Source organism: Mastacembelus armatus, chromosome 3, assembly GCF_900324485.2.
Source record: "Mastacembelus armatus chromosome 3, fMasArm1.2, whole genome shotgun sequence".
Classification (NCBI taxonomy): domain Eukaryota; kingdom Metazoa; phylum Chordata; class Actinopteri; order Synbranchiformes; family Mastacembelidae; genus Mastacembelus; species Mastacembelus armatus.
In genome coordinates this window covers 9,158,805-9,263,180 of record NC_046635.1, presented here as the reverse complement: position 1 = coordinate 9,263,180, position 104,376 = coordinate 9,158,805, and the positions used below count along the sequence as shown (strand labels likewise).

The following is a 104,376-nucleotide window of genomic DNA, read 5'->3' as shown; positions in this document are numbered from 1 at the left end:
TGTAGCGTAGCAGACAAAATGTTTTTTGTTTTTTTTTAATCCAAGTTGTTAGAGGACTATTTGAAGAGCTTAAACACTAACTTAAATACTAACAGAGTAGGGCTGTGTTTATAAACGACCCCTCTAGGTTTTATAAACTTTGACTGCTAACACATTAGCGGAGTTAACGCTAGTTTCTAGCTAACCACATTGCTAATGCTAACGCATTTAAAAGTCAATGCAGCATTAAACATTTTTGAAATGGCTTTGTCTTGTTTATACTGTCAAGTATGTTCAGCACAAACACAAAGTGCAGTAATGTGACAAAATTATTTTTAAATGTTGTTAAACAGTCTGGACGTTGTTGTTTGCTCTAAAACGTCCAGTATTTTTTTATATTAACCCCAGTATGTGGAGCTGTCGTTAACTATGTTTTCCACAGTGTGTACTGGATGTGGTAATGGTAACTCTTTGTCCAGGTGGTGGTCCTGCTCGGGTGGGGTAGCTGGTGTATTCACCGACCAGACGACTGCAGTGGGCTCGTGTTATCGTATACTGGTTCCGGGGCGCCGCAGTCAGCCGCACAGCTCCGCTCGCTGTCTGTGGGTGAAACACTGAGGGATGCGCGACCAGCCAGCTCCATCCCTCACGAATCTGAGAAAGAGGTGACTCGATCAGCAAAGGAAATTCTCCAGGTAGGACGGGTTTTTAAGTTAAAACGTTATGATGAGACAGCTGATCATCGATAAAGATCGATGAGCCCCCGCTCCGTGCAGCCAGGCTGTGTGTCCTGTGTTAGCGGTGGATGGATGCTGATTGCTCGGTGTCGGTGTGGACAACAGGGCGGTGAGCTCTGACCGAAAACGTTTTCTACATTGAAAGTCTGGCGTTTAATTTGGGTCGTATTATTTCCTGGGTAACACAGTGAAAGCACGAACTGCTTTTTGAAGACAGTTCACACCTTAATGATTCTCGGTGATTCATCTCTGCGCAGCTTAGTCTACGCCAAAAAATATCAATTGTAGTTATGTTGCCATAGGCCTTTAGTGTCTCATCAGATGGAGAAGGTCGTTAATGAGATGTCCTTAATGGTCCAATTGCATTTCTGCATCGTTTTTTATTAAACCTCACCTCAAGCATGTCCAGGCTACTTTGACTTCTCTTTCTGAAAAAGATTTATTCCACCCTGTTATTGTGCTTATTTTCTTTAAAATACACCCTGTGCATCCTGTTACCCCATGCTTGCTTGACATTCAGTTGAATTTCCCCAATCCACCTCGCCATTTGTAACACTGAAGTTGAAAACTGTTACACTAAGTCCACCATAATAGCCTCTGCCTAAATTATTTGTTTTAATGCAAGTTGTGTAAGACCCAAACATCGTGTAAGGTGTCTGACTCCTGTATTTGGTGGAGGGGTTGTGTATTCATTAGTGCCTGTGGTGTACCACTCTGTGTCAGTGCCTACCAGAGGGGAGAGCAGTCGCTGACATGCCTTATGTGGAGCTGGTCATTGTTCAGAAGGAGCTGGGACAGGCTCTAGGTCTGCTTTGCAACATACAGTGTTATGCCCTTAGCATCTGTCCTCATTCAGTTGTGCAGAATGCTTTTCAATAGCCATCGCCCACTTGTGTGATATACAACTCTTGTTTTGTTGTTTTCTCTCAGTGATAATACCCTTGGAGTTGATGTGACTGAATGTGTAACATATATTTCAATATATACTGTATATGTTAAGATTAATTGGGTTAATAACAGACGGTTAAACCTTATGGTTTTGATGATACAGTAAGATTTATGTCTAATAATTCAATTTGAGATTTGGCTATGTTAAAGCAGTTGAAGAACAGAAACAAAAGAACAATAAATTTGGTAACATTAAAATGACATTTAAAAGAACCATTTGGACGCACAGTAGGACACAAATCATTAATTATTGAACCTTTGTACACCTGATTGAAAACATGAGCAGTAAAAAAAAAAACATGTAGCAATAATAATAAACTAAACTAATAATAATGAAGATTCAGTCACTCACATCTTAGCCTTTACAAATGATCTAATAATGTTTATTTGTATAGTTACTAGAAAGATTTTTGTGTAAAGACAACTGCTAATAAAATGTGGCAGATTTTCTGATGCAAACAAAGAGGTTAACAGTGGGACAGAACAGAGATGGAAGAATGGGGTGGAGTGGAGAACAGAGTGAAAGAGAAAGGAGAACAATGGCCATGGTGTAGCTGAGGAAGAGAGAGATGACCAGGGCTGTAAAGTATAGGGCAGACAGAGGAGTGTAATGGTGGTTATTAGAGAAAGTGAAGGTCCCCAGGATAGGAACCTATAAGGTTTTGGAAAATGTACACAGCATGTTGACTTGCTGCTATGTTGAAAGTGAAAATATTATGTTTTCATCATTATTTACTTTATTTTTCCACCTTCTTCTCTAGCTCTGCCCTCCCTTCCTCCAGACTGCTCTGTTCTGTCCTCTTGTGCATGCTTTTGACTTATCTGCATTGGGTTACAATCATTTTAGCCTGGGATAGTTTTTTTTTTCTTTTTTTTTTTTTAATGTAGCACCTGCACTGAAGGACAGACACCCCCCTGCAGCTTGCTGGGATCTTATTCATGCTGCAGCTGGAGGATACTAAATTGGACTCTGCAGGAGGAAAACAGAATAGGGCAAAGCTTCCAGCCCTGCTGCACAAATTATGAAAGATAATAATAACTACTTGGAAATCTGTGATTAAATCATTATGCTATCAAGACAATTGATCACACTTATTACCTTGTTCAGCCAGCGACATCCCTTTGGCAGAAATGAGTCAACCTTAGTGTTACGGATAGCAGCTCCAAAAGTGAACCAGTCATCTATTTTATAATATCTGTGTATCTTCCTAAAAGCTTTGTAAGCAATTAGTTTCACATTTCAAACATTACCATTCTCTGCTGTTCATAACATTGGCGTGGGCGGAGGTACAATCACAGAATAATACACCCTTTGGCAAAAGAAAATAAAATCTATAGTTAGACCTACATTGTGGGTGTTTATTTCCATATTGCAGAACTGTTACAAAGGCAAAAAGGCAACTGAAAGGTTGATTTATGACAGGGCTTTTGTAAGATAAGTAGTGCTGCAGTTTTGTTACAGTTACTGTAGAAAAGCTTTGTGTGAGCAATTACAGTGAGCACAATTTCTATCATTCACAGGATTTACCTTGTAGAGGATGAGCTGTGAACCACTGTTGTGTGTTAACAGTGGTGGTGTGGGGGGATTATCTTGCCTAAGAGGGGGTGGCAAAAAAAGTTTGGGAACCACTGTTGTAAACAGTGATGTAAAATAATAGCAAATTTTCACGTTTGTGATGCTGGAACCAGAACATTGGATTTTTTTCCCTTCATACATGATTAAAAGAACTATTTGATTAACAAAATTGTCATCCAGCTTTATCGACTGATTGTTTCAGCAGTACTTTTGGACTTTAGAGTCAATGTCTAGAAACAGAGTCAACTGGCTCAACCCTGCGTCTCTTAGAAATTATGTTTATACGTTACTAAATAGTTGTCCCAGTTATGCTGTGGTGCTGCTGTCGTGTGACATCTTTTTTAATGGGATTTTTTCTAAGAGATGGCAGGATTACATTGTGTGCAAATGTGACACCAGAGCCAGGTAGTCACATCCTGATTACCTTCTTTGCTTGGGTTTAGACAACAAAAGTGCTTTAAGTTAAGGGAATGTTCATTGTTTTGGTTAAATGCTAATATGTAATTTAAAGTCAGTGTGAAGTTTTTCAGTATTATACAAAATCATGAGCTATCCCTAACCTTTCTGTGAGGTATTATTGTATGGCTGCCATCATATTGTCCTATGACTTCTTTTATTATTCACCATCTGTGGAGGATTTATCTCCAGATGACACCATCACTACAGTCAGTCACGCTGATGCTCGGCTTTGAAAACCAACACAGAGCTCTACAATATTATAGAAATCAGATGCCTTATGAGTTTGTATGTATAATTTTTAGACTCATTTTAACTTAGTAGTGATTAGCCTGGCTCAGTTTAAGTTTTGCGCAGTTTATATACAAAGCCCTGAAATCAGTCTAATCGCCAAACACCCTGTCTTTGTTGAGTCAGGTCTGTATGCAAATACAGAAAGAAAAAAAAAGAAAAGATTTTGCTGCTTGGGCAGAGCTTTATGCTCTTAGAATGCTGTGTAGGCTTATTTCACATTCAGCCATGTGCAGCTTAAAAATGGTTAGAAAAATTAGGCAAAACTGTTAGCTGTAGGGTGTTCAAGAGTAAGACAGAATTTAGAGCTGACAGAAGCCATTTCGCCTCTGCATTTACCAATTCAAAATATGCTGAACCTTTTTATCCATACCAGCTGTGTTTCGTAAGGTCATGTAAAATAACATTTTAACATAATATGCTGTATCTGCATTGCTCTGTGGTACATCATCTTCCACTGTACAGCTCCACTTGCTGTTCCGTTTGCACAGTAAGGACTTTAATCCTTTTTTTTTTTTTTTAGCTTTCTGGTAGCTATTTTTTAACTTTGTCCTCAGTTTATAGAGTTATCGCAATTTGCTATTCATTACAAGGGAGATTGTTTTCTGGTTTACAAGTGGGCAGCATCAAATTTAGACAGAGCTGCAATGATAACTGACTCGTCATCACATATCTGATAATGTTGCAGCTCCCAGGAAATATTCAAATTGCATATTCAGTTTGACATTATATACAAAGTCGACATTTTGTATTCAAATTTGTATCCAGTGTTCATAACATACTGGATTGTTTCATCTTTTGGAACGCTAGAGTACTCATATGACATACATATTGCTTTTAAAAAGTGTATATTTAAGTCAAAGCGGATCAATGATAAAACATTTCATGCAATAACATACAAATGCCTGGCTGTATAACATTTGCAGTTACTTATTTCCAAAGACGGTGTCCTGTATTTGGGTTAGCCCTTGTTGTCCAGCTCCTGACACTGGTCTAGTATCACACACATGAATATGACAGCCAGATCAGTGTTACTTAAGTTGTTTTGACAGCACTGTCTCATTTGATTTTCCTGAAAGTGTGATCTGTGTGTCTGTTTCTGTCATGTTTCTTTAAAAACACTCACTAGACTTCTTTGTTTGGCAACCAAGCTATTGCTTATAGCTTTCATTTACTGAGTAATATTGATCTAATGTGGCTTGACCAGTCTTTGATGGGGCGACTGTTATTCTTGATAAAACATTGGCTTTTGGATGAAGGATGTGAATTGTTATTATCTTTAATAACAGGTAAGGAAAGCTAGCCAAAATTCAGGTCACATTCTGTGGATCACTCAGGCATGGTTAGTGGGACACTGTTTTGGCATTTCTTGCTTCATTGTTGGTGACAGTTCGTAAAATGTGAGCCAGTCTTCAAATTATTGTTGTTTTTTTTCTCTGAGGGGATAAGAACCTAGGGAGCAGTGATGCTTCAGATGGTGTAGAGATCACGTGAAATTTATTTTAACATAATTTCTGAAAGAGAAGAGAACGAAAAGCACCTCTGTGCCAGTGATAAAGCAGCAAGCTAACTCCTACAGCATCAGCCATGGCATGTTGTTTTTATTTTCCTATCGCCGTTGTTTCTCTGTCCTACTTCTCTGATCCTGCTGTAAAACCGATTTTGATCTGAGTAGTCAGTCTCCAGAATGCATGGAGAATTTGTCTTTATTTGTTGAACATTCTTCACACACATTTGTGACCCACACCTTCAGAAAATCAATAACAATGAGTAACTGAGGAATGGTGAGGTTTGTATAAGATATTGTTGATCAGCAAGATGTGTTGCTTACATTTTCCTGTGTTGAAAATTACACTGTGCTAATTTAAAAGTAAAGGGCAAGGCAGATAGTGTACCAAATCTCTTTTGACTGTACCCTTATTATACCAGCATGTTGTTATCTTCAATGTTGCTTTAAGTACAGTACCATTGCTTCCGCACATGCAATTACGCAATCAAAAATCTACTGGTCTTTGTAGGGGTTCCTTGGATGACTATGGTGACTGCAGCTGTAATACAAATAGGATGTAAATTTCACAAATGTGATATTTGTCTTTGTCAAAACCTTTTCTTATTTCTTTGCCTGTTTGATGAAGATGTATACTGTGTTTTTGATAATTTATCTTTGGGTTTAATGCTCAAAATCAATAACACGAGTGTATTTTAGCAAACTGAGGGCCTCATAACTGTACTGTGTAATGTAAGTCACAGCTTTGCAGCAACTACACAAGACAGCAATTAGCTCTTTCCCCAATTTTATAGCCAATCAAACCTGTACATTTTCTATATTTTAAGATTTGTCACTCATAGAGAAAAAATAGGTCTAAAATGTGTCTTAGAAATTCCGTAGGTTCAAAAAATTGCTTAATGTTACATATTTTTTCTGGGGTAAAGCTTCATATCCAGTTTCCGAACCAAACTCAAAGTATTAACCAATAAATGCAACTAGATTTGTTTTTTTTGTTTTTTTTAGATGGCAGTGTCAAAATATGGAATGGTACTTTGCAGTACTACATGTGCTCTTTCATTCTATATCCTTGTTAAACCAATGAATAATCAGTCTGTGGATTACATAGTTTAAACTGAAGATAATTTTTTTTCAAGTACAGTGGTATCCCCTGGAATCAGTGAAGGATGTGTGCACGTTATTTCACCTCATTTTATGTCATTAGAATGTTAATAATTCCGAATCAGTCTCACACTCATGGACTAAATCGGGTCACACTGGGAGCAAAGCTGAATGGCTAAGAAAAAAGAGAGAGCAAAAGGATGAAGGAAACTCTTCTCCCACAGTGTGTGGTAAAAGTGAAAGCCATTCATAGCTGCATTAATCATGGGTGGCACTAAAGAATCGTTCTGAGGTGGCACCCAGAGAAGGAGAGAGAGAGGGAGAGAGAGAAGAATTGAAATAGCCTTATTTGTTAACTGGATTTGTCTACATGAAACCACTCTGCTTTCCCTTCAAGGTTGTGTCCTCTGTGATCGCCTCCTGTGTATAATTGAAACATTTGATAAATGTGTCTATTATGACAATTTTGTATTACGGTAACTCTACTCTATATAATATTTTAAGGCCTTCTACTTTACTTTTACCTTACATCTAGAACCGCACTGTATCAAATCATAAAATGTATTTATCGAATCCAAATCCTTTCACATTCCTTATCAACTCTAATGTGTAGATGTCATAATTGTAAGCAAACGTTTTTGCAAAAAGGTAGGGGAACTTTGGTGGTTAGTGAAATGTTTTCTATATGATCAGCAATGTTTGTTATATGATCAGCATCAGATTTGGGATGGTTATTAAACATCCACTTACTAGAGTTTTTCTGGAGAGTGGCATTTATTTTTACATCTTAACATTAGTCAAATTACTTTCTCAGATTTCAGAAAGGTCTATCCATAGCTGCAGAAGACCTTATACAACTGTTATCACAAGCTAATTAACAACTTGTTCAAACTAATCTCCATATGCAAAATTGGTGGTGTTCTCATTAAAAAATAATGATGATGGTAAGATGGTAAGAAATAAATGATTCCATTCAGTATTATTTATTTGTATAGTTTAGTTTATCTTGGCTATATTATCAGACTGATGCAGGGTCCAAAACAGACCCCAGCCCAAATTCTGATCTGTGAAGTTTCTAATACAGGACAACATGCTGTAAGTGTAAATGTAAAAATAAGTATAACAAAATATAGGTGATGGATATAGCAGCCAGCCATGCAGGGCACCAAGTCAAATTGTAGAATGAACTGCTCATAGATACAGACATGCCAACCCTGCAAGTACAAAGACAGCATAAACAGTGTAAAGTTGTAGTAAAAAAGTGTGTGTGCATGTACATGTTTACATGCACTTACTAGGTAGCATATGATTGATGTTAACAGTTGTCAATTTGGATCAGTCTTTTTCTCAGAAATTGTAATTTTTACATCTTCAATTTTTTTTTAGATTTGTACAGAAAAACAGCAAGATGCAGGTGTTGAGTATCCAGAAGCTCCAATTTGAAACCTGGACTTTCAGAGGTAACCTTGGCATACAGTTAGCATTTTTGTTTTGCCTAAGTGTGTGTATGGGGGTTAGTGTGTATGTGTGAGCTTACCCATTTTACCTACGCTCCCGCTGTGCTGTGAGTCATAAGATGACTCTACGCCTCCAGTACGCTGTCATTTATGTCATTACTTCGGCTTAAGGTGCATTCACCAAGCCATCTCATTAGCTGCCGCATTTGTTTGAGGAGCAGTATGACATTAGCATTTAAATGTGCAGAGAGCATCACCTGCTGCTGTTCTTCACAGGCACATTCACTTTTGATATATTTCTTTTCTCAACAGTGAAAGATTGCTGCTAATGGAAGAAACAGTGTTGTCTATAAGACAGAGGTAAAGGTATTTCCATATAAAACGCTGCTGTTATTCAAGTGTGACAAATGTGAATCAGGCTGAGTCTTGAATTGCTTTGGCGTACCAGCCTTGGGACCATTATTTCTATAGCTTGACGTGTTTATTGATTGACAGCACAGATGATTGTTCATCATTTGAGTGATAAAGCTGATGGTGAGGGACCAGATGGTTGTTTTATCTACAATCTGAGACTTGCTTACAGAGGAACAGGCAAAGAGGGTATCACAGGTTCAAATAAAAATTACAAGAAAAAGGGAAGAGATGAGAGACAAAGAAGGGCAAAACAGAAAATAGCATTTTGTACTGCCTTGCCAAACAAAGTCACGCATTGATTTTCTGTTGGACCAATTACCAACTCATTAATCATCCAATCAAATGTTCTAAAGGTCCTTTTTTAGGGCTAAACTGGTTCTTGCAACATCAATAGGGGCAGATATACTGGCATACTGGTTACTAGATTGGCTGGAGCAGCATGGTAGTTTTTTTTTATTATTACAAAAAGTTCCAGTCAAGATTAGCTTCTGTTAGATTTAATCAGTCCAAACACCTGAAACACTGACAAATGTTTTTAATTTGGTGAAGAGCCTTAGGTAGTATATTAGCATAAAACTTCTGACTGCTGGGAGGGTGGCAAAATCATCGGAGGAGACAGCATGTCAAGTTGAGACTGATGTGCAAATGTCCTTATATGCTGTTATTCTGTTGTGTTTACTGGTGAAGGCTGAGGAAAAATGTGACACCTGGAAACACATCAAATGCTAGACCTGCCAGGTGCCTTTACATCTCTGGCCCAAACCTTTTTCTTTGTTCTGCACTGTTGTTATGTAGGCCATCCTTCTATTGCTATTACTCTCTCACCTCGTGGGTTAAAATAACGTAGCATAAAACATAACACCTTAGCACTGACAATAAGCAGCTATTGAGCAGCCTTCTATTTCTGTGCATATTCTGTTGTTTGTTGATCTGTGGATCAAACATGGGTGGAAGAATGCATCAGTATATTTTAAGACAACTTCAGGTGTGATATATTTTTAGGCAATATTAAAAAAAAAACTGTATAAGAGCCCTAAAATATCTGAGCGTTTAATTTTAAGTGCTATAATACTAACTGATGCAATGGACACAAAGTCAATTGTAAAAAAGTAATTTGCTAATGTTTTCCCTCTCTTACCTTTATTGTGGACAGGTCTTTGTCTAGTTGGCTGTGCTGATTGATGAGTGATAATGAGTGTATGTCAGTATACATGCATGTCATTCGATAAGTGCTCATGAGCCTCAAGTACTGTATGTTGCTAATGAGTTTCTGCCTGTCAGCATACAATGTGCTCTTTGGCTCTGTGCTGGGAAATATCTGGCATTTGCTCATTTGGTTGCTTGTTATTTTATTGTTAAGAATATATTTGGAATTATACGTTATACACAAATATCAGATTATAAAGCAAAATACAAACATCCAACTTAAAATAAGACCCCTGTCACTGATTTGTATGGCTGTTATCTATTGTCCTTTGTGCATGCTAGTGTGCTCAAAGGCCAGAAAGATGAGAGGTTTATATTGGAGAGCTGTGAGCATTCACAAATAGTTTTCAGGTTTTTGCGAGATAACAGCTAACCATGAATATCAGGTCAGTAAACAATGAGTATTACGGTGTCTTCCTTTAAATGCAGCATTGCAGACTTAAAAGGTACACATACTCTTAGAGGAAATACACCCACACAAGGTCAAAACAACACTGAATGATGCCCTCATCAGTGGGAAAGTGAAAATAAAAAAAGTAGTGATGTCTGATGCTAATCTTAAAGATATGCAGTGGGGTGTGAGAACCAGTTTGAGGTTGGTTTTTTTTTTTGTTTTTTTTAGGCTTGGGGTTGATTTATTTACCTTTTGATTATGAATGATTGTGCCTTTCGAATTGTTCTTCATACTATACCAAATTACCACTGGTTTTGTTTTTTGCATCACAGGGACACCTATTTAAAGCAATTTTTTTAAATGTTAAAGAGATAAGTCACATTAATTTTCTAATTTAGGATACATTTGAAATATTGAATCTGCACAAATTCTAATATCTTTGATATCTTCCATATTCAGACATTTCTGTAAAGCACTGGACATCTCTACACACATAAGCAGACAACACTAAACATGCTGAACTGCTGAAGAATTACATGAAAGAGTTTTACATACTTTATGAATTTGGTTCAGGAAACTGCTCAAAAGTCAAAAGAAAGGTTCCACATCTCAGCAATAAAAGCAGTCCTTTGGCTTGGTTGTAGATAGCTGCAACGGGAGCCATCTGTGCTGACCTTTACACCCGTAGGTGACTGGAGCCTAGGTCAGGAATACAAATGAGAGAATTAATAGAGGTGAGTTTGAACAGAAGAGATGAATTTGAAAATAATATGTGTTGGGTGTTCACAGTTTTATTTTAGAATTAATGTCATGATTTATCATAATCTTTGATAAAACCTGAAGAGGATCGCTGTAATAACATGCTTTGTTGATTGGGTGTGTTTTCACTAAACTGTTGACTGTTAAATAGATTTGAGACAATGGGACTGTTAGTGGCAAGCGGCGTGTTTATCTCTGCTCTGCATTTCAGCCCCCTCATTTTGTCCTCCATCTTCCGTTGCCTTAGGGCTCTAATTCAGAAAAGGAAGCTTATAGTTATTGTTCTGGGACAGGAAGTCATAACAGCATGGCAATAAGCAACCGTGTAAAATGTTGATAGGGTGTTAAATGCCATGGAAGAGCTTATGCAAGGTTTTTGAGTGAAGCGGGTGCTGTAAGCTTTTCACATCATGAAAGAGGAGAAAGTGAGAAAGGATGGAGATCAATGGTGATAGATTTCCTGCTGGAAATGTAGGTGTGTGTACAGGTGTGTTGTGTGTATATGTTTGTGTTTGCATATGTACATGGAGTAATGAGGGCCCCCTCACTATTCTCAATATGTATCATCAGTCTAACAAATGACAATTTATAGACTAAATGAATAATGAATAAATGAATGAGTGGTAATAACTTAGTTGAAACATTGAATATTTTTTGTAGCTGAGTGAAAGTGTCATTGCATCTTACAACTACAGCAAATAGGCAATTAATTAATTTATCTCCAGTTATTTTGATAATTCATTAATCATTCAGGTAATTTTTAAAAAAGAAATGCTACAGAAAAAAAACATGAAGATAAGATAAGAACCTTTATTTGTCCCACTGTGGGGAAATTCGTGTAGTCATAGCAGAAGTAAAGCACAAGATCAAAATTGAAAAGTTAAGAAGTTATTTAAAATAATTATTATTAAAATATATTAAAAATGGAAAAATTATCATTATTATTAAAAGTAATACATGGCTTCTCTGACCCCTCTCTTAAACCACCTATCTTCTCTGTCCAAAATATGTACATCACTGTCTTCAGAAGAGTGTCCTGTTTCCTTTAAATGGAGGTGCACAGCTGACTGTGGTCCTGAGGAGCTGCTCCTCCTGTGCTGGGCCATCCTCCTGTTAAGTGGTTGTTTAGTTTCTCCAATCAATGTAAGGGTCTAAGCATTCTTCCTTACACTGGATGGCATACACTACATTGCTCCTCGTTTGTTTTGGTGTCTGGTCCTTAGGGCGAACTAGTCTCTGTCTCAGTGTGCTGGTGGGTTTGAAGTGAACTGGTATCTGATGTTTCCCAAAAATCTGTTTAAGCCTCTCTGAAACACCTGCTACATAGGTAATGACCAGGTTTTTCCTCTGTTGATCTCGAGGCTCAGCTGTGTCTCTTGTTTTGCCTGATGTGGATGTTGCCTTGTTGAAAGCCAACTTAGGGTAGCCACAGGTTTTGATGGCTGTCTTCAAGTGTGTGTCCTCCTTTCTCTTGATCTCCATGGAGGTAGGGATGTTGTTTGCTCTATCGCATCCTCATTTGGATGCCTCCCCATTTGGATCCCACAGCTTATCCCACACAGTAGTGTCAAAGCAGTCCCTCAGAGCCTCTTCAGTCTCCTTAGACCATTTCCTTACCTTGTGTGTAACAACTGTATACAAGGGTTTGTAAATAGGCAGGAGATGACGCAGACTGGGGTCTGATCTTCCAAGCAATGACGTTGTAGTTAGCCATGTTTCCGTGTCAGCTTGTCCATCTTATTAGGGAGAGGTCTTACATTCCCCATACCGATTAAGGGAAGAACAGGTCTGTACCGACTCCGATGGGCACAACATCCCCGTCTTTTTCTCCTCAGCTCCTGGGTGACTTTGGGTCTCTCCTCGGACAGCACCGCTGTGTTACACCATGCAGGTGTAACAAACAGCTGATCCCTAGTCCAAACAGATCTGCGCGTGATCTTCCAACACGGTCATAAGCAGTTAAAAAAATATTTATTTATCTTGATTTAGGATAATAATAATAATATCACAGTTTGGTCCTGTCTGTATATTTTTTCTGTTTTGTTTCACTCTCATTTGGCTAGCTATCCAAGAAATTTCCATCCAACCACCAGATGTCGTAAACTCTTATCCTTTCTCTGCCCGTACACACCTGATTTTTATATTCCCCTTTGCCAGACCTGCCTGGCTTATGTACAAACCAGTTTATACTTAGCACAACAGCTTCATGCCAACTCTGTTTTAACAGTCATTTGCCAGATCATCAAGAGTTCATACTCTTTCTGTACTTGGATCATGCTTTCCTTTCTGTTTGGCCCTTCAAACTGTGTTTTGGGATACAGCTCCTGGTATTTATTACTTATTTACTCGGTTTTCCTGCCAGCATATTCCCAAATGCTGTGTGTTCCCTGACTTTGCCTGCTGTTGATCTTTGCCCGTTTTGTGCTTGCCTGTACACTCTTTAAGTCTATTTAATTTATTAAAGTTACACTTTCGCTGCATCTGCCAGCCTGCCTGTATATGCTTAGATCCTGATGTTTCCAGCATGAAATGTTATATGGAGAAACTGTGAAACACATGTTGTTTAGCCATATTTGCTTCACATTTCCTAAAACAATATGCTGCTGGGAATCAGACTATCCAATAGGTCTGAGGTTTCTAGATTGCAGTTTGGAATAATGAGTTTGTAAATGTTTATCTCCTTCAGGCTGTAAGTGTAATCTGCTGAGTATTTATTTATTTTTTTGGAACATTGTATAGCTGCAGTGTACTGCAGTGTGAGTTGGACCTGTGGGAGCATTACAACCCTGAGGGCTTTGTGCAAGTAGGAGGAGGTGGAGTGAAGTACAGTATTGGTTAGATGGGAGAGACACTGTCATTGTATCTTCAAACGCAGTCTCTCTGTTTTACCTTGTGGGGACAAACATCTGTTCACAAAATCACATTTCTGGGACACATCCACATCCAAAAAACAGGATCAACTACTTGTTAATGGAAGGCTTTTAGAGTTTTAGACTCGAGTAGATTACAGGGGTCAAGCATGTCATTGTATAGTTTTTGTAAGCCTTGAGGTGGTTATTGAAAGTCAGAAGAGCATCACAAGTACAGTACAATGGTGTGCTACTACTGAACATAAGAACATGAGGAAATCTGTCTTTTTGCATATTTAAGAACAAATTGCTAGAGAAGCAACACCTAAGTGGATGTGTTCACTCATTTATTCTGTGGTTAGTTAGTCATTTGATGAGGCAATGCTTATTTCTTCCATCTATTTGTTGTCTTGGCACATCCAGGATTGCAGTGGGTGGGACCCTGTCCCAGCTGACATTGGGTTAGAGGCAGGGTACACCCTGGATCAGTCGACAGTCTATCACAGGTTTGACACATAGAGACACTCACATTCATACATATGGGCAATTTAGAATCACCATTTAATCTGACCCCAATTTGCATGTCTCTGGACTGTGGGAGGAAACTGGAAGAAAACCCATGTTGATCTGGTAAGAACATGCAAACGCCACACAGAAAGTATCTAGTTTTGAATGGGATCGAACCTTCTTGCTGTGAGGCAACAGTGCTAAATGCTGCCTTAAATGCTGCCTTGCTTATTTCTTTTTCATGTATTTATCAAACTTGGAACTCCCTTGGCAGACTGAGCAAACAAATGTCCATCATTTGAAGTTCAAACAACCATTTTGATCATCTTCATTCCTTTTCTCCAACATTTGTCCAGCTAACCAAGAAATCTCTGTTGAGGACCCAAGCTGTTTTGAGTTCTTCTTTAAAGTCTGTTGTTTTTTTTCATCATCTTTTGCTTTGATCAGTAGTTTTTTCATCTTCATGTAGAAGTTTCTTGATATGATTTTGTAATCTGGTATTTGAGGCAGATTAGCTATTCTCTTATTAGTCACATAGCTGCCACTGTTGCTGCCTTCAGCACATCATACACCTGCCTGGTTTTTTTCCCTCTTCTGATCCTTTCACTTCGCTCAACAAAGCTGCCTCTGGCTGTTAAAAAGGAGCTATCAAACTGACACCAACAGTTTGTGCTATATGCTGCTGGTGTGTTTTCTGGTTGATCTGATCCAACTGCTGAGTGGGGACAGCAGCCATGATGCTGTCAAAGGGGACTCAGGCTATGAGGATGAGATGTGACATGTGGCCTTGGCTTAGTGGCAGATGGTAAAGCCTTGCTGCCAGAGTTTAGGAGAATATAGCTGAGCTAATGTTGCTTCCCTTGATTTGCCACAGCTCCTGGCCTGAAATCTTATTACAAGCCAGTTACTCTCATTTAGCAAGAAAGGAAGCACTGCGTTTTGTTTGAACTTGGATCTGATTACAAGCCCTTAAGTATATCTCACTTCAGCTGTGAAAGACGTTTGACCTCATTATGCTACAAGTAGAGAAAATGAAAAGTCAAATGTTTAGTTTTGTATGGTTTTTCAAATATGCCGGCACATACTGTGAAAGTGAGCCTTTAACACATTGAAATAAGTATTATATCCAAGCCAAAATATCTTTCAATTTCCTTTTTATTTCCCTAATATATTTAATGTATAATATTCTATATTTGTTTGTGAAATATTTGTCTCGAGAATGTCTGTGAATGCACAGCACCACTAGGATTTACCTTTTTTTCATTCCTACATTAGCATCATGCTATCATAAAAAACCTTTAGGAAGTTGAGTCCTTATTTCATAGTAAAATGTTTTGTTTTTCACAAGATGTTCTCTCACCATTATGACCCAAATATCCCAATCTGCCACCATCAGTAAATTAGCTTTAGTGTTACTAGGCAAGATGGTATACTGAGTAAGTCCTGAAACGTCCTCCGAAACCCTAGAAACACTGTAAACTTGTCAAATGTGCACAATGATGATAAAATGACTATTGTCAGATGTTGTGTGTTTCTGTTTACATCTACACTCAGACCTGTTGCTGGGTATGGGACAGTTAGACATAGCTACCATTGGGCTCTAGGGAGCTCTTTAACTTGCTCAGCTGTTCCTGGTAAAGCAAGGAGATGTGGAGGGGGAATAGGACTTAATGGTTGGGATAAAAAAAAATGTGGAAGTGACGAGTCGAGATTTTGTTGTGTAGAGGTTTACGTGGCAAAGTGATAACTTTTAAAGGTTCATGTTTGTATTTCAGTTTTCCTCAGAACATCCATCCGTGTGCTGGAGTATTGCAGAAACCATTTGTTAGAGAATGCTGAGCTTTTTGCACATTTATAGTGAACTTACACATAAAGTTACACACTTCACACCATGTTAGTATTTTTAAACAAGACAAATCCCATTAATTGATACATAAGCACATTGTGCCACATTGTTCACGTTACAAAGGAAAACAAACAGCAGACACGCAATTTACAACACCTATGCAATTCTGACATCACATTATTTTACCTCTGTAATATACTGGCTGTACTCTGAGTAAAATGCACTGACTTGGTCAACATCTCCATATTAGTAATGATAGCTGAAGTTATCTCATGTTAATGTGTTATGAATGTATTAATAGTTACAGTGAATTGTATTCAAATATTTCAGTCAAAAATAAGTTGTCCACAATTACCCATCTCTCAATAAGCACCGGTACAGAGATAAGATGAAATAGAGGTAGAGGGAGAGCATCATGGGAGAGTGTGATGGAAGACTTGCTGTATAAGGGTGGAGGAAAAGTGTGCAAAAACAACAGCTGAGCAAAGTGCTGTGAGCTACTCAACAGTGTTTCTTCTCATAATTTATTAATCCTATGCTAGAATATTCATCCACACTGGTACAGCACCATCATCCTAGAGAAAGAGTCAAATTAGTGGAGCTCCAAATCATGTTGACCCCCAGAAGTGTATCACTGTTTTTTTTCTTTTTTATTGGATTGATTTGAATACTATCCATTGTCAATATGGTTCTTTCTCCAATTTCCACTGTTCTGCTTATTCAATGGACCACATCCATTTTAGAAAGAGATTAGAGTCAGGGCTGGATTTCAGACTGTGAGCCACAGTGTGGTCTTAAATGAACGGTGGCTCCAAAACCAGACTAAGTGTGACAGCCTTACTCATACTTGAGTACGTCCGTAATCAGCCTCCAAACAAGTCCCCATCCATCTGCATGCCACTGATTTATGGCCAATCCAAAGCTGTTAGGATTCATACAGGGAACTGTAGAAGAAGACTAGTTTGGAGGACGGCTGCTGGAATTTGAGCCAGCCAGTGCAGTGATGCATGCTCAGTCTGCCAGCTGCTTTGATTCTCTTACTCTGATTAAATCCTTTGAAGGTGAAGGATAGTGACAAAGGAATATGGTGGTCCCTTAAATCATCAAGAACTATGGTGGTTCCATTAAGGTGTTCACTGGTTGTATGATACCATACTGTGAATGTACTTATAACTGACCTCTAACTTATAGTTTGACGTCATGCTATGAAATTGGTCACATATGTTGTTGTATAAGCTGGTAGCTCTGTGACAGTCTATACTTTCGCTTTTTTGCTCTACTTATAAAATACTTAAAAAGAAAGTCTACAGTCAGTGCAAATATACTATACACAAAATACTTTCTGTGTGTCAGTGCTTATAGCACGAAGAATCATTCTCCTTGGCATTTAATCATATTTGCAAAAACCAACAAAATGCAAAATGGACATGTGATAATTCAGTATTGATTTCCGAGACACCTCAACAAGTAATTTCGAGCTGAAGGACAGAATTTTATCTACAAAGATAACTATACCTCCCATAATGCTAGCACCTAAATGGGGGAAAGGTCTGCAGTTTAGATTTAGAGAAAAGCAAATAGAACAGATAAAGAGTGATGTAAGGGGATTCAAATGAGAGCTGTAATAATCCTGATTTCTGTCATCATGGGATCAGTGCTGCTGTTGGCTCTGTTGGATCAGCCAGCTCGGCCGAGCTCTGTCAGACCCTTTTCTGTCCTTGCAGTTTCATATGATTGCTGGCTCCATCCCCAGGGACACTGAAATTAGTAGTCAGCACGCCACAGTAAAATAACCAAGGCAATGTATCTAAAAGCTGTCATTTTTGACATTGATTTATTCCTCCTGAGACCTGACCTTTCATACAATAAATAAAAGCGTGACAGTTCTCTCAATGAGGCATTTGTATGTACTGATGGAACATGAACATCATCAGTGAACTCATAATGCCATGTTTACAAGTGGATACTTTTTAGTTAGAATCAAATGATGTCTACTGCAGACAGACAAGGCATTTTAGCTGTCACTTCAGGGCAATGTCATTAGACCCTCAGGCTTGATAGGTAAAAAAGACTTGCCTTGACCATGAAGGGAGACCTGCTCTGTATATAGATTTAAAAAGCTCATTGTAAGATTAAGGAAATGCAACCATTGGTATTTTGTGGTGATTTTACACGCACACACACACACACACACACACACACACACACACACACACACACAGAATCCCACTCACTGATAAATTGCCTGGCTACACCTTAGAACCTCTTCTTTCTAGTTTTAAGAGAGTCGGACTCATAATCACAATACATTCCTAAACCTAAATTCATCATATTTTATGTCAGCAAGCTGTGGTTTTAAGTTTTTGAAGGATATTAGTGAGTCTCTGTCCTTGTTAGTCATAAAATGACATAAAATCTTTAGTCTTCTTAATTGCTTATTTGCCCCTATTGTATTATGCAGCTTGTCTCGTAGGGGATTTACAACAAGATTAGGACAAAAGGGAGATGTATCTAGAGACAGCTGTGGCCAAGTTTACTCTTGGATGCCTGCATGCTTCTGCCTTAACCTTCATTATTTAAACCAGGGCAAACTGGAACAGCCGCAGTATGATGATGCCAAATGTGAACAGATATATAGTCTCCTACCTTCTCTAGGTATAACACTGAACCATAGCTAGCCTCATTGCCAGAGCGAGGCACTGACTGTGTTCTTGCTTGGCACAGTTTCCAGTGAGCAATGTGAGCGAGATTTCCCCAAAGAAATCTAGGTTTAGCAAACTGCAAGCCTAAAATAGCTTTGAATCATACATTATTACATAGTAGGCATGCCTCATCTGTCAGACTGCGCTTGCTGCTTGACTATTGTCTTTGTTTTCTCCAAGCAGCTACATCTAAAAAGATTCCCTGACTTCATTAGCATAGCTTTATAGTTTATATGAAAAAAATCACAGGCCTTTCTGTCTTTCAAAAGTAAATGCACTTACAAAGAAAAACTTTGTAGATTATGCAACACACATGAATTGATGTTGTCATGTTTTGAAATTTGAATACAGACAGCTTACAGAGCTGATTTTGGGTCCTGAGGACAAGCATTGTGTGTTTGTATGTGTGTGTGTGCGCGTGCGTGCCGAATAAAGGTGGGCAGATTTCAATCTTCCAGCATGACACTCTGTGTTTCCCCTGGGTTCAGTAAAGCATAAAGAATGCTGGGAGGTGTAACACCCCCTCCTGATCCTGCTACTGCTTCAGGAGGATTGATGTGACAATTTCACACTTACAAACACACACACACATGCACACACCACAGTCACTCAGATGCAACAAACTAGAGCCACTGTCTCTAAAAGAACGGATTGTCATATGGTCCAAGACATAACCACACTCATGAGCACATTTTTGCATATACAGATAAGCAAAATGTTGCTGCAGCATGGGACTGGAGTGATGAAAAACAAGGTATCTTTTTGTATCTTTTTCCCTGTCTTTTGTTCTTGTTCAGAGATTTGGTGCTGCTCTTCTGTGTGACCAAGCAGGTGCTGTCTGTGTGATTAATCCTCTGTCCAGTCACTTAGCTGGCTGTGATACTGAAACTGACATAAAGCTCAGCAATGTGCATGCTCTTATTGTCTGTTTCAGGACGCGCAGCTCTGTGCACGTTGGCCTGGCACATCCAATCCCTGCAAAGCAAAGACGAGCAAAGCATTCAGCATGTCGTTTTGTGTCAGACATTGACACATAGGAAACCAGAGCAATAAGCATGCTTTGTTTTCAATTTATAAGTAATTACAGTAAACACTTTGGTGTGTTGTTTTCAGACACAGGTGCATGTAGCCTAAGCAAGCACGCAGAGGCAGGTAAGGGCTGATTGAGCATACACCGCAATATGTGTGTTTGGGTGTGTGTATTCACTTGTGTGAGGTGAATGCTGATGAGTATTTTCTTCCTGTTTTCCCTGAGGGATTGTGTGATTGACTAAACTCAGAAGTTATTTCATGTGCCTCCCCCAAATTGCATTTGTGGGCCCGGCCATTACCATTTTGTCTGTCTTTCAACAAGATAAGGGGATATTTCCTAGCCCAATATTGCTAGCTCTGTTCTGTTCTCTATTCACTGAATATAATGACCATTACCACATGCAGTGATTATTATTAGCATTTTTCTCAGGATTCTATCAGTGTGCAGGATGGCTTTGTGAGAGTGCATGCTGTTTTTGCCGTGGTCTGATATCTGAACTTGAAAGTTGGAGAAGAGAGTTGATACTGGAGTGTATTGTCCAGTCTGAATGCAATTACGAGGCAGCTGTCAAATGTCCATTATTGCCAGGCATTAATAAGACATCACCTGGCTCACCAGTTTCAAGCAGCACTCATTGTGAGTGAAGAGAATGAAGGCTTCTGAGAAATAGCTGCTGTTGATTAAAAGTTGACAATGAAGGAGGACTAGAGGCCTGAGCTGTTTGTTGAGAGGGGTCAATAAGAAGTCGGATTTTGAAAGACCTCAAACTCAGGTATCATCCATTGTGTCGATGTTCTCCTTCATCTCTCCAGACCACAATTGACAATTTAGAGGGAATAATGGATCAGTGTGGAAGATCAGTATAGGTTATTAGTCTCCATTCTGGGCTTTGGCTGTTTGCAGATGTCCTTACATTCTAAAGAAACAATTGTCCATTCTCTGGCATTTCTTTATGTTATTCTGCTCATTCAAGGCTGGGAACAGTCATGGAACAACAAAATACCATTTTTAGTTAAGATAGAGACATGGATATGGATCCAGAAGTCCCAAAATTATGACACTGGTACAAATTCTGTTTTGGGGTATTTCATAGTCACATTAGCCCTGGGGGTTACACAATGTCAAGTTTATTTATCATATGATAGAACAGTAACCACTGTCTAGGTTTTGACAGAATTTGGGAGTTGTTGCGTCTGGTATTCTATATGTATATGTAAATGTCTGTGTTTGTTGTATATTTATATGGTTTTATTGTGATGGAATAAATATAAAAATAAAAGCCTTTATGGAACATAATATTCAAACAAAAATAAGCTGTTTTATAAGCTATATGTTCTCTCTCTCCATATTTTATGACCAGCGACAACTAAAAACCACAGTTTTTAATTAGGAGCATAATCTTAATCATCTCCCTCGTTTTTTTATTTGGCTGTTGGATTAGTACCCATTTATTTTGTTGTGAGATCTCAGCCTGGTTAGGTGAGAGCAGTGTGGGAGGATTTGTCATTACATCCAAAACAAAAATGTTTTTATGTCCATTAAACATGATGCGCGTGCTGCGGTGGCAGTGTTGAACATGAATGGATGTTAGTATGAAAGTTGCTTTGACTGGTTTATCTCACTAAGTTCAAAATATTACATGCCTAAAATAAAATATCTGTATTGCTCTCTCACTCATTCTGTCTCATAAGTAACCAAAAGCAGTTGACAGCTTCAATTAAACCCTGTGAAATCGCCCCAGTATCTGTCTCCCTATGGAACGATTTAGCTGTGTTTAGCTCTCTGCATGCTGGGCTTGTCACCAGGCAAACTTTACTGCGTGTTACTTCTTAAAATCTAGGCCAACCTAGCACCAGAGCTCAGAACCCACAAACTGAAATATGTGTACAGTACTAAATATTATAGTGGTGGTTAGTTTTTTTGTAGCTGATACATTGAATCAAGACACAGCACAATTTCTGTGGTGCTTGTTGCACAAAATTTAACCTGCACAATTGTGGCTGGTAAAATAAATTAATCTTTATTCTGATTGACATTAATATCATAAATGATCACATGTCAGCTGGTTGAAAAACATAAATAAGAGTCAAAGACTGAGGAGTAAAAGTGTGCAGTGCTGTGCAGTGGCTGAGCAGGTAAAGCTTCTGCCCTGTAGTTTTATCCTGGACACTATTTTACACCTCTTTGAATGTCTATGGAGGCTTGTTATGATCCAAACTTTCACAAGGTAAAAAAAAGTGGTCCTATGATACTGGACCAGAAGGTATAATGTCCACCTGGTGGATTAATTGTGCGTTCATTTATCGTGAGAGGGGAAATTTACCCAACACACCTGATACCAAAAGATTTGGTGTTTCAAATGTTTTTGAAACTGCTAAAATAGACTATATTAGTGCAGTAGCATTGTTCAGATAATGTGTTGATATGTGTGTTTGTTCTGTAGAAGGGTTTATTTAATGATCCTCTGAGTAACTCTTACTGGAAAACAAAGAGTTGTCATGGTAATGGTCAGGGGTGTAGGAGGAGGGTGTGTCTGTGGTGTTGTGCTTGAAGTAGCAAGATGGACATTGGCAGGCAGAATGGCGGGGGAGCGAGTGATGCTTTCTGTGGTCCTTTGCCATTCCTACTGCTCACTCTGCTTTCCTTCTCTTCCTGTCTCCCGCATCGCCCTCTTCTTGTTTGCCCTGAAGTGAGTGGGAGGCTGTATGGAGAACAAACGCTGAATCTCAATGAGACAGCTGAGAGGAAACTCGTTTTCTCACTCTGCCTCTCTCTGATAGTGCTTTTATTCTCTGTTTACAAGTCACACATCTCAGCATTGTCAGGTTATTACACGATTTATCAACATATGTTTAATGATGCAAAAGTGTTGAAAGGGTATTTTAATGTTGTACAGTTAAATGTTTACAGCATCATGTGATCACAAATAATCTTAATAAACCTGAGGAATAGTGTTCTGGTTAACAGTGGAAACCACAGCTAAAAGGGCCAGTAAAGTTACTTTTTTGTGGGTCTGACCAAATAACAAGTCAGATCAGTTCTCGCATTTTATCTCTATTAACAGATGCCCAATACTGTCCTTAATTTGGGGCTAAATTGAATTTATCATTTTCACAAAACTGATCTCAGGGAGATTTAAGGGACATTTTTGATATTGACACTGTGACTGATTTATGAAATATTCCAGATATTTCTGTTACTGTATCGCTTAAGTCATACTGTTCAACCTTTTACTTGGTGAGTTGAGATTTTTAAACTTTAAACTCATATATCTGTCCCTATGTTTTGATCTTCTCAGCTTCATTTGAAATTTTTTACTTCAAGTAATATAAGAGTGCTGATAACAAGATGTGCATTTATTTTTGTTGTATTTTTGTAGGGGCAGGAGGCTGTTCATGCCTTAGCTGAGAAGCAAATGTGAATGGTTAAAAAAGCATTTGCAAAAGAGAGTGCAGCAAGCAAAAAGCACACTTAAAGTGAAACAGCAATTTCCTGTGTGCTGAGTAGCAGCAGCACAGCAGAGAAATTAAATAGGGAAGATTTTTCTTTTCATTGTCACTCATAGTGGACTCCTCCATATTTGATGTTTGTTTGTCAGCCTTAGCTTTAAATTCAGCTGACAGGTATAATTTTTTCCATTCGTTGTGAAAAATGAACCGAAAGCAGAGGTGAGGTTTACCCCAACAGGCACAGAATAAAAATGTATGATAATTGTTTAGACAGCCAGAGAAACAGGGCAGATTTTATTAAATGTTAGGTACTATACAGTGGGCTTGCCAGTTTATTTTTAATGACACAGTTACAGTTTATTGTCAGTTGAATGTAAAACCGGTGGTTGGCTCTTTAGCAGCTAAATGCTTCACTGGATTCACCAATAAGGCACTAACTCTGTTTGCCAGTTGTTTAGAATAGCTGCTTACTACGGCTGAAAACAATGCAATCAGAGTAGTGATGTTACTTTATTCAACAATCCGATTCTACTGAACGGCACCTCAGTAAGAACAAAAGGATCCGAGACTTCCCTGTAAATAAATTTCATTGCTTGCCTTAAATCCACTAGGGATTTTTCTCTCTCTATAGAGAGCATGCACACGGCAGTGGTTGACTTCAATGACTGAAGAGAGAATGCAGGGTTAGCAAGAACAAAACAGTGAATCAGAGAAAAGTTGCTGATGTTTCATGACAGTAAAGCTTTAAATTACAAATAAACAGTTCTACACCTAGGCACAACCATGCTGGAAGTATTTTGTGTAAGCCACATTTCATGTTTTTCCTCTGCTCACTGATGTACAAGCCTCAAATCTGAATCATGTTTCTTTACACAAACAAAACGTACCCGTGTAGGCTACATAACAGTGTACCTAGTATTTTCACTCAATGTTGGATAATCAATGCAGGGATATTTGCTTTAATATGTTGACCTAGGGAAATCATTAAAGTGGTTATTTTCAGGTTATACATTGTTAGTTCATTATGCTTGTTATACACCAAAACCTAAAAAAGAATAGTGAACTTTTTGTAAGCAACTGTTGGAAAAGGAACTGAGCTCTAACATCCAGCTCTCTTCAAAGAGCCATAATTTCCATCGTAAATGAAACTGGTGAAAGTCAAGAAATAGAAATTGTGTGGGCTGCACAGGAAAATCAGTGAGCTGAAACTCATTATGACCAATTTAGGTTTATAATTTTTAGTTATGTAGAAAGTTCATTAACCTGCTGGGTAAATGAATCGTACAAAAAAGTTAAAGGTAAGACTAACTAGTGTCATTAAGTGTGTTTATGTTTTTAAAAAGTTGCCAAAACGTTGAAATGAATTAATGGACTAAAATGCTCAGAGCAGCTAAATGTTTCATTACCTTTTTAATAGATAAGGTGTGAAAAAATTTGCTGATGTGGACAAGAATAACCTTTTTGAATATCACTCTAAAACTCCATTACTTCTGTAAAAATTTTACATTTTCTGAATTGGCAGCCTTCACAATATCCCAAATATGCAAAAACAACTTCAGTGGTCAAACTGTTTAGTTAACTGTGGACCAGCTGTAGAAAAACACACACACAAAATGCAGCAAAATGTTAAAATTTCCTCTCTACATCAATCATTTATTGATTGGTATGATAATGGAATCAGTTCAGATACTTAAATGATGTCTGTCTTACTGCATTTAAAGATATGAATTACTGTGTTTGACAGATAATCTTCTGTTTTCATGGTTTCCTGGTCTCATCTGTTCTGTCTTGCCTTTTCCCTGTCGAAGCCTGACTGTCTAATTTTGTGGTGTGAACAGAGGTTGTAACAGTGAATTTAAGGCAGAGACATTAGTATTCCCCAGGCCCACACTCTGTCGACCCATCTGCTGCTTTCAGACTGCTTCTTTCACCCTCTGTCCTCTCCTCAGCCCTGCTTTTAGGCACATGCACACACTACACACATTCATGCAACCACACACACTTTTAAGACATGTGTCTGCCAAACAAGGGGAATGTCTGAGGGTAATTTAAAGCTTTATCTTTCTGTAGCTGAAGTGCTTTGTGGCAGGCATGAATAGGTCTATCCACAGAACTAGCGCTGCACAAGTGGTCCCCAGCTGCACCTCAAAACATACAATTGGGATACTGAAGCCAGGCAGGCTGTTCGTACTGCCAATGTGTGCGCGTGAGGCCTTTTTAGTAATGATGGTGACTGCCTAAGTCAGTGCCTACAATTCAGCAAATTTATGTGGGAGACAGACACTTTGTATGTGTGTGCTGATGTCTTTCCATGGCTGTGAACAAATTATAGTTAGACTGCTTTGGAGGACCCTTTGTTCAGTCCTCATAACTTCAGAGGTCTGTTTTACGGTTTCAAATTACCATTAGGTTCAGGTTAGGGGTGAAGGTTTGGTTTAGGCATTTAGTTATGTTTGTTAAATTTAGGGTAAAGCTGCTGAAAATGCAATTTTTAGTGTCATCAACTATTGAAGGATGTGGTTGTGTGCACAGGTGTGAAGTAGAAAGTCCACAGTGATGAAGCCAGCTGGATTCTGATTTCTCTTTGCACCATTGATTTTTTTTTTTTTTTTTTCGGCCAACTACACTTCTATTAAGGTTCCCACAGGGAGGAAGCATATCCTTGCATACATTAGGCAGAAGGCAGAGAAACATGCTGTCCAGGAGAGACTAACATACAGTCTTTTAAACAGTGTTTTTGGCCAGTGTAGAGATCTTGTAAGAGGAAACCACAACAATATCAGAACACACTGACTTCACACAGAACCCATATTAGAGTTGTGGACAAACAGGCGTCCTGATGATATATGTTGTGAGATGCTGACCATGTAATTAGTTTGATTTTGACCAGGTTCTGCCAGCTCTAACAAAACGTTTTAAAAAAGAGCAGTTTTATGGGCTGCATAAAACCGCTCTTTTCTTAAACAAGATGTCTGTGATGTGCACAAATACAAACAGATGTTGGTTTAGTCTAGGCTGTGTGAAATGAAATGAAATGCATGGTCAAAGCTTTCAGCTAGCAGTGACAGAAGCAGACTGCATTCCCTCACGCTGCATAGTACTACCTGTAGTCATGATGCCTGTTTATAGTTTCCTAAAACACAGTTGATAGCCAGATATTCATATATATTGTGCGGCTGTGTAAGAGAAAATAAATTCGAAGTCGTCAGACTTTAACTCAAAATTACAGTACAAAGACTAAAGCAAAACTGGCTAAATATTTTAATGTGGCTATAAATTAATTTTGAAACAAATGGAGAATATGTCAAACAGAATAATCTCAACTGGTGCTGTAACATTTGATTCATTTTGTCATTGTGGTATTTTTGCTTGTCAAAGAACAGAAAAGAGAACATCATTCATTTGGTAATTCACCGACTACCTCCTACAGTGTTTCAGCCTCAGCAGCTGCTGTCTTGAACCGACTAGAGCTGCTATGTGCCCACACATGGCTCAGGTTCCTGTCTGCCAACTGTTGGCTTAGAGTATCAGCTCCTGAAATTTTCAAAACTATAATATCCTTTAATATCATCATATTATGTATCATAATAAGATTCAAAACTAGGTGGGAACATCTTAGCAATGAAACAAAAAGTTTCTGACACAATAGTTTCTGATGGTGGTTGGCAAGGCATTAAACTTTTAGAATCCTTTGTATTCGCCAACAAGTGTTCTTCCCATCTACTTGCCAAGTAAAATTAGAGGTATTGTGTTAAGCAGTAGCCATCATTTAATAATAATTTCCATTCTGCCTATTATGAAAAATGTGGAAGAGCTCATATGGAAAGCATTTTTAAATGCATAAGAAATGCAGTGGCTGTATAGGGATCTTTGTGAGATGAAAATGCATAAAGAAATCCCAACAATTTTTGAAGACCATAATTAATCCTACAGTAAAAGTGTAGGATTAATTATAGATTCATAAGTCTAGAAACAGATTAATACATAGAAAAAAATCATAATCATACAGGTACAAACTAGCCTCAAACACATCTTCTAGAGGCTTGCAGTAGGTGTACTTGTACGTCTGTTGTAATGGTATTTAACAGGTGGGACAGATCCCCCGTGTCTTGTTATGATTGCTATTCATATACAAATGCAAGCAAATTCAAAAAACACAGTCAAATCAAAAATACATGACAAACAAAGCAGATTTAGGAAAAGCCACCTGCCAGAAGTCTTATAGTACACATTCAATGAAACACAAATATGGCAGTACAACAAAATGAAAAAAGGGCTTGTGAAATCTAGAAGCCGACGAAAAGAGGGTCACAGGGGATCAGTTGGCAGGGTATTCAGTTACACAGTTACCAGTCCTTACCCTGAGCTCGAGGGAATTGGATGAGGGTGGGGCTGAGCTCCTACAGGAGGAAGCTGGGATATAATTTGGAGGAGGAGGGAGGGTGGAGTCCGGGAGGTGCCTGCTTTGTAACGGCTGGTGGGGGAAGGGAGGCATGAGGAGCAGTGGGAGGGAGGATGATGCTGTTGTTAGAGCAGGTTCCAGCACTTGTGTGTACCACATCCCAAACCCAGCACCTCAGGTAAGAGATACAATCAGTGCAATGTTTCCTAGATGTGAAGAAGTCAAGATTTTTGGCAAAAACCTTTCAAGAGCTGTTTTAAAGGTTATTTCATTTGATGAATTTGTTGCTGTTTTTCACCAGGTGGACAGAGTGTGTATATTTGTGTTTGTGCATTGATAAATACCGTGTGACCATTAGTGATCATACTAGTTCTGCTGTTTAGAGTCACTCAACTGAGTACATATACTTTGAACTGTTTGTGTATTAGTGCTGCCTGAGGAGCAAGCAGCTGCGTATTTTTGCTTCTTTCTGTATTTGTGTGTTTATGTTTCAGAGGGGATTTGTTTGTGCTAGATTGTACAGAGCTAATTAACCAGTGTAATCACTGGTGATGGAAAATGTAATTATGGTGAAGGAAAATGTGGAAAAGCAACAACACCACCCTCTGAGGGCAGTTGTTCATAGCAACTATTTGGCACAACAGAGTGCAGATAATGACAAAATGGATGACAATGTATGCAGGGTGTGCTTGACTGAAAAAATACAGAAAACATACTCAGAACTTTTTGAGTTTGTTAAAATAAAACTAGCAGTCATGTGCTCCTTGGTCTCTAATCCTGTTCCCTTTGCGTGTTAAGCTGGTTTGCATAAATTTATGATTTATAGGGTACCTTTCCATTGTTTGGGTACCATTTTTGTACTGGACAAAGTAAGCCTAATGCTGTATATCCATTTGTTTTCACAGTTAGGGCGCTTTTGATTGTAAATAATACCAGTGCTTGAACCTAGAAAACCTTGTTGGTTCTCTGACTGGGTCATCTACTTAAGAGACTGACCTTGCAGTGTTGTCCATACTCTGTATGCAGCCTTGTTGGGAGAAAGTGGTGCATTTACTGTTACTATGTGGTGTTTTCTCTTTTTATTTTGAAGACCAAATTGACCTCTACCTTCTGAACATCTTCAAGGATGCAAGAATAAATAACATCCTCAGAAAAAAACCCTTGCTATGGACATTTTCACTGTCACACTGTCAATTCTATGCGCTTTATGGAAGACAACTTAAAAAAAATATATTTCTGACTGAAAAACACACAAAAAAAATTTGATTGACTCCCTTTTAACATTTTGTTTTCCTGAAAACACAATAGTGCATGTTAAGTTCAGAAGTAATTAACTTCACCTGTGTTTGTGTTCATCCTGTTTTTGTTTTGTCTATCTGTAAAATCATTCACATATTCAATTATAAATTAATGTTCTATATTTAATATTTTATAAAAGTGTAGGAAATGGCTGGTTATGATTTTGATAGCTGCTGATGTTTCAGAGCTAAAGATGGTAAAATAAGGAATTGCTTCATTATGTATTCTGAGACTATATGGTGAAGGCCAATGGGTTACTTGCTAACAACAGAAGGAAACATGTTTATGTCTTTTCACCTGTGTTATTTAATCAGATTTATTTATATTTAATCATTTAATCAGATCTTCTATAGGAGTAGACTTTATCATGTCCCAGGATGACCATTCTGAAAAATCAATAAAAGTCTTGAAATGACTGATCATCTGCCAGCCCGCTATCAGTGGACATGTGCAGCACATATGTGGAGATTACATTGATTTGAGCAATGATTCTTTGTCTGACAGTATCCCATTAAGTGCATGGGATAGCGGTATGGTGGTATGGTACTCTTTGTGACCAATGTCAAGCTCATACTGTAAATTGAGCCCAGTATAGTGTATTTGAATGCAAATGTTTGGCTAAGTATCCACAAAGGGATTGCTCTGAATGAGGATCAAGTTAAACAGAGACCATGTAAAATTTAAAAAAAGAGACAGATAAATGGAGGGTTGTGTTTGTGTGTGTGCTGTGTCTGTGGGTGTTTAATAAAGGGAATCTGCTGTATGCATATTGGCCATTTTAATGAGGAGTGGTGTATAATTTCTTGGGACAGTTGTCTGGAAAGTAGTCTTAAGCATTTTATTTTAATCTGTTCTAGTGTCATATATTCTTATGTGTTTGCATGTGTATGGATGGATTAATAAATGTATTTGTTAGTTCTCTAAAGTCCCTGTATTTTTATCTGTCTTATAGGATCAAACCAGTAACGATGCATGGCCTGTAAGCCACCAATCATGGCCCATAGGAAGAGGCCAGGGACCAGTGGAGGAAATGGTATGGCTGTTCCAGGCCCCGCCTCCTGTCCTAGCCCTCATCCTGCAGAGTCATGTGATCTGAAAGCCCTCCCCCCTCAGCAACGCCCAGTTCGCTTCTCCAATAAGTCACATGGTGCAAAACCCCTCCCCCGTTCCTGTAAAGCACAATATTCTTCTCCCAAGTCTCAAGATGTGGGTCGCAATCAACCAGAAGTGGATGTTGATTCGGAGGTTGGAGTGAAACGGTACAGCAGCCATACAGATGCAGGGCTGGAGGAGCAGCAACCAGCTACACCTTCCCCTCCAGAACATGAACAAGATGACCATGACCAAGAAGACTTCCATGGAGCAGCTGACAGCCTGGATGATGACTCCAGTTCTGACTATATCAACAACACCTCAGATGAAGAGGAAGACTATGATGATGGTGAGTGTCAATAACACTGGTTTTTTTTTTTTTTTTTCCTTTTTATTTTCATTATCTTCTCATCAATAATTATTGGTTGAGGGTGACAAAGCATACACTTACTTTTGCAGCACTGTAGTTTAGTTCTGTTTAGTTTTATGTCTATTGAACAAAGACTAAAGTGAAAGACAATGTAAAAGCATATACTGAAAAAAACAAAATCTCCAAGTAATAGTAAAACAGAGGCTGCAACATCATTGAAAACAGAATAAGTTAAATTTAGCTGTAAAACATGATTCACATCTGCATGCATGTTAGCAGTTCTGTAAGCCGCGCACTTAATGGTAACAACATGCTACAATGACAATGTAAATATCTTATCACATATATTGCAGTTTATTCTCAAGATATGACATGTGCCAAATGTCATTAAGATGAAGCTAATAAGTAGTGGACTTAAAAAAGGTCCAGGGGTCACAACCTTAATTACGGTTCATCCCTGGGGACCATGAAAAAGATTTCATGGCAATCAGTCAAAAAGCTTTTCAAAGTTTTTTGTCTCAACTAAAACAGTACAGAAAGGTCAATAATGCTGTCCCTAGAGGCATGCTGCTAGTATAGCTGAAAAAAGTCATTGGCAATCCCATTCTTGCTAGAAATCATGCATTGCAATCAGTGGATTGAAAAACAAGTGCAAAGTTTGGTAAATATGTACACAATATCTTTTTGAAGTGTGATTCTGTGATATTTTTTTTCTTTTGAAGCCCCAAATATTAAGAAACTTTGTTTGCAATCATAATCCCTCCAGGACTTGCAGAGGAGGATGAAGGTGTGACTTACTACATCCGCTACTGCCCCGAGGATGACAGTTACCTGGAAGGTATGGATTGCAGTAGCCAGGGAAACTGCAACCACAGCCACAACCAAGGGGACTGTGCTGGTTCAGTGCAACTGGATGGAACCCATACAGATGAATGCCAAGAGGTTGTGGAAGGGTGGACTGAGGAGGGAGAAGGCGAGAGAGATGTGAGAGAGGAAGAATGGGTGGAAGAAGAGGAGGGTGAGGGGGCAGTGAGGGCAGAGTGGAGAGAGGAGGAAGAAGAGGTAAGGGAAGAGTGGAGAGAGGATGAGGAAGAGGTAAGGGAAGAGTGGAGAGAGGAGGAGGAGGAAGAGGTAAGGGAAGAATGGAGAGAGGGTGAGGAGGAGGAGCGAGAGGAGTGGAGAGAGGTGGGCCAGGTCAGACAGGAGCAGTGGGTAGGACGAGAGAGGCACAGGGTGGAGGAGTGGAGCGAGGGAGAGGGGGAGGTCCGCTGTGAGGTGGTGGAACAAGATCCGGACGAACAGATATACAATGGAAGACCAGAACCCATCCTGGACCATCACCATCATCATCACCACCAACCGTCCTTGCAGGAAACCCTGCACACCTGCGAGGACGAGGAGGCAGAGAGTGAGGAGTACTGCCCAAACGAAGAAGAAGATGAGGAAGGCGATGAGGAGGAGAGGCACGGAAGGGCCTACACTGGAGACTATTATGCCCCAGAGGACAATGGGAATTCCGTGCGAGTCTCTCCATACCGTAGCCGTAAAGTTCTGGTGGTAGAGGGAGAGACAGGTGAGGAGGCAGAGGAGGACATTGACCAAATTGTTGCTGAGATCAAGATGAGTATGAGCATGGGGAGTCTAAGCAGTGGTACTGATCAAAGCCCAGAGGAGCTGGCGCAAGATCCCACTCCAAGTGATTACCCTCATGCAAAACCTGATGCTGTCGCATACCCACCAGCTCACCACCGGCATGACAGCAGGCCCAAGTCCCTGAATCTCCCTCCAATGCACCACAACAACCCTGACCTCCAGAGGAGCATCAAGGCACATTCCCGCTCCCCTGAGGACCGGCAGAGATGGCCACAGGAGCAGGTGAGCTGTTTTGAAGCAGAAAGTTCATGAGATTGTTTATGTTTCACATTGTCCATATTTGATCACTTGTGTTTACACTCTTCCATTTACTTTGTCATGTATGGTTCAGTGACAGTGGCAAGGTTTGTCTTTGGTTGTCTGTAATAGTGTTCAGTAATGATGAGCAGAGAATTTCCAATGGAAATAGCTTTGTTAGATCACGTTAAAACATTTTGTAGTGTTACTAAAAAGGAGAAGATTGCAGAATATTTTTAAAGCTCTTTTCATTTTGATCAAACAAGTCTGAGTTTATCATAGCCCTGTGTATTTACAGATTTTGAAAAAAGGTGCATATTAACGTTAGTGTGCATGGTTGCATGGTGTCCATGGTTCATTCAATCAGCCACAGCGATCAATGTTCTCCATTACCTCCACAAAAGCTGTAGACGTCTACAACATGAAAAGGAAGAACATGACAATGCAACAGTGACACCACTCTGTTAATATAGTCTGAGCCTTTGCAGATGTGCAGTGTATTCAAGCTATTTTAATGCTGTGGGACTCTTGCCACTGAATGTGGTTTAAAGCTCTGTGGGGAGGAGATGGAGATGATTTGCAGGTGGCATGTTGCTCATCACCATTCAGAGAATAGCTGAAGCCTTGCTCTTCCCACGTTATGCTGATATGCCCCCCTTCCCATCCCTACCCTGTCACAGACCTGGATGGATATACACACATACTGTACAGACACATTTACTGACTCAAACACAGGCAGAGCTACCCCCATCTTCTAAAAGTCAGATGGTAAAAGCAGAACAGAACAGTCTCTTGTGGACAGCCTGCTGATCCACACCTGCTCCACAGTGTGCACACGTGCTTGTACATTGACTGTATGTAGCTCATTTGTAGCACTTATCTGGGTCATACAGTGTAACTCGATTAAATTAGAGTGTAGAGTGCACTGTAGATTCATGACTCCCAGAGTCACTGAGATGATCAGTGAGTCTGAGATGATTTGGTCGTTTTGTTGTTTTTTATCAGTTGAAATGTTCTCTGTAGACCACTTCAGCTTGACCCCTAAAAGAAGGAGGATGATAACAAATTTAATAAGAGCCTTTCTGCATATTGTGGAGCCAAATGATTATACTAACATTACTAACTGTAGCTAACAAACTAACTTACAAAACAGAGGGAGCTTATCTGTGCACATGTGAGAGTGAAGATTATTACATTTTTATAACTATATATTAAATAGTGCTACATGATTGAACCTTCAGAATCTGTCACTAAATTATTTGTGACATATTGGTATGATCACCAGAGAGACAATGGTTGAATGCTAAACATTTTGACTCTTATTTCCCAAAGTACCTTGGTTCTTCAGTCAAATGTTTTTCTTTTAGTGCTTTTGCTTTTAGTACTCTAAAGGAATCTATCACATTGTAAAGTGATGGCCCACTAAAAGCAATCATTTTGGTATTTATATTGTATGCAGTTCTAGTTTAAATTCCATTAGTCCATGACTTTCAATAGGTTGACTTTATATATTAGCGTTTAAAGACTGTGCTATGTAATATTAGAGTAACCATTTCTTCCGTGATCTAACAAGTGTGTGTTAAAGACCACAGTGTACACACACAAACATGTGTCACATTTACACACATGAGAGTGTATGTGTAGGTTTGCACTGTATTAGATAGACATAACACTGTGTTCAGTGGCTGATTGAACCGATCCAATATCTCTTTTCTGTAGGTGAAATGAATTGATGTGCAGAACTGTTTCTGTGGTAGATGGATCAGGTGGCCAAAGTGTTATGTGAAGTTACTATATGAAATACCAATCTGTCATCACATAATTTTATTTCTAACTTGAGGTAGTTTTGATAAATAGTTACAGTGCATTATCAGACTCTCAATTGCAAAATCACTTGCTAAATCTTTCCTGCTGTGTGCACATGTGCATGTTGGCAGAAGCAGACAGCCCTTTAAGTGGTGGTGGTGTGAATAATAATAATGCTAATGGAATAAAATTAATGTGGTGCTGATGGTATTGATGATAAAATTCTATATGTAGATGCTTGAAGATTTCTCATTACAGATAGAGGCATGTACAAGGTTTGACTGGATTCACTTGAGATTCTGTACATGAATGTAATTTTGTTTAACAACACAGTCCAGCATTCCAACCAACCAAGCAACAACACAAATCTAATTAATTTAATGGTTGTTTGCACAACTGAGTTGGGCAGCATGATGAATACTAATCAAGACTTTATGTTTCAGCTGTTTTTGCAAACGAAGCCACTACTGTCATGTTTGTAGTAATTAATTTCAATTTCAGATGCACAACAGCATGAGCTATTCCTCCTAATTTGTAATACAAGGAGGATGAGGTTTAATTTGAAAGACGATTTCATTTCAGCCAATAAAACAACTGAATGTTAATAACAGCTTGTGGACTGTGAGATGAATATCCAAGGGAATAACTGAAATCCTCCCTCTATGTGATTATATGCAAGAAGTACTGTATACTGTATGTCTGTACGTATAATGTGAGATAAGACCAAAGACAGAGCTGCTTCAACGACAAGTGACAGCAGTCTGAACCAACAGTTGTTGGACTCATATAAGGAAAACTTTATAGTAATGCTGATTATGCATCATTTTATTTGTTGGTCAACAAATCACATTAAACAGCCATGGCAGTTAGAAGCGTAAACAGACAGAAATACACCTTCTTATCAGTGTTTTCACAGTGCAGGGCTTTCATGCATGTTCTTCATCATTTTTTCATTACTTTCTAAACCTCTCACATCAGATTCAGTCTGAAACTCTGCTGCCCATTCCAAAAAGCAACAGAAACAAAAGGATGTTTTTGACTTTTGTTGTCTTGCTTAATCCTTTTCTTTTCACGTCAGAATTATAATTGCTTCCATCTGTTCTTCTGTATTGACCTGCCAGGTGAGCAATGGTGCAGAGCTACCCAGAAAACAGCAGCGCTCCGACCTCAATGTTCCCCTGGAAAATAACAATATGCCAGAGGTAGGATGCTGCTGGATATTCTGTCGCAGTGCTGCCTTCATGATCCTTTAGATCCGTTACAAGGTCATTTATACGTTAGACAGAGGATAATATTGTTTGCATGTGTCTATGTCTGTGTTGCTGAGTACACGAGTAATTGTGTAATTACAACCTCAGCTCATGTCTGCTGCTTACAGCGTTAATACCGTCTTGGTAATTGAGAAGCATGTCTGCTTGTAGTTTTATGAGGGCCATTTTTCAATTAGATGCCTGCTGTGGATGTATCCTGTACAGGCTCCACCCACATCTTTTTGTTCTTTGGCTGAGTAGACCTTCTGAATTTGTAGTGAGCAGATTAGGAGATCCAGTAGATCCAGTGCGATGAATCTCATGAATCACTTCACACTTCATGGCTCTCTCTTGTCAATAGCTTCCTCCTCCTTCCTTTACATCCTCTCTCTTCTACCTCCCACAACTATGTCAATGTGTAAAGTGGATGAGTAACACTTTGCACTCTCCCTTACACCCACTTTTGCAGTGTCCTTGGGCAAGGTTCATATAGCCAGTTTCTGCATTAGTATAAGTACCACCATATAAATGCATGTAACTGACTGTGGGGCAGAGCACTGCTGGAAAATAGTAGAAATGTCTGAATATTTATGATGCCTATTCTAAGTAAAAAGATTTTTACAGGTTAGATTTTTCACTTACCGACATACGATTTGCTCAGCATAGCAGTAGGTGGGGAAAAAAGGTCATCACGGAGAGTACACCTGCATATTTATGGCAGAGATGAATAACAAATGATATTTTGCAGTTATGGAAATACCAATAAAAATAACCTTTATTTTTCTCTATTTCTATACATTGTCCACATCCATATTTTCAGCAGCCTTCCCCTCATATCATGTCAACAATTTGGACACTAGTCAAGATCTGGTCGAGACCAACTCAAAATGCAGAATTTACTGCTTGATTCCATGATCTTGCACAATCTGTTTGAATATAGTATTTCACATTAAAAAGAGAGCAGACACTATCCCGGTGTAAACTTTAATAACATTTCACAGACAAAATTAAGGGTTATGAATGGTTTATTTGAGACTGCAGAGACATCCTTAATCCATCACAAACCTGTTCACAATTTATCTGTCATATCTTTTTTTTGTCTTCCAGCCAACAAAGAAGGTTGCGTCATTCCCCAGCTTTGTAGATGGTAAGCTAATCTGTCTGCACACCAGCTTGGTGATGAAATCAAAATATTGTAATTGCGAGGAACAATTCCAAGTATTGCTTTGGCCTCACTCTGTCCCTCAGAGGTTTGATAAAACTCTTCTAGTGCTCTTTTCCTGCCTCTGGGCAGATGCTAGACTAAATAATATTTGAGGTGTTTAGTTGCCTGTCTGCTCCTTCAGATCACAACAGCGCATTGAGTCCCTGAGTCGGTGTCTGATAGCTCGCATCTACATATCACAGACACAGATTAGTCTCAGCCCAGTCTGCACCAGCACTGCACCTCCATCAGCTCATAGCCAGTGGCCATCTCACTGCTCAGTTCTACTCAGCCTGTTATCACTGTATCTCTATCTCCAGAGCAGTAGTGTTTGGCTCTGTTTCTCCACACAGCATGTTGACTGCAGTGATTGTAATACTGTCTCCACTGTACACTCTAGTAGTTTAACAGCACTCTGTTCTTGTCCATGTCCCATTAATCACCATTTTCTCTGCCTCTCCCTGGCCCAGTCCCAGGACCCTGCGAGCCAGAAGATCTAATTGATGGAATTATCTTTGCTGCTAACTACCTGGGCTCCACTCAGCTGCTGTCTGAGAGGAACCCCTCCAAGAACATCCGCATGATGCAGGCCCAGGAGGCTGTCAGCAGGGTCAAGGTACTTCAGTACACACACTCACAGCCTGCTACACTGGCTCACACATGCAAATACACATAGAAGAAGGGATCCTGTGGTCAGATTCTGTTCCTTAATTTGGACTCAGCGGCTAAGAGGAGGGCACTTCCCACTGCATTGTCTTGCCCAGACGACCAGTAACCATTTTAGGAACTTTAACTACCTTTTGACCAGAGGAACCACAAACTGAATATTAGTTTACAAATAGTTCCACCTTCAGGGGTAATCCTTTCCAGTGGATCAGGTATTATCAGAGCTCCATGCTGTTGACTGGTCACTTTTAGTTCCTGAATGTTTTCCTCTAGTCTCATAGTTCCTGGAACTATTTGGTACTGCTAGTGAGTCTGAAGAACATTATTTACACAGTGGGTCAACAAGCAAAGAATTACTTTTAGACAAATGGGTAATCATCTTGTAACTTATAGTTGCATTACCTATATATTTGAAGAGATATTGTGAAGTCATCCAGATGCTTTAACTTGATATTTAAATTAAATAAAAATTCATGTTGACACAGCTCTTATAATAATATTTCTTACTTGACCAACCTATAGCAGTCAGTATTGAAAACGCTGCACTGTAAGTTTGAATCACCAGAAAGCACTACTGCAAGATTAGGAGCTTTTTAGATGTCAGGAGCTATTTGAGAACCCATTTCTCTCTAACTTCATCCAGGCTTCTAAAGGTGCTGTTGTGATGTGTTTGTTCTTACCTGAAGAGAATCAGTGCTGTTGGTTTGCTGTCCCACTCTGGAAGAGCATGTTACATGATGGCAGTTCTCTCTCCTCACTCCATAGGTGCCAACGTAATGTCTTGCCTTGCTGCTTTTTAGGCTGTTATAATTTCCAGAGGCCGGCAAGAATTACAGCACCTAGCAAAAGTATTCAACCCCCTTCCCCCCACCCCCCTTGCCTTTTCCCTATTTTGTTGCATAACAACCTTGATATATTTTAAATATAAATATCCAACACTTTGAGTATCTCACACCACAGTACACTTGCCAAGAGAGGGCTGCCCACCAAAACTCACAGACCGGGCAAAGAGGGCATTAATTGGAAAAACATCTAAAAGACCAACAATAAACCTGGAGGAACCGGAGAGCTTCACAGCAAAGACTGGAGTGTCTATCGCAGGTACAATTCCAGTCCTCGAGGACCACTGTCATGCTTGTTTTCCAACTATCCCTGCCCTACGCACTGCTGATTACCTGGATCAGGTGTGTTCAGCCAGTCAGAAACTGCAAGGGCAGGGATAGTTGGAAAACAAGCAGGACACTGGACCTCGAGGACCAGAATTGCAGACCACTGATCCATAGGATCACTCTTAGCCGCACACTCCACAGAGCTGGGTGTTATGCAAGAGTGGCCAGAAGAAAGCCCTTGCCCCCAGTGAAGCATGGTGGTGGCAGTATATGGGGATGTTTCTCATCAGCAGGTATTGAATTGAAGGAGTGATGAATGGTGCGAAATACAGGGCAATTCTTGAAGAAAACCTGTTTCAGCGTGCCCGAGAGTTGAGACTAGAAAGGAGGTTCACCTTCCAGCAGGACAATGACCCTAAACACACTGCTAGTGAGTTAGTGAGAAACATTTAAATGTGTTGGAATGGCCCAGTCAAAGCACTGAGACATCAATAGAATATACAATCCATTTTCTGACTTAAAGAGTGCTGTACACTAGAGGAACCCATACAACTTGAAGGAGATGGAGCAGTTTTGCCTGAAAGAATAGGCAAAAAGGTGTGCTAACCTCATGGAGACATACCCAAAGAGACTTGCAGTTGGAATTGCTGCAAAAAGTGGCTCTACAAAGTGTGAACTTTGAGGGGGTGAATAGTTATGCACAGCCAAGTTTTCTGTTTTTTTGTCTTATTTTTTGTTTGCTTGACAATAAAAAATATTTTGCATCTCAAAAGTTGTAAGCATATTGTGTAAGACAGATATAAATCATTTGTAAATCAGTCAATTTCAATTCCAGGTTGTAAGGTAACAAAATAGGGACAAAGACAAAAGGGGGGTGAATGCTTTTGCAAGGCAGTGTATGTTCAGCTGCTTCACACAGCTAATACTGCACATTTGATTGTATTTGTCAGACACAATCTGAAAACATTTCTCAAATTACACCGTATATCTGGAAGAATCTGATTCATGTCCCCACAACCAAGGTCACAAGTGAAATCTTGCTATTTCAGCATGTTGCATGTTGTTTTAATGTTTTATCATTTGTATTTTATAGTTATCATGAGGTATTTTGTTCAGGTCCAGATTGCCGCTGATAAAACATCCATGGACGTCAGTGCTGCTGGGTTCTAGCATAAGTGGTCTTTTAGGGCAGCTAAAGAAACTAGCCAGATGGGGCCATAGGGCTTGTGTTTGACACAGCCAGTGGTATAATGGCATTTCTGGCATGTGAACCTTATATTTCCCTTGTTAACACTCAGCTCCCTGCTGTTCTCTAATATTATTATGATGATGTTTTAGAGAAATCCTGGGGATGGTACCAGTGCCGAGTGGAGAAGCTTGACTCGTTATTTTCGATGAGTTAGAATTGCTTTATTCATCACTGCACAAAGTGTTTATTTAACTTGACAGAAACAGTTACTCACTATTTCCCTTTTCAGGAAGAGGTACACATTCATCTTTTTAAAAATGTCCTCCCATTAAAAAAAAACAAACAAGAAAAAAAACAAGGTCAGGTACATGGTGCAAGCAACTTATTACAACCCACAGTTGTGCTTTACTGTTAACTGTATGAAACAGTGTCTTTTCATCAAATTCCCCAAAATGTTTATATTCATGTGACAAAGCCCTCTAGTGGCCATAGTCATTAAAGTAATACCATCCATCCATTAGCTATATCGCTTATCCTAGAGCATTGCAGAGCGGCTGGAGCCATCACAGCCAACACTGGGCAACAGGTTGCGTACACAGAGGACAGGCATTATAGTGATATATAGTAATAATTATGATGTGAATGAGGAAGGACGTCAGGTGATGTTATAAAGCAAAAGAGTTATAAAGGTAAGATGTCAGGATGGATTGATGGGCAAAACATTACCTAACACGTAATGTTATGGCCAAAGCATTGTTTCTTTTAACACTCACCATGATTGTACACTCACCATAACCCTAACAACTTTTTATTTGTGTCACCATGATGACAAAGGTTTCCTAAACCCAAACCATGATCTTTCCCTTAACCCAATTAAAATTGTTTTTGACCCAAAACTCAGAGTCGTTCTGCCACTTGATCTTATGTGAAATAAGACAATGAAATAATATAGCACTGATATTTTGGTGGACAGCTGTTACCCAGACATAAGTGTTTTTATCACAAACACAAGCTTGTCTGCGTTTCTGTCACTCAGAGTTACAGGCTGCAATAAGTCTTGTCATTGACGAGATAGACGTGTGACGGTCCAGAGGGATATAAGAAGAAAAGACTAGAACCAGGAACTGTTTGAAGTTTGAATTAGTAGATCAGGTTTCATGATCAGGTTCCAGGTGTGTGATGCAAGAAAACATCAGAATAGCAAGAAAAAGTGAATAGCAGCCAGTTTCAGTAAACATGGCAGTCAATAGATCGCTTAGACATCTGAAATTGGTTTCACTGTCTCTAGTTTAAGCACATCTGCACGGTCCTTCTGTTTTGTAACATGAAGTAAACAAACATGACGGAACATCATTTGGAGATACCTGCATTTACTGTATGTATTACTTTGTCTTGAAATATGGCCAGTTCTTCAGCTAAGTTACAATTTTAAACAAACAAAAAACCTTGTATTTTTCTTATCCATATTAAATGTGTAAGTCAAATACTCAGTTCAAAAGCATTCAGAAGTTTAATCAATTAGATGTAATTGGATGTTTGAGTTATTGTAATGTTTTTTGATATCGCACAATATCAGCATTGCAACCCTGAATGTGGCATGAAAGACTGCTATTTAAAGTGTCCGAAGGTTTTTTGCAATTCTATACCATTGACTGAAACAAGTCGAATCACTCTTTTGTCTAAAAGAGCTCTTCATAACCACAAGATGTCTTCTGCCATAATTTCACATCTGTCCAGTCTCTGCTTGGTTCTTCTCTCTCTCACTCTGCACAAATTACTTTCCCTATGAAAAGTCTGGTCAGGGTGAACCCATGGCAACAGTTGACTGTCACCTTTTAGCGCTTTCCAATTCCTGGATCAAGTCCACCGAAGAAGAAGAAGCTGTCCATTATCTCCTTGATTTATCCCACATGGAAAAATGAGTAGCTGTACTGCAAACGACATTTAATCTTTTACATTGGAATGGATCCAGACAGCTGCGCACCAACCCAACCAAACATACTTGACTATTTGCTCCCGATCAAGCCACACAAACATACATGTAGTATGCAGGTCCATTATATACATGGACAGGAAAGCACTTAGACTCTGTGATGCTGAACTGAGAAAAGACTATGCCAGGTGGATCGCAGCAATAGTTATTGCATATATTTTTGGTGTGATATTCATTCTGTTTGATGTTATATTTATACAGCTTTACCACACTACCACCCCCACTGTCTATCCCCTCCTCAGCAGTATATGTTGCTGTGTTCCTCAGACGTCTGTGCTGCACGAGGTGATCATGGAGGAGGAAAGTTTACAAAATTAAAAAGGAGTCTTCCTTTTCTGGCTGTTTATTATGTTTTCTTATTTTTTTAACTGCTAGTCTTAGCAGTCACAGCTCTGCAGGGTGGCTCAGGAAAACCTTCCGGTATTACACTTGGAAATGTAATGAGGCTAAAAAAATAATTTTCTCCGGTTAAAGGTGGAGTGGCAGTAGCTCAGCTTGAACCTCATGCAGGTTTGATTTTGAAAGATTGCAAAGTGCTAAGAGTACTCCAGAAATTACTTATCTAAGTTCAGCAGCTTAAGTGCCCACTCCAAGAACAGCAGCACTGATGAACTAACTAAGCACTTGACTCAACATTGTATTTTTTGATGCAGCCCAGAAAGCAAGCTCTAAGAGCACATTTTAGATCCTTGTTTGCAGCTTTGTCCCCTCCCCTACCTCTGTGATTGCTAATTGTTTTCTTCTCTGATAATTGTGTTGAGGCTGCGGCACAAACACTGATGGCGGCGAAAGTATTACAGTATATACACAAGCTGAACTTGACTTTATTGTCATTGTAAGCTCTAATATGGAAATGGGAGCTCTACCATCTGACACTTGAAAATATTAAGCTAATAAGAAGAAATAATCAGCAGCCAAAAACCCTTTCTTAGTAAGTGTGGCCTTATATGTTGAGAAAGCAGGAACGGTGTCGGTTCATGTCTGCACGCTTGTTATTTGCTGTGTTTAATAGAGAAATTATTACCCTCTATGCTGTTTTGATTTGTATCTGATAACCAACGCGGCTGTGCAAACACTCTCTACAAGCACTCACATACAGCCACACACGTCCCCCCTCTCTCTCTCGCTCTCTCATTCTCTCTCTTTTGCTCTCTCCCTTTCTCTCTTTCTGTTTCCTCTGACTCTCTCACTCTCTCCATTTCTGTGAGCAGTGATAGCACACCTGCTGTTTGGTTTGGGGCTTTACTGTCTTACCTCCTTTTATTTACCTTCTTTATTTCCTCCTCCTTTTCCTCCTGTTTTTGTGCTCCTGTGTCCGCTGACCTTGTCCTGTCCCAACGCCTGCCTGCCTGCCAGAGGGTACAGAAGGCTGCCAAAATCAAGAAAAAGGCGGTGTGTAACAAACAGAGCAAAAAGGCCCTTAAGCCACTCCAGCCTGCACTCTCACCTTTTCTTTTGCATTTCATGTGTGCCCGTCTCTGTCTGTGCATCCTCTCATGTCGCACACATATCTACGTTTAATTAAGTTGAACAAATCTTTGTGAGGTTTTTCAGATTTTAGTTTTATTTGAATTGCTATGCATTTGTCCAGTGAGAGTTTTTGTTACTTTAAAGGAGATTCTTTTTTTCACACTAAAGGATTGCAAGGATATATGTTTTAGAGCAATGCTTATTAAAATGTCTCAGTATCAACAAATGTAGAATGGGACCATATTTTAACCAGACATAGCCTGAACATGTTCTGTAGGAAAACTTTTTATATTGATTAAAGTTTTGTTGTAAGACTCCGGAGCTGCTCAAATCAGATGTAATAACATGATTTTATACACAACCACTGTGACCTCAAGGCAAGTCATGTGAGCAGGACATTATGGGGGAAGCTTCTGGCTGTATTATTTCTTGGGCTTCTCTAATACAGTAGCATTTTTCTGTGTATTAACCTTTACAATAAGACCGTGTAATTATTTCATGAAATTACAACTGTAGGTTTAAGGGACTAGTGACACACTGCAAGGACAACACACACTGAAATATTCATGCCCATGCACTGCTATAAGTTGTGTGTGATGTATATTTAATTCCTGCTTTTTTTAGTCAGGAATGATTTTCAAGTGCTTACAATGCCTTTTAAGTTCATTTCAGTTTCTTCTTGTGGGTTGAAGAAGCAGAAACTTTTGAGGAGTTGGTAAAGTAAAATGGCCCATAGGCCAGTTATATATATCAGAATAATTGGAAATGATAACAGTTGGTCTAGTTTAATGTTTGCTCACTAAAACATTTTAAATACAGTGACCTTTCTTCTTCACAGCCAAGACATATAATTGGCAAATATATATTATTTGTTTTTTTATATTTGTTTTATATAATTTGTACATATGTGACTTTTACACTTTATGGAGAAAAATTATCTATTTAGTTTCATTTGTTTTTCATCCAGTGCATCCCTGATTTTTGTGTGACTAATACAGTTTACACGTACGGCAGAAAATATGCTATTGTTGAGTTATTGGGTGATTTTCAAGCAAAAGGGACCCCTGAAAACTAAATTCAAACTTAATTCAAAACAGACAACTGCAATACAAGAAGTTATTCACATTTTTTAAACATTTTTCCTTAGTTTTTTCAAACTTGGGGAAGGTATAAAGATTGATGTGCCACTATTATAAATACATGGTTCACCATTTATTACGTGAAATACTAAATGATTCTATGTATGGTATCTATTTTAAGCACTATTGCCTTATTTTATATGCACCAGGCAAGTTTAATTAAACTAAACAAGGTCTAATTCTATTAGTCTGCTGCACACTGACTATTAATGAGGGAAATGTGCACAGGCTTGTTTTGTGCTGAAGCACCATTGCTCTCACTGGTATAACAGCCAGCTGGTAAGGGTTTAGTGTTAAGCTGTTTATTGGTTCAGTGCCAGATTGCTATCCTTGTGCCTGGACAGTTGATATAAAATCACACCACTGCCAAATGCTTTCTTTTTCTGCCTTTTCCACCTCACCTTTAGACGTAATAGCCTGTCATCTAACAAACATTTTCCTAGCTAACTAGACCCTGATCTACTGTATACATGCATGTTGGTTGATATCTGAGACTTTCCCACATTTAACACAACGACTGTCCAGGAAGTTACAAGGGGAAAAATATAAACTATAAAAGTTTGTTATAAAGGCCTTGCAGACTGAAGTCAGAGGAGATTATGTGTTTTTGCACTTCTGTTTGTGTGTTTCTTCAGAGTGCAGATGGAGACGCTCAAACCCTCACTGAGGTTGATCTGTTCATCTCCACCCAGAGGATCAAAGTTCTCAATGCAGACTCACAGGTGAGGACAAGAAAGCACACACGCTTCATGTTTCTTTTCAAAGTATCTTTTGTCCTCTCTGTGACAATAAAAGCTGTTTACCCCGACAGTACATCTGTCACCCACTGAGCTGTACAAGCCTGCCCTTCAGGGGGAGTGTTGTTGTCATAGCTGTCATAACTGCAGCTTAACCACTGACACGAATGGCTTCTTATGAAACCCCATCACTGTTATTCATTTGTTTGTTTAATCTCATGACGCCACTGTCAGAATTTCCTTTGACCAAGGATGAGGACAGACTGAAAATCCCAAAATTGCTGCACAAACATCTGTGCATGGAGGGTGACTCAGAGGGCATGTGCTGCGGAGACGCTCAAACCCTCACTGTTTGGCTAACTGCAGCACAATCTATCCAAATGACTATCCAAATAATATTTTTACACAATTAGTCATTTGTTAAAGGTCATGGACTACATCATGTTTTCTTTATTTGTTTTACAAGGAGGTCTTTTATGAAGTAAAAATTAGGGTTCTATCTCTTCATCCCTGCAGAGGTTTTCCTCTCTTTTAGCTTTACAACAAGCAGCTGTGTGAATATGCAGCATGAGTTTTGACAGGGGATGTAATCTTTGATAGAAGCTGAAATGCTTCGGAGAGGTTTTCGGTTCTTCAGATTGTGAATAGAGCTTTGGTTCACAGTAACTGTTAAAATGTATATGTGATGATTCATTTGCAGTATTTCGGTGTTAGGTGTTGTCTGGCCGTCAAAGCAGAGTGTTTGGTAGTGTGTGTGTGTGTGTGTGTGTGTGTTTGTGTGGGCAGCCTCTTGGCAGAAATGAATGTGCTGCATTGCAGTGTCTATATTCCTCCCTTTCTCCATCTGGCTGCCACTGGTCCTGGCACTCTTGAGAGGAGATACTTAGAGTAAAAAGTCTTATTTCTTTTAAAAGGTTTCATGCAGGTTGCATGTGGTCCCTGAACTTGAATCATAATAAGAACAACTCCAGAGGTGGGCTGCAGCAATGACACTAATCAGGCTAATGTCATAAAACCACACTTAATGAAGTGAAGTTAACTCAACTGAAAGTAAATTCAGCAGAAAACATGAACAAATGTATATTCCTCTCAGCAAATCCACATTCACTCCAAAGTAGTCATAGTTGTGTTCAACAAACAACGCTTCCTGTAATTAGTTCAGTTGCAATAATTGATACAATAAATTCTTCATAATTGGGTGTAGCATAAAGTCACTAGCACATATTTGTATTACATTACAGTGCGACCTAGAATATATAACTGAACCTAGAAAATCTAATTGTGCATAGTTTTTTTCATTTTTAAAAAATCTGCAGTTACATCTTAAAAACTCACAAATCGAAACTATTTTTACAAAAGCAGTGTTTGATTTTGCCTTTGATGTATTTCACTTTTTGGTTGGTATGTCTGCAGGAAACCATGATGGACAATGCACTTCGTACTATATCTTACATTGCTGATATTGGGAACATTGTGGTCCTGATGGCAAGACGCCGGATGCCACGCACAGCCTCACAGGACTGTATCGAAACTACACCTGGTGCACCCGAGGCAAAGAAGCAGTACAAGATGATATGCCATGTGTTTGAATCTGAAGATGTAAGTGCTTCATGTGTTATCAGATTCACAAGCCTGCTATATCTGTTTTATTCAAACTGTATATTTTAAAGCTCACTGGCCAGGTGCAGGGGAAATAGATGAGTTACTGAAGAAGTCACAAGAGGACTTCTTTGGTAAATGAGTCCTGCAGCATATAGCAACAGCAAAGACACTTTTTATTGCTTCATGTTATTGGATTGTTGAATATTATTTCAGCTTCTCAATCATCACCGGTATTAATGGTTTTCCTCCGTTTTGCTCCAAAAAACCCTTTTCTGATTTTTTTTCTATTTTTTGTTGGGTTTTTTTTGAGTGTTACACATATATTTAAAAAAATAAACAATAATTGTACAACCTTAAATATTTGTATGATGTAAACTGGCTGAGAATTTTTTTATTTTTTTTTCTTTTGTTTTTTTTGGTAGCTGCATCTTTTCTTGTTGAAGCAGATTAAGCAAGTCTTGGCAGCATTTACAATGTTGCACCGAACAGCCAGCAACTCAGTGTCTGTGCCAGTCTGTGTAAAGGCTGGACTCCAATCTGTCCTCTCTCCCTGTTTAGTTTTGCTGCCAGTTTTTAAAGGCTGGCCAAAGTCATAATGGACCCATTCAGCCGCTCATCCATGAACTGGAAACTGTTTCTGTTATTGTAACTCCACTGGCTGTTTGCGGTGGTTGTTTTTTACTTTTTCCATTGTTGTGCAAAACCATTTCACAATGTATTGATTCAGAGAGGTTCCACCACTGTCTGCAAATTCTGCATTTATATGATCTATACAATTATAGGATTTAATTTTATTTAAAAATAGGGAAAATATGCCTTGTGAAATGAATGGCCAAGGTAGGTTTTCATTTTTAGATGTTTTACTATTTTGACCTTGTCCCATCTCCCTGGTAGCAAATGTCTTCTGTGGTCAGAGTGGTGGCGAGTGCAGCAAAGCAACATAGTACAACCTCAATTCCAAAACATTGGGATGATGTGTAAAATCTACATCAAAACAAAATGCTGTGATTTTCAAATCTTATTAATCCATATTTTATTCACAATAGAACATAGAAAACATATCAAATGTTTAAAGTGAGAAAATGTACCATTTTAAGAAAAAAAATGCATCTCATTTTCAAGTAAAGATGTGGAGAGTTTCACCAAATATGTGAAAAGCTGCGTCTAAAATTTGTCTTAACAATTACAGAATAATGTAAAATTGCAAAGACTTTAAATATGTCATCATTTACAGTACACAATATCATCAAAAGACTCAAAGAATCTGGGGAAATCACTGTGCGCATTGGACAGACCAAAATACTAGATGCCTGTGATCTTTGGGCCCTCAGACAGCACTGCATTAAAAACAGGCATGATTCTGTGATGGACATCACTGCATGAGCTCATGAGTACTTCCAAAAATCCCTGTCTGTGAACACAGTTCACCGTGCTATCCAAAAATGCAAGTTAAAGCTCTATCATGCAAAGATGAAGCCATATTTGAAGATGATCCAGAAATGCTGCCATCTTCTCTGGGCCAAACCTCATTTAAAATCGCCTGTGACAAAGTGGAAAACTGTTCTGTGGTCAGATGAATCAAAATTTTACATTCTTTTTGGCAACCATGGGTGCTGCGCCTGCCTGCAGTCCAGACCTTTCACCAATTGAAAATATTTGGCACATCTTGAAATGAAAAATACGACAAAGACGACTTGACTGTTGAGCAGTTAGAATCCTTTATCAAGCAAGAATGGGACAACATTCCTCTCCCAAAACTCCAGCAACTGGCTTCCTTAGTTCCCAGACATTTACAGACTGTTGTTAAAAGACGAGGGGATGCTACACTGTGGTAAATATGGGCCTGTCCATAATATTTTGAGATGTGTTGCTGCCATCAATTTCAAAAGTACCTTATATTTTTCTTAAAATCATAACTTTTCTGTTTAAACATTTGATATGTTTTCTATCTTCTGTTGGGAATAAAATATGGGTTTATGAGATTTGTAAATCATTACATTCTGTTTTTATGTAGATTTTACACAGCGTCCCAACTTTTTTGTAATTGGGGTTGTAGTTTGACTGTTTTTGTTGTTCTTTCTCAATGGGAACAAATAGCTTATGCCAGTGAAAATCAATTTATATTATGAATGAACATATTCTTGGCGCACTTAGTTCCACTATTGTGTGATGCGCCGGATGTTTCTTTTTTTCTTCACTGTATTGTTATTTATATGGAGTTCTATGAAGATGAGCTTTTCTGTGTCCAACAAAGCAAGATGACAAACACGTGTTATGTCATGACTCCTACTTTGTCCGACTGCAGGCCCAACTTATCGCTCAGTCCATTGGTCAGGCTTTCAGTGTCGCTTACCAGGAGTTCCTGAGAGCCAATGGCATTAACCCCGAGGACCTCAGCCAGAAGGAGTACAGCGACATCATAAACACCCAGGAGATGTATAATGATGACCTCATTCACTTCTCCAACTCTGAAAACTGCAAAGAGGTTGGTCCACAGTATATACGTATAAAAATGTGCAGTGCATCACTTGTGGCTTAAAGATGGTATATTTTCTCTGCATGTGTTTGTTGGTGTCCGTTATAACAGGAAAATACAAAACATAAGTGCTGTGACACTTGTGTGGCAGAAATTGCCTTTATGCTGCAGGGCCATAACAGAAACACGACAGTAGACAGTAACTAATTAAGACAAGATTAAGAGGCAGATGGTACCACAGAATCTGCTCGGAGGATGCCAGCTCTAGCACTTTTTGATGTAAGCATTACTTAAACAGAAATAAAAACATTTTTGGAAATACAACCTTTCACGTTCTTCCTGACAGCTGGATCAGAAGGTTGATACCACTCTCATGTTTGAATGCTAAATATCAAGCTACAGCCAGGAGACAGTTAGCTTAGCTTAGCACACATCACACACTTGTTGTTATCCCTACAAAAACTCTAATGTAAAATAATTTGTGGTATTACAAAAGTTATATGCCAAAATGTTTCTCGACCGAGTGTACTGACTTCCTAGAACTCTAGATACACGGTGGTTTCTGTTCAGATTAAACAACAGATATAAAGTATTAAAAGGTTCAATGTGTAATATTTAGAGCAATGTATTAGCAGAAATGGAGATTGGTATTCATAAATATTTTGTAATTAGTGTGTAATCACTGGAAAATACCAAGCATTGCATGTTCTTAGTCTTAGATTGAGTCTTTTAAATCTACGTAGGGAGCAGGTCTCCTTTCATACAGACAGCCATGGATGGACAAACCAAACACTGGCTATAAACAGGGAGTCATGTTTTGTTTTAAAGGTGATGGCCACCGTACCATCCTTTGCTTTGATATTATACATATTACACCTTTAATCAGTAGGATTTAGGTTTATTCATCATTAACTCCCTAAAATGCAAAAAATGCTTTGGACTGTCATGCTACTGTAAGGTCAAGGTTTGACATCTAGCCTGCAAATTGGCAATTTAAAACTGTACCACACGAGTTTCTAGCGGTTCAGTTTGACAGTACAGCAAATTCCTGAAGAAAAAACACTGAAGCACACTGAAGGAACCTGACTAATGTTCTTGACTGTTGTCTCGTCACCAGTGTAGAACAAATCAGCCAAAAAAAAAAAAAAAAAAAGATTCATTGATGAAGACCGTTGTGTTCAAATATTTGTATCTTCACATTACTGTAGGCTCAAATCAGTACGGTAATTTATCAGTGTGATCCAGTTATGGCTTTAATACTGCTGGTCATTTTTTACACGTGATGAAAAAAGAATTAAAAAATGACCAACGAAGTGTCTCCTCCTCCTACCACTGAATTTCCACTTGCCTTCTTTCCTCAGCTGCAGCTGGAGAAGAGCAAAGGGGAGATCCTCGGGGTCGTGATCGTGGAGTCTGGCTGGGGCTCCATTCTGCCCACAGTTATCTTAGCCAACATGATGAACGGCGGGCCAGCAGCTCGCTCTGGCAAGCTCAGCATCGGAGACCAGATCATGTCCATCAACAACACCAGCCTCGTGGGGCTGCCACTTGCCACCTGTCAGGGAATCATTAAGGTACAAAGAGCCAGAAGATATTCACAAGAGTGTGACTAGAGCAGGCAGCTGAGGCTGTGAAATACATTATAATTGAGCCTGTTTTAAAACATTAAACCACATCATTTCTGTGAAAATGAGAAAAGTGGAAGCTTTTTGATGTCTGTGTGTTTCTCTCTGTGTTACAGGGCTTAAAAAACCAGGTCCAGGTGAAAATGAACATTGTCAGCTGCCCCCCTGTTACCACTGTCCTCATTAAGAGACCAGATCTTAAATATCAGCTGGGCTTTAGTGTCCAGAACGGTATTGTAAGTATAAATCTGACTTCTGTCTGTAACCATGAGAAGGTTGATTACTTTGCTACTACTATTGAATAAATATATTAAAATTGAATGTTTTATTCACGTGGACAAATGGCAATCTTTGTTGTTTGTTTTATTAGCACCACATATGCATGGTTCAAATTCCTGTCAGTTAAAACTACTCATTATTTTATCTTCTTCTGTATTGTGATAAATTGCTATTTTGATTTGTGGACACCTGTTACAAATTCCGTGTGTGTGTGTGTGTGTGTGTGTGTGTGTGTTCAGATATGCAGTCTAATGAGAGGAGGTATTGCTGAGCGGGGTGGAGTCCGTGTGGGTCACAGGATCATTGAAATCAACGGGCAGAGTGTGGTGGCCACGGCCCACGAGAAGATTGTCCAGGCCCTGTCAAACTCTGTTGGCGAGGTGAAACTGCCGCATCCACACACTCACGCAGACATACAAATGCTCACATGTGCAAATATAGAAATATAAGAAATACATAGAAAAAACTAAATGAATACGTAGAAATTTAAATCAAACAATGGATTGAAAATTAGTTATAAGTTGAAAGCATTTAAGAGGAAGGGACTTTTTAAATTACTGCTTTGCATATCAATCATATCAATATTCTAATATCAGGTGTGTCAACATCGGCAACTACTTCAAAGAAAATTCACACATGAAAACACACAATTCTCAACCATTCTGTGTTTTAAAAAGCATAAATAGTTTGGCCATTTTATTGAGACAGTGCTGTTACTTATCTTCACTGCCAGATTCACATGAAGACCATGCCAGCAGCCATGTTCAGACTTCTAACAGGACAGGAGACGCCTTTGTACATATAAATGATGGCCACGGACTGTTCCCCATGACAGGCTGTCAGCTATGATTGGGAACGTTAGTGCACAAACCAAGTTGACCAGTGACCGGAGGGGGATTGTTTCTTCCTGTCAATTCACTTCTCTTTATTTTTCTTTGAGCTGATGACTTCGGTTCTTCATAATCTCTCCCGTGTCTGTGCTTAACATGCATTGGTCATTTTATTGATGACATGCATTTTCCATCCGACCAGCTGAAGAGACAGTGTGTGTCTATGTGTGTGTGGATATTGTTATTTATTTGTCCTGTCTGTGCTTTTCTGTGTGTGACTGTGTGGATGGACTTACCAAGTGAATGCATCACAATTTATTTTTCTATATTCATGTAATGCAATGCGATACTTCTGCTATACTTCTTGTATGGTTTCATTTTCTTCTCTATTTATTTTCCAATGTAAATACGTATTTTGCCAATTTTGTGACTGAAGGCAGAGGGGGAGAGGGAGCTGCATTGTAAATATTTATTGAATCTTGCCGTTGAATCGAAAGCAGGCCATGGTGATGGCAAAGACACATTTAAATGCAGATGTCATTGTAGTTGCCATCCAAAAGGGGAATTACAGGAGTGTTTGAAATGCTGGGTTTAAATCTGATAAGTTGACATAATGTACATGTGAATCAAACCAATGCTTGCAGCAGGGGTTTATGGGAGAAACGCCATATCCTTATGATTTACTTCATTTTACGGCAATACACGAGTTTCAACCTCTGAATCAAAAGATAAATCTTTTCTAACTCTCCTGTACAAACTCACACACATTGAAATAACAAGCAACTGAATAGTGATTTTGACATGCATTAATTATGCTGTTGGTATCAATCACATGTGTGAACAATGACGTTTCTTTTGCGTGCTACTCTATGTTCATCTTTAGTGTTCCTGACTGAAACTCATGATACTGAGTGGACTGTGAATGTAACTGTGTTGTGCGAGCTGTCCCATTGCCATAAGCAGTATTAGAATGTCTGTACATAAAGGGAAACTTGTCTAGTGTTGTGCTCATGTTAAAAAATATAATAATAATAATAAAACACACAGGTTTTAGTCACTGCAAACATCTTCCCGCTTGTATGTTGGCTTTCAGTCTTGAGAGGGAAAGAGAGAACTGTGAATCACACACTGTGACAGAAAAAAGCCTTATCACCAAGTAATAGTTTTACATTGCATTGTAGTAAATTTAAACCATATGAAGATCATCTGTGTGCATGCCTCGTAAACTAGTATCATGTCATTGTGGCAAGATAATAAAATCTGAGCTAAACCTGCCTGGTTTTGTTGGACTGGATCAAACTACACACTGAACTTATAAAAGGTTTGCACTGACATACCAAAGCACGGCCTGGTAAAAATGGGAATCACAGTTGGCCCATTTTCTACAGAAGCCTGTTATGACCAGAACAGGAAAAAGCATTAGACATGATAAAATTAAAAACACTCATGTTTGACTTTTGTCCCATAATTTTTGTTTATTATTTTAAATTTTGATTGGTGTACCAAATGAAACTAGAGAATAAACTGCTCTCATAATTTTAACTTCAGTGATATCCTATAATCTTTAAATAAGTCAAACTTTTGACAGTTTTTTTTTTTTTTTTTTTGGCTTAGTAAGACTTCCTTTCACTACAAAAAATTTAAATCCATTTTGATTATCTTGTCATTTCGACGTCACAGTTTCATTAGTATTAAATCTCCCAAAAATCTGAATGCTTTCCTATTCTCAAGTTAAATGGACATTGGTAATCCAAAGTCAAGGCAAGGCAAGGCAAATTTATTTGTATAGCACCATTCACACACTACGCAATTCAAAGTGCTTTACAAGGCATATAATTACATTAAAAGCATGGAAAAGAGCATTTAAAAACAAAGACATTTAAAATAAAGTAAATTAAAATAAGATGTAAAAGCACATTAAGAAAACAAGGATGAACAATTATTTGAAGGCAGTCACAGGTTGACTGAGAGGCATCTGTGCATGTACTGCAACATTTTCTCTTTCCTGCTCTCTAAAGTACAATGATTTCATGTGTTACCAACAACCACGACAATTGGTACAACTGGCACAGCTGTCTCCTGGTAATTCCACTTTGAGCCTCTGGCCCCCCCTAATGCCTACAATTAGGAAGTGCAGGATCTGAAGAATGAAATATAATTACAAAATTTCTCACTTTGTAATTTTATTCTTTAATTGTTAAAATATGTTTTTCTTATTTGACAGTATTTAAAAGCATTTTAAATTTCAAATACAAGAAAAGCAGATTCTAGGAAATTTATATAAAGTGGAGCATCATAAAATAATTACTCGTACCATGAGATGCTGACTTTTTCTAACCTGTCAGCTGACTTCCACAGTGCTGATATTAGTGTGTCTCTTTGAACTAGCTCTGTTATCTCTCCTGGGGTTAATGTCCAGTTGGTGGATGTTCTATTAGTCGGTGTTGTTTTGAGGCAATGTGTCAGATCAGGGGTTCTGGTCATTTTGGTCACACTTTAACATAACCTTTATCCCAAGACCCTGACGTGTAGTTTCAAAGGCCTGGACTGCCTGCTCCAGAGGGAAACGATGGGTCACCAGGGGCTTCACATTCACTTGACCAGACGCCAACATGTCTATGGCCGTTGGCCAACTGCAACACAGCGAGATAAATGTTTTACTGAGCAGTTCATTATCTGTTATACCTAATAAACTTTATGAGTTCAGCTTCAGCCGCAAATATATAAAAAACATTTACTTGTAGAGCAAGAAGTGCAATTAGTGGATATTATCTTACGTGTTGCAGTATCGGAAGACCCCTCTGATGTCCACTTCTCTAAGGGCAGCGTTGAGCAAAGGAACAGTTGCCATCTCAGCGCCGAGACCCACCAACACCACCACGCCTCCTGAACGTGTTGCCTGATTAAAAACAAAAAAATTGATTATTACCATTTATTTTACTCTGGATTTGATGTTTTGCAGTGGACTCAATAGTAACTGTGAAGAAAGTACTCAGATCCTTAACCTAAGTAAAGGTGGAAATATAACACTCTCAAAATACTCAATATTAAGAATGCAAGTCCTTCATTAAAATACTTGTTTGTTTGATGGCTGTAGTTTTTTGTGGAGCTACTTCCTAATGCAGAATCCAACTTTAAAAGTCCTTTACTGAGGGTAGTCACGTACATAAATGGCAGTCTGGATGCTGCTCTCAGCACCAGTGCATTCAATAGTAATGTGAGGCTGAGCTCCAAGCATGTCCTCTACAGTCTTGGCGAGCTGCTGGGCTCCATGTCCTCTCTTCACGGTCAGCTGGAAGTCAGCCCCCAACTTTTTGGCCACCGTCAGCCGCTCCTCCAACAGATCTGAGCACAGCAAAGGAGGTGTGTCATAGACAAAAGACTGCACAGAATAGTCAATCAAAATTTATATCTCATGTCATTTCAATTGAAACGAGCGTTTACGAAATGTGTGTTACCGGTGATGATGACCCGTGAGGCCCCCATTGCCTTAGCCACAAGCAAACAGACCAACCCAATGGGACCTGTGGAAAGAGTGGAAGTAAATGAGATACCTACTGTAGAGAGTGCTAGGTCAACAAAAGCTTGCAATGTAAAGCTTCAGATATTATACAAGACAAACAGCCAATATCATAGAGATGTGTTTGGCATTGAACCTACAGTTACTCTTATAGGAACCAATCAACCATTTCACTTCTGAAATGTTCATTAGCTTGTTTTCCACACAGACAGTTTGTTAAATATTAAGTCTTGTTCTGAAAACGTTAAGGTTCAGCAGCTTCTCCTCATTTTTTGATGACTCAGTACGATTCTCATTTCTGTGCATTACTCAAATATAGTACAATCACACATTGGTCATGCAAAGCACAGTTTAGTACACTGGTGATGGTATATTACTACAAAGGTTTGTGACTTTGGTTTTATCACATGAGTTTTGGCTCATTCATTACCAGCACCGCAGATGAGCACAGTGCTGCCAAGGGTTACCCCTGCTCTGCGACAGGCGTGGATCGCCACAGACAGGGGTTCGATTAAAGCTCCCTCCTCGAAAGTCAGGTTATCAGGCAGCCTGGATAGTTGGGCAAAAAAAAAAGAAGAAAAAGACAAAAAGAGATAAAGAACAGAAGAAGAAAGAAAGGGATGTACAAAGGTTGTAGGCGAGAGTTGGCGGTGAGTTGATATCTGTGACCCTGAAAAGCTCGTACTTGTAACAGAAATTGGAGTTCTGCTTGTAGTATTGACACAGGTTTCCATCATCAGGGGGCGTGGCACAGAAGAAGATGGAGGGAGACAAGTTATATCGTCCGTTTTTGAAGAACTCATCCATCTCACGGGGCACGCCAGGTTCAACGGCCACTCTGTCACCTATGAAGTACATGACAACTTCACAGCACTGGCTAAGTTTGCTCAAATACATCTGTTACACTGTGGCTCAATGAGAACATGACGTACAGTGTGTGGCATTAGAGTAGCATGAAAGCTTAACTTCCTGTCACTACAGTTACCTCACAGCTGTGAGGCTCACACACCTACTTACCTACTTTAAGGTGCCTGACTGCTGCTCCGACCTTCACCACCCGCCCTGACGCCTCGTGGCCCAGCACCATTGGCTTTGTGACCTTGTAGTGTCCAATCTGGCCGTTCTGCCAGAAGTGAACATCTGATCCACAGATTCCAACAGAATGCATCTTGAGCAAAACCTCTGGGTGCAAAACAGAAGACATGGACAGAGACACTGACTGAAGCTGCTCTGAAACATTTTCTTCAACAATGCAGACATAAAGGAAGTGATGCAAAACGGCATTGTAGTAAGGAACAAGCCCCCACCCACTGAAGGTGAAGGCAAGGGACTATTATAATTGCTGAATGTGCCAGGAGTGAATAATGTGTGAAAACTCACCAAAATTTACCCAAAATTCAAGATCGTGTGAAAATTTTGTTCAAATTCAACTTTAAAAGAATGGCTCCACCATTGTTTTTCAATGGGAGATCTATACTAGAAGATGCAATTGCTGTAGAAATGCCTGCTGCTGCGTTGATTTTTGTGTGTGTCTGTATCATTGGTGGCTCAGAAATGTGCCATCTACAGCCATTTACAGAACCTCAGATTTCTGGCTCCAAATCCTGTTCTCATTTGAAGGGCTCCCAGTGAAGGGACTGGCAACGCAGTTTGACACGCTGAGTCGTTCATCGCTTTATTTGGATTTTTGGTCTAACTACTGAATCTGTTACAAAACCATATTTACTGACTCCACGGTGCCATGTGACTTGACTTAGTCTGCAAATATTTTTAGACTTCGGACCCTGGAATACATTCAAAGCCATAATTTCAGAGGATTGTTTTTTCTACAGTTTATATTACATTCACTTAAGAAAATTCCTAGAGATGAGTGAGATGATAGTAATGATACTGTTCATAGTTACTGCATCAAATTTCAGGTATCCTGCACATTTGAAGGTTTTACTCGCTGATGTGGTCTAAAGCTTGTAAACACTGTGTTTTCTTCACTAGAAACACTTATTGTACCATCAGGTCCTGGCTCCGGTACGGGACGATTTTCCTACGAGAAAGGGACAAAACGTTAAAAAATATTTGCAGGCGGTTTAATTCGCATATTTTGCAAATCCACATGAAAATGGACGAGTCTCCTACCAGCCTGAGGTCTCCCTGAGAGTGCAGCACCACGGACAGATTTTCCTGAGCCATGACAGGTGCAACAATGAGCTGTCAAATGGGCGACAAAGTCCGAGTGCACACAAAATAACACAGATTTCTCCTCCTCAGTGTCAAACACGGAAGGCTGAGAACTTCCTGATAGAAGGGCTGGGACCAAAACAAAACACGTGGTTGGCCAGATCCCCGCGGCACGGTCCACTTTGCAAAGAGAGAGAGGGGGGGGGTGCTAATAACTTATAAACACAGTTACTACTGTTGTTTAATACCTCAGTTGCGGTAAAATTATGTTGTTTTTGGCCATAAGTTGCTGATGAGCTTGTATTATTAACATGCCACCGTGTATTCAGTATAAATACTCTGTCAGTCGTGGTACGGTCCAGGCGGATAGGAAACACGTCGCGAAAAGCAAGAACGGGAGCGCGCACAGCCCGTGAAAATAGTGATATAGAGTGAAATAGTTATTTCACTCTGAATCTGTGGCTGAAATCCCCCCTTCATTATCAACATATTAGCATCATCACGTGTTGTTAAGGACAATACTGTATTTTACTGGTTGTACTGGGACCTAACTGGTAAAGAGGAGGGGGGTGGCTGATAAGTCAGCAGAATGATTTCAAAGAGGACTATTTCTTTTATGCGTAGCTCACATCAATATTCTAGTTTAGTGTCTAATTCTATCAGGCTATGTGGAGTATGTATACATATACACTATAAGTACACTATGCCTAAAGCCTACACTGGTCTGTGGACACAAGAAGTCAGAGGACGCCTGTTTTATGTCTGTTGTAAACATACAACTGAGTTTTATTTGTTGGCAAGTGTGCAGCTAAGTCAGCTAATGTTTGACAATGTTCACACCATGGAGCTGTAACACACACTTTCTAAGTCACAGTAATAATGACCCAATGTTCACAGTCAGAAGAGGCAGCAACTGTATTTGCTGCCTAATGATTCATTATTGCTAGAATTGTTAGGGGTGCTGTGATCAAATTGAGGTGTGCTTGAGCACCTCTAAAAAGGGTCTAAAATCGCCCCTGATTTCTTGTCAGAAACTCAACTAGGTTACTAGAAAGACTCGTAAAATGACAAAAGAACTAGTAGGAGACAAAATGACTACAAACAGAAGGCTGTTGCAAAATGGCTGCAAAGAGATAGAAAACAACCACAAAGTGATACAAAAAGACCAAAGTGACTCATTTTTGTCTCTCTTTTAGTCTGGAAAGACTTTTAAATGTATGCACCCAAAGGGCCACTGACTCATAATCTGCCCACAATCTCCTATGGTCAGCTAATCAGTTTTTACTGGGGACAATCTGCACTTTAACAACTTTATTTAAAGTCAGTGTATATATCTGCATTACATACTCATGGGTATGTAGGAAATACAACATTAATAAACAAATGAAATAGTTTACCAGTGCATCTTCAACAGTGTGCTACTGTTAAGTAGACCAACTTCCATTTGTTCATTTTCCACGTTTTACTCTGCATGCTTGCTTATGCGTGGACTTTGTGATTGGAGCATTGGAAACACACAGGATAGATATCACACAGATCACCTGAATATTTCTGTAGGTTGTCCATGCTGACATAGCCTGGAGTGAATAAGACAACAGAAAAAAGAGGAAATGTTAGAACACATAAGAAGCTTCTTCCAGCTCATGTTGTAGATTTATCTCAGAATATAAACACAGACTGCACCAGACTTTCAGCACAAGTCAAGTCGGTATTATTTTATCAGACATTTTCTCAAAAAACACACAGACCGGTAAATGCTGATAAATACTTCACCTGTAAGCATGTAACTAAATTGATAGTCCCCCAAATGAGCACATTGTGGAGCTTCATCCTCTGATGAGTCTAAATCAGATGATTCAGAGCTGGCAAAACAGTAACAGGGGCTTATTTAGTTTAGAATGTATTGAGTTAATTTTCTACCTATTTACAGGCATAATTTATCATACTTGCTTCTGCTGATGTCCCATTCATTGTACTCATCTTCTGTTTGGCTACTACTCTTGTGTGAACCCTGTAAAATGTAAAACTAGTCAAACTAATGTGACTATTTTCATTGACAGTATATGATCTTCCTTTGTGGTAATTCTACTGTCTGGTGGACTCACCTGTGCTACTGGCTGCTCCTCTTCATACTCCCAAATCAACCTCCCAACCACGTTTCTCACCTCTTCAATAAAAATCAAGGTAGCACTGAATGAGTATAGCTCAGAAAAATTGTTTGGCTTTTGCCTTCATTCATTAGAGTGATTTTGGGCTTGACCCTTTAAAATTAAGTTGATTATGTCTATGAGCTGTAAAGAAGCTAAATTAAACATTATCCAGAGGTGTGAAGAGGTAAAACTACCCTGTATTTTAACTGTAAAAAAGGGAAAGAATAAAGAAAATATGCAGCGGAAATATGTTTTCTTTTATTATTATTCTTTCTTGTGTCATTAATCATCTAGCAACCCCTCAGGGTGAACCTTACTGAAGGTCCTGACCCAAAGATAGAGAACCACAGATTTAATGTGGTTTACATCAACTTTATACACATACAGCAGTATACAGTAGTACCCCTCACCATCCTGGACTGAGACTGGAGGCAGAACGTAATGACCAATGCACACAGACTTGACACTGTGGCGCTTCTCACAGGCAGACAGAAACAAGCAGTGAAAAACCGTCACCTTGTTCCAGAGGTAATCTTTGCTCTCAAATATCCTGAACAAAACAGACCAGAATTGCTTATAGCTTTACAGGGATTATACAAGTGACTTGCTGAATAAAATGTGTGTGGGTTTTTGGTTTTGTCACCCTGCTCTTCACCTCACAGTATCTGGACATGTAGCATCCTCACTGAAAAGATAATCTGCTGTCTTCCAGCCAGCGATGATCCCACCCTCCTGTACTACAGGAAAAGATTTTTTTTTAAAAACTGTTTTAACTTCCAAATAAAGTTCCTGATTCCTATACTACTTTTGTAGCAATTTAATGTAGTTTAGGATGGTTTCTACAATGTATTTAGATTTTTTTACATTTACAGTATGCATTTATTTATTTGTAGTCATACTGTAGGCTATATACTATTAACACTATTATTATTATTACTGTTATCCACCTTTACTTGGGAATGTGAGAAAACTTCACTAGCTACTAGTAAAACACACATAAAAGACATATAACTACACTGAATTTGGGAATTGCAATATAACTTTCTACTTTCAGGTAACGTAAAAACAAGTCTCACATTGATTAAGACTATTTTGATTAAGTTGGCTATTAACAGCTACGAGCTACATAGCTAATAAAAACACAGAAATTGACTAAGCATTATTGTTATTATGATGCTATATTATTATATTAGCACATTATTATCCGGTGACTGGCTCATATAGTTTGACGTTGTAACGTTAAAACTCGGCCTGATAATATTTACTTACTCCAAAAGTCGTGACACGCCTGTGGCACACTGCTTGAAAACCAGGCAGACTTATTCGTAAACATTGTCCGTAAACACAGTCCTGCTTTTCGACAAAAAGAGATGTTTTTTTTTTTAATCTGGTTTCACCTATTATTAGCCACAGTGATTAATAAGCACAGTAATTCTGCAGATGGCCTGTATCTTCGCCTGTGCCCTGTGAACTCGAACTGAGATCCGACCCGTTCTGTCTTTTTCTCCAAATCTGTCGCTTGGCGCGCAAACGCCTCTGCTGCATTTAAAAGCTGCGGGGAAAGTGGGAATGTTTGATTGTTGATATTCAGAGAATTGGATGAAGAACGATAAAACCAGGGCGTGCTAGCTAGGTTAACGACTAGGTGGTAGGTGGGAGAGGCGTTAAGCAAATATGTTGTATGAGGGGAAAGACACAGCTGTATGCGGGTGTTTGTAGAATAACGGGAAGAATTTGTGATTGTAGTTTGGTTTATCAACCCAGTCAACAGGTGCAGCAGCAGTCACTGGGACGCACAGGTCATGGAGGCGATGGACGTGAAGGTAAGATACACTCACGTTAACGTAGTTTAAAACTTTGAGTCTAAAACATGTCGATTATGAAGACACAAACACTCACAGATGCATATTTTTAGATTCAAGGGGATTCAGTTTCAGAAGGTAGTTATTATCTCCCATGTGTAAACAAACGCACACAAAGAAGCTTAGAAATCACAGAAAAAAAGAATCCTAACACCGAACTTCAAGCAGACTCAACACATTTTTATGTTTCTTTTGGTATGAAAATAATTATTTGATTGTTATGAGTGCATATAAAAGTGAATAGCAAACAGAAACAGCTAATGACAAATTCGGCACACACAGTTTTCCAAAATGTAAACAAATACAGCTAAAAAGGGCTAAAGTTATGGTCCACAGCATGATTGACTGCATCCAGGTAGGTTTAGTGGCATCATTCAAACATTATTCAAAGGATTTTATACAAAAGAGGTTCTAAATTAAACATATATTTAGATCAGGTATAGCAAACCTAAAACACAAGTACTTAAAATGCTTCGTTATTTTTCCAAACCCTTGGTCTGGGCAGTGGATTAAGGTTAAGGATGGTGAGATGATGATCTTCAGAGTAATATTACAGTAACAGTGGCCTCTAATATAGTTGGATTTTCTCATCAAACTGGATCACAGTTTGTGGAAATGTGTCCCACTTGACTATTATATTTACAGTATTATCACATGTAAGATTAGGAATAAAAAGTGTTCAATGGTTGGTCATTTTATTTCCTCGCTTTGACCTTGTTAGATATGACCCATGTGGACGGAGGAGGCAAAGCGAGGGTGCACCTGACTGACAGCAAAATGCAGGTGACTGTGAGCAGTCCTGTTGCTGAGCTGTCAAACACAGATGTTTCTGAAGAGAGCAGGTATTTCCTAGCTATGGTGTTTTGTCTTCTTATAAAGGTCGTAGAAGAGACACAACATTTTACATCTGAAAGGGGATGGATAACTAGATCCACTTTTCTGCTATCACTTTCTTGTTTCACAAATTATTAATTAAAGTAATTAATGGCTTTATAAATGTTTATACTTTATAGCTTTTTATAGCTTTGTCATTCCCTTTTACTTCCCTTTTTACCATTCCACTGGTCTGTGATACAGTATACCAAGCAGCAGTTTTGCAGTACTGCATTTCACCATCAGATGGCAATGTTTCTCAACAAACTCTTTAGTTGAGCACTAAGCCATAGTCCATTTTATATGGCTTATAACAATTCAGTTTGGCAGTATATTTAATGTAAAATGTATCGACTTAAGCTGTTTTCATTAGGCACAGTGCAGCTGTGAGTGTATAAAGGAAGTGAGTTACTATACCCTCTACATGTAACAGCTTTTGGAAAGTAAATCTGTGTTGACACTGATATTGAATTAGAGAAAAAGTCTGTCTTGATGTGAAGCTTTCAGTTGATAGAATTGCAAAAGAGATTTATTATAAATCATCATAATCTTAAACTACTTTCCATTCAAATGCAGTATATTTAATGTTGTGAGACAATTACTGGAGGTAGATTTATTCTGTTATAGATACAAAGCAGATAATACTGCTTTACTGTTTTGTTCTAACCTGTATATACTTTCAAGGCCATCAGGTGTGTAGTGGCTTGTAGGTTCACTAATGTACTGGGCAGCAGTTTTTAATCAGCATGTAGACATCAACACCTTGGCTTTATGTTGTGTAACCTCCTCTGTTAGGTTGTCTGCAGGTCAGGCTCATATTGCTGTCACACGGCCACACACACAGAACCCATAGCCTCTTCCCCAGTAATGTCATGTAACCTTGTGTTTTATGACAGTGACAGCCTATTATAAAGAAGATATTGCAGCATGACACTATTACTCGACCATGATGCTGTTGGTATAACTGATGAGCTATGCTTGTTTGAGCACTGTCACAATAGGATAGGCTTCATCTTATGCTGTTAGGGGTCTGCACATAGACGTTGCTTGGAAAAGCACAGAGTACACCTCAGCTCTGTTTGTTTTGACATGTCATGCCAAAGACAGATAAAGACTGTAAATGAACGAGACAAATACTCATGCTCATTTGTAAGATTTTAGTGAGTTCGCCTGCTGTCATTGGTATGGAGTTCCTCCGCTCCATGCAGTGACTGGTTGAGTGAGTTCAAAGCAGCAATAACTGTGTCACCATGACAACAGTGAAGCCACACCCTGTTCCCAGTACCCAACCCCCCAACCTGCTCCGTTAGGCACAAAACACTGGAAGGACGAGCTGGTTGGTGATACATGCACGGATGTTGAATACGGAGACAGGGCAGAGAATTAATCGTCTATATGCTGCGATAGGCAACACTTGGTTTTTGTAATAATATGACAACATGTTCATTTTTGTTGCTTAACCTTTTTGTATTCTTGCACAAAAACAGTTTTACTGGAATATGGATTTTACTGTGTATGAAAATGATTTTAGTTCAGTTACTTTCTGGCTACATAATACCAAAACATTACATGTGATTCTCTTGTGATGATGTATAAAATGCTCTTAAAATCTAGTGGTTTACCAAGCAAAAATAACAAACCACCTATAGCTCCTCAACCATGGGGATTGGATGCTTTTCTCTGTTTTCTATCATTGCCCATTACTTATCTTTGGCTTGTTTATGGGAAAATGTAATCATTATGGAGATATCACAATTCAGTCTGGGAAATAATGATGAGCATTATTTATTTATTTATTTATTTTACATTTTATCTCTGGGTTGGAAAATACAAGCAATATGTCATCTTCAACTTTGTGTGTTTTTCCTGACAGTGTATACACTAAAAAATCTTCTTTGTTATGATGCTGGTTTTTGTTCTTTCAGTTTCCTTTCTGCTGGACAGAGAAAATGATGTGGCGGCTGGATATCCCACCTCATCCATCTCCACTCTGTAGTTCTGTTGTGTGGTAGATTATTGTTTTGCCATTATATTTATATGATTGCTGTTGGTGGTAACATACTAAATATTATCTTTGTTTTTGGTTCATATGATGATTATTTTCTAAATTAAGCGAGTGACCATTTGTTCTATAAAGACAATGGATAAATATGCCCATCATACTTTCCTAGTGCCAAAAGCAGGATCTTTATTTTACTAGTTTGCCCAAACAACAATCCATAACCTAAATGTATTCAGATTAGTATCATAGAAGATTAGGAGTTCAGCAAATATTCACATTTGAGAGGCTGAAACCATCCATCCATTTATATACTGCTTATTCCAATTCAGGCTCACAGGGGACTGGAGCTACTCCCATCTGACACTGGGGGGCAGGGTACACCCTGGACAGATCACCAGTCTATCACAGGGCTGACACACAGAGACAGACAACTACTTACATTCAAATTCACACCTAGAGTCAATTTAGATTCACCACTTAACCTGACCACAACCTGCATGTCTTTGGTCTGAGGGAGGAAACTGAAGCATTTTTGCTTAGACAGTAACTTAAATGGCTCATTTTCTGTCAGAATTGTTTAGAATTTGTTTCCTGTTAATGACTGATTGTTTCAGATATGGTATGTTGTTATAATAACCATTTTGCCACTAGACAGTTGTCTTCACACAAATGGGACTCAACTTTAATCCTGGTCCAGAGACGTAGTTTGGATCTTTCTACAGACTCTCTTTGACCTGGTTTTGGTTTTTCTTGGCCAGATGGAATGATATAATAAGAGAGACTGTGCTACATATGTTTTAATTGGCTGGTTTTGGTCAAGCGAAGGCTTCATTCACAGAGGAATTTAAGCGGTGACACTGACTCATCTACTTGTGTATAACCTTTAATGAAATGTGGCCCCTGTAAATCGTAACTAATGAGAGTCTAATTAAACATTTGATAAAAAAATAGAGCTAAAGCAAAAAACACATTTTCTATAATTTTCCTACAATGTGAGGGATGCAGAGACATTTGGATGTTGTGGTGCAACTGGGCAACGGCCTGGATCAAGGATGGCTGTGTTTAAAATAATGTGAAGAGCTCCCCGACAAGCTCAGTGATGACCAGTGTCTTTATGAATTACTCCTAGTTTGATATATTTTCTTCTTCCAGACATTAGATAACCAGTCAGCATTCTTCCAATACTTTGTCAGCAAGATGGAGCAGTAAAACTTACTAAGGTTATATCATTGAAGAGTTATGGTAGCAGAGTTTGTCCATCCGCACCAATCCGTCACCTGAACTTGCATGCAGTTTAGTTCTGTGTTAAATGAGCAGTCCATTTCTCTCTCTCTCTCTCTCTCTCTCTCTCTGCAGCCCTATCAAGTCTCTTTCTCTCCAGCTGAACCAACAGCATCAAAGGAGTGTGCTTCAAATCGCAGGTGTTGAAGGATTAAGGCCACCGCAGGAAGGGGTTTTATTCTCAGCCTCATCTTTGATGTAGTTAGCGTGCTATCAGGCTGCAGACTTCTGATACATGATTGTGATGAAGTACGTACATTTGGCAGGTATTCACAATTCTGGATTTGCGGGAGAAAAAAAAACAGAACAACATTTGTTACATTTATTTTATACCAATTTCTTTACAAAATTATATATACTGAAATATAGGATTCCATCCTTAGTTGGGACGAGTCATAGATTGTTTTTCTCTTGCTTTCATGGTGCTTATAATTTGTGTTTCTCATTAAAGGTAACCTCAGTAACCTCACTATTTGACTGACATATAACTGAAGCAAATCCTTCGGCTTATTTTGTAGCTTGTCAGTCTTGTGTTTCAGATCCAGGGTTGATCTGATTTGAATTCATACAGTTAAAATATCTAGCTATAATAATAATGTACTGCTGCTGCTGCCATCTTTATAATGTGTTGACAGAAACAGAAATACAGATGTAGGAAGGCAGCTGCCATACACTGAGAGCTCCAGCGAGGTGTTGGCAGTTCGGTGTTGAAAGTGTGATGCATAATCAGGCCAGCGCTCTTAAAACAGTCTCTTCAAGGCACACGCACATTTCAACACTAAAAGGCCGTGCCTGTAGGCAAACCTGTCTCTGAATTTGAAACTGCCTCTAAATTCAAACACTTTTTGACTTTATTAAACATCTTTAAATTAAACATGTTGCAAATTGCAGTAGAGAATGTAAAACCTCTGACACCATGCAAACTGCTGTATAACACAAAATCAGCTGAAGCTGCATTGAAAGAATTCCACTGTAAAAACTAGTGGGTATATTTAAAAATACAAAGTGTGTTGTATCCACCATGTACCACTGTAAGATTTTATCTTATAGAAGGAAAGAATTCAACTTAAATTGAATCTAAAAATGCAAAATATCCCAGACAAATATTTTTTCACAGCTCTGTAAACTCACAATTGAATGTCAGTAAAAGTGAATCAGAGGAGACAAGGAAACTTTTCGAGAGTGACTGCTCTGGTGCTAGCTGTAGGCTATGAGCTGACCTTTGACCCTGGCTGGGTCACCGGGGTGTGTTGGTGTGCTGAGGAGGGACAGGAGGGTACATTGCTCCCCAGACCGTTAAGAAGCCATGCAGCCAACAGCTGAGCAGCATCTGACAGCGGGGTGAGAGGAAATGTCGCAGGCTCCACAGGCTGACCTTTAGGGAACCAGGCTCACTGTTAGGCAAGCATATACTGTAGACTCAGACATGCATCACATTCACGTGTACGTGCATGCACGTGTTTATACGGTTGCCAGGCTGCACAGTGGTATCTGTTAGGCAACACACACACACACATGAACGATGTATTTGAACAGAGGACACCTGCAAGACAGAAACTGCCAACAGAATCAAAGTTTTGACTGACTGGAGCCAAGTTTGTGTCTCACCAAGGACTGTCGTGCTGTTATACCAGACCATGTGCGAATGGTATTTGCCCTCTTAGTTACTTTGGTCCACAGTGAGTCATCTTTTGGAGTTTGGAGGATGGCTGCACTAAGAGACGGCCACACCCTGCAGCTAACGCCCTACTGAGCACCAGACATGTAGATTAATGACCAGACTTCCCTTTGTGTCTTCACTTCTCTTAACTTCGCCCTCTTAGTTTATGAAGCAACATTACATCCATCTTTTTCATTTTGCTTTCCGTCTTGACAGCAGTATATATTATTTACTCAAAGAGTCCCTCTGAAATTTGCTTGTAAACAAAGTGGTTTACTGTCAGTGTACTGTGTGCATCCTGGAGGTCAAACAGGTGTGTGGAATGTATTCCCTTCCTAATCAGTCATTTTTAAAGCTGGTTTCTTCTAACACTTTTAATACTTAAAATTGTTTTTTCCATCTGTGATTCCTTTATAGCACTCTCCTTTTTCATTGCCTTGTTGCCTTGTTGCCAGTTTTCATTATAGTTTAGTGCATTACCACCTAAGAATATCTCTTTCTGCAGCTTTCTGTGCCATTGACCATTTTTCAAAGAATCAATGTAGAATATTTGGAGTGATCTATTAGCAGAAATGGAATATAGCATTATAAATAAGTTGTCATTAGTGTGTAATCACTGGAAGATACCAACAGCTTCAGAATGCTGTCCTCTTATATACAGTGTAGTAGACATATTTAGTAGCATGATATAGAATACTCTAGCAAAGTACAAGTACCTGAGAGATGTGCTTAGGAACATCTGTACTGGGCAGAAAACGAAAAAAAAGATGAGGGCATGTGAAAATATGCACATTTTAAAATCAGTCACTGTAGTTTCTCTGAGGGATTCACTCAATGCATCTGTTGCATGTGAACTATTACCAGCTAGTAATGATTAATAGCCACTTAAAGGTTTTAAAAGTCCTCTCATGTTAGCAGAGTTTACATACAGTGCAACATCACTAAAGTGGTGTCAGCCTCTCCATTTTTTATGAATCAGTGTAAACAGAAGACCGACATGAAGAACTTAGATATTTTTGGACATCTGGCTTCTTTCTTATTCTCTGACATGCTCTGATCTAAAGACCTACGGCTTCTTGTTTGACCAGCGCAGGATGCCCTTGTCTAAACACGAGCTCTGTCGTCTACTTGTAACACTCACACACAACTTGTGTTTTAGCAGTGTCTTTCAAATGTATACTTCTGTTTTGTGTAACCTGCTGTCACAGAAAAAAAGAACATATCTAAAGTATCACTGGATTACTTCAGTACCGTGGCTCGACCAGGTCTTTTAATTAAACGGTCCATCTTGGACTGTAAAGTCTTTAACTGGTCCAAGCACTTAGGAGAAAACAACATAATGTACAATATTAGCAGGACAATAATATAAAAGGAATGCCCAAAGCTTACATTAGATTAGTGGAATTTAAAAATACACTGCGGTTTTTATGAGGTTGCTTATGTTATGAGTTTTCTTTTGCTTGCCAAGTCTAAATAGCAGGAAGGCTGAGGCTATCATTATTGTGGCAAACTCTAAACTGTTGAGACTAATCTGCCAGTTTGTGTTACTGTTGTAGATCTCCCCTATGAGGCAGCGAGAGCAGGGAAAAAGCTGACTGCAGTTTTACACAGAGGAACGCCATTTGTGGTTCTGACTGTTGTTCTCTTGCTTCTGTAGGGCAGAAGCACTCACCGTGAGTCAGTCCACAGTCAAATTCCCTGACTGAAATGGCCCACTAATTCACCTGCGGTCTTTTATGATTTCATTCCCAATCTGTCACTGTAAAACTTTTAACTTTCTGCTCATGACCTCAGTGATGATAAAGAAGCTGGTACAATAAGGACAACTCTTTGTTTGTTGTTCTAGCAAACATTATGGATAAATACCTATATTATATTTTCATTGATTAGCTTGGAGTCAGATGAAAAGAGTAAATATGACGCTGAAGTCAGAAGTCAGTTATCTTAACTTAGCATAAAGACTGGAAAATGGGAAGCGGCTATCCAGAGTTTAATTCTAGTTTGGCTTATTTGCTACTCGTACTGGAGAGGATCAGTGGTGTCTTTAGGAATTTTCCAATCTGATATACAGTGCATGTGTTTTATGGATTTTGAAAATACTTACTAAGCTGTCTTCCAAGACAGCCTGTGGGAGATAAGGTAGAGTATCTGTTGTGACAGCTGTGGTTACATTTATAGCATGAAGTCACATATTTCCAAGATAGGCAGGAGAATCTCTATAAGTGGACTAGGTTGATATCGGGAGGTAAGTGACATTATGTTGGCAATGCTTTGGCTTTTCATTACCATAATCTCCGGTATGCAGTGGGCTTGTTTGCAGCTGCGTGTGTTGCTGTCAGAAGGGAAGTTGCACCTCGTAGTCTGTGGCCAAGTCCTTTCCTGAGCTCCTATTTTAGGAGCTTTTACACGAGTGAGAAAAAGAGATGTGACAGCCTGTTAGCGGTGCCTGCTTCTGTGTGCTGAAATTGTCAGGAAGCTCATCAGTGAGAAGACTAACACCTGTACTGGCAGACCTCAGAGTTACACACTAACAGTATCAGACACTCCCTCCTCACACCACAGTAGTTTGCATTGGTTTATGCAGAGTACTTTTGATAGAGCTTTTGTTAGATTTTGCTTAAAAAACATAAACCTCTCCTCCTTCTTGTCTTTTACTTTTCTCAATACCCGATACAATATATGGATCATCTTCATTAAGCCACAGAGAAAATCCCACCATGAGCACTGGGCATTAACTGAAAGTACAAGGTCACAGACCGAAGTAGACGAAATTAATGGCTGGTCTCAGTCTGAATTGAGGTTTGGTGATTCAACCTTCTGGGGTAGCAGCTGTTTCTGTCCATTGAGAGGAGATGGTTGATGTGGTTCGGGCATATGAGAGTAGAGCCTTGGTTGAAGTAATTACATTATCCTGCTTTTCTGGGAGCACATCTGGAGTGCACTGTTCAACCAAGGAAAGAGGATGTGTGGAGTAAAGCAGACTGTCAGTATGACAGTGTTTTGCAATGCAAAAACGGTGGTGTACTCATGTAATGAGTGATATGAACATATGGCTAGTTTGAAATAGCTCTTCACTTAATAATCACTGTCCTGTTTTGAGGTTTATAGATATTTGATTTCTAAATCTAAATTCTGTGTAACTACCAAACCTGATGTATTGTGGTGAAACTTGTTGAATATAATTTCCCTCTCTCTCTCTGCTCGAAACGTCAAATACTTTACCAGTGAAAAAAACACTGAGTGAGCATATTTATTGTAATCAAATACCCCCCTATGGTGCAGTTTTAAAGAGACGCTCTGATTGGGTGTTTTTGTTGCTGATTCCGGCATTGCTAAAAGTGTCTTTTCACTGGTTTCACACATATTTTCTTGTTTTTATTACATACTTAAGTGATTTCACACCAGCCCATTAAAAATAAATTGTTTATGCCCAAAGGTTTATCTTATAATTAAAATCACATAAGTGGCCAACCTGATTGCATTACTGTTTGTGCTGTTTGTTTCACATCAATGGGAATGATGCTACCTTGCATGTAAAGTTGTTTAACTGGCTTACTTCAGTGTCGGGTGAATAAAAACAAGTATTATAGATGTCACTATAAATTATCCTTACCAGAGGTTCTAGTATGATTACTGCATTTCATGTTTCATGCTGTGTTAATTGGCATATTGACTAATTAGAATTTAAGAAAAGCCACTCTTTGCGCAAACTACTGCACGCTGCTTGCAATAAAGTCTAGTTTAATATGTTTACTCCCATCTCCAGTCACACCAACACAAGGTGAGACACTTTTCGTTTCACACCCTAGCTGGAGATTGTTGGTGCTCTCTGGTGTTGCAGTTGTTGGGTCAGGTTTCCTCTGCCTCTGGTGGGACTTAGGCCTGGTGTGACCTTGACCTTGGTCCTGCAGATCTGCTCAGTGCAGCAGAATCCACCCCCCACCCTCTCTCTCTGACGCACACACATACTCACCTACTCCTATTTAGACCTTAATTTATTTTATTTTCAATCTTTCACCATGTTATAGCATCACATCCCAGCAAGTGTTTTGCATTCGTTTGACATATGCTACTGTAACAAAATACAAGTTAGTACAAGTACTTTTTAGAGACCTTGAAATAAAAAGATTGATCTAATAAGGGAAGTATGCCGTTACCAAATGCCAAAGTATTATACTTTTAACATCTTTATCATCTCCTATTAAAGCTACACAAAATTTACATGCAAGCATCCACCAGTCCTCTTTCAGTACTTTTTTGAAAGACTCCATGTTTGAACTAGCTTCAGACATCCCAGTATCAGACTTCTGATTTAAACGTGTGTTCCCTTGTTGCGTGTCATGGCCTGAGAAGACTGCTCCTGGAGGACTGTGGTTCTCTCAAAAGCACTTTGGCTGTGTTTCTTGGGGAGTAAGCTTTTAAGTTTGTGTGGTGTTATATAAGATGTGCAGCATCACACAGTGCAGCCATGTAGCACTAAAAGGCAAAGGACTTTACATACAGTAGAAGCGTTCACACTCTGTCCAGTCTCTCCCTTCTCATGTTTTTTTTCTTGCGAGATGCACACTGACTGTCTTTGCCGCTAATTGGCTTATAAGCTACAGCATAACACAAGAATATAATGTATGACCTGTGAATTGTATGATGTGTTAAGCTTATGCCCAATTACTTACTGTTTTTTCCATTCTACCTGTTCTGGTGCTTTATAAAGGCACCTGTTAAAGCAAAGGTTGGTTAAAGATAAACCACATATTTATTTTGTTGTTTACACACCTAAACCTTTACCAGAAAAGTCATATTACTACTAGAAACCTACAGAGATCAACATATCTCATTATTATTTTGTCTTGCCTTTCAAACCTAGTTTCCAACTAGTACCTAAAGACTTCATTTGGGTTACTTGATGTTATAAATAATACTGTTGTGAGTTAATCCTGCAATCTTTAAAAAATAATAATAACAATGATTAGAGTGCATAAACACCAGACTACCAGACTCAACATTAAACTGTTTCCTATTGACATAGAGATATTACTATGGTTGGGATTTGGATCTTACAGTAAATAAGGTTAAAGTAAGAACATCATAGGAAAAGCATGCAGATTATGAGCTGTGCAAAATGTATTTATTGAGGCAAGCTGTTTGCCAAAGCCCTTCCTTAACCGTAGAAAGTCTTAAAAAGCAACTACACAACAGCAAAAGACACTTGAAGAGGCATTGTTCAAATGGGATCTTCATGCTTCTTGCTAGCATTGATGATTTTCTTTTTTTTACATCTCAGCACTGGCACTTTCAGCAAGAGTTTATTTGATGTTTTTACATATATGACTTCATGTCAAATCCACACAATAAAATGCAACACGGGTGCAGTCTGTTCATTAACAGCACAGTACATTTACAGCAGCAGATTGCCCCTGTTAATGTCTGGCTTACAAAAAATGAAGGCAGACACAGACACAGATGGTGTAATACTCTATTTCCACTCTTTGCTGAGATTGCTGTGATAAGATGCAGAGCGACAACCTACACAACATACACGTGTAACGCTGCGTGGTCGCATATACTGTATACCAACACACATGTATGATTAGCAGTGAAAAAAATGAAATTCACTCATACCTCTTGCTGAGGATTTAAGTCAGTTAATTTATAACTGCACTGAAAAAATACCAAGGTAGTAAAATTGATAAAATTGTGTGTACAGAAGAATTTAATTTTTAAAAATCCTTTAAATGTAAAAAAAAAAACCTTTATAATGTACCTGTACGCTGTCTGAAGAGATGCTGTGTTGTGGACTGTTTCTTTTCAGGGGGCAGTGACTTTCTGGAGTCTTTGCTGGTCACAGTGCCAACAATACAGAGTAAACGCCTTCAAAGCAATTTGCCACTTCAATAATGTACAGTAGTAAATCCTTAAAAAAACCTTTATGTTCAAATCCATCCATAATCTCCAAAACTCCATGTACTCCAGTTTCCTCCTCAGTCCAAAGACATGCAGGTAGGTTGTGGTTAGGTGAACTGGTGACTTGACTCTAAACTGCTCATATGGTTGAATGTGAATGGTTGTCTGTCACCATGTGTCAACCCTGAGATAGAGTGGTGATCTGTCCAGGGTGTACCTTGCCTGTCTCCTAAGGTCAGCTGGGATTGGCTCTAGCCCCCATGGCCCTAGAGAATGGATAGATGGATTATGGATAGATGGGTTATGCAAAATGCAATAACGGAAGTTGTTTATCTGAAGATTTCTGTGTTGGATGTGTGGATTTTGTCACCATGTAATCATGCCACTGTGAATTTGTTTTGTTGACATAAAACAACAACAACAAAAAAAAGTTCATGATAGGCTTAAAGGCTGCCATGCTGTATCATCATAGTTCCAGATGTCAGCAACAAAGCAGATCACCTGACATTTAAGCACTATTGGGGTAAACAGTGTATATTGCTGCTGTGTTTTAACTGTTACCACCATTTTTTAACAGGAAAGAGTACTTCCCCCTTCCTGTGCCTCTGTTCATCACTTATCTCAGCAAATCCAGGGTTACAGCGGGACACTTAGGTGAGGAAGTCCTCACCTGGCAGGCTGTTAATAAAGGTGACAGTGGGAGGGCAGCAGGAGAGGAAACTGGTGTCAAACCCTGCTGACTGGAGGCACAGGAGCACAAAGATCCACTTTACTGTGAAGTCATACTGTCTGTAAAGACATACCACTATACAAATCACTATACAGACTCACATACAGATGGCATAATCTCTGCAGTTCCTCTGCAGAATATCTGTTTACATGTATGTCCCTCTTCATGTGGAACCGTCCTTGATTTCCTATTCTACAACCCCCTACAACCCTGAAGCTGCACCATAAATCACTGTCTGAACAGCAGCAGCAGTCATTTAGTATCCTGAGTCTCCCTCTCTCTGTTGAGTTTCTGCTCATCCTCCAACATCTCAGTACATCCATGCCTTGCTCCAAAAAACTGTGCAATGCTGAGCGTTTTAAAAAGACAGCTGTTTCTTCCTGTTACTTAGCAACACACAGACAGACTTTGGAGCCAATATGGCTGCCACAGCGAACAGTTTTTACACACGTTTTTACCTTCATGTAGCTTTGACCGAAGCCAGAGCCCAGACAAGCTGCAAGAGCATTGCGTGTGAATGTGTTTTCACTAACTCATGTCCCTTGCATGCAATTTGTTAGAAAAAAACAGCAGGCACATTCATTTCACCAACTGTTTCCTTTACATATTGCATTAGCCATGGTTGGATTCATGTGCTTTATGCAGCATCAGCAGCTTCTGTGTCTGGCAGACCTTGTGTGCCTTATCATATCACTGTTCTCTGGCAAGTCTCACACATGCCATAAAGTTTTTATCATGATGTTAATTATCGCTGTGCGTTACAGTGCAGACCTGGACCTCAATTAGCACATACTAGCATCAGCAGGTTGGTTTTATATTTACCCTTTTCCTCTACAGAAACCAAAATGAAAAGCACTGAAAATTTGCTTTAGCTATACTGCATAGATACATTGCATCTGTTGCTTCTTCCCTTGTGGCTGTTTTTATCTGTATTATCTGTCAATCATATATATAAAATAAATAAAATCATAACAGCCTGTTATGCTACAATATTAATCTATTATTACATACATTTCAAATAAGTTTGGAAATTGGAGGTCTAATTTAACTCACCATTTACAAATGCTCTCCATTGTGAAAGCCACGTCCTATATGATTTAAGTCATATTTTATTGATAATGTATACTTATAATAATTCTCTGGCTTTAGTCAGAGACATGTAGAGAAACAATTACTGATCTTCTCAAGTTTTCAAAGTTGGGGAAACTATCAGAGCTATTTTCTGGCTTAATTTACTGACAAAATATTTTTGTTGATTGACTGATGAATTAAGTATCTGGAAAATTAAAGTACAGAAAAGTACAATGAGCCACTCACACACAGAATGGCTTCAGAAAAAGAAAATACCTTTTGGAGTGGCCCAGTCTGAGCCCAGAGCTTTACCCAACAGAGGTGTGCTGTGGAACAACCTCAAGATAGCTGTTCACACAGTGTCCTTCAACTGTGACTGAGCTGAAGCAGTTATCTAGAGAGGAACGGTCCAAAATTCCTCCTGAATGTTGTGCAGGTCTTAGCCACAGCTGCCAAAAGTGCCTGCTTGAAGTCATTGCTGCCAAAGTAGGTTTGACCAGCTGTTAATTCCAAGTGTTCACTTACCTTTTCCTCCAGCACTGTAAAAGTTTAATGGGTGTTCTTAGTAAAGACATGAGAAATTAGAATTGCGTGTTATCAGCTTAAGCACATTGTGTTTGTCTATTGTTGTGACTTGTTTGTCTATTGTTGTGACTTGTTGTGACTGTTGTGAGAAGATCAGATCATAATTATGGCTTTCTTGCCACCATTATTTTGCTGGTGAATACAAAGGCATATCATGTGTCAGGTCCAGCTTAGCCAGACCCAGTGCCAGGGTTGCCGTTGGAAATGCAGGTCATCAGTGAGGCATTAAAGCTTTGCAGTGAAGTGCTGAGTTACAGGTTGCATGATACACCATCCATGTTGCACTGCCTGTAAGCTGTAGCCTAAACACGGTGACAGGATGGGTAGTGATAACTAGTAGTACCAGATAACAGCTGGATGCACACTGGCCACTCAGTGATAGTTTCTGTGTAAGCATGCAACCAGTACACTCAGCTGATATTGTCCATGTGTCTGCTCCTGCTGTGTGCTTGTTGATTATTTGTATGCCTTGTGCATGAAAGAGTGGCAGAGTGAGACAGGAAAACACTCCAAGGCTGCAAATTTAATCTGGATGGTGTGGTCATGTGATTAATCGTGGCCAGTGGCCAGGGGATAGTGTAATTTATGGTGGGGTGGGTGGGGGGAATCAACACTTCCTTGGTTGCTGCTCCTGAGGGAAATCTTACTCTTTCTATCCAGTATTCTTCCCAATATCTCCATAACCCCATGCAATATCGCAGCTCTGAGTTTAGTTTTGGGCAAGTTATGCATTTTATATTTGTGACCATGAAGATGATGAAACAAACTAAGCACATCTCAAAAACAAATATCTGAACCACTCAGCAGTTCCTATGTTTGAAGCCAACAAACTGAATACAGAAGAATGGAAAAGACTATTTTCTAAGTACTTTAAGAGTAATACTATGTTATTTCAGAGGCCCAAACAATCTATTTTGAGCATTTGGCCTTATGGAGGCCATTAACAAGAATGGATGGATCACTGACCTGGCCTATCTGGCACAGGTCTGAACTGGTCTGGGCCCCAGATCAGAGAACCATAGAGGGAACCTTAAATCTCTCTGTTGGAAAGTCAAACAAATGATTACAAAATGCCTGCAAAAATCCACAACATGAGAAAAAAAATAGATATGAGACTATACAAAATGACTTAAATATTGCAGAAATATGCAAAAAAAAAGGATAAGTAGAAAATGACTACAAAGAGAAGTAAAATGAGTGAAACACACAAAAACAACCACCAGAAAACACATACTGACTACAAGTCGTCGTTGCTCAATCTATGAGTCATATTAAAAGAGTAGAATAGGTGAGAATAGGTGTCATGCCAAGCCCAGGGTCCCATTGTCTCTTATTATGTCCATGTTAACAAGTCAGTACTACCAAAGTACCAGTAAAGTCTGTTTATTACCAGAGATTAAAGTGAGTTTTGACAGCCTGCTGGGCACTGCACATTATTCACAGTCTCCTTCTGGCTTCAAACCATATCACTGCTGTCGTGACCTCCTCAGTCTCCTTCAGGCCCCTGGTGTGCTCATGTATGTATGTGTGTGTGTGTGTGTTTACTTTACTATCTTTCCAGTGCCAGTGACTGTAAATTAACTTCAGAGGAGATGGAGGAAAGGCAAAGGTGGGAGATTGTTGAGATTATTTTTGGGAGAGATTTCTCTTGTTTTTCTCTGCCAATATCAAGCAGTGCTGATAGCAGCAGTTTCCCACTGACCTTCCCCACCAGCTGCTTAAAAGCTTTGCCCATCCAAGAGGAGTTGTTACCTACCTTTGCACTGGCTGGCCTAACTTTTCATCTGTGTAGTTCAATCATGGTGTTATTAATTCCTGATACAGTTTATATCTAGATTTACTTTTTTTCCGGTGCATGGGCCATCTCAAGAAGACTGTGGTTTATACACTGCAGTTCTCCCTTCCTTCGTTGTGTTTATTAGTCTGAACAAATATGTAAATACAGTGACAGTGATGTGTTGTCTCACCTCATGGTGCAGTTTCACTATAAAAGAAAACATAATGTCAGGTGGTCTTCAGCTTCACTGCCAATTGGTTTACAGGTTAATGGCCTGACTCCTGGAGTTTATACAGAAGGTGTGTGAACAGTATTTATAGTTACGTCATCTTCGTCCTAATCGCTACAGTCCTGAAGAATTGTTGGCATCTTAGACAGATGCCATGCTGACATAATTATAAAAGCACACAGGGAGTCACTTTAACTTGGCTCTTGATCTCATGGACTTCACTGACGTTCCCCTCGTCCTTAAGGACTCACTATACACTCATGTTTACTGGGTATGTGAATTTGATACAGAATCGATCACTGTATTAGCATCTGCAGATCCTCTGCATAACCTGAGCTTCACATTACTCTGTGGCTTGGTAACCAGATATAGCATTCATGAAAAAATAAAACACCTTATAAATACATGAAACCATGAGAATAACAACAGAGAGCTGCAGCAGCTCTGCTCTGGTCTTGACTACTCTATGAAGTTTTACTATTCCTGTGTAGTGTACATAATATTGTTCACCCTCAAGCCTGGTGGGTTAGTGGGTAGCACTGTTGCCTCACAGCAAGAAGGTTCCTAATTCAAACCCAGCAGGGGCCTTTCTGTGTGGAGTTTCTATGTTCCCCCTGTGCTTGTGTGGGTTTTCTCCAGGTACTCTGGTTTCCTCCCACAGTCCAAAAACATGTATGTCAGGTTGATTGGTGACTCTAAATTGCCCATAGGAGTGAGTGTGAGTGTGTGAGGTTGTTTGTCTCTATGTGGCCCTGTGATGGACTGGTGACCTGTCCAGGGTGGACCCCTGCCTTTCACCCAGAGAGAGCTGGGATAGGCTCCAGCAGGTCCTCGTGACCCTAAAAAGAACTAAGTGGGTATAGATGATGGATATAAGATTAGATTGAAAAAAAAAAACATGCAAAAAGAAGGCAGTTTTATGCCCAAAATGCTTAATACACATAGTCAAATAAATAAGTACATAGTCCACTAACATTTTCATTTTCCAGACATGTATAGCTGAGGGGAAAAATAAACAAAAAGAAAAATCAAACAAAAAAAAACATTTATTTCTCCGTTTTCCCCTGCTCCTTCCTGAGCTCCGTGTTTATCACTTTATCATTGCTTCCTAACAGCACAACACTGAAGCGTCTGTTCTTCCTCGTGGACCAATCAAACGTAGCCTTTGCCCTCAAATTTCAAATACATGAGATTTGACTCAGCATCAGCTGTAGGTTCCCGCTCTCCTAGGCCATTACATCGCTCCCTCTCTCCTCCTCCTCCTCCTCCTCCTCCCTCTTCCTCTGTCACTCCCCTGCTCTCTCTCTCTTTTACCTCGCAGACGTTTGGGTGCCACCGCCGCTGCATCCTCTCTGACTCTGCCTCTTTCTCCAGACTCTTATAGTCCCCAGACGCACACGCACGCACACACACACACACAAAAGAAGAAACAAACTGGATAAAAGAGAAGGGAAAGTGGATGCTACGTGGCGAAGCACAACAATGACCCGATCCTGACTAAAATTGAATGGATTAGCCAATCTATTCTGAGCTCTAATGAGATTAGAGAGTCAGCGCAGACATGGGTCGCGGAGAGGAACCTTTCGTTGAGCTCCTCGGGGAACGTCTTCCCTGTCAGCGGTCCTCCAGACGTGGAAATGGCGTGTTTGGTGCTGAAGATGCCTGCGGACGCCCGGGGACGATAACAGACATTTGAATGCACGCTCACCTGTGCCGCTTTTGTGGCGCGCCGATTCCTAGAAGTAGTTGCAGAAGTAGCAGCGGCAGTAGCGGTAGTAGTACAGGAGGACAAAAATGAAGTACCAGAAATACATCACGGTGATGCAGATGGCCATGGGAGTGACAGCCTCCAACAAGGATTGCCTCCCCGCTAAGAGACAGCTGTGGTGAGTACAGAGACAGGAGGAGACGCGCGTGTGGGTGGGAGCGTGTGTTGTTACGTGCGTAAAGAGTTGCCAAGGTGCTGGTTTTTGTTTCTTACGTGGAGAAAACCGCTTTAAAACGAGAACCTTATCACTGCCGTCATGAAAAGCTGCCCCTCTCCCTCCCCCCGCCTCCTGTGCCAGTGTTAAAGCTGAACATCTGTTGGCGGAGCTCGGCTGCCTCCGTCTCTCTCTCTGCTTTCAACAGCTGTTTCACACGCACACCGGTGATACCCACACGCAGCTGGCGCGCAGGGAGAAGACGGTTGTTCTGTCCAGTAGCCGCGCACGGTGCGCGCTCGGCGTTTTTTGTGTTTCCGCCTGGTGGGCTCTGTTTGTTGTGATCCGGGTGAGTTGCACATGCAGCGGAACAATACCGAGGGAGAGCAGGTGTATTCACAACAACACTATAAAACAATGCGACCCAGTCCGCTTTGAAATGGTCTCACCGCGCGCCCCGTCATCAATGAATTGTCTCATTGTCCCTTATTTGGAGCTTCGAAGCTTAAATTGGTCAATTAGTATTTTCCCAGTACGTCTGTCTGCTCAGATCTGTTTCTGTGCTCTCAGGTAGTCAAACGGTGTTATACTCATCACAAGCCCACTCATCACAAATATATTGGATTATCACTGGTTTGTGTTTTCATATGAATGTTTCTGGGGTATTTATCAGTTTGAACATTTTTTTTACAGCACACTCCAGACACACAGGCTGCCACCTTTACTTCTCTTTTTAGCTGTTGTTACTATATATTTCTCTCTTTGTACTGCTTTGTAGGACCGAACCATTCTTCATCAATTAAACTGTTGTTTAAGCTCATCCCTAAACATTTTGCTCCCTAAAATGCCAAGAAAAATATATGGGCTTTTGGTGGCCTGTAAGGTGCAAAGCATGAACTGCTATGTCCTCAGTTTGAGCCCAGTCATGGGCCTTATTTACATCTCATCTCCTAAAAATAGCCATCGTAGGTTCACAAGGTGTCAGCCTTAAAATCATTGTTCTTTTAACTACCAGACTAAGATCCAAAGATATTTATTTTAAAATGGAATAGTCCTAATGGAGTTGTTACTAAGTTCATCTGTAACTATTTTCATCTTTGCTAAATCACTTTGTTTGAAACCAAACATCGAAAACATTTGGGTCTGTGAATATTTTGGGGGGTCTGGACCGATAAGATTTATAGCTATCTGGTTGATATCAGACGACAGGGTTTAGTATTAATGTCTGTAACTTTATACGGTTTTTAGAGACGTGACAGAGGTTATATATAGCCTCATTCATTTAAAAAAAGGAAAATAAAAAAACATAACCTAGCAGAGTAGTGTTCAGTCTAATTATAGGCTCTCTTTACAATGGGCACATTCATTTCTTCTGTAATCCACATAGATAACATTAAGCATGAGGCATAATCCTTCCAGATTGGCATTACTTTACAGCCAGAAGCGAAAACACTGGTTTATTGTAATACATGTACCACCTGGTTCCTGGGAATTTCATCCGATACAGGAATAAATGGTGTTAAAATTTGCATGCACAGTTGCCTGTAGTAGCACATCTGAATGAATAGAAAGTCTTCACACAGTAGAGAAACGTGTTTCCTTCTTTTTGCGTGTCATACAACTGGCAAATGTGTTGCAAAAGACACTGTGGGGACTTGGTTTTAACACTTCTCCCTTAAGAGAGGACCAGGCTTTTTGTCTGGGGCCATCGCTTCGTGGTGGGGGAAGGGAGAACGGCCATTAAAACAGGATTACTGTATCGCCTCTGACAACCACTTTAACGAAGGGAAGCTGAGCCAGCGTGTGCCTGAAGTGTATGTTTCATGGGCTCACCCCATGCATTCACTTGCTCGTCATGTCTGTGTTTATTTACTGTGAAGTCAAGATCTAGATTGAGCTAATAGAACTTGAAATATAACAGATAAACACTGGAGGGATATGGCCGATTGTTTCATTCCTCCAACTAGGATGGAGGAACCTTTCTGGTTTTCAACTGAAACATCATCTTTTAAGTTCTGTTACTTGTATTAGTTGTAATGTGATAATATTTTTTTTATCACACCCACAAGTCATTTCATTGTTGCCATCTTTGTGATATATGATATGTTGCTTTGAATTTGGTTTTTGAACTCTTGCACAGGACTGTGCCAAATGCCAGTGTACTTTCTGCAACTGAAGGGTTCCCTGTTTGTACCATAGTTTGGAAGTTGTGAGTCTCCGTGAAGGAGATGATGCAACAGTAAATGACAATAGTGAAATCCAAGACAAAGACAGCACAAGCTCTGGCTGCGATAAAAGGAGCAGCTACGCAAACACACAGGACTATTACAATTTGAAACTGATTTGTGTCCTGCTTTTATAGCAACATAAAAGGCCAAAGAGAAAAACTGGTTGTTTAAACAAGGAGACAGAGATGTGACACTGTAAGACTTTAAAGGTATCATCTGCAGCAGCTTAGCATTTACAGGAGACCACATTTACCATGTGCATTGTTACTATGTTTCTAATGTAACAGGAATTGAACTTAAAATAATATGAATAGCAACATCTTGAAAGTGAAGGCTTTCTTACTAACTCACCTGGAGTTTTTCTTGCCAAGATGACAATACGTTTACAATTGAAACGACTCTGACTCTGAGGCCACATGTAAATAGTGCAGGGTTTTGGAGATCTGTGCTGACTGCGATGATCAGGGGCTAAAAGGAGGGGGGGGTTTCATGCTATGCTTGATTACCACTTTAATGTCAGTTTACATGGGTGAAGCATTTAGTTGTAATGAATTGAGTATTGTTGTATTCTGGTTAATGTCAAAATAATAGAGTTCAGATGAAGACACTGAGTAAAAATCATCTGATCAAAACAAAATTAAAACAGCCAGGATCAGTATAGGACTCAATTCAATGCATAAAAGAAGAACACATTGTTATGCAAACCATACAATTATCTGTGATAACCACTAAATTGTAATTAGTTTGAAATGATCCATAAGTAGTAATTAGCTTGATGATGTGTGTTGGTCACAGCACTGGGTGTGTCGTCGTATATTGTGTGCCAGATGTCTACTCTGCTTCTTTTCACAGTCACAGCTCCGCCTGGTGTTCTTAGTCCACCTGCTTAATGATGCATAAAGTCAGCGTCCCTTCTTTGCCTCCAATACACAGACGTGCACACACACACACACACACACACACACGCACAAGTGCCACTGCCCTCTGATTTGCCTGTCCTCCCTCCCAGCTCTTCAGAGGAACACACACAGACAGACATGATATACGCATACATTCAGTAACTCGTACCCTACCCCCTCCACTCTTTCAGTTCCACTTGTGGAGGCCACGATGCGTAATCTCACACAAACTGACAATGCTGCGTATTAGTTACCTCAGCAGGAGCCTCAGCCCAGGGTGGGCTTGTCATGATAATCAGTACTTTTCTGAAAAAGCATGCAGGAGTACTGTCTTTTTTTCTAATCTACTCTCAGCATTTTTCTGTTTCTCTCCCCCTGAGGTTAAAAAAGCCCTTTTGTATTAAAGTCATGAAGCCTGATCTTAAAAATATGAGTCATGTCTTTATCATAGTCTCAGAGCACACTACTCTCCACAGCTCTTTACAGAGTATATGCGAAGGTGCACACTTCCACATGCATTATGTGTGTGTTTGTTTTCGGTGTTTCTGTCCATTAGGAACTCGCATGTTCTTACTTTGGCAGAATGGTTGTAATCTCCTCTCAGATGATTTATGCCACTAAAGGGAAGAGATTACACAGGGTTTATTGACTCATAGCTTGCACCCTTACCCCCACCCACTCTGTGTTTGTGTGTGTGTTTTGAAGATTTGTAGGTGTCTATCCCAGTGTGAATGCATCTGTGTCTTTGTTTATGGGTTAGGACCTTTAGTTCTAACTTTTCAGGTCAGATTTAAATACTGATAACTAGGGAGATGGCTACAGCGTAATACTAAATAGTTTCCATGGGAATTTGTAACCCGGATAACTCTGCTTGATCAAGAATACAGCAGTTCAGGTCTGTTTTGTAGTTTGTCTCTTTTACATCCTAGAGCCCTGAAGACATGTTGAGGTTTCAGCTATATAGTTGTAAACTGCCGACCCTGCCTTTTTAAACTGGTGATTTAAAAAAGGTTAAAATTATCAAAATGATGAGGCTAATAGACACTATTACTGAATATATTATATGCTAATAGATCTCTGTAGTAATAGAAAGTTCCACATTTCTGTTCTTATCCCTGTGTATATTGTAGCGGCATATGTGCAAAAAGCATCGCTTTTTATTCCTTCGAAAAAAACAAAAAGACATTCCAATAGTTCTCATGGTTTCTTTTGGTTGTTTTTTGTTGTCACATTATATTGGGCCTATGTGAGATTTGTGTTTGACCCTTGCTAAAGATGCTGATATATAGGGGAAATTACACTGGTGGATTTCAGTGAAGAGTGTCTATCGCCCAAAGTGAATGGTAAATGTGGTGAATCCCAGTAGCTGAGCAGTATTGCAGTGAGAGTCAACAGACTGGTACATGACGTTGCTCAGTATTACATGTTTGGTGCTTTTCCAGAGACATTTCCAATTCAATTCAGTTAAGTGTCAACTCCGTTCACTTCAGTTTGTTCACTGTCGATGCAAATTGCACTTTTCAATGTATGTTCTGTGCCAAAATACTTGTTGATTACTGCCTGACATGGTTTGTAGAATTGAATATTGAAACCTGAAAAGGGAAAGCAAATGTATAAGGTTCTTGTTCTTAGAGGCGAAGAGTCTTAATATCTTTGAGCATATATTTTATTAGTGGAATTACAGTTTCGCTATGTTGAGACTATTTATTCAGGCATGTTTTACTCCTGACTTTTGCATTATTACCAAAACTTAGTTATTTATTGATGCTAGTACTGAAATTCTGGCCTCTTGTGTCTTTCAAATTATATCCAGCCATATTTGGTTCATACAACACATACACAACTGAACTATCTCTTGCACTTAAGTCTCAGTGCAAAGCTGAATTCAAGATATTTTGTTCATTAGCCATCTCCATGTCACTCTCTAATCAGTGACAAGCTGTACCAATGATAAAACGAAATGTTAGACTCCTTGAGTACAACTGCAGCGTTAACACGATGCATGTCTGGATTCATGAAATGTTGAACCTAACTAGGACTCTGGTAGTGGGTGCTTAAAATGCTGTGTTGGCGGCAGTGATGGTAACAGAGGCCTATCAGAGACTCATCGTCTCCGGTCAGAGTCAAATGTGGAGCAGCGATGACTTTTAGAATCTGTGAGTCACACGTTTTCAGCCTCTGGTGACTCTGGACTGTCATGATGGCTCAAAGGGGGCTGACAAGATGGAATCCATCACTGCCGTCCCATAAATAGAGAAGGACATAGCAAGGGGGATCCACTTTTGTCTGACAGAGATCCCAATTTATTCTTTTTCTTTCTTCTCCATTGCCTGGAAGATTTATATGTGTCTGTCAACAGTAATAATTATTAATATTACATGATTTAGGCTTTTTTCTTCTAATATGATATAACATTACACTGTAGTGTAGTAGACAAGGCCCTGAAAATGATAAAGTGGCTGATACAGTCAATCTAGGTTAAAATGCACTATCCAATCAAATAATTTATGACTACACACATTAAGTACAAATCACATTTTAATGCTGATGAGTAATTAATAATTCACATGACTTAGATTGGTTTTCCAGCATCCATGTAAGTTTTTATCAAATGCATTGGTATGTGTTCAGCAAATCCAACCTAAAAGACAATAATAGGCAAATATGGATGTTTTTAAACAGAATAAAACAGATTTGGTAGTTTATTGGATAGAAAAAAGTCAGACAAGTTTTTCTCTCTGCTTGTTGCCACATTACAAGGCACAATAACGACGTGACAGTAAATTTAAGTGTCTGTCTGTTATAGATTGCCTATAATAACTCAGTGTAAGGAAGTCCCTGCACATTGATTTTCACAGTATCCTGACATGGCCTGTAACAATTTGTTCTTGGATTGTGGAAATCAGCTGTGGTTATCTGGAAAAACCACCAAGGTAAATGTAGAAGCTTATGTTTTATGTTTTTGTGGTGTGCAGCAGGTATTGCAGCGTCTCAAGCTGCTTTCTATGTTTGCTTTTGGCCTAACCTGTCTTCACAGCAGATTTCTGCTCATACATTGATGTTTGAAGTGCTCAAGGTTGACTTTGTGTCTGTGTTGATGCCTGTTATGTACGTATGAAAGTAGTGCATTTTGAAATCAGCCGTTGACCTGTCTGTTACCCTCTGCTCCATGGGGGTCAGCCAGCACTTGGATGTGACTGTTGTCCTGCCTTGTTTGATACATGTCTATATGCCTAATCCGGTCTGTCCATCTGTCAGGCCTGTCTAGCCTAATCAGAGTCTGATCCTGCTGCAGATTTTCAGTCCCATCCTCTTCTGCCCAGGTGGCTTTCAGAGGGTTTACAGACTGCGGCTCGTGAATAACAACATTTGAAATGTGTTTCCTTGTTTTCCTCTGTTTATCTTCAGACTATGTTTTTAACAAGCCAATATATTAGTCATTTGTTTTATTCTTCTGTAAGGGAGGGTCAGTGAGGTTATTTCAATCCTGATGCGTCATGCACCTCTTGTTACCACTTGTCCCCTGGAGAAGGAGGAGGGCCCGTTAGCAGAATGATGCATGTTCATCAGCTGCCATCACTTCTGGCTGAACACCCAAGCATTATAAAGCAGTCAAGGCAACCTCTGAGCCATACACTGACAGTGTCCCTCTGTCCTTTGTCCCTTTGCATCATGCTCTGTCTCCTTCTGTCTTTTGGCTCCTTTTCTTCCACCTCTGCCTCTCAGCGCTTTGCTCCTTCATGTTTTGTTCACCTGTTTCCTCTAGTTTCCACTTGTCTTTTAGTTTTTCCACCTCTGTGACAGTGGTTCTGGCAAGTGTGTGTGTATATACAAAAGGTAAAAAAAATTACTAACATACTGTCTGGGTAAAAGCTTCTTTGAAAAGGTCTAGGATTATAAATATAATGGAGAAGTGTCAGTGGAGCAATTTTGGATGTGGCACTGTCCCCCAGTGAGCTGGATGATATGAGAACATGCAATCCCAGGATGGAAAAGCATCTAATCAGGACCTGTGTTTAACATTTTGGCCAGAGCATGGTCGACTTTTATTGGACATGATATAAAAAGCAGATTAAGACAAAGCATTGTGAGACATTCCTCTCCATTGTAAGAGGTGTCTGTGTAAAAGATGAAGGGCCAGGAAATGTGTGGTCATATCATACATTATCTTTAATGTGTGTGCATGTGTGGGTGTACCTGTCGCTCATTCATTGTGTGGACACTTTTATTGTTTTTATTGTTTTTTTGATTTTTTAAAGTTTTATGTTTTTTAGCTTACACACATATTTTTTTTTAGCAGCGGTGTGTTTTCATCAATGAATCAACTAGTGATTCGACCACATTTAAGCTATAACATTTACACATTGCTGGGATTCTGGGATGAGGTAATCTATAAAGCTTTGCCAGTGACCTCTTAAATCCAGGGCAGGAGGGAGATTCTCTATTTTGGGCTGAAGTCTCATCTAATATTCATGAACTTCACCTCTCACTGAAGTCAGCGCCTAATGTTTCTTGTTATTTATGTATTTTTGTACTGTGAGAAACAAGCATTGTGCCCTGATTGTGCTGTTTGGATGCACACTCCAGCCAGTTTGTGAGTTTCTCCATGTTTCTCCATGTTTCTCCATGAAAAGTAAAAGTAACTCCTTTCTGCACAGCCAGTCAGACTGTGTCTAATCCACTGACCTGCATGGCCCAATATATCTTCCTAAAATCCAGCAGCATCACTGATCTTAAAGCATTCACAGTTCAGCATCATATGTCTGCTCACTCTGATGTCCTGTATAGCTTTAGTATTTGTACTCTGATGTTTATACTTCTTTATACCAGACTGTGTAGCAACAAAACTTAGTCTTTGTTCACTTGGTGTGGGTGGTTCATATTATTATCAGTTATATGTCTGGACTGATTGTAATACATATGAAAATGCAGAAAAACTCGAAGGATTAAATAGTGACCATCTTTAAGGTAGTCCCCACTGATTTGACAGCTCAGCGTCTGGTAATAGGTCTTGGGAAGCAATACTGCATATGTAACAAAAGTTATAAAGCGTTTTGAGACTGCAAATGGAGCTGTGCCAAATATGATGTATGTCCTGATTTCATGTAGCTTAACAAAGTATCAACTCAATCTGAAGCAATGCTATAGTAGTACAGTGCTAAAACATTTCAGTAATCATATTGCTTCTTTAAATGACTCAAAACAGACAAACCTGTGTTTTTGCATTCTGACAAGGATTATTCATAGTAATTAAAAATCATTACATTTTTGCTTCGATCCTAATGAAGCAATATTTATCAGAAGACTTCAATATGTACTTAAAGTAAATGTGTGACCTACAGGTGTTAAACAGCCCTTCTTAAGTCACACAGAAACTGTGTGTGTCAGCACTCCTCATTCTTAGAAACAGTGTTGTTAAAACCCCCAGAGCTTTATAAGCTTCTACTGGATGTGTGAATTGAATCCCCTTGTAAAAGCGACACTGGGATTACAGTGACAGAGACTGGACTCCTCTAGGTGTTGTGTGTGTCCTGTGAGTACTGTGCACTGTGTTCAGGTCACAGTAGAGGACAGGGATTGAAATACACTGATTACATACGTATTATTGGGTACTTACACTCACTGGCCACTTTATTAGGTACACATTGCTAGTCCTGGGTTGGACCGCCTTTTCCCATCAGAACTGCCTTTATTTTTTGCGGCATAGATTCAACAAGGTGTTGGAAACATTCCTCAGAGATTTTGGTCCATATTGACATGATACCATCACACAGTTACTGCTGAATCTTCACTACCACATCCCAAAGGCTCTCTATTGGATTAAGATCTGGTGATCTTAATGGAGGCCATTGGAGTACCAGCGAACTCACTGTCATGTTCAAGAAACTAGTTTGAGAAGATTTGAGCTTTGTGACATGGTGCATTATCCTGCTGGAAGTAGTCATCAGAAGATGGGTACACTGTGGTCATAAAGGGATGGACATGGTCAGCAACAATACCCATGTAGGCTGTGGTGTTTGAACAATGCTCAATTGGTATTAAGGGGCCCAAAGTGTGCCAAGAAAATATCCCCCATACCATTGCACCACCACCACCAGCCTGAACCATTGATACAAGGCAAGATGAATCCATGGTTTCATGTTCCTCACCCTACCATCTGAATGTCGCAGCTAAAATCAAGACTCATCAGACCAGGCAATATTTTTTACACTCTTCTATTGTTTAATTTTGGTGAGCCTGATGCTTGGTTTGAACTTCAGCAGGTCATCTTGACCATGTCTACATACCTAAATACATTGAGTTGCTCCCATGTGTTTGGCTGATTAGCTATTTGTGTTAACAAGCGATTGAGTGTATGTTTCTATATTATAAAACTAAAAAAAAAAGAAAAAGAGAGGTATCCATCACTGTGTATGTTGGCAGATGTACAAGAAGGAAATGCAGATAAATGTTTACTTGGCTGCACTTTCTTTAATTTCTCAAACTGTTTCCAGGCTGAAATATTTCAACAACTCAATGATGAATTGCAGTGAAATATCTATGGTTCCCAGAGGATTTATACTATATGTGAAATAAATTTGGTGCAGTGTGTTTTTGTATTTTAACAGTTGTTTGAAGCACAATGAGTTTTTTCCCTGGCAGTTCACCTCATATTACCTTGGAAATCCCCTCCCTTTATTGCAGCCTTCCATGTAAGAAGCACAGCAGCATCGCTGTGGCTTAATAATAGAAGACAAGTGGATGCTCCATACCTAATCTTCATCTGCAGGCTACCCACTGACATTCAGCCCAATTATTCACACTCGCTTGAAAGCCACCACAGCCAACAGGAGAGGGTGTCCTTTAAAAAGTAAAGACTGCAAGAGGAAAGTTTTGTCACATTGATCCTCCGGGCATCTTTATGTTTTCCCTCAGATACACAGCAGTGCCTGTCAGGACTGTGCACAATGTGGACTGCTCTTTGCAGGAAATGTAGTCATTGTGAACCATGTGGTATTTAATGGAAATGGATGTGGTTACGTCAGATGCGATGTACCCACGAGCTCTACAACATCAGAAACATTCAAGAGTTTAAAACATACCCAGAAGTCTTAGATACGTTTCTGTTATCAATTCAAGCTGTCAAACTATGTTAGCTGTGTCAGTACTGTGAAACTAAAAGCATTCAGATACTCACTATACCGAATTTCTAAGGCAGGGAAAGAATGGCTGTGTCATAATTGATGAGTCATGTATCATTGTCCTCTGATGACCTCACGTTTTACGCCTGCATTTTGTTAATGGCGCCTTTGTGTCTTTGTCTTTCTGTTGCAGGGTGACTCCACCAGATGGAGATACATCCCCCCCAGGTGCCCCTGGGTGTTCAGATGGGCCTGTAGGTGCTACCTGTGGCGCTGGTGCTATGGCAATGCCTGCCACCTCCACGCTCTCATTGCCCATGAGCCAGGGCAAACCCTCTCTGCGCCGCATCAAAGGACGCATTCACCGCAGCAAGAGCCTAGACAGCATCGATCTGCTCGACACCAATGTAAGGCTCACTCACAGCTTAATCACGCCAACTTAACATACACTAAAGGTAGAATTAAGTGCAAGATACTATGGCTGCAAACTTTTTCCTTATAGAGTAATCTGCTAGTTAATTCATTCATTAAATAATTATTTAGTCTGTCTAAAAATCTGAAAAAAAATATTTCAATACTCCAAGGTGATGTGTGGCTGTTTTCAACCAACAGTCCAAAACAACAGTATATCGAGTTTAAAATCATGTATGACAGAGAAAAGCCATAAATTCTCCAAATCTGAGAAGATGAAACCAGTATGCATTTGGCATTTTGATTAAAAAATTGCTGAACCAACTACTTAAAATCTCTATGTTTTTGGTTTGAGTGCTGTCTCATTAGGAAGACACATTAATGATGAGAAATGTATTTTTTTTTTAATTCAGTGAACCTGCTCATTTTCATTAATGTTTTGTATTCCTGCAGCAATGCTATTAATATTATACAGTAATCCTGCTGTAAATAGAATCTGTGGTGACCTTTACTAAATTACATTCACTATGATTTCAAGACAGAAAAAATGTCTAAGAAGTCCAAACGCATTTATATCTTTATGGTTCCATTCATATTAAATATTTACACAAACCACAGCATAAATACACACACAGACACGTGCACCACAGGATGAACTTCAGTTATGCAATATTTCTTTGGGTTTCAGATGAACACATTCCATATGTCTCTCTCTATGACTGGTTTATTCTCGTGAAAAGTATTAATCTGATAAATGTTGGGTAAGCTGCTTGCTTTTAAAAATCCTTACTAACTCTGGGATTGTCCATTGAGCTGAGAACTGCGTTTGGCCCACTCTCTCCACCGGTCAATTCATGTGTACCGCATGTGTGGTGCTAGTGTGTGTGTCTTTATGAGTGATGTGGCTTTTGGGAAAGCAACCAACGGTTTATGATGTAAAAGCATGCCCTGCTACTAATGCACGCTTTTTTTTTTTGTTGCATGTGAAAACACAGATACAGATAAATCTCTGTCCTGTGCAGCAGAATCTCCCCCCTCTACATTTTTTTTATGTCTTGACCCTCTGTGAATGTCTCCTTTAATAAATGTTCACAATGTGATGTTTCCTCATCCACCCCCATCCTTCCTCTCCATGTTGGCAGTCTGCAGTGTGTGTGTTTGTGTGCATGAGTGCTTGATGGGTGTGCTGTATTTTAGCTGGTCTTAATTGGGAGCTGCCTGCCGTATGTATACATGGAGTCATTATTTTTCCCCTGAGCAGCAGCCAGCCTGTCGTCAGAGAGGGAGTGGGACTCATGATGATTACGTTTAAGAGAGACAGAATTTGCAGTTCAAACAGGTTAATCCATTATTGAAGAAGAGCTGAAGGTGGACGGAGGAAATCACAGGTTGGAGGTGACAGTCAAAGATGTGTTGAGATAAGACACAGCACAGTCCCTCCACCATCAGCAATGCAACACACCCTGTTCAGTTTGACTGTTTGTCATCTTGATCGACTGCTCTCGTGAAGTTTCCTGTCAGGGTCTAATTTTGAGACGACGGCCAGAGCACCTCATAGATTTTTAAAACAACCTGGAGTGTTTAATGCTTGGCAGAGATGTTGGCAGATGTTGTTGTTTACCTTTGCAGACATGATTTTAGGAAGTACAGACGTGGGTTATACTTGAGCTGCAGAGGCAGAGGGCGAATGAATGAACGTTAGATGTAACTTTGCAGTTATGTCACCTACAAAAACAAAAACCTGTTGCACTGACAAATGTTGTCCAACTATACACCTACATGTATGTGTGTATGTCACCTACAACTATAGCAACCCTGTTACTGGGGTAAAATAGGGCTGAACAGTATGTGGAAAATATGTAGTTGTCATTCAAACAACACACAATTTTTGAGTATTTAAATTTGAACAAAAAATTCGAACTTTAATTTCGCTTATTATGTCATAGTATTTATTGTTAAATATAGAAATAATTAAGATCTGTGACAACGTTTTCAGAGGCTTTTAACGAGATACTCTAGAATCTGGTGAAATAATGCCTTCATGTCTTTGTCCTCCCTTTTTTTTCTCAAACCAGTCAGACAAGAGAAAACTTCTAAATCTGCTAAAGTTGCTTCTAGGTAAATCTACTTCTGTTGGGAAAGTAGTTGCTTTTAATCTAATGTAAATAGACAACACAATGCATGTATGCACAGGCCACCTGTTTTCCACAGAAGATACACTGACATGTCACAGTGGGAAAATTACAGGTGTAAAGAAGAAAATGAAAAATGGCTGAATTTTATTTACCTGCTTCAGCTTCAGTCTTAGTATTGACTGGATCACTGTCACACTGTCATGATTTACTGGTTAAGACCCTGATGGATATTATACATAAAATTACAGCTGGTGTAGTTTTCATAATTGCTGTAGCATTGTGATTTAAATATAGTTACAATTCATTGTTTTGCCACGTGTGAAAATAAGATGGTATTCTGTGGTATTTCAGACTTGAACAACCAAGGAAATCAATCTCAGCGTCTAGATTGGCATTGTTTCTAATTTGTCAGCAAAAGTTAAATTACTAAATCTACTGATGTGAATACTGTGGAAAGTATTTCAAGAATCACTGTAGACAAGTCAGAGTTAGAGAAAGAGTCAGATCCATAGTTATGGTTCGACTTTAAAGAATATTCCAAGAATCATGTCCCAGATAGCGGAATTGTTACTGTGTCCATGTACCAGTGCTCATTTGGGTTTGCGACCTTTGTCACAGGTCTCTCCCTGCTCTATCTCACCCTGTTTTCCTGTCTGTGGCTGCTGCAATATCAAAAAAAGGCCAAAAAGATCCAGAAATATGTTTAAAAAACCTGATTGTTATTCAGAAAAGATAACCTTCAAACACTGCCTCAAGAGAACTTCACAATTCTCTTAGAAATAAGATCAACTTTATTAATCCCCAAAGGGAAATTCAGGTAAACCCCCTTAAAATCTTTTCGACCTTTCTCTCTCCAAACTAAAGCATTACACCCCAACATTAAATCTCAGTGCACCAACAACACTTTATCGTATACAGTGTTCAACTGAGGTCAAAATGTGCATGTCACTCTGAAGCACTTACCCTCATTTACACCTATTTATTTTTTTTTTTCGACAAAAACAAGGCGTCACCAAGCGCTCGCTGCATTCAACACTCTCAGTTGCCTGTACACAAACACATTAGCTTCCATTTGCTTGCCTTGCCATGGGCCAACTCAAGTTGTCCATGAGTGTAAGTCTGAAGCATGAATAATAGATGAAAGAAATGATCTACTTCATAATGCACTGTTTTCTTTCTTTCACTTGGAGCTATTTTTGTGTGACAAAAAAAAAGCAGCACTGTGAAGGCTGTAGAGAAGAGAATCTGAAAAGTCTTTGGTTAAACTGGGTGAGCTCACCAGGGATTTTAGCTATTATTTATTCAACACAGACCAATGGCTTCTCTCCAGTTTGTCTTCTAATGTAAAGTAGCTGCCAATGTGTACTTCATGTGGAGCAAATGATTGATTCTGTGCTGAAATGTTAGTGGTTAGATGTCACACAGTGTGAAATGTAACTGTATATGGAGGGTTCTTGAGCGGAAAACACACATTGCAGGCCTTTTGTGCATGATCATTAGCTCATAGATGAAGTCACAACATATCAATCAGGATCACAAAACATTTACTGCAGTTAGTCTCTGCCTGAGAAAAGCTGTTACCTGCTATTCAAAACATGACTCATACAATTATTATAATCTGTTAATTGAATCTTGTAAATATTAGGTGGAAATGTCTTTTTTCAAATGACAGTTTAATGACAGTTGATTAGTTATTGCTGCACTTATTTCCAGTTCCAGACTGTTGTCATTCAATGGAGACATTATCTGTGGATACTGATCATGACAGACCTCTCAGTTCTGGGTTGGGCTGATGGCCACAGACAAGAGGTGGCGAACACTCAAGCACCACCTGACAGCGAAAGTAGGGATGAAAGCTTACAAAACAGAGTGATAATTGTGTGGGAAGAACTGAGGTTTTGACGTGGATGGACCATATGAGGGATGAGAGAAAGCAGGGTGCAGGATGTTCTGATTAGATGCATATATTTTCCATGGGTAGACAGGTGGCTCCACAGAGGCCTTATAACTCATTCTTTTCATCTCCTTTTCTCAAGGCGCAACAGGACAAAATTGCATTTCACATACAAGCCATTTATCTTACCTGAGTTGAATAGTCTACTGAAAATTGCCTGCAGTCTCTGTGATTACATATGTGTGCCTGTGCTGTGCCCATAGCTTTGCATGTGAATGTGGACCGGACGTTGTGTTACGGTGACAACAGTGGTTATTTTTAAACAAATTATTAAATCCACAGCAGTGCTAAGCTTCTAGGATCATCATGCATATCATCAATGTGGGAAATTAGCACCAGACATCCGCCAAAAGCTGCTGAATTTACAACGTGAGTTAGTCCACCAGCTTCTTCAAGGGGTACCACTGTTTTCATATACTGTATATAAAAAGGATAAAAAGTATATAATACAGATTCTAAATAAGTAAGTTTCCATTTTTGATGCCATTTAATTTATATTATTACATTGGAGAGTGAACGTGAACATGTTTGTGTGTGGAGTGTGAGGCTGAACTTTTAAAGCACACACACACACAGACTGTAGCTATAACTTAAGTAAATATATGCTGCAATAAAGAGCTGAAGTAGATATATCTGACCACAGCTTTTCTCTATCTAGAGGCAGCACTAATATTATATAAATCATCCAAAAGCTGCTGATATTAATTCCATATAATGTTGCTGAGTCGAGATCTGATCATTTGAAGCAACTCCAGATCATAGCACTCCCTCCAGAGCCATATGGACACCAGACGTAATGGGTGCATCACTTCATGCACCTCCCTTCTTACCCTGACACAGCCGTTACACAGGAATAGAGTAAATCTGGACTCATCAGACCACAAGACTTTTTGCCACTAGTCCAAAGTTAAATCTTTATGTTCCCTAGCAAACTGAAGCCTTTTATACCAAAGATTTTGACAATTGGTTGATGTTATATTGATTAGATAATCAATAATGAAAATAACCTTTCAGGCCTATTTTTTTCTGCATTGTGGTATTGCTACTTTTACTTGAATAGGATTTCATTATTTTTTCCACCACTCACTACTAATACTAAAATAACAATTACCATTATTAAAAAAGTAATTCAAATGCATGACATTTGCATAAAATATGAAATAGCAATGTAAAGTAAAAGCTGTTATTTACATTCCTATTGGCATTCCTTTGTGAACTTTAGCCTTCAGGGCGGGCTGTGAGTTCTGGGATGAAGCCTCTCGTTAACTGCGTTTGCCATTAACCAGCAGAAAATCTATAGATATCTCCTGCAGCGTTGATTTTGATTGGCGTGATTCATTGGCTGTTTAAAGACACGGATCCCTCTGCATAATGACATGCTCCCTGGCCCTCATGTTAGCTCATCTCATGGTACTGTGCATCAGTTAGGAAGGGCAGGCAGGATCAATATTGGTTCTGCAGATAGATGAAGCAATGATTTATGACATCCATCCATGGCAACCTGTATAAGTGAGAAGGCCTTATTTAACACAGGGTAATATCAGTTCACATGAAATTAAATTAATCAATCACTCTTGGTTTGCAGGGTGTGTATGTACATGCTGCGTGTAAGATCTCTGGAGATGTGACTAAAAGGATGTCTGGCTGCGTATGTTCCAGGAAGTGTGTCTTCATATTAGTATGTCCAGCAATCTGCTGTCCTCTGTGTGATATTGATTGGTCGCATTAGGGAGTCTGCAGGTCAGCATTTCTCAGGGACAGGGGACAGAAGAAGAGCAGGGTGGAGGAGGGCAGAAGGGAGGTTTGGAGGAATTACTAGAAGGCACAAGCAGATAGAATAAGAAAAGTAAGGAGAAAACATAAGGAGTGAAGGACAGAAAATCAAATGAGAGGTGAATGATGGGACAATTGATTGAAGAAAAGTTGTGGTATTGTTGTTGTTTTGCTCAGGTTACAGCCTAGCCTGTCTGGCCTTATAGTGTAATGTGCTACAGCTGAAAGAAGACCTGTTGTTCTGGCTTTTATGGTCTTTTTTATGTGTTTGTTTACAGTATATTGATACTCAGTTTTGCACAACACCACACAGGTAATTTTTAGCATAGATTAAATAACATTAAGTACTTGCCCTGTGATGTTTACTTAACCGAGCAATTTTATTGATTGACTCAGACTAGCTGACCCAAAAACACTCTCCATGGTGCACACTACATCTCTGCGTTGCCACGACCACTATTCAAAGTGCTAGAGCCAGATAAGGTTTAGTCATGGTAACATGTAAATCTCTTACTAGAAACCTAATTCCCATTATTGACCGACAGTGTTTCCTCGCTGACCTTCAGTGGTGTTTTGATGTAATTTTAGCTTTGCTTTCGCATCCATCCCTATTTTTGTCCCAGCTCCATTTCTAGCACAAGTGTCAGTGGTGAATAATTTATCACACTTAAAAGCAATTACAGCACCTTATCAACACCTTTGGCTTCTTGTGTTTTTTTTGTTTTTTGTTTTTTATTTATTTTTTGGCTGTGGTTTGTGCACTGTGATGTAACGTGCAGTTAATGGCTTATGTGCTGGATTATGAAAGAAAGGGGTTCATTTATGACTTCAGCATTCATCTTGTAGCACATGAGCACAGCAGCAGGAGCAGTCTTGTCTAACGAAATGGGACCAATTCTCAGCAGCTCGGAATTTAGGCCTTCTCCTCTGTTTCCATGGCAACACAATTAGTCCTCAGCCCTATGAGTGCGGGTTAGGGTGATAATGCACCTAAGTTAATATAATGTGAATGGGCATTTGTAGTGCAAAGAAAAGCGCTCAGAGAAAAAGAAAAAACTGTAGTTTGCTGATATGTCAAAGGGTTTCCTTTTATTTTGTTTAATCAGCTGGTGGGTGGTATTGAGGATAACTGTTACATAACAGAATGTCTGTCATCACTCTGTAGGCCACATGGTGTAGAGAGGTTGGGTAAGCTGGGTAGGTACCCTCTAGGGTGGGCAATCCATGTTCCTTGTGGAACAAGCAGGGCTATGACCGTCAGTGCCCATCTCTGCTCTAGATATAGCTGAGCTGCCCTCTCTAGCCCACAGACTCTGAAGCCCAAGTTGCCCTCGGTGGATGTGTGTGTGAGTGAATGTGTGCATGAATGGGTAAATGAATAGTGTAAAAGCACCATTTACCATTTACAATACTGAATCTGGAACCAAACACCTGGACAGGGCCTGGACTTTATCCTTCTCCAGAGATGCTCAGTGTGAGAGGCACTGGGGGCGGGTGTGGATACTCACAGGTGACCAGCTGAGCACTGCTGTGTTGGTCAAAAGGCTCCGAATGTTGTTTGTGCTTATGTGCCAAACAAGAGTTAAGAGTGTTCGGCCCTTTTGGAGACTCTCGGTCACAGGTGTCAAACTCCAGTCCTCGAGGGCCACTGCCCTGCTTGTTTCCAACTATCCCTCCCCAACCTACTGATGATTACTTGGATCATGTGTGTCCTTCCAATCAGAAGTCTCAAGGGCATGGAAAAACAGCATCTTTATAATCAACAAACAGCAGCTGGAAATGCATGTCCAGGTCCACTGAATACAACAAAAACCTGGAAATACTGTCAGATGTTTTTGTCATATAATTGAAAGTGCAGACTATATTGTCACCTCTGTCCCTCTGCTTTATGTTATCACCTACAGTATGTACCGTACTCTTTTCTTTCACCAGGGTCAGCCTCCTGAGTGCTGTTGTTATACAGAAAGCTCTGTCTGTCTCTAACCTTTCCCTTCATGCAGGCACCTCCAGAAGCTCTCATTTCAAATTTGACTTTTATTTTCCCTCTCAACTCAAATGACCACCAGAAATGTGAAACTTTGTAAAGTGAGACACCTCAGGGAATACATTATACCAACCTTCAACCTGGCTCTGTGCCTTCTGTCTGCAGAGAGTAGTGAAGCAAGCAATAGAAAAAAAAATTATGTGGAAATGGGTTAATCAGAGCCGACGGGTTCATGGAGATATGTATGTGTGTCTTTCTGTCTATCATTGCACATGTGTGTGTTTGTGTGTGTGTACCTGGTGAGGAAGGAATGCTTGCTCGAGGACAGGGGGGCTCTCAGGATGGATTCATCAGAAGCCAGGGGCTGTGCTGTGCACCATTAGGATCAAGGTTGCTATTTCAGGAATCTACCTGCTGAGAGATGTACTCTGCTCACAGTTTTGATGGCCCCTCCGCCCAAGCCCATTAAACAAGGCAGAGATGGCCTGTCCTGCTACTGAGTAACTGCTGTGGGACCTACTTTTACAAACTGACCACTCTTTGGAGTTAAGATATGTAACATCTAGAACAACAGATATTTTTTCATTTCTGTTATGTCTCCTGCCTGTTTTCTTTTAATAATGCTGGCTGGCCTCCTTAGTCCCAAAGCAGGGCGGCAGATGAGAAGCCCAGTAGCAATAACAGGTAGGGATGGTTATGGTGGTAGAGAGGGAGACATGTTGAGTGGGCGCTGGCAGAGGTCAGAGTGCTACAGCACCCTGTGTTTGATGCAGTCACAGTGGACGTGACATCTTGTGTGACACTGTCACTTTTGAGCCTGTCTTCTCTGTGTGAAGAGCTACATTCTTGTCAGACAGACTGACAACCAGAGACACATTCATGCATATGGGCATGCATACAAACACACACACACACACACACACACACACACACACACACACACACACTGATAGTCAGTGGCTTTGTCAGGGGCAAAAATTTTGGAAGGGCGACAATGTCATTGTCCTTTTAACTCTCTCAATACCACATCAAAAGAGACGCAACAGTTACAATTTAAGCTTCCAATGACCAATATTATTTTAATTATTTTAAGTTATTGTGAAGTCCTCACAAAGAACAAAACAAACTCTCACTGTGAATGTGTGTTTCTATGTTTCTTGGAGTCAGCAATATTATATATATATCTTATATTTTTACTGCACAGACATAGACCGACCTCACTGACCTTTGAGGTTAAAGATCACATCTAGCTTAAAATTAGCTCTGGTTTTATGATACATGTGTTTAAACAGACAGGAAACAGTTTGGATCATTGGGTTAATGATTTACATTTGCATTTAAAATAGACATGTGCATTAATCCTAAGTAATGCTATCTTTCAATTAAATTAATTGTTAAAGTAAATACATTTATTTTAGAATAACACATAGCAACACTTTAATCCTCTAATTTAACATTTGATAGTAGTAAACATTCAGTAAATGGTTTCTAACTGACTGCATTGTTGTTATAAGATGTAAAGACATTATGTAATTCTGTAATATTTAACAAATAAAATTCTCCTATGAAGACATTTTTTAAAAAATACTTTATATTCCTACATTATCAGAGCTAATTATAAGCTGTTCATATACTAATCACTGATTATGGGTGTCAAGAAAAGTTATTGACAAACACATTTGTAAACAGTAATATCTGATTATAGCTTCATTAAATTATTTGTTAATAGTGTTATAATCACATTCTTGAAATAATGTATTTTTCAGTTCTGTCATTTATATTTTACTATAACACTGATGTGCAGTACGTGTGTGGCCACTAACAGCGCTTTTGCTATGCTGAAAGGATTAAAAGAAAACTGTGCAGTAAACCTGTCTGAAAACCAGCAACAGTGAGAGGTTTTGTCCTGCAGAGGGCAGAGTTTCACCACATAATCATCTTAACCCTGCCACTGAGCAGGGCACTCACCTTCTCAGCACTGGTCTCCATTTTAACTGTTTGAATGGGAGGGAATGATTTTGCTCTTCAGCATAAGTGTATGTATTTAATATGTTACACAACTGTCTTTACCCATTTCATATTTCTAACATATGTTTGGAAACATTTCCATGTAGCACTGGTGTTCAGATGTGGAGAGAGGATGGTAAAGGTTCCATAAGTCATGAGTCAAAGGAAGGTAGATCTCTTCTTTTTTTTTTGAACCTTGGATTATTTATGTCAGTGGCCTGTGTTGTGAATTTATTTCTATAGTCTTTGAGTTTAACTGAGTAACCACATTAATTTCATATGTGGGCTCAATGTGTAGATTTTTTTTTTTTTTACTGTGAAAGTTGTGACAGATCCTTTGCAGATGCCTGTACTGTTGTGGCTTCCAGTGTGACTTCATGGGCAAAGCAGAAAATTTAATTAACTGAAATCGACATTCCAGAAAATCCCACTGGGGATCTCACTGGCAAGCACAGTGGCAGCGCTGTGTAGCATCAAAGATGCAGAGATCAAAAAGGACAGACATATGTGGACAGAGATGGTCACAGAAATAAACCTTTCAAGATGGTATCTATCGGCTGATGATAAGTAATTAGAAAGACAGTTGTAGTATCAAGATAAACAAATGTGGCTGACTTTAATTCTGAATGTTATTGTCAGTCAAACATCAGTATGACCCCTTAGAATGAAAGCGTGAGATGTTTGTACAGGGAGCAGCTGAGAAAGACTGCGTGGACACAAAGTACAAAACGTTCTGATGTTTTTTTTCTTGTTCTTGTTGATGAAAACTAATGGGAGATATGAACTCCCAAGCACGTCTGCTTGTATTTATGAGGTGGTGTCGAGCTTTGCTCAAGATATTTCATTAAAAATGAGAGAGGGGGCAGTGAGGAGAGCAGCGGGGGATGACTGATCAGTCAGGTGATAGGGATTTTGTCATCCATGGGTCAGAGACTTTTCTTGGAGTCTGCCAGAACGCTCTAAGACACACAAAAAACAGAGCTCCTTTTGTTCTGTTTCTGTTTTTGCTTTATTGTTGTGTATCGAGCTTTTCATTGCTTCTTTTGAGCATAGAATGTTCTGTAGTCCACCTGGCAGCTCAGTTGGGCTGCAGAGATTAAAAGTGGCATTTTATGTACCCATCAATACAGTATGTGTCTGACTTGTTTTGAGGGGAAGTTCCCTCACTGACATTGCCAGTAGATGAACAGTTTCCCTGCATTTCTGTTATGTCTCCTGCCTGTTTTCTTTTAATAATGCTGGCTGGCCTCCTTAGTCCCAAAGCAGGGCGGCAGATGAGAAGCCCAGTAGCAATAACAGGTAGGGATGGTTATGGTGGTAGAGAGGGAGACATGTTGAGTGGGCGCTGGCAGAGGTCAGAGTGCTACAGCACCCTGTGTTTGATGCAGTCACAGTGGACGTGACATCTTGTGTGACACTGTCACTTTTGAGCCTGTCTTCTCTGTGTGAAGAGCTACATTCTTGTCAGACAGACTGACAACCAGAGACACATTCATGCATATGGGCACGCATACAAACACACACACACACACACACACACACACACACACACACACACACACACACACCAATAGTCATTGGCTTTGTCAGGGGCAAAAATATTGGAAGGGGAAACATCATGTGCTTCTGAGTCCCTCAATACCACACTGAAGGTCAGCAGACTGGAAGATAAGAGTGGGAGTAATGGGAATGTTTTCACTGTTACTCCACTATTTGTCCCAGATGTATTATCAACAGCTTGCATGGTTTCCACAGTTACAGTTTAAAGCTTGCAAATTCAGTGTTGCAACTGAATGTTTTGATGACGCCCTTCCAAGTTCCACCTCTGCCTGTGTAACAGCGACTCAGTCATCGTAGTTGTTGATGGTTTATCTCTAAAGCAGCAGCCACTGGAGAGAATTGATTTCAGAAACACTGAGGAGTGGTATAAATTTATGCTCTCATTCTGGGCTGTTTATCACTGATACGCTTTGCCCTTCATCTTTTTTATAGCGCTCTGCCTCTGACAGTAACAGTCAGAACAGAGTGTTCCCTCTTTTTTTGACATAACATTTGCCAAATCTCTTTCTGTCTTCTCTTTGATCGTCTTTTTGTTCACCCATGTGCTCTGCTCACCTGGCCTGTAGCGGCTTTGTTTTTCTCTCTGCTCTCTCTCTCTCTCTCTCTCTCTCACTCCCCAGCCTCTGACTTCATGGAATTCGCTCATTTTGCTGACTTAGACCACAGGCTTAGGATACAGATCAGCAAAGTCTTAGAGTCAAAGTGGTGCTTACAACTCCAGGTTATGCATCTGAAATTGAAGTAACACTACTTTACATCATTGGGAAGATTATACATGATAGACAAAATACACTTATCAACACAATTTTGATGATTTTCCAATTAAGATGTTTTTCTGAAACAGTTTGCATGCTTTTTCTCTGTCTTGGTAGTCGTTCAACATTTTGTTGCTGGGATCCAAGCAGTACCTTGATCTGATCTGCATGTTTAGAAGATCCCATTACTTCCTGTAATCCAGGCCTCTGATACACTTACATAGGTAATCCAGCTATAGACCTACATATATTGTTGTTTTGTTGTTTTCCATGCATGCATGTGTGTGTGTGTGTGTGTGGACTTGTATTGCTATCTTTGTGAGTACCATTTTGAGCATATTTCTATTTTTCCAGTCCTCACTTTTTTCGGACTCCTGTTTAAAGGTTAAGACTTGCTTTTATGATTAGGGTTAGAATTAGGTTTACGTTAGGGTTAGGGTTAGACATTTAGTTGTGAGGGTTAGGTTCTAGGGAAAGCATTATGTCTCTTAGTGTTGTCACAACTATAGAAATACAAGTATGTGTGCATATTTGTATGTCTGTGTGTGTGTGTGTGTGTGTGTGTGTGTGTGTGTGTGTGTATGTGTGTCCTAGTCCATCCTGCTGTGAGCATCCAGGTGCTTCAAGCACCAGGAGCCCTAGCAGACCAGAGTTTATTAATGTTGTTCATTTCCCCTTGTCCATTTGCCTCTGGTCTGACTCTCCAGTTCAACATTCCACACACTCCACTGGAATTAAGGGAGAGGCCTGTGGCGAGGCAGGGAATGAGCTCAGGAATGTCTCTGTTATCAGAGGGAGAGAGGATGGAGGAAGGGAGCAGGAGGTCAGCGCAGAGGGGCCCACGGTTGTTAGGTTGAGTTTAGTCAGGACTGCTGGAGGTGTATAGGTTTCCATTATCAAAGCTTTGATCACTACACGCAGCTCTGCCCATGGGCTCATCTTAACACAGAGGTGCATGCCTCTGGCCCCATCAAATTGCATGGAAATCTAATTTTAGATCTGCTGCTTTTTAAATCAATATCTCCGCTGCTATCAGTGGCAGTGTCACACAGATTATCTCACGGCCTTCATAGATGTCACACCAGGTTGGCTCTGCTCTCAGTCCACAGTGTGTGCTGCTGAGGATCAGCCGCATTCACTCACACAGGCAAAAACGCACTGCACGTGCATGCAGAGGGACACATACATGGGCAGAAGCATCCCTCCGGGTTAACTGTAACTGGAGTCAGACAGTGTGCAGGGATATGCACGCATGTGGTGAGTGATGGTGAGAAACTATTTGACCATGTATGAAGGGAACAGAATTAATTAAATGACATTTCTTGGAAAGTTATAGTTAGTCAGAGTGGTTTTGTTTTGCTGGCTTGATGTAGTATTAGTGTTAATGTTTAATTCCTGCTGGTCATAGGTCAGTGCAAGATTCAAAGAGGTGCTACTTTGAAGGCAAATGTTTAATGCAACAAATTATTTTTGTTTCATAAAAAAAGCACAATACTCAGTATTTCATATTTCTATAGTTTGAACCTTTGAAGTTTAACACATTTACTATTTCACCATGCCATTTACCTGGTAGTCTCCATAGGAATCAAAAAGTATAATTTAAAATTTCTGCAAATTAATAAAATCTTTTAGCAAACTTTAACCTAAATACTTGACTTGGCCTATTGCTATTGCTGCTACCGAGTGTTTGTTTTTTGTAATGAAAAATCATCACTTAGCATAAATATAATTCCTAATGTCCTGCAGATCAGTGTTCTGTGGGAACGTCCAGTGAAGGGGTTTTAGTGTGAAAACATGTAATCTTGTCCATGCATATTATGTAATTTAGAAATGGGATTGTTTTCACCCTTTTTAAGTTTTGATGTAGATTGAAGCCTACAGTGTAAAACATCAGGCATTTCTAAGATGCCTGAACATTAACTGCAGTAATAAAGTCTCTACAGCGTGGATAACATTGTGCTAACTATAGCAGAACTTACAATAAAACAATACTACATGAATATTAATCATTGGCTCACATAAAACGCATTATATTAGCCACCGTGTTATGGGATTGTAAAATACACTCTTGCATTTCTATCTGCAAGTCAAGGGTTAAATGCTATGATTCAGATGCTTTCTGGTATAAAATACTGTTGTCCTGCGGGCCTGGTGTGTCATAAAAGCTGACCT

The 104,376-nt window shown here is 39.5% G+C and overlaps 3 protein-coding genes across 3 annotated transcripts; 1 reads left to right on the top strand and 2 right to left on the bottom strand.

The window, feature by feature from the left end:
• Nucleotides 1-544: 544 nt before the first annotated feature.
• Nucleotides 545-52,703, top strand: apba2b (amyloid beta (A4) precursor protein-binding, family A, member 2b). Its single transcript, XM_026319629.1, has 14 exons — nt 545-674; nt 29,865-30,353; nt 31,141-31,469; nt 31,539-32,249; nt 35,192-35,272; nt 36,428-36,467; nt 36,995-37,140; nt 44,726-44,812; nt 46,241-46,426; nt 48,735-48,914; nt 50,267-50,479; nt 50,647-50,766; nt 51,049-51,189; nt 51,543-52,703. Exons 2-14 carry the CDS (start codon nt 29,885-29,887, stop codon nt 51,612-51,614), a joined length of 2,775 nt encoding a protein of 924 aa, XP_026175414.1. The 5' UTR covers nt 545-674; nt 29,865-29,884; the 3' UTR covers nt 51,615-52,703.
• Nucleotides 52,704-53,805: 1,102 nt separating this feature from the next.
• On the bottom strand, nt 53,806-57,451 carry sord (sorbitol dehydrogenase). Its single transcript, XM_026320557.2, has 9 exons — nt 57,293-57,451; nt 57,167-57,200; nt 56,177-56,341; nt 55,845-56,004; nt 55,590-55,708; nt 55,098-55,163; nt 54,806-54,984; nt 54,417-54,538; nt 53,806-54,272 (listed from the first exon to the last, which is right to left on the bottom strand). The coding sequence occupies exons 1-9, from the start codon at nt 57,344-57,346 to the stop codon at nt 54,107-54,109; spliced, it is 1,065 nt and encodes a 354-aa protein (XP_026176342.1). The 5' UTR covers nt 57,347-57,451; the 3' UTR covers nt 53,806-54,106.
• A 1,362-nt stretch (nt 57,452-58,813) lies between these two features.
• terb2 (telomere repeat binding bouquet formation protein 2) lies at nt 58,814-60,941 on the bottom strand. The gene is made up of 7 exons (XM_026320599.1): nt 60,754-60,941; nt 60,140-60,221; nt 59,895-60,034; nt 59,440-59,501; nt 59,281-59,345; nt 59,108-59,196; nt 58,814-58,911 (listed from the first exon to the last, which is right to left on the bottom strand). The coding sequence occupies exons 1-7, from the start codon at nt 60,815-60,817 to the stop codon at nt 58,814-58,816; spliced, it is 600 nt and encodes a 199-aa protein (XP_026176384.1). The 5' UTR covers nt 60,818-60,941.
• Between the last annotated feature and the right edge of the window lie 43,435 nt (nt 60,942-104,376).

What these genes read in the sequence shown, in the direction of transcription:
- apba2b (XM_026319629.1), top strand. Translation starts at nt 29,885, where the DNA reads ATGGCCTGTAAGCCACCAATCATGGCCCATAGGAAGAGGCCAGGGACC. An exon ending in GGAGAGAGGATGAGGAAGAG is followed by an intron (nt 31,470 to 31,538) that starts GTAAGGGAAGAG and finishes GGTGAGGAGGAG; the next exon opens with GAGCGAGAGGAGTGGAGAGA. An exon ending in TTAGTGTCCAGAACGGTATT is followed by an intron (nt 50,767 to 51,048) that starts GTAAGTATAAAT and finishes GTGTGTGTTCAG; the next exon opens with ATATGCAGTCTAATGAGAGG.
- sord (XM_026320557.2), bottom strand. Translation starts at nt 57,346, where the DNA reads ATGGCTCAGGAAAATCTGTCCGTGGTGCTGCACTCTCAGGGAGACCTC. An exon ending in ACCGGAGCCAGGACCTGATG is followed by an intron (nt 56,342 to 57,166) that starts GTACAATAAGTG and finishes TTTTGCACCCAG; the next exon opens with AGGTTTTGCTCAAGATGCAT. An exon ending in TGTGCTCATCTGCGGTGCTG is followed by an intron (nt 55,164 to 55,589) that starts GTAATGAATGAG and finishes CTCTTTCCACAG; the next exon opens with GTCCCATTGGGTTGGTCTGT.
- terb2 (XM_026320599.1), bottom strand. Translation starts at nt 60,817, where the DNA reads ATGTTTACGAATAAGTCTGCCTGGTTTTCAAGCAGTGTGCCACAGGCG. An exon ending in GGCGTGTCACGACTTTTGGA is followed by an intron (nt 60,222 to 60,753) that starts GTAAGTAAATAT and finishes CTTTTCCTGTAG; the next exon opens with TACAGGAGGGTGGGATCATC. An exon ending in TCCAGTCTCAGTCCAGGATG is followed by an intron (nt 59,502 to 59,894) that starts GTGAGGGGTACT and finishes TTTTTATTGAAG; the next exon opens with AGGTGAGAAACGTGGTTGGG.